We start from the raw sequence: 144,179 nt of genomic DNA on the forward strand, positions 1-144,179 counted from the left end.
TGGGGATATCGTTTCTGGGGTCCGGGCCAAGTGAGATAAGGGGTCTACGTTAGAATGTGCAAGGCCCGGGCAGTGGACTATGGTCATCTTTGGGAATGCTGCGAAGACTAGACCCCATGCCGCTAGGCGACGATTGTAGTTTTCGAAGGTCCTCACCCATTGCACTGCTGCATGGTCCGTGATCAGGAGTAGGTCCTCGCCTTCGATGAACAGCGTGAACCTGACTAACGATTCCTTAGCTGCTAAGGCTTCTCTCTCGGTTGCCGAGTATCGGGTCTCCGGACCCTTGCATGTTCGACTCCAATACGTGATAACTCTTTCCACCTGGACGGTAGATTCTTCGAAAGTGGATGCCCACTGTGCAGGTAGGGGGCGATCATTGTCGCCCGGCGTTCAACTTCTTTACCAACTCAGGGATCTGCTCCTGCCAATCATATGCGAGTTTCAACTTCTCGTAGGCGCGCATCCCTTTGAGGTCCTTAATAGTCATCAGCTGTATCTGCTGTAACGTACCCGCCAAAGCTACGTCAGACGCATCGGTATAGAGCCTATAACCCAGCCCTTTCATGGGGTGTCCCCTGACCGGAGCTGTGGCTAGGGCATATTTCAGCAATGAGAAGGCTTGTTTGCACAGCTCGTGCCAGATCCAGGGAGCCCCATCTTTCAACAAGTCAAAGAGGGGTCTGGCAATGAGTGAATACTGAGGTATGAACGAGGAGAAGTAAACCGCTATTCCAAGGAAGGTGCACAGCACCTTCCTGTTTTGGGGTTCTTCGATCTCCAGTAAGGCTTGCACCTTTTCCCTGTGAGTGGAGAGTCCCAGGCGAGATACCTTTTGACCCAGTAGCAACAAACTCTGGTATCCTAAATGGCACTTGGGCGGCGAAAGCATGAGGTTAGCCCTTTTTATAGCATCGAGAACGCGATCTATATGTGCCAAGTGTTGGGCAAAGGACGTGGAGTATACTACGATGTCGTTGATGTATACTAGGGCAAATTGCCACAGGAAAGGAGCTAGGACTTCCTGCATGACTCTTTGGAACATGGGTGGGCCGTTTCGCCACCTGAAGGGCATCCTTGTAAATTGAAACAATCCGCAATGGGTACAAAAAGCCGTCTTATCTCTTGATTCTTGATCGAACTCAAGTTGTGTAAACCCTGATAGTGCCTCGAAGGTTGACATATACTGGGAGCTGGAAAGGGTCTGTAGAATATCCGTTTGTCTTGGAATGGGGAACTCGTCTGGGATAGTGACCTCATTCAGTTTTCGCCAATCCACACAGAGCCTATTCTTCCCTCTTTGGCTGACGATTATAACCGGGGCGCCCCAGGGACTCTGGGACGGCTCGACCACTCCCATCTCCAACCAGGCGTCTAACTGTTTATCAATGATCTCTCTTTTCAGTGGGGAGGTGTGGTATGGCGGAAGCGAGATGGGCCTTGCGCCTTCTTTTAATGATATATGCACATGGGCATCATATCGTCCCAGGTTCCCAGCCATAGTGAAGGCCCTCTCGTGCTTCTGCACCAAGGCTCGGAGCTGTTCCTTTTCTTCAGGTGATAACTCTGGGTTTACGTCTACCACATCCACCAAGGTTTCAGGAAGGACTTCATCTCCAGGTATTGTCTCCACTGTCTTTGGTCCAACCAAAGCTCCGTCAATCTCTTGGACTTCCTCAGGTTGTCCCAGGACATTGGCTTCCACTGCGACAGCCTGTATTAATAGTCCTTTACTCTGGAATTCACGGATCTGAGGCTCGCTTAGTTGTTCGGCGCTATCTAGATCCTTGTTGGGATTGCACATGGATGCTATCGTTGTCCCACTCTGGACTTTGATCGGGTATGGGTTCGGATTGGTCAAGGGCAGCCTAAGGGGATGGGCAGTGTTTACGAGCATGGTTGGAGGTGGCAGGCAGTCACCCTGCTTCCATCCCATCATCCGTCCTTCGACGAGGTGTACTCCCGAGTTGTGGTCGAAGTTACCAGTGACCCCAACCAGGCGGACTGTGTACGGTTCTAAGGTCACATCCTCCATGACTTTTAGTCAACCTGTACCCAAGACGTTCATTTGTTTAGGTTCTCAAGAGTGAGAAGGGCCGGCTATAACTGGATAGACGGGTGCATGATGGATCTGGCTCTTGAGGGGAACCTGGTGGTCTGAGTCTGCTACTTGCCAGAATTCTCGTTCGGGTGGGTGCATAGTATACAGCTGGAACGCTGTCTGCACGTCTTCGGCTATCAACAGAGGGATGGTCATCCCTTTGAGTACGTATGCTTCCACACCTCGCAACAGGACATGACCTCGTTGTGAGGGCAGGTATATGTCAATTGTCGTGTAGCCTTGGCATTTAGCCTTCCCTGTTAGCTGAACCAAATTCAATTTCAATCCTTGCTTTATGCAGGTACCTTCTCCTTTAATATGGTCGTACAGGTCGGTCGATATTAGTGTGCAGGCTGCCCCAGAGTCGGCCAGCACTTCTATCTCGATCCTGTCTATTGCGTTGATGCGACAACGGACCTGACAAGCGTCAGATCCTAAGGACTGCTGACCTGGGGGTCGCTCGAATATCTTACGGGCTTCATATATCTCACCCGGGACCAGGGCGGCCCCAATGAGTCTCTCGTCAGGCAGGATCTCCTTCCACGTACAGGCCGCAATGTAAGAAAAGGAAGAAACTTCGGCGTTATCTATGTCAGGTACATATGACGATTCGGAATCGGACAGGGCACAAAACTCTGTGTAGGCCACTGCGAATTCTGCTTCCTGACCTTCCACTAAGGCAGCATAAGCCCGCCAGTAGGTACTTTCCAACTTGGACGAGTTGTCACGCTCCTTACAGTCGTTCCTGGCTCTATCAGCCTTCCTAGGGGGACAGTCACTGTCCCAATGGTTCGCACTTCCACAGTGTTGACACGGTCTGGGCGGTTTCTTCCGCGACTTAAAGTCGCTTGTAGGGTAGGTCTGGCTCCCGGACGCGATGGCGACGCTTCTGGTCTCGACACGGTCTCCTCTGCGTTTATTCCTCTCCAAATTAATGCGGGCGACTCAGTTCACTAATGCATCGATACTGAACTCATCACTAGCTACTAATTTGTCATGCTTAAGTTTAGTCAGCCATAAGAGTTCTTTGGCTGTGTTGACCTGATCGATGTTGAGGTGGGCCCACCATCCTTTTGGGATGTCTTCTAGAAGTCTTTGGGCCTCACCCCTCAAGACCTCTGGTCCGGGAACATCAGCAAGTGGATATAGGATGCGCAAGAGTCGTAGTTTGCGTGTCGCGAAGTCGTGTGGGGATTCCTTAGAGTACCTCTCACCCTTACGGTACCTGCAAGTGTGGAATCGATCTCGAATCTTGTCGAGGAAGGCGGGTGTTAAGAAGAAATGTAGCACATATCCGTGTAGATCTTCCCAATTGGTGGTAAAATACAACTTGTCGGTGACTGGTACAGTCGACCACCAGTCTGCCAGAGCACCCTTGAAACGGTCAGGAAGTCCGTGGGTCATTTGTTGGGCGAAAGCAGGCAAGTGCCTGGCCAGGTTCCGACATATGCTGCACCACGTTATATAGCTGTCGATCGAACCATCGAACTCCGGGAAGTCTGACATAGTATATTTGCGATCCACATAAGGTTGCGTACGGTCAAGAGGAGGAGGTCTGTATCCCGGATTCTGCTGAGGCACTGCCAACGCTCCAGGTCCGGGAGGCAGGGGAGGGGGAGGTGCCCCAGCGTATCTGACGGGTAGAATGTACCCCGGGTATGGAGCCCCACTGGGCGGAGGAGGTGGTCCAGGTGGAGGCGGTGGTCCTGATGGGGGTGGTGGACCCGCACCTCATGGTGGCGGCTGCCAGGGGTCGAGAGGCGGTTGTCTTGGATCATGATCTGGATCTCTGGATCCAATGGGTCCTTCATTTGCTGGATGGAGAGGAACACAAGATTGTCGGGATCGAGTCTATCCTCAACAGGTCCCAGCTCTGTCTTCCTTCCGACCTTCAAACCTCTCACAAATTCTGTGTAACCCACATTCTCCTTGGGGTTCTCGAAGGCATTGGTCTCTCGACGAATCATGATGAACGGCCTCGAGGGTTCATCTCTGGGTAGCATCCCTGCAGCGACATTAATACTTGGTCTAGGCACTGGGAAGGCCCTGGACGGTTGGGTGCGTTTACGAACGAAAGTGGTCTCTTCAGCGGGAGATATGAGATCCTCAAAAGTGGTCCATCCCGACGGGAGGGCTTCAGGTTGACGAGTGGGTCGCATTTCGGTTGACCACACCTCCTCGACTTGCCCAGGATCTGTAAACTTGGCGGGCAAGACATTTGCCAATCTGAGTCCACTCATGCGCGACTCTTCAAATTCTCTTGAAGGACGAGCAGCTTTCTTGATGGTGTCGAAATGTTTTTCGAAGGAGTTGAAACACTGGTCTAGGAAGTTCCATGCAATGCTGAACTCCTTGGGCAACAACCATCCTCTTATGGTGAATATCAGGGCGAGGTCGCCTTGGGGATCCACTACGAAATCACCTGCAGCTAAGTTGGCCTTGGTGGCTAGCTGGGTGAACTCGGTAATTTTCATGAGCAGGTCAGTTAGCTTGACCCGCCAGACAGTCCCTAGTCGATATCTCAAAGGCTCTCCTTCGAGACCGGCTCCAACAGACTCTTTCTCGAGATCAGCGGGAGCGAGACGGCACCAATTTCGTATACATTTCATGTAGTTATTCAAATCCTCAGAAATTCCACCTTCGAACTCTCCAAGAGCTTCAATGACTTGCCTGAGAGCTTGTTGTCTTAGGAATGCACCGGGCAAGGAATGCACATCTTCGCCTACTGGTGAGGTATCTCTCAAGTTGGATCTACAATCCGACTGACTGATCCTTGTGGGGTGGGAAGGAGGATACAATTCATGTGTCACTTGGACCGGGGTGACTGGTTCGTCTCCCAACAGGGACACCATCTTTGGTGGCATGGTGCGAGTTTCTCGCACTGGGGTTGGGGCACCAATGTTACGGGGATGGGGGAAAATCCCCATTCCTCGATCCGTTCTTATAGTGGGATGACGAAGGTCGTATCTGGTCTGTACCATAACGGGATATGTAATTGATGAGTGATCCCAGTCTTGCCTGGGAGTGGACGATCAAATTCCCATTGATCGTGATTGGTGATGTAGTGAGCTATTAAGGGATTGATGGTAGGTTGTCACGGCCGTGCATTCTGGCCCATTAGCCGCCCATCCCAATGCCGCCCGAGCCCGTTACCGCTACGCGAGCGTGAGCGCGAGCCCCGACCTCAGCCCTATCCTTCATGAGGACTCCCTGCTCACTCCCCTGCTTGCCCCTAGGCTCCCCTGCACCTGGCCGACTCCCCCACAGCCACACCAACCTTCCAGCCCCGAGTCCGCCTCCAGCACCATGCCCAGCACGACTCCTCTATCCCACCCACTTGGCCCCTACAGGGCCGCTATCATCCCCGCGCCCAACTCCAGCCCAACTCCGAGTCCAGCGCCGCTACGATACCATCGCTGCTATCGTGGCCCTACACTCTTTCCTTTATTTATCTGTTATTGTTTGTTTTGACCCTCGGTCATTGCCGGCCACTATGCGGCCAACCCCGCTCCTTCTTCTTGTTTGCTTCCGGACCCTTCGGCCTCCGGCCCGGGTCCGCTTCCATTCATTTCTTCCTCCTATATATATCCTGTATGATACTTTATTGTACCTTAGCTCTAATATCGATGTGACCACGACCCCTAAGTCCTGACCCCAACAAGGCAACCCCAGTGAGTCCGAAATGAGGGCCAAGAGACAGCTAGGGGGCACAGCACTCCCTTTAGAGTTGCTGAGGCCAAATGCCCTACCCCCGGGCCTTGTTCGTGGCATCACGGCCATCGCGGCCTATAGCGGCCCGCAACGGCAACCCTCGGTGCCGACCCCGGACCAGTGTCTAACATAGGTAGTCGGAGATGCCAGGACAGATGGGTCAGCCACGGGTACTTGGCGCTCCTCAATGGAGTGTACCGTGTGCGAGGTCGTGACTTGTGAGATGGGTGAGAACTTTGTATAGCTGCCATCGGGTACTTGGCGTTCACAGTGCGAACGTACCGGTAGCGGGTTGATATCATAAGCATGCAATGAGGATTGACTAACAGGGCCTTCGGTGACTTGGCGTTCCCAAAGGGAACGTACTGTTACGGATACGGAGTCTCCAACAACCATATCCGTCGCATGGTCAAAGACTTCCCCTCTCTATCGCTCCTCCCCTCTTTCTCCTTTCTGTCCTCTATCCCGCTACCCTATCCTCCTTACCCGTTCTACCCCTTTCCCCCCCCTTGTGCAAAGCTTTCCCCATTGGGGTTTTGGTGCTGGCCGAGGTTGTTTGTGTTTTGCGGGATTTCCTGCGACCTTACCATTTGTAGATAGTCACGCGTCATGTACGGAAACCACCGAAGGCGGTTCCCGCTAACTAACAACTGCTCTACAACTGTCTCGTGTACCGTCTTCTGTAACAACCCTCCCTGTGACTCAACTGAACCTGTGTGACTGTACAACTCTCAATATGTCTTATAAGTCTGGTTATATCGAGTCCTCTAACGGCCCTCGCCGTGAGAACTCGAAGTCGAGAGTCGAAGACTCTCGACGTGTGTATCGTCCTATTGAACCTGTACCCTATGGGTCTTCATCACTCCGCTCTCCCCCCAGTACTCAACATACAACGTCCCATCACGATTATGGTGATCGTGAACACTATGAGGCCCACTTACCCTCGATGCCGGCACGTTCGCTACGCGAACACCAAGTAGCCGCCCATCCACCGTCTGTTTCTTCCTTTGCCAGTCATCATATGTCCCTGCCAACGGTACGTTCCCTTTGGGAACGCCAAGTCACTGAAGGCCCTAATAATCAGCCCTCATTGCACGCCTACGATATCAACCCGCTACCGGTACGTTTGCACTGCGAATGCCAAGTACCCGATGGCAACTACGTGAAGCTCTCACCCATCTCACCAGTCGCGACCTCGCACACGGTACGCTCCATTGAGGAGCGCCAAGTATCCGTGGCTGACCCATCTGTCCTGATATCTCCGACTATCAATCATCAATCCCTTAATAGCTCACTACATCACCCATCACAATCGATGGGAATTCGATCGCCCACTCCCAGGTCAGACTGGGATCACTCATCGATTACACTTCCAGTTATGGTACAAACTAGACATGACTCTCGCCTTCCCACTATAAGAACGGATCGAGGAATGGGGAATTTCCCCCATCCCCGTAACACGTACCGTTGGCAGGGAAACATGATGACTGACGAAGGAGGGAACAGACAGTGGATGGGCAGCTACTTGGCGTTTGCATAGCGAACATGCTGGCATCACGGGAAAGTGGGCCTCAGAGTATTCACAATCTCCATGATCGTGATGTGACGTCGTATGTCGAGCACTGGGGGGAGAGCGGAGTGATGAGGTCCTGTAGGGTACAGATTCCATAGGATGATACACATGTCGAGAGTCTTCGACTCACGACCTTGAGTTCTCACAGCGAGGGCCGTTAGAGGACTCGACATAACCAGACTTATAAGACATGTTGAGAGTTGTACAGTCACACGGGTTCAGTTGAGTCACAGGGAGGGTTGTTACAGAAGACGACACACAAGACAGTTGTAGAGCAGTTGTTAGTTAGCGGGAACCACCTTCGGTGGTTTCCGTACAAGATGCGTGACTATCTACAGATGGTAAGGTCACAGGAAATCCCATGAAATACAAGTAACCTCAGCCAGCACCAAAACCCCAATGGGGAAAGCTTTGCACGAGGGGGGGGAAGGGGTAGAATGAGTAGGAGGGCAGGGTATCGGAATAGAGGACGAAAGGGAGAAAGAGGGGGAGCGATAGAGAGGAGAAGTCTTTGACTATGCGACGGATATGGTCGTTGGAGACTCCGTATCCGTAACATATGCTCCCAACTCTGGACCTCCACTCTGGAATCCTGTTCGCGTCTCTGTCTCCGGAACCTCCGGTCTTAGCTCCGACCTCAGACTTTGACCCCACCTCCGCTTATATCCATTGTATTGGTTAGCTCATTTCATTTAATTACGTTTGCCAATATTCCGGAGTTTAACTTCCGAGTTTGGACTTTCCGGACTTACCTTGGACCTTGCAACTATTGCATTGTCCTATTCAATTCTGCTATTCTCCCTCATTCCAATTTGGGCTGCTGCTTCCTTTCTATTCAGTCAGCTGGCCATTCCCCACTCCCATCCTCCTTCCTTCCTCCTTGGGCCTTGGCCCTTCACTCCTCCTTTGGGAAACACCATTGAGTCAAACCCTTGACCCTCGGTGTTGTTCCTCCTTCCAGCTCCCTTTGTCTCCTTTCAGAGTACCCTTGCTCCTTTTGATTCCAGACCCCTCCTTATATACAATGTACATAGTAACTTGTAACCTCAGTCCGAAATTGACGTGATTTCCCCCAAGAGACTTTCCTTTGCTAGATCCGAAATTAGGGACCCCCAGGACAACCAGCAATGGCACAGCGCTCCACCTGAGTTGCTGAGGCCGAGGTCCTTCCACGCTAAGTCTCCAATTCCACTCCGGAGTCATCCGTATCTGCCCATTCTAACAACAACACTGACATGTATGCATTGAAAGGTGTCAACGTGCCCCTTGGTGGTGTTCCTATGTCTGCCCACAGGTATTCCATTATTTGCCCTTGTGCATGGTAGTCGGTGAAGGCATGTGCTGGTTCCACTGTGATTGTTGCTGTACCACCTACTTTTTCGCTTTGCCTTTAAATAATTTCAGACTCCACATGACTGGATTGTGATTGTCCTGAGGTCTGCAAAGCACAAAGTGCAAGCACTCTACTGTAAATAGGTGCCTCACTGTGACACAAATTTGTGTCACAGGCTCATTGCTGTCACTGGAATTAGCTGTAGTGACTTATGTAGTTAGCACTTTAACATACATCACATATCTGAGTTCAAGGTCTGGCATACCTTTGGGAGAGTTCAGTGCCCCTACTGACAAGCTGCCCTGGAACACAGGAAACAAGATGATTCTTGAGGCACTTCCCAACGATATTCTTTGCGAAATCATGGTGCATGGGGCTCTTGAAACCCTACTCAGCCTTTCCCTTGTTTCCCATCGTCTTCATCCTCTTGCTCAGTTATGTCCGAGACCAGGTTGAGATGAAGGAGTGTCTCCATGGCGGAGGGCTTCGGCCTCAGCGACTTATGCCAGGAGCGCTGTGCCAAGTAACACATCCGTGCCCTAACTTACTAAACTGGCAACCAGAAATGAAGGGGGGTAAACTCTAGTCGATTTTATTACTGAGGTGTAACCTATGTACAAGTTGAGTATATATATAGTTACAATGAGGGCAGGCCCACAAATGGCGGAGCAGAGCTAACAGGGCTAGACATTAGCCAATTGAATATTACTGACAAGTCAGGTTACGGGTTTAACGGAATGGTAGGTGTTCACCCAGAAACGGAAAGGAGGGATAGGCCCAAAGGTGGGCTTGCAGGGCAAGCGAGTGTATTGCCCAGCGGAGGCAGGAGTGCGCTAGCAGATGTTGGAGCTGTCCGGAAGCCTTCAGGGCTCTGTACTTAGGGAGGCGTAGGTAATAAATTGAAATGAGGGGGTGGTGACCATCGAGGGGTACCGAGGTGATTGCAGAATATGGGAGCTCTTGTCAGGGCAATAGCCCCGAACCCCGAGTCACATGTAAACTAGATAGATATAGTCACGTGGACAAGCGGGAACCTCCGGGTAACCGCTTACACACCACCGTAAAATACATCATCTTGTATCACTTACGGCTTTGTGTGCTGAGCAACCCCAAAGACCTCACACTTTTTTAAGTGCATGAGGTGTGTTTACGACTCCGCGCCCATCAACCCACAAGCGCTGGTAAACCGGCCCTCACTCAGAGTTGCCGCGTCGTCCTGTCAACCATCCCTGTGCCGCTCTAGCCCGCTGAGTGTGCCCTGTGCTGACGCTGACACTCCACCACCCGGACATCATACCTGACCCCTTCTGACATTCCTGATCCCGGTGCTGTTGAGCACATCCCCAGACCCATCCGACTTCACTGTGACCCCTACTCTGTATCTGATGATACAATACCACCTCCGTCTCCGAACCCACCTGGCTGGCAATCCGAAACTCTGCTAAGGACTAAGTTGTCCTTCCCTGGCCATGCCGAGGTGATCCATCTCTGACCCCACCTGGCCAGGATTCCGCAAAATCCGTTAAGGACTAAGTTGTCCTACCCTGCCTGTGCCATGGTACCCCATCCCGAGCCTTAGGGCTCTCCCTTGATGACTCCTGGTTCCCCAACAGCTGTGGAACTCCGTCGTATGGAGCTCCTCCCCCATGCCATCGCTGAAAGGATCCAGAGTCTTTCCTTGTCCCCATTCCCTTGGTCATGCCACTGCTGCTTGCCACTCTTCCTCTGGGCAGTCACCCTGAGAGTTAGGCTTACCGAGTGCTTGTATGAGGCCTCCTACTTGCCTCCGCTCCGTACCGGCTGGCTACCATTTGGACACCCCCGAGCTGGATCTAACCTCTGTGTGCTCAAGTGCAGTAGGTCTTGTCTCACCCACCCACCTTCCGTGAAGAGTGGTACCATGTGGGCAGTGATACCGGTCTTGGTATCATTGTGCCACTGGTAACTCTTTCACATTCCGTTCCTTCGGGCACCATGAGAGCTGTTTGTTCAGTCTCCCATGTGTCACCATCCAACCCTTCTGTCCTGCAGTCTGAAATCAACTAGAGTACCCCCCTGTCTGTTCTGAGTCTCTTCTTCTGCAAAGGGGCTTCCCCCCCTCTGAGTCCGTGCTCGCGGAGTCCGCGCTCCTCCTACAGGTCCGCTCCGCCTGCAAGTCTTGTTTGAAGTCCGCTGTGAGTGTCAATCCGTAAATACGGGATCTCCCCCAAACGTCAAGCTCAGGGCACAGCGCTCCACCTGAGTCGCTGAGGCCGCGATCCCACTCTGCTAACCTTGAACAGCGCTTCCGGACGCGCCGCATATTTCCGCTCGCATATCCGCGCGTGCGCGCTCCAACAGACCTCTGCATCACCTCCGACTCCGACAATATCCCAGCCTCTGACAATAAATCCCGTCTCTGACAGTGTTTTACAACACAACCCACAACTATAAAATCTCAACATCTGATTCGGAAGCGCTTATGGCGCCTAAACACGCCCGCAAGGGCAAGGTCGCATCTGCAGCGACGTTAAAAAGAAGCGAGCGGTTTATTAAGAAACCGCAATCTCCCATCATGGGAGATTCAAACCAAAAGCCGTCGTCAGATGACGACGAGGATCAACGCGATCCGGAATCAGCAACCACTTCAGGGCTGGTCCCTGAAGACTTTAGAAACTTACGTGGAGTAAGTGCGGGGCAAAATACCCCAGAACTCCACAACAAACCAATCTAACCCAAGCTGGGGAAGATCCCTTATCTCCTCACGAGGTAATCGACTTGCGCGAAAAACGCGTAAGCGCCGAACGATCAGCCCAAAAAGCTGATCGGATAGAGTCGCAGGAAACCCCAGGGCCCCACTATCCCCTAGAGTTCCCAATCACGTCCCCAAGTCAAGCCCTAAAGGCAGACAAAGGGAAACAAAGGGAAGAAACCCCGCGTCGGCTATCCGAAAAACTACTGGACTTGTTCCAGGTTCCGTCCGAATGGAGGACGGAAAGTGAAGATCAACTTCTTCTCAGGCTGAAAGCCCGAGAAGGCGCGACAATACGCCCTGAGAGCAGGATCTCTCAGAGCGCGGAAGCTCCAAAAGAGCCTCTGCTGTTTACACCCCCACGCACCATGCCAGACAAGGCAAGGTCGCCAACTTCGGAGGAGGTCTCCGAGATAATGAGGAGGAGGCGAACTGAAATGAGGGAGTTCGCTGAGGAAGCCTTACGTAAAAATAAGGAGAAACCAGCGAACAGACCCCTCTATGAAAGGGAAGCACCCTCCGCAATGGCCTCGCCAAAACAAAGCGAGCGTGGAGTGTTCACTCCAAGAACCCATTCTGGAACTCCCAGAAGCGGAAATGTCAACTGGGGAGAGTCACTGCTCGCCCAACCAAACTTCCTCCTGGAAAACCAGGAATCGCGCATAATAAATGCGATAAACTCGATCCAGAAAAAGATCGAGGAAACGAACCATAATAGCACGGCTCGTCTAGAGATAACTCTAGAAAGAATGGCCAACGCAATCGACGCGTTGACAGAAAAAATCAGCGAACAAACAGATTTGCTGAAGGAAATAAACTCCTCACAAAAAAGTGAGGAAACAAATAAACACCCCTGGACCACGGTCCAGGACATAAATAGAACTCGTGAAAAATTCACGAAAAGAACCACCAGTGAAAGCACACTGGAATATCACCAGCGACTCGACAGAGACGCTAAGGAGATCCTTCTCCCAAGGATAGGAGAAGACATCGTTCAGAGATCAGAAGGAGAATTGGCACGTACCAAAGGTTCGGCCAAACATCCAATTATGACGGACCTCTCGAACAGAGAGGTAACGCATTCATACCCTCTCAAAACAATGAGAGAATACAAATACAACTTCAGGCGAATTCGCCTGAAACCAAAGAAATGCTGCAAGAAAGATTCCCCCCAGCAAAAACCCCCCCAAAGGAGAGATCTCCATTGGACAGCGACCCCGCGAAGGCAGGGGAGCAAGAAGAGTACCTGGAGAAATGGTACGAAAAGGCCATAAGAATGGCCGAAGTGAGAATACTCACTCCCTACCCAGAAGGAGTGAAGCCAGAAGCCCTAAAGAATGGGCCGGCATTCCCTGACAAGAAATGGTCAGGGGAGAACGACATGGAATCGTTCTGGCAGTGGTTCACAGAACTACTGGGATTCCTCGCCTCGCGAGGATGCAAAGGTCCCCAATTCGACGAAGTCCACCTGGACTGCTTGATTCGTGGATTAGGGGGACCCGCATTTGACCTCGGAATTAGACTCCGAGACGAAACTCTCCTCAGAGGAGACGAGGGCATGTTCCTCGAGGTTCTCAACATATTGATGAGAACCTTCATCAAAGCCTCCGCCGCGTTGAACGCGACAAAGAAATACCGCAACGTCAAATACGAAGCGGAAAAAGGCCTAAAACAGTTCTACTTAGAACTGTCAAAAGCAGCGTCCCAAATGGTGACGCCGCCAGACCAGGCGTCCTTTAACGCCAGGTTCTTAAACTACATTCCCCTCGAATGGAAGAGGGAAATGATTGCTCATGATAGAATCAGAGCAGACTTCTCCTCAAACGAGGAGATGTTAAAAGCAATATCTCGTGTAGACGAGATAATTGACGGGCTGAAGATGTCTTCAGCCTACAAATCAGGGTACTATACCCGAACAACCACCACGGCAACAACGAGCCGCGGCAAAGCCCTCCCGTCAGGAAAGAAAGCGGAAGAGCTGAAACCCAGATGGAAAGAGGATACATCCTCGAAAAACTCGAGGAAAACTGACCAAAAGTCAGTTCCAATTTGCGGCAAATGCGGCAAAATAGGGCAAACAAAAGATTGCCCAAGACACAATATAACGAGCGATGAAAAACCAAGGCGTATAGCTGCCATGGAAATCACGAACTCAACAGATGAAGAGTCAAAAAGCTCATCAGATGAGAAACCAGAGAACAACTCTGGTAACTCCGAAGCATCAAGCTTCGAAGTGGAGGACCCATACGAAGGACCTCAATACTCACCTGACTCAGAGGGTGAGGAAGTCAACGTTGGGACCATAAGAATGGGCCCAATGTCAGTCGTCGACCACGATGACATAAATTATAAAATCAAACTGGCTGTAGCACACCAGTTAGAAAACACGGCAGACGAAAAAGTCGCCGAAGCCTTGGTGGAAGCACCAAGAAAAGATGCCTTGGGGAAATACACCAAAGTACCCAAGGAAAACAAGGACAAAGGGAAGAAGGACCAAAAGTCCATCGAAACCCAGTCCCCTTTATTTGATGCGAAATTCCGCATCTCAAAAGACGCGGGAAAATACCCCGTAAACAGACCGCTCTCAACAAAGAGAACGCTAACGGCTCACATAAAAATAGCAGGCATAAAAGCCTATGCGCTATTCGATAGTGGAGCCGAAACGGACGCCTTATCGCCAGACTTTGTCCGCGCGGTCCACATCCCAATCCTTCAACTGGAGAACCCAGTCGTCCTCCAAATGGGGACGAAAGGAACAAGATCACAGATCCTGTTCGGAACTAACGTGGACGTTGAGATCAACGGCCACGTAGAAAAACACTACTTCGATGTAATTAACATCGACAGGTACGACGCCATCTTCGGCGCCCCCTGGTTAAACAAAAACCAGGTAAGCTTAGACTTCCGGTCCCACAAAGTGAGAACGGCGAACAAGGGCAACATAGACACCCTTGGAATAAGCGAAGACCGTGTGACGAGATCACACGGAGGGAAAACTCGAGCAAGAGCCCGAGAACAACCAAAAAAGAAGCCCCCCTGACAGGGAGGCGGGACTGAAACACACCTCAGGGTAATCACAAGAAAATACCCTGAAGGTTGGCCCAATCCTAGTCCGGAAGGACTAGAACTTCCAGACGTACCACACCTGGAAGGTCTCTCCATGAACAACCCCGAGTTCGAAATACTCAGGGAGTGGTGGAGAGAAAAATTTGAAACCGTAATGGCGCCAGCGCCATTAGAAATGCCTCCCCTGAGGGAAGTGAACCATCGAATCCCGTTGAAGGATCCGAACAAGAAATTTCGGGAAAACACCCCGAGATGTCCCGCAGCACTGCAGGAAGCACTAGCGACCAAAATAGATCGCTATGTAAAAGCAGGATGGTGGTATCCCGCGAACAGCGAGCGAGCATGCCCGCTACTGTGCATCCGCAAAGCAGATGGATCTTTGCGCACGGTAATAGACGCGAGGAACCGTAACTCAAACACGATCCTCGACGTCACACCAATGCCAGACATGCGACTGATCCAGGAATCAGTTGCCAGAGCAACATACCGATCAAAGATCGATATGTCGGACGCGTACGAACAAATACGCGTGGATCCAGATGACGTCCATAGGACGACATTCTCCACGCCCCACGGGATGTACAACTCGAACACGATGCAGCAAGGAGACTGCAACGCTCCCTGCACCTTCCAGCGCGCACTGACCTGGGAACTACGAGGAGAAGTAGGCAGACGCCTACACGTCTGGTTCGACGATATATTCACCAGCACAAGCTCGGTGGAAAACCACAATAAAGCACTATTGTGGTTATTCACTCGCCTAAAAGGGGCGAAATTCTACATAAGCCGGAAAAAATTCCAGCCATTTGCCCCAATCCTAGACGTTCTAGGAAGCCGAGTGGACGAACAGGGCATCCACGCTCAAGCGGATAAAATGGAAAAAATCCGCAACTGGCGAGAGCCAGCAGACCACACAGGAGTCCTAAGATTCCTGGGAATGGTAGAATATCTATCGATATTCATGCCAAACGTCAGCGGTTACACAGGACCACTGCAAACAATCTGCTCAAACAAGCAGACATTCAGGTGGACACCACTCCACCAGAAATGCTTTGACGAAATCAAACGTCTAGCATGTAGGGCTCCGATCCTGAAGCCCGTCCAGTGGAACCCACCGGAAAGCCTCTCAGAAGAAGAGAGGACCAAACTCCACGTCTGGGTCATAACAGACGCATGCCCAGCGGGCATGGGTGCATTAATTGGACAAGGCGAAAGGTGGCAGACTTGCTGCCCGGCTGCATTCATGTCCAAAAAGTTCACCAACACACAACGTAGGTACTTCGCCTACGAGCTCGAGGCACTGGGTGTCCTCGAAGCGCTCATGAGATGGCAAGACGACCTCATGGGAGGCCGTGAATTCACAGTAATCACGGACCACAAAGCTTTGGAATATTTCAAAGCGAAAAACCACAACTCAGGAAGACACCTGAGATGGCAAGCCTTTTTCGCAAGCTTCAATTGCGAAATAAAATACGTGGAAGGCCACAAAAACAAAGTGGCAGATGCACTCTCAAGATACTACGACTCGTCAACGGACGAGGATCTGCATTTCGACGATTATGTGTCAGCGGACATCCACCTGGACAAAAATGCAGAAGATATCATTCCCGACAGAATCGAGGAATACGAAGAACTGCTACTAAGCAGTACCCTGAGTAAAAACTCAGAGAAAAAGAGACTCGCAGCGATACGCGTGAAAAACACCCTAGAGGAAGCTCTAGGGGGGAGCGATAACCTAGAGGAAACTCTAGGGGTGAGCGCCCAAAATCTGGAAGAAATCATAACTCCAGAAAAGAACCTTCGAAAACAATTCGAAGAAAAAGACCTCATTGAGGCAATAAAATCTGGATACTTGAAAAGCCAGATCCTCCGGGAAATCCTAGAGAACCCGGGGAATTTCAAAAACTTCTCCGTAAAAGACGGACTGATAACCCGACTTGGAGAAGGAGGAACGACCCAGATAGTAGTCCCGAAAGGAAACTACGAAAGGAAGTCCATTCGGGGAATAATCCTCAAGAGCATCCACGAAACACTTGGACATCTAGGATCCAAGAAAACAGTGGAAACCCTCCGTCGACACTTCTGGTGGAAGTCGATGAGAAAAGACACCCACAAGTTCTGCAGGTCTTGCGGAACTTGCCAAACAACCAAGAAAAGCACCAGGAGAAATCCCGGAATGCTTCACCCACTCCCGACCCCCGAGGCACCATGGTCATCAATAGCCATGGACTTCACAGGTCCATTCCCAACAAGCTTGGGATATGATTACCTCTGGGTAATCATCTGTAGGTTGACGTCCAACGTCCACCTAATTCCAATAAAAACAACAACGAACGCACTAGAACTAGCATTCGTATTTCTTCGTGAAGTTGTAAGACTCCACGGTCTACCACACTCGATCATATCAGATCGAGACTCGAAATTCACGTCAAAATTTTGGCGCGAACTACACCGAATACTCGGTGTACAGTTGAAATTCACAACTGCATTCCACCCGCAAGGCGACGGCCAAGCGGAAAGAATGATACAAAAAGTAGTACAAATACTACGCGCGATGGTTAGACCAGACCAACGCGACTGGGCAGCGAAACTGTCGATGGCGGAATTCGCGATCAATGCGAGCTCGAACACATCGACAGGATTTGCCCCGTTCGAATTAATCTACGGCCATATGCCAAAAATGTGCCTAACAGCACCACTCTCGGACTACCTGGGAATAAACGACTTTGCTCAAAAAGCGAAGGAAAACCTCATGGCAGCACACGACGCGATAATACATAATCGCGCTGCTCAAACAATCCAGGCGAATAAGAAAAGACGCCCGGACCCGCCTTTGAAAAAAGGCGAGCTCGCATACTTATCCACAGATAAGCTGAACCTACCCAAAGGCAGGGCAGGAAAACTAAAGCCCCTATACATAGGGCCTTATGAAATCCTGGAAACATTTCCAGAAACGTCCAACTACGTCCTCAAGTTGCCACCACAACTTGAACAACGCGGAATCCACCCAAGATTCCATGTATCCCGGCTAGCACCTCACGAGCCGAATGACCAGGAAACCTTCCCAAATAGGGAAGTAAACATATTCTACGATTTCGGGGAAGACCCTGATCGCGAAGCAGTAGTTCGCGAAATCCTAAACCACGCGTGGGTTCACAATGAACTCTGGTTTAAGGTTAAATGGGAACTAGGGGACACCACATGGGAACCCCTAGGAAATTACGACGACCTCGTCCACCTGGACGAGTACCTCACCTTACAAAATGTAAGGGAACCAGAAAAACTCCCTATCAAAGAAGACAGGGAACTCTCGGCATTATTACGCCCCCAAAAACGGAGGCGGAAGAAGTAAAGCCGAGGGACGATGGCCCACAGCCAAGAGCGTGGGAAAGTTCTGGGCGAGTAACTCGCCCGGACAGCCACACCATGTACAAGAAATCACATGGGCTAGGCAAGCAACTCGCCTAGACCACGTGAACCACAGGCTCACGTGCAAAAGAACACACAACCGCAGCGAATCCCACGCACACAAGAACGAAGACCCCTCCCACCGCCACGAGTAACATAACGACGAGATGTCGTTCTCTGGGGGAGGCAACCCTCGGTTCGATCCAAACAAACCGCCGGATATCGAAATACGACAACCCGGGGAGCAAGGCTCCCCGGAACAACAACAACACCAGGCGCAGATAAGCGCCATGGATTACACGACGCACGCAGCACAAATGAGTGCTGCGAACCATCAACCATCCGCGTTGCCAACAGGCATCGCACACCCCCAGCCTCCCCAAAGAGGCTTCCAACCATACGCGGTGCAAACTGCACCGATGGCGCAACAAGCGCCATTCCAGGGGCAGCATTTGCTGCTGCAGCCCCAGGCATACTCCCCAGGGAACTTCCCTGGCCAGATCAACCCCTGGTTTAGCCAATTCGGCCCAGGTCCAACAACGCCCCAGCCAAATGCAGGCTGGGAATCAGCCATCGCGTCAGCGGTAGCTGCTCAGACAGGTCAACTCCGTGAGGAGCTGAAAGAAATGAAGTCCCTCGTAGGAGGGAGACGAGGGAGCGACAGCGGCTCCTCGTCCAGACCGTCCAAGCGGGCACGGTCTAATAACTCGAGGGCGTCAGAAGACGCCTGCGACCATTGCGCCCACTGGAGGCGCGAATACAATAGAGCACGAAGAGATGCTGAGGGCATCTTTGACTCTCTGAAAGACGCAGAGAGAGAAGTCGATCTCCAAAAAAGGGAGATCGAATTACTGAAACGCGAGCTCAGAGAGGCACGCGCACTGGCAGACCTCGCTGCCAAACCCATCATGACGGGGGCCTCCCAGGTCAGGGGGAGGGGATACGGTTCCGGGCCTCATGAGGCGCGACCCCAAATGGGGACTAGCGCATCAAGGGGTGGGGCACCGACTATCCCGCCACCCCATGGGCAGGCGACCCTGTCCGGGTTGCATAAAGGCCCGCCCTCAGAGGGGCAAACCCATGTCGAGGGGAAGAGGGAGAGTGGTAGGCAACCGACGGCAGACCCTAAAATGGGGACCACTGCCAGAGGCGGCGGGCCACTGAGTACCTCAGCACCCTATGGGCAAGCCACCCTGCAGGGAAGTGTCCACATGCTATACGAGACCGCCGAACTCAACGAGTTCGGCAAAGTCGAAGCTCCAGTCAACATAACAATCGACCCCAACTTCCCCATGAGGAGAATAGCAGGGTCAGAAGCGGCGCATGACGCCGCATACGCTTGGTGGACAAGCGTGAGTGGGAAAGAATTCGTACACTGGTACGAACAGGCTGAAGCCGCCTTCAAAAGCGGCAAGGTACACAGAACCCTTCGCGAAAAAGCGAAGGAAACCGAGAAATACTTCTTGGGACTCCCGAGCATCGCAAGACTCGCGGAGGAATATAATTCCCCGGAGAACAAGGGAAAAATCTCCTGGGAAAGTCTAGGCAAAGCTGCCTACTTAAAGTCCCAGTTCAAACCACTCAGGACTCCTGAGGAACGTGCTGCAAGAACGGCGGAGCGGGAAGCGAAAGCTTCCAAATACCGGGAAAGAGATGCAAGTCTCCGAGCTGGACAACCAGCCCAACGACCATCCTTCCCCACGGGAAGAACGGTAAACCTACCGTACTCTACACCTGAGCCAAGCAGCTCAGGAACACAACAACCTGCTCCCACCCAGGGAGCACCCACTTCGTCGAGCCCACAGCCCGACAATGTAGCCCAGGCTACGTCATCGCATCCGACGCAGCAATCGGATGTCCAGATGAACAACCCGGAGGAAAACCCTCCTCCGGGGCAATGAATCCACCCTTGAGAGAAGGGGGAGTGACACGGTAATACGCCATCGAGGCGCCCATGAAAACACCCCCCCCAACTCGAGGCCCCGCACACAATACTGTATGCGAGGAACCGCAAGTAACAATTGCGGAAATCTCCACTCCGCCAAAAGACCTACACCCACCACCGCTCATGTGTAAACACCACTTACACACGAACCCTCACAGAACAAGTGAGGAACACCAAAGAAATACAACCTTTGGGTCGAAATCCATTTTCGACAAACTCCACCACTTCTTTCTTCTCTCCCTGCGATACCAATGTATCGCCGTTCACTTCAAAGTAACGGCCCACACTCATTCAAACCCCTTCTCTTCCTTTCACCAACATGTACAAAATCGCCCACTTTAAAGTGGCGACAACAGAAACACTCATTGATAATTCCAAACTCAATGTAAACCAACTATTAAAATTCTGTTTTTATTCACTATCAACTTTGTATGCGTCGCATATGCAACGCAAGGGGGGAGAATGTCAGGGCAATAGCCCCGAACCCCGAGTCACATGTAAACTAGATAGATATAGTCACGTGGACAAGCGGGAACCTCCGGGTAACCGCTTACACACCACCGTAAAATACATCATCTTGTATCACTTACGGCTTTGTGTGCTGAGCAACCCCAAAGACCTCACAGCTCTGAAGTTAGTGAAGAAGGAGCGGAGGTAGACTGGAGGGATCGGAGGGAGTGGAAGTCAATGGCCAGGAATGGATATGACAAGTTATTCCTTTACAAATCTGTTTCAATCGTGGGGGAAGGAGCCCCAGTATTGGATTGCAGGCTTCATCAATTTGTTCAAACTCTCATACTTCATCCAGATCTGGGCCACATTGTTCGCTGTGCACAGATACGCTGGTACCACATCAAGCGCTCAGAACGTGAGCTTCCAGAGGAAGTGCAAAGAGATGTCCACTTGATACAACAAGCTGCCCAAGAGAAAGGCCTACACTCTCTTGCAATCCCATGGTTTCAATCTGCTTCATGCTATGCATGCTTTGCATTGCTCCTCCATTTGATTCCCAACTTGAACACACTAAGTATTCATATACCACAATCCCCCTATTCATCCCATGGCCCCCGAGATCTAACGAAATGGGTTGGCAACAGTATTCCTCCTGGCCTTCATTCTGTGTCCAAGATTAAGCTCTTCTGGGATGCATTCAGGATTGAGGATATCACCCCATTCATTTCTCTCCCCAACCTGTCTACTACATCTTTATGTGGGTTTCTTACCTCCGAGGAGTCCAGAAAGGGGGATGTGCCAGCAAAGCAGTCATTGAATCTGTGATCCCTCATGCTTGCTGTTGAAGGGGATCCATTTCTTCTTAACATCCTCCAATTACCTCAGTCACTAGAGGAGTTTGTATGGGCAGGTGAGATAGAAGATGGCGCACTATTGCACCGGAGTCTTGCATTCCAGTGCCATAGCTTGAAGACGTTATCTGTCATATCCGTGCATACCCGATCCCGACCTGACTCCCGGACCTCCTTCTTCACCACCTCCGGAGTCCTACCCTGCTGCTGTCCATTCCGACATTCACCTTCAGTCCTGGCACCACACCTCCTCCCTCCTCCCATGCTACCTCCACTCCTCTGTCCCTCTCCTCCCCTATCTCCATCCGCTCTGATACTAACCTCAGACCTAACACCACCCCTCTTGCCACCCTCCTACTACTACTCCTCCTACTCCTCCACTCCTTCCTCACAACACCTCCACCCTTCCGTCATCCTCCTACACTTCTCCCGTCCGCTCTGATACTCACCTTCAGACCTGACAACTCTCCCTTCCGCCACTCCTTCCCTCTTCCCTCTCTCCTCTCTCTTCCCTCTGGTCCTCTCCTGCCAACCCCCCACCAAGTTACGACCTTCCACCGTTGTCCCGTACTTCGTACTTGGACACTGCTTGTACCTTTGCTCCAAGCCTCCGTCATAGTCCCTACCTCGAACTTTGACTCCACCTTGGTCTTAGTCTATTGAATTGGTGACCTCATACTACGTAAACACCATTGCCAATATTCCTCAGACTTTCAACCCCGCCTCCATAACCTCCATAACCTCCGAGCTCCATGGATCACCTTCGGCACTTTCGCTGCTTGTAATGTATTTCCCCTCATCCCTATTCGGACTGCTGCTTCTTCCCATTCTAGCCAGTTAGTCATCATCCCCACTTCTCCTCATCCTCCTGCCCCTCTGGGCCTCGCCCTCCTTACCTCCTTTCGGATGTATCACAGGTTCTGCCTTATGACCTTCGGTACCACTCCGCTTCTGTCATCCCTTTGTTCCCGTTCAGACGCCTTCGTTCCGATTCGGATCTCCTTTGTTTCCTTGTGCTTTCGCCCCCTCCATTATATACATCGGCGCTTGTACATACTCGTTTTAGGCTTGGTCTAAAATCGACCTGAAATGCCCCCTAGAGACTTCCTGCTCGCCTACTGTGAAATTAAGGACCAAATGGACAAACAGCAATGGCACAGTGCTCCGCTTGAGTCGCTGAGGCCAAGGTCCCTCCTTGCTAAGTCTCCGGTTCCCCTCTGGAATCGTCCGCCCTCACCTAGTTCTAACATTATCTATCTCTATCCCAAGGAGTGCCCCACCTCAATCATCAACACCCATTGGAACGCTTTCCCATTTCCAGTCCCTGAGAAGCCCCATGACCCCTTGTTCCTTGTTCCACGATCCAAACCATGGAGAAGTAGACCTCTTCAGTCTTCTTCTAACAACTTTGGAACAACTGATGCTAGACATGGCTTGTTGGGATGGCGAGACATCCCTTCGACTTGTTGTTGGGAGGGATTTGGAAGAGTGGAAGCAGAAGCAATGTTTTCACCTTCTGGTGCTCGATGATATTGTTTGGGTGTTTAATCAGACGGTTGATGCAGGATTAGTGGAGAAGCTGGCCCAAATAGGTGTTCAAGTGCAGTTCCCCATAGTACACACAATACAATGAAAATACAGGGAAATTGGAACTTGGACATTGAGGACCAAAATGGCATCTTTCACTGCATGACACACCAAATTTCAAGCAGTGTGAAGCGCATTAAATACATAAATAATGCAAAATTGAAACTGAATTCAAGCTGCCTTCGTCATCGCTGTTTACCTTGCACTCACTGTCACCCACCTCCTTTCAACATGTATAGCACTCCTTCCTCACCCCCCCGGTTTCCACTGGAGATGCCCACATTCCCTCATCAATCTGATTTATCTTGAGTCACCATAGACCCATCATGAACGCATCCTGATCTCAATATCTCTGATCAGACAGATTTTGCAATCTGGTCCTGAGGGAAGTGTGGTCAGTACCCTTCCTCATGATCTTGATTGATTCACCAGTTTGGAATCGGTGTTCTGACTTTTAACCTCATTACACGCCCTTTCGACATGCACAAAAGTATGCATGCACCTAGAACTTCAGGCTTGCATACTTTCTGGTCTTTCTCAATGTATAACTCATGCGTTGACAGCATTCCAGACATGCACTTGCGTTGTCTAAGCCTTATCAACTACATGCAATGCAACTCAGGCAAGCATGACTCTGTTGTATTGGTCAACAGTTGAGTTCTCCCTGGGGATGATCCTCCCTCTGGTTCTTGGGGACTATTGGGACTTGCCTGAATGTGTTGGAATTGAAGAAGAGTTGTATATACATGCGATGGACGCAATCACTCACAGTCTTGACCCTGCGACTGTCGCAGATGGTGTGTATCCACATGTCCTCCTCTAACCACATGTGGCATTCTAAGCAGGCCCAAACCAACCTCAGTACATGTTAGCTACCCTAATCCCCAAGCCCTCCCTGCCAGCATGCCCATATAGCACTCCGCTTGTGGCACATCTAACACAAGTCAGTTTCTTATTTCACACAGCTAATCGTGGCAGCATCATGAGACATAAGTGGTGCCGTGTTATCGCAGCACTAATGGGATTCTGCAGGTTCACCACTGCAAATTTGGGGCTGGCCCCATGTGCAGCTCACAACTAGGTCGGATCATTCCATTCATCCCTCTGCTCCCCAGTGCTTATCGCCTTCACGTCTGTGCTGGTTTGGACTGGTAAGTCCGACATTGGCAGTGACGCTGGTGACTTATGCGTTGTAATGGGTCTATCCAACTAGACTCGCAACAGGAAGGAGGGGGGATAGAAATCTCACTGAGGTCAGGTAAGAGGTGGGGTATATTGGTCCAGTTGATGATACTCTCTAGCTACTGTACAGCAGTCACGGAAGAGTCTGATAGACAAAATAGGAAAGAATATCACATGACAATAAGAAAATGTAAACATCGGCCTCTAGACATTGGGAATGGAATCAGAAAAATTAGGAAAAATAGGAAATGTGTGTAAAGAGTGTGAGGGGATATAGGCTACATGCGATGGATGTGAGGTGCTTGCTGAGGGTGGTAGAATCATGGGATTTGGCTCGTTTAGGGTACACTGGCAAATCCCTGTTACAGCGTGCACTTCAGACTGCCTGTCTGTGTTTCAGCTATGCACTGCGCTGTGCTTTGGTTTGTGAGTTTTTCACATTCAGCATCCACTCCCTTCAGGAGTCTCACTGCATTGTTAGTACCACTTCACTCCCTTGTACAGGCTGTTTAGACTGCATGTATCCATATAACTACCCATCCTGCAAATATACGTTTATTTTGCCATTGTGATTCTAATTTTCCCAAATATGTGTGGGTTCAGATTGGGTCTCAATTTCATGCACTTCAATTTTACACATTTAATGCACTTGATTGCTATCAACCCAGTGGCTCAGATTAGTTAGTAATTTATTTTATGGGGGGCATGGTTAGTTGTGGGGTCTCTGATGTCTTCTGCCATGTCCGAAGGTTTTGCCATGGCCATGTCTTGCTGGGTAGTCGTAGGGGGCACAGCAGAGTCTGGTTTACAGTCAAGTCAATGACAGGACTCGGGTCAAGTTGGCATGGTGATTGTGGATTGGGCATACAGAGTACAGGTGGTCAATGCTTTTGTATGAGTGGCAGAAGACGTGGTTGCCACTGGCCAAGCTGTGGTTGCTTGTGGGGGTGGAGAATGAGGTTTGCCTGAACAGCCAGATCCATTGATTGTGGCTGTTGTTCATGATACCAGGGGTTAAAATCAGGCACTTCAACCAAGGCCGTTGAAGGAGCGGAGCTGGATCACCTTATGTAACCAGTTTCCTACATCCAATAACAATATCAGAGTTTGTGCTGATTTGCGTACTGACCGTGTTTTGGTTGCCAAATATATAATTGTTCACTGTCTAAACAACAATAAACACCCCACAACGATCTCACCTGACGTATAGATCGTCTATGGATAAAATTATATATTGACTTTACTACAATTTCTAGTCAATATTACACCTAGATATACCACTTTTCAGTAGGACATGATTTTCCTGATAATTTACTGAAGGAAAACTACTAATAAAATAATTCCGCAATAAATGTTACTCAATACAGGAGTGACCAAACTGCTCTTTCTATTGCTTAGAATGCGTGCTAGTTATCTAGCAGGTTCAGGATCACTCACTTTTCTCCTGTGGTGTGATAACCACCAAGTATTGCTGAGAGATTATTCAATTAAGAAGTCCCTCCACCAAATTCTCACTAATTCTCACTATGACACTTTTGTTCAGCTGTGTCTAACTGACCCTAACTCACGCTTAGAGTGACGTGTTAGTTTTATATTAGCTAACAACTGATATTTGCTTTTATCTTTTGGAGCAAACAAACCAACCACTGGTGAGGAGAATTAAACTTATATTTCTACCTGAGGTTTGAGAGGGGGCAGAAGCGGCAGCCTTTTATGGTTTTCAGAGGCCTCTCTACTCCCACGCCTCGCACTAGTTACATGTGCTACATTTGTATTATAGATAGTTCTAGAATGATATAGGGGCTTGGGCTGTGTAAGCTTAATAATGGACTTAGGACATGACTCAGCAATAAGTAATTCAGTTCTTTGTCTTTTGGGCCGATCTTAGCGGGATCTTGTAGCGCTAAATCTATGCTCTACACCGCCTTAATTACAAACGGTTATCTTTAGAAATGACTCGGCTATAAAGGAACTTTCTAGACTGTTCTCTAAAAATATACAAGATTCGGTTTTTTAGCATTTTCTCCTCTTCTGATGCGATCAAAAACTGTCCGCCCGCGCCGGGGAATACTCTGTTATATGGTATTCGGTCCGCCAGAATTACAGGCGCCAATATATTTCCCTTGAGTCACATTACTTTTTATAAGAATTAGCAAATAAATATATATGAATTATAAGGTGTTTCGCTGTTTGAGCGATATCTCCGTCAGTTTTGAAGCTTTTGGAATGAAAAAAACCGTGGATAAAGTTTAGAAACAGTCCTTTCAGATGGTAAAGGGATTACAGTCAAAGGTTTACTGGTTTCCGAGATATTCACATTTCTTTCCCAATGTTCCTTCTTATTCTGCCATTTATGTGCTATTTTCTTGTTGTAGGGATATATTCTTTGAATATTACACCTATGCCAGGTTCTAGGCATGCTTGTAGTAGATTAAATCTCATGCTACATGGGTGTGGATAATTTATAATGATCTTCTAATGTCTGTCCAGTCTCATAAAGATCATGAGATCTGTTAAACATCTGAACCTGTCACCTGGTTGTTGACTATTCTGATAGATCATTGTGTTACTCTTTGATTCCTCCTACACCATGCAGAGATACAACATAGCCGGTGGGTCAGTAGTTAGCCAAGTCAATTGTGATGAAACATACAGCTCGGCTCAGGTGGAGTCCTTTGACAAGGAAGCTCCAGGGGTTCCGAATTTGTGCAGTGGGGGGGGGGTGGACACAGGGGTGCAACCTGCTAATCAGACGGTGTAAGCGCTTTTAGTGGAAACAGCTGGAACTGAAGCGGTCCTGGCCTGTGAATTGACATGCGCAGGCATTGTGCGAGCTGTAATGTACAACAGAATACATGAAAATTCAAATACAACTTTAGTGAGATGAGGCTAGGAATATCAGATATTGGGTTGGTGAAAGGGGAGGTGGTGGGTAGATGCGACAGAAGGGAAACCAACTAAAAGAAGCTGAAAGAAGTAGCACAGGCACTACAGTGAGACCTGCATGGAGTTTGCGCAAGGTGGAGTAGACCTCTTGAAAGCACAGTGCAATGTGAACTTAAGATGGAGCTTAGATGCAGACAACTTGTCTGTGGTGCACATATAAGCTTCCAGCCCCTGTTGCAACCAACTGAGGACTTACCAGGCCCAATGGAGCAGACGTGAAGGCAGCGCTGAGGGAGCAGATGCGAAGGCAGTGCTGAGGGAGCAGATGGAAGGAAACCTTCTACCAGTGTCACATGCATGTCCAAACACGTGAGGAACGCGAAAAACCCAGGATAGTGAACACCTGAAAAATCCCATCTACGCTGCAACAACACAGGACCATGCGGCACTATTCAGTGCCAATTACCGTCGAGGATGCTGGAGCTCCTAGTTGCTTGGAGCACCCAGTCAGGATGTGATCAATTAACCCAGAATTGCGAAAGTCACGGACTTCCAGCCAAAAAGGCTCCAATTCAGCGCAAATACCTGAAAGGTAAGACCAGACAGAAGAGGGCTTGATATGGTAACACATGTACATGGTGTAAAAACTTAGAGTATCAAGGGTAGGAGTAATGGGCCATTGATGAAGATTACAAAACGCGATATAAGATGTGAGAGCTGATGTGTAGGTATGTGCGGTACTGCACTCAAGGGCAGATCCGAGAGCAATAGCACGCTCCACAAGAAACCGCTCCTTTGACCAAGGCTCTTGATGTGGTTGTCTGGCCAAGGAGCGGGACAAAAAGTTCATTTTTGAGATGCCCCCAGCTCTTTCAGTGGAGGCGTAAAGAATCGGATTACTAATTTTGGCACCAAGGACCTCGCATGGGTGAAATTTCAACGAGAGAGAGCATCAGCCACCTTGTTTCGCTTTCCTTCAATTAAGAACACTCGAAGGTCAATACCATGGTCAATGTGGATACCAACTGCCAACATGAGAATTGGGTTATAGGTAGGGCTGGCCCGAAGGGAGTTAAAAATGTCAAGTGAGTTAGAAGAATCGGTAAAAATTGCTATGCGCTTGGAGCAGGGATCCAATGTAGAGGACCATTGTAAGGCTGCAAGAATGGAGATGGCCTCATTAAAGAAAATGTTGAATGATCCATCAGCATCAAATACCGGATCACTGACGAAAGCTGCCAAGACTTTTGGTGCCCAAAAAGCCAAGCCTAGTTTACTTGCATCACCCCAGACCTGAATGTCGGCTTCTTTGGCACTCCAAGATTCAGCAGAAAGAACCTGCACTCCTTCCAGCCTCTTAACAGAATCAACAAACCATGACAGATCGTGTCGGATGGACACATTAATGTAGATCCCTTGTGCCATAATGGTATTGCCGGCTATTTTATCATAGGAGGAGGTAAGTGCTGGCTTGAGTAAGGGAAACATGTTCAGAGCCCAATTAGCATAACCAAGGATCCTCAGCCAGGTCCGAAGTGGCTATTGTCGACTCTGGCCAGGGGTATTATTGAGAAAATCGTGAATGGCATCAACTAGATTGTCTTTTGCTTCACTTGTGATAGAGATGGTGAGCTCCCACGCATCAAACATGAAGCCAACAGTAACTCATGAAAAGTGATAGATGCTCCATGGGCTCCATGGGATTTCATGGAATTTCATGGAATTTCATGAAATTTCATGAAATTTCATGGATTTTCATGGATTTTCATGGAGTTCCATGGATTTTCTGACAAATTACATGACTTTTACAGCCTCCCATGAGTGGTCATGGGCTTCTGTGGATGTTCATGGACTCCCATGGGTGTTCATGGAATCCCATGGATATTCATGGACTCCCATGGGCATTCATGGACTCTCATGGGTGCCCATGGGTGCTCATGAACTCCCAAAGGCCATTTATGTAACAGCTTCTATGTGCTGTTTTGCTCTGTTACAAGGATTTGACACTCAATGCTGCCACAGTGATGTGCAGATGGTCAGAGCAGAGGGGGGGGGTTTCTGTCAGAGACCAGATTCGAGACGAGGGAGAGTCTCCATAGCAGCGGGCTTTGGCCTCAGCGACTTCTGCCAAGAGCGCTGTGCCTAGTGACACGTCCGTGCCCTAACTTACTGACTGGCAATCAGAACCGAAGGGGGGTAACTCTAGTTGATTTTATTACTGGAGTGTAACCTATGTACAAGTTGGATATATATATGGTTACAGCGAAGACGGGTCCGCAATTGGCAGAGCCGAACGGAGTGGAGCTAACAGGGTTAATCATTAGCCGACTGAATATTACCGATGAGTCGGGTCGCAGGGTTAGCGGAAAGGCAGGCGATAACCCAGAAATGGAAAGGAGGGATAGGCCCGAAGGTGGGCTCTGCAGGGCAGGCGAGTGTATTGCCCAGCAGAGGCAGGAGTGCGCTAGCGGACATCGGAGCTGTCCGGAAGTCTTCAGGGCTCCGTACTTAGGGAGGCGTAGGTAATAAATTGAAATGAGGGGGTGGTGACCATCGAGGGGTACTGAGAGGATTGCGGAATACAGGAGCTCCAAGGTTAGTGAAGAAGGAGCGGAGTTAGACCGGAGGGATCGGAGGGACCGGAAGTTGATGGCCAGGGATGGATATGACACTGTGGAGTACAGTATCCCATGCCATGTAAATAGTTAGTATCCAACAACTATCATCACACAAAACCTGACCCAACCATGTTATTGTAAACCCAGCTCTCACAACCTCTGCTACATTATCTGTAGAATCATCCCTATGCTGACCCCCTATGCTGCACGCAAAACCTATGGAAATGGACCAATTCAGCCCCACAGTTCTAACATTTATACAGACTCCTGTTGTCAAAGACTGGATTTGAAAGGGAGGTATGACTCAGTGTTCAGAGGGCTTTGGCCTCAGCAACTCAAGCCAGGAGCGCTGTGCCCAGTAGCATGTTGGGGCCCTAATTTGCAGATACATGGGAAGTCTAGGCGGAGGGCCCATAAATGGCAGGAACCAGGTGGAGCTGACATAACAGGGTCAAGGGTTAGTCAACTGAATATTACTGGCAACTTGGGTTACAGGTTTAACAGACAACAACCCAAAAGGAGAATGGAGAGGGTGGTCCAAAGGCAGACTTGCAGGGCAGGTGACTAAATGGCCCAACAGAGTCAAGGGTGTGCTTGTGGACATTGGAGCTGTCTGGAGGCCTTTGGGGTTCTGTACTTAGGGAGGTGTAAGTAATATATGGAAATGGGGGGGTGGTGACCATTGGGGGCTCTGAGGTTGGTATGAGTGGAGCAGAGGTAATCAGGGATGGCTGGAGGTGACAGAAGGTGGTGGTGGAGGATGGATATGACACCTGTGAACACATATGTATAAAGGCTTTTGGTTGGGTCCCCATGGGTCTCTGAGTCCTGCAATTTCATTCACTTGCTATAGTATTGTCAGGGCACCTCACCTGAACATACAACCCTGAAACCCCTCCCCCCCAGTCCCCCCCATTTTTCCCTATTTTTCCAAGTGTATTTACAACCAGGAGCCCACATACAGACCCATGTGACTGTCGTATCCATACAATCCCGACCTCCGCTCTGGGCTCCTGGAACTCCGAACTCCGACTTCTGGAGCCCTACTTCCCTTCCATCACTTTCTCCTTGCCGACTCCCAAGAGGTTATCCCACCTCCGGCTCGGACACCACCTTCGGTCCGACTCTGGAACATTCCGGGTCCGACCCCAACCTCGACACCTTCCAGACGAGTACACAAAACCTATGCTCCCGACTCCGGACCTCCACTCCGGAATCCCGTTCGCATCTCCGTCTCCGGAACCTCCGGTCTTAGCTCCGACCTCGGACTTTGACCCCACCTCCGCTTATACCCATTGTATTGGTTAGCTCATTCCATTTAATTATGTTTGCCAATATTCCGGAGTTTAACTTCCGAGTTCGGACTTTCCGGACTTACGTCGGACCTTGCAACTATTGCATTGCTCCATTCAGTTCCGCTATTCTCCCTCATTCCTATTTGGGCTGCTGCTTCCTTTCTATTCAGTCAGCTAGCCATTCCCCGCTCCCAACCTCCTTCCTTCCTCCTTGGGCCATGGCCCTTCATTCCTCCTTTGAGAAACACCATTGAGGCAAACCCTTGACCCTTGGTGTTGTTCCTCTTTCCATCTCCCTTTGTCTCCTTTCGTCCTACCCTCGCTCCTTTTGATTCCGGACCCCTCCTTATATACAATGTACATAGTAACTTGTAACCTCAGTCCGAAATCGACATGAATTCCCCCAAGAGACTTTCCCTCTGCTAGATCCAAAATTAGGGACCCCTAGGACAACCAGCAATGGCACAGCGCTCTGCCTGAGTCGCTGAGGCCGAGGTCCTTCCATGCTAAGTCTCCAATTCCACTCCGGAGTCGTCCGAATCCGCACGTTCTAACAGTGACACCCTTTCCAAGCTGTGGGAATGCACCTGGCTTCTGCCTGCAGTCACACTATAAACTGGCACTGTTACAAAAATGGGGCCGGAAGCGCCCATTTTCGTCCGTTCTGGTGCAGGAATAGGGAAGGGGGTTGGACATAAGGGTTTACAGGTTGTTTCACAGATGGTTTAACATGTTGTTGAACAGGTAGTGTTACGGGGATGGGGGAAATTCCCCATTCCTCGATCCGTTCTTATAGTGGGATGACGAGGGTCATGTATAGTTTGTACCATAACTGGAAGTGTAATCGATGAGTCTTGCCCGGGAGTGGACGATCGAATTCCCATCGATCGTGATGGGTGATGTAGTGAGCTATTAAGGGGTTGATGATATGTAGTCGGAGATACCAGGACAGATGGGCCAGCCACGGGTACTTGGCGCTCCTCAATGGAGCGTACCGTGTGCGAGGTTACGACTTGCGGGATGGACGAGAACCTCGTGTAGTTGCCATCGGGTACTTGGCGTTCGCAGTGCGAACGTACCGGTGGCGGGTTGATATCATAGACATGCAATGAGGACTGACCATTAGGGCCTTCGGTGACTTGGCGTTCCCAAGGGGAACGTACCGTTGGCGGGGACACATGTTGACTGGCAAAGGAAGAAACAGACGGCGGATGGGCGGCTACTTGGCGTTCGCGTAGCGAACGTGCCGGCATCGCGGGTAAGGGGGCCTCATAGAGTTCGCGATCACTATGATCGTGATGGGATGTCGTATGTTGAGTACTGGGGGGAGAGCGTAGTGATGAAGAACCATAGGGTACAGATTCAATAGGACGATACACATGTCGAGAGTCTTCGACTCTCGACCTCGAGTTCTCGCGGCGAGGGCCGTTAGAGGACTCGATATACCCAGACTTATAAGACATATTGAGAGTTGTACAGTCACACGAGTTCAGTTGAGTCACAGGGAGGGTTGTTACAGAAGACGGTACACGAAGCAGTTGTAAAGCAGTTGTTAGTTAGCGGGAACCGCCTTTGGCGGTTTCCGTACATGACGCGTGACTATCTACAAATGGTAAGGTCGCGGGAAATCCCGCGAAACACAAATAACCTCGGCCAGCACCAAAACCCCAGTTGGGGAAAGCTTTGCACGAGGGGGGGAAAGGGGTAGAACGGGTAAGGAGGATAGAGTATCGGGATAGAGGATGAAAGGGAGAAAGAAAGGAGGAACGATAGTGAGGAGGGGTCTTTGACCATGTGACGGATATGGTCGTTGGAGACTCCGTATCCGTAACAGGTAGTGTGGCAGCGGGTTTTTGTTGATTATTGCTCAATTACTATACAAATCATGTGACACAGAACCCATAAGAGTCTAAAATGGGAAATTCCCATTTCCATAACAGGCACAGTCCACTTCCTTTTATTTATAGTAGCTTAGCAGGGATAAGGAAACTCACCCTTCTTCTCAACTCACTCCCCACTTAGCCCCTTCAGTGAGTTTGAGGAACTACAGGCAGGATCTAGTGCCCCACTGCCCAGAACACTGCACACACCCAACTCCGAGGTCAGGCTGCCCCTGAATGAGGGCTGAGTCCTGACAAGTATGTTGTTGTTCATGCACTGTCATGGACTTCTGTGGACCTCCATAAACATCCATGAACATTCATGGACCCTTCTAATAATGCTCCCATGGGTATTCATGGGTATCCATGGGCATTCATGGTACCCATGGAATTTCATGGAAATTGGAAGATAATGTTGTACATGGGCTTTCATGGGCTTTCATGGGCTTTCATGGGTGTTCATGGGTGTTCATGGGTGTTCATGGCCCCCCATGGAAATCCATGGAAGCCCATGAAAGCCCATGAAAGCCCATGAAAGCCCATGAAAGCCCATGAAAGCCCATGAAAGCCCATGAAAGCCCACAAAAACCCATGAAAGCCCATGAAAGCCCATGGAAACCCATGAAAACCCATGGATATCCATGGAGCCCATGGGAGATATTACACTTTTCAGATGTTACTCGAAGCCAATGATCTCCAACTGAGGACCATAAAGTTGTTTGTTGTCCTCATGAGGAACTCCAATTTCGTCAAGCAGGCACAAGAAAAGTGCCTGGTCAGTAGGAAGGAGATGATTGTATGGCTCGTAGAGGACAAGGTCCCCATCGAAATCAGCATTGAAAGTGTCATCAACATAATGGAGCATGTCCCAGATCCCTAGGACATGCATTGCAACCCAGCAGACCAGACCAAAGAACAAGCACCATATACGTCCTGAAGCGTGATTCCCAAAAACAGCACAATGATCAATGTGGTATTCGTTGCCAATGAGAGTAGCTTGATGAGTTTGCCAATGTGGGTGCATCGGGAGGTGTCGGTATGCCTGAGAGGCATCCGACTTCCAAACTAACTTGGGTGCCACCCCCCCATTTCCTCTCATAATGGCACGAATATTTGATGCAAGGTCAGATAAGTTGTCGAGGATTACAAATCCTCCATCTGCAGGAATCAGGGAACTTAAAGACTTCTCACCCACACTATGGTTGTTAACTGACTGCAACTTTGTACACCCTTTCTTCGGAACAGTAAAGATTGGTTGTGCAACCATTCCGGGTAAGAGAACCTTTCCAAAAGATGGGGAATAGCGATCAAGTGACATCTCAAGATCGCGCTGTCTGTTTAGAAAGAGGCTAGATTCCTCATCTAAATTGGGTGAACCATGAGGGCGCAAGACAACCCCACTGGGAACCAGAGTGGGATCGTCAACATTGGCGAAAGGCCAGAAACCATAGCATAGTCCTTTGCACATAGACTGAACCAGTGGGCAGTTCGGGTGTGAAGAAAGGAGCACCTCAAAATGGTCAGCATTGATTGGAGTAACAACCTTGAACAAGTGAGAGTGTGATTTGAGTGTTTGCGTAATGTCGTGAAAATGGAAATCACTGGCAGGAACATCTGGGAGGGGAGGCACGACTTCAGTGTATGAGGCAGAGGGTGTTCAAGTGAGTTGTTCTCCCAAACATGAATTGCATGTATCGCAGTCGCTTTCCCAGAGGTTCACTATCGCCAGGCTCCATTCTTTTCTTTCGCTTTCGAGCATTCAGTTGCCCCATGACTGCTTGAGAAACATGACTGGCATCTGTGGTAAAATTGGCAGTCGGTGCATTTACAGCCTCCATGTTTGTTGAACTCGTGACAGATTGGTAAATCATTGAAGTTGGCAGGGCACTTTTGTTTCTGACCGGTCTTTGGACGAGACTGGCCATCACCTCTTTGATTGAGTCCATTGTTCCCAGCTCCACTGGCATTGAGTCCACTCCCCTGGGTCGTTGGGTTCAGTGCGAGGTAGAGTTCAAGGAGGGTTGGGAGGATAGTGTGCAAATCGTTGAAGGCAAGCCCGGTGTTACCATGGAAGAACTTCCGTGCTGCTTGATCGTACTTGATGTTGAGAGCAGCATTGGGATGGCTATTGAATCATTCAATGATGTGGTCATGATAGACTTCGAGTTCTTGCATTCGGTGTGGGAAGGCCCAGAGAATTGCCGTACAATATTTCTTCCATGCATAGGTCCACTGCATCGAGTTAGTGAGTTTCGTTTTACTGACAGACGGACCTCCGGTTGATACGTCAATCCCTTCACCGATGACAACACTGTCGAAATATCGCATTGTTCAGGTGTGTCTTTCCTCAATGAGAGCCCCAAAGTCGAGGAGTCTGTTAGCGAGAACATCCTTCCAGAGGAAAGGGGGGAAGTCAGGCTGTCCTCCTTGTGCTTGGAGACTTCAGATGGCGCATTTGATGTTAGCGTCGTAGATGTTTCAAAGTCGATGTGTCTTTTGAGCCATGGAGAGGTAACGTTCCTCTGAGTTTGTCCAGGGTGGACCTCCTCCCGGAAAACGCCAGTTCCAAGCATACTCCCCTCGGTGGTCATCTTCCTCATCTGCGACACGTTTGAGTGGGTTTTGGTGGCTTTTTGAGAGGAGACAGTGGATTTTGGATGGTGGTTGAAAGATATTGACTCCTCCCGAATCGGGAGACCCAGGTGAATCATCAGGGCTTGATTCGTGAGCCCCATCCGCTCGAGCAGCGGTCTCGTCTCACCTACTTGGTTCCTCACTGTCAGGGTACCGAGCTGCTTGGACTCTAAGTCGAGGGATCCCGAGCCTTCGCTGGAGCTGAGGCTGAGGGGGACAGGATCAGTCTCAATGGGGGAACCCGGCAAAGTGGATTGCGATAGGGATTCCAGCTGAGCAGCAAGGGGAAGTGAGAGAAGAAAGTTATCTTCCTCACTCGCTACCCAGGGAATGATAAAGTCAGTATGCCCGGCAAAGTGGGGCTGCTCTACAGAAGGAAATATAACAAATGTCTGTGCCAGTCCGGGGATGATGATCAGGCTGTGCGGGTATGGGGCAAGTGTGTCATCAGTTGTGTGTAAGCAGTCCGGACTTAACTGGGCTGTACTCTGACACTCACCTCACGATCCTCTAACTCCAGCTTCTGTTTGGGAGCAAGCTGCGACCTCGAGTCAGTCTCCATACCTCTTCAAGGTGTCTGCATGTTGGGTGGTTGTAAGGTCTGACTCTGACTCCAACTGTGCATTGACTGCATTGTACACTTCGAATATGGACGATTTCTGGAGGTTGTAATCAGCGAGGATCTGATCGAGGTCTTGCAGGAGTGAATCGAAGACACCATCTCTTGGTTGTTCCAGCGGGACTTGTTGTCCCTTGGAGGGTCTGTCAGCAGGGACTTGTTGGCTCCTGGAGGGTCGGTTAGCAGAGTCATCTTGGCTCATCACCAATTGTAACTGTCAGAGACCAGACTTGAGACGAAAGAATGTCTCCGTAACGGAGGGCTTCGGCCCCAGCGACTTCTGCCAGGAGCGCTGTGCCTAGTGACACGTCCGTGCCCTAACTTACTGACTGGCAATTAGAACCTAGGGGGGAACTCTAGTTGATTTTTCTACTGGGGCGTAACCTATGTACAAGTGGGATATATATATGGTTACAGCGGGGACGGTTCCGCAATTGGCGGAGCCGAACGGAGTGGAGCTAACGGGGTTTAACCATTAGCCGACTGAATATTACCGACGAGTCGGTTCGCAGGGTTAGTGGAAAGGCAGGCGTTAACCCAGAAACGGAAAGGAGGGATAGGCCCGAAGGTGGGCTCTGCAGGGCAGGCGAGTGTATTGCCCAGCGGAGGCGGGAGTGCGCTAGCGGACGTCAGAGCTGTCCGGAAGTCTTCGGGGCTCCGTACTTAGGGAGGCATAGGTAATAAATTGGAATGGGGGGGTGGTGACCATCGAGGGGTACCGAGAGGATTGCGGAATAACGGGGGCTCCAAGGTTAGTGAGGGAGGAGCGGAGTTGGAACGGAGGAATCGGAGGGACCCGAAGTCGATGGCTGGGGATGGATATGACAGTAACTTAGGTGTAACTTGACTTTATGATGATCAACGATCCAACCCTGCATATTGGATGAGTTGGGGGATCTGAGGCATTTGGCCACTTCTCTGGCAGGGGTACTGCCAAAGGTTGCATGTATGGGGGAGCTGTCAACCATGGGGTCATCTTCCTCATTAAAGTTAGGAGGCAGTGGGGGAGGATTTTGGGGATTGTTGAGCTTTGGCTGTGGAGAGATGAGGAGAGATGTTTGGTACTCTTCAAGGTGGTTTTTGTGGGACAAGAGGTACTACGGTAGTTGTACTTTGTGGCACCGCCAGCCTAAATCCTTTGCGGGATTACCCTGGTGCTGAGGAACTGCATCCAGGTGCACCCAACTCCTGGTCCTGACCCGAAAGTGTTACCATGGCTGCATGCCAGCACTTCCTTCCATTTAGGAAGCAGTGGTCCCAGTGTGTTTCATCTTTCTTGTGTGTCATATTTCACATGATGTTCGACACCATGTCGAACCGATATATATGGCATTGCACTTATTCTGCAACAACCTTCTGGTGGAGCAGGATATGCAAATAATATGACAACTCAGTGGGCATAAGGGATTTCCAACAATTGATGTATTTCTTAGTTTAGTGCAACATGGCGTACTGTTGTTCACAAACAACACAACCAAAACACAATGAGGGTAGCTTAATAATAGTGCTTAGTGAACAACAAGAACATGCAGCGCATTCTGCTTTTGATTGCAAACCAAATCATAATATGTTGCACTAAGAACTCCCTTGATGTTGTGTTTGTGAGCAAGCCTGATGTGCAGCAAAATATAATATACCAAGCTACTATGTGGAGTAGTGTTCTTAAAGTAGTAATATAACCTTTATGGTTGAGTTGCAAATGGAAATTATTATTGCCTTAGTGTGCAGGCATACTAGTGCTCAAGAACAGTAATACAACCAACCAGTGGGAGACACATTGTGTGACAGAAATTTCTGTCACAGTGGATTCAATTGTGGGCACGGTATTCAATGGCACTTGCCAAAATTTTTTTCTCTATTGCACATTCACAACCCTCCATGGCATCCAGGGAAACAACACCTTCAGATCTGGGTGAAGATCTCCAACCCATCAGGTTCCCAGCATATGTCAGAAAGGCATTCAGATTGGATTCTGTCAGAACACCAGGGGGGCTGAACATCCAATTTGAGCAACTCCTTTTAGAAGGCAAGAATGATGATGGCAGATATTACAAGCTTGATACTGCAGACATGAAAACCAACCTGTTTGGTGATGATGCAGGCATCTCCCTCCACAGGGACTTTGACTCTATCATTGGGTTCTATCAGGGGTTGCCATTATTCGACAGTGTGGAGCTTTCCCTTGTCCCTTGTCCTATGGATTCTCTCTCTGGTTCCATCAATCTGCATGTGAAGCTTCCAGATCATCTATTTGAGATTGTGAGCCTTAGTGTCATTCATACTCTAACCCTTACAACCCAGAACTGTGAACCTGGGGACCATGTGACAGCACCAAATAAGATTGCCAACTATTGCCTTGGCAATTATTCAAAAAATGGCCTCATTAGAATTTTTTTCCCATACTTCACCCCTTCCACAACCCCACCTGGCCCAACCCACACAAATAACACCAACAACCCCAACAACACCGACAATGACAACAATGGTAACAACAATGGCAACAACAACAGGGTCAGCGAGACTTATATTGCAGAATTCTATGATGAAATCCTGCATCCGGCTTTGATTCATATCCTTCCACATTCCTTGCCTTCATTTCCCCCTTATCAGCTCTTGGGTGGGAAGCCTCTGGTTTCTGCTGCTCTGCTAGGTGAACTGGTGGAACATATGAGAGATTGCCTGGAGAGGAAGAAGGAAAACTTCCAATGGGCTCGCAGCTTCTTCTTTGGCCTTGAGATCAAGGGAATCAAACTCAGCACCACACATCCTGTCCCTTTTAACAATGGCACAGAGGAAGGGCAGGGTTCCAGTGAAGAGGATCAAGAGACAATCTTCAGACAACTTATCCTGGGGATGTTTCACAGTGGACTCACATCTCTAGAACAGCAAAGCACATGGGTGGATGTGGGGCTTGAAATAAGCAGGAAGGCCCATGTTCTTTACTGGGATGCATCAGAGCACCACCAAATTCTTCAGGTCCTTGCCACAGGGTATCAGGGGGATGTGGAAAGACAATGGACACAGCCTGGAAGGGAGGGGTATTTCTGCAACATTCAAGCAGGAATCCTATCTCTGGCTGGAGGACGCTGTGCATTGCCTCATCTCCCCCACTTACCCATTTATGCACAATGGTATGTGTCAGAGAAGGCCATTTGTAGGAGAGCTGACAGGTTTGACCCTATGCTGGGAATCACGAAAAAGAATGGGTTTGGAGAAAAAACCAAGGATAAACTGAGAGTGGAATTCGATAATCTGGAGGAAGTCTGGAATTCAGCTCATCATGAGAGGACGGAAGGGATGTTGTAGGTGGGCACAGCCGGTACTGCACAAACGAACCGAATATTGCGATTTCCCCATCCCTGCACATCTGCACTTCACTAAACATGTCGTACACATCCTCATATACTATTCCTACCCTTCCATGATTTCTTCCTATTTTTCCAGACACATTCCCAGTCCTCACAGACCAAATTCCCACGCCCACCCAGCAGCGTGGCCACACTCAGACTGGATTTCACTTATCTCAGCAACCACTGCACTGATTTGGACGATATTGGTACCGTTGGAAACGCGTCATTTAGGAGTATTAGGATCCGTGATTAGCGGGAGTTCATTGGCGATGGATAGAGTTGGGTATTTTTTGGCAGGAAATCATTTATCGCTTTATTGTTTTCTTGATTATTGTTTTCCCTTCTTTTTTCCGATATTGTTTGTTGCCCATATGATCCACCTAAGCACATTGGGCACATCGGATATTTTTTATCATTTTTATTTGATCATTTCTCATATATACCTGTACATGAGGATGTATCTACTTTTCCCCTTGGATTAGAAACCACCGAGTTTGCCCCTCCCAAGCTAGTAGGGAGTATTACGATGAAGAACATCAGTAAGAAGACCTCTAGATCAGTCCTCACTTTAGTGTCACCCAGAGAGGTGGGGTGAGAGATTGATTAGAGCCACCCACGCACCGCACCGGACCATTATCACCATTACCCCTTTTTTTCCTGACCTGCTGGATACCAATCCGGTCCCCGTCCTTTCCTGTTTTCCTAGTGGGTTAGACCCCGAGCCCACTTACAACGTCAAGATTGGAGATACATGTTCCTGTCACGACCCGGCAATTCCCACCATCAGGTGATCACTCCCCACACCTTCTCCCTCCCCCGCGTCGACCCCGTCAACTCCACTGCCTGCCCGACACCGCCTAGACAAGCCTGTCACCCTTCCCCATCACCGCTACCTGTTTCCACGGCCTGTCACGGGCCTACAAGTCTCTCCTTATCACGCTTGTTTTTCTTGATGGCCGTGCACAGCTGTCCTTCTCCCACACTCTTTGTTTGTTTTCGTTCCTTCTTAACCCCGCCCGCAATCTCCATGAGATCTGGCAACTTATTTCCATTCATTCTGTTATACTTAACTACCGGTTGTACACTACCTCGTACTTTAGTTCGAAAATCAACTAGGGTTACCCCCTGCACTCTCTGTCTGACTTAGTTGCACCCTCTGCCTTCTGAAATATCGGGGCCGCGTCAAGTACGAGGCGCAACGCTCATGAACGAGTCGTTGAAGCCGAAACCCTGTTTCGCCGTGATTGTGTCAGGGACGCGTCCGGGGTAGAGGAGGCCCGGGTGAGACGCCCGACACTAGGAGCCGAGCGGGGCATGGAGCGGGCGTGCGTACTGGCGGGCCCGGCTCAGGAGGCAGTCCCTGGCCACTTAGACTGAAGTGGAAAAGGGTGTTATTATTATTAGAAGGGAATACTATGTTACTTACCTGAAGTGGAAAAGGGTGAGAAGAAGGCTACTTCTTCGGTTCCCACTTCAGGTATGTTTATATACATGCGGCTTAGGTCACATGACGGGTGCCACGTCATCCTCGCATACAGCCGTAGTCACCCGGGTGTCCCCGTGGGGGATGTTACAGGAATGGGTTCCAGGGAACCCAACCTGAGCCGTTTGGCTCACTAATGGAGGTGGCTGCATAGCCATCAGAGGGAGAGCGGAATAGGATGAGTGTACGGAAGTACAACATGTGTGTCGGCCAACGGTAACTTGGCGCTCCTGGGAGCGTACCGGTAGCGAGTATGATGTGGGCTCCTTGAGGGAGCCACCTGGCTGTCTGCTAACGGGGACTTGGCGCTCCTGGGAGCGTGCCGGTAGCGGGTGTGCTGGGGGTGTTTGGCTAGCGGTGACTTGGCGCTCAATGGAGCGTACCGGTAGTGAGGGATACTGGGACTCCCAAAGGGAGTCACCCAGTTGGTGGCTATCGGTGACTTGGCGCTCATGGGAGCGTACCGGTAGCGGGAGTTGTTGGGGAAAGCGGGCTGGTGGACCAGTGCACGGTAGTGGGTGACCGTGGGAAGTGGGACCCGCGGGTGCGTGGCCGGGCATCCTGGAGCTGCCTGGACTGTATCCTTCTCCTGAGGAGGTGGGATAGGTTACAGTTCCTGATAGGGAACTTCTGGTTGGATGGGAGTAACCACTCAACCACCCGGTGGACTGGTGGGAGTGGGTAGCAGGAGGTTGGGCGTGGGAATGCCCACCTCGTTGCGGTTTTGTCATGGAGAGGAGGAATAGGGAGGTGGACATGGTTCCAGGGTTACAGGTTGAGTTTACAGTGGTGACACAATGGTGAGGATGTTACAATCGCAGTACAAGGTTTGTGGGTTATGTATTTGATAATGAACAACATCCTCGGCATTTGCCTTTACATGTCATATGACTGGTTTCTATCTAATATCAAAGTCTCAATGGTCAAGGGAAGTCCCTTGAAACTTAACAATTCCCCCAGCCAGCACCAAAACCCAGTGGGAAAGCTTGGCATGGAGTTTGACAGAGAAATATAATGGAGGGCAGAGACAACCTACCTACTTGCAGTCACGGACCATAAGAATCTAGTCCATCTCTATAACAGGGGATCCCGAGGGCGTCCGCTGTGAACGCGCAAGCTGGACATAGCGGGGGTCGCCCGAGGCGCCCGGGCTGGGTGTGTCGTGAGCGCGCTGCAGGTGGGTCAATGGTACATTGATACAAGGAAAGGTCGTCCGTGTAGAATAAAGAGAAAATAAAGAGAGGGTGAGATAAGTAAAGAGAGAGTGGAATGGAGAAAGAAAGAAAGAAGAAGGGGGGGAGGAGGTAGGGGAAGACTGGGTGGCGGGGTACTGGGTGAAGTGGGGCTGGGTGGGGCCGGGTCAGGCGGGTGTGCCCTGACAGATTGTCACCACCGCCCTTAATGGGCTGTTACGCTGGAGCAGCGGACCTTAACGGTCGCCGACGGCGAGCCATGGTAACGTTTCCCACACCCTGACAGTTCCCCTTCGAAAAGCCAAAAATTCCCTGAGAACAGTGGTGGTGAGTCTGAAATTGCTGGAATATGGAAGTGGCTTACTGTTGAAACTAGGCTATTCAAGCTTCTGATGGCTCATGCATGTTGTCAGGTCATTGAGGGTGAGCTCACATGGCAGATCAACATGCTGAACAGGAGACCAGCAGCAGGTTCATCAGAGCACCAGCTCATGTGTGCTTCCCTCCCTGTCACCAACAACTTCTCCCACCCAGATCTGTTAGATGGATGTGACAGGAATCCATGGAGGGCGCAGGCAGAAAATGAAGAATACTGCCCATTTGCCTTGGGAAATGTCATCTGGTTCAGGGACATTGATTACAACCTGAACATGACAGATGATTGGCATAGGCCAATTTCCCCTGGATTCAAAGCACGAGCCACACTTGGATTGGGACAGCATCAGCTACTGCTAGATCGGTATCTCAAACACCTCTCCAGCTTTACCATCGACGAGCTCGAAAGAATACTTTCAGCTACCCCCTATGTCACACCACCTGCTCCTTTCCATCTACCAAGACCTAACCACACACTTCCGCCAGATCTGCCAGAATCACTAGATGACCTGCTAGCAAATGCTCATATCAAATTGAAGGAGAGCGCTACCAAGCACCTGAAGGATTCCTACTCTTTCCCCAACTCAGATAACAGTGATGGGGTCCCTCAGCTTGTTCAAGGGACCACAAACCTGATATTGACCAAGAATATCCAGCAGATCCTGGACTTTACTTTTCCAACATGCTGCAGAAAGATGCAATCCCCAGAGCTGTTCTACCATACTGTCTGTAATCCAGACAGTCCAGTTGCACACCCTGGTATAGGGTACTTTAAAGAACCAGATCTTTTCCGCAGTGGATTCACTGGAGCTCACATCAGGAAGCACAACCCCCCAGAGTTCCATGTAGCATTCCAGCTCTCTTTCCCACCAGCTGACCTGAAATGGGAGGAAGCAAGGATGAAGGGGACATACAATAGGGAGAGGAGAGAAGGCCAACCCATGAGATATGGGGATGAGAGAGAGCAAGGGTGGATAAAGTACAAAAATGGTGGTAGGGGTTGGAAGCAGCATTTGTTTCATGCCACCTGGTGGGAATTCATCCGGAGATTCGACTATACTGGTGGCGATCATATTAGGGAGAAGGTCTGGAAGAATGTGTACTCCAAACTTGTTTGGGCACCCTATTCTGACCTTTCACAAATGTGGTACACAACATCCAATGCCAAAAGTGCAGAGACCTTCCCTGCAGATATGGCAGGTCAAAGGCTTCCCATAATCATTCTCAATCCTTTGATCAATGATAAGGCTATGTGGGATGGATCTTTGATTAGGAGGGGGGAATGGGTGTCACCGACCCTGTAGCATGAAGCCTTGTCTTATCATTATAATTACTTGTTATATTATTTGTTATAATTTTGCCAGTTTCAATTTCATTTTTCATGATTGGAGAGTGGGAGAGCCACTCTGGCCTTGGGGCCCAGGGAAGCAAGACAGGGGCCAGCTGGATCGTAGTGGGGTCCCAAAACTCAGCTAAATAGTCAAAAATGTTTGTGAAGAGCCCCAGGGAGATTCAGTTTGTGCATCCAACCCACCTATCAGGATTTTGTTCACAACAAGGTGCTCAGTAAACAATGAGTTTTGGTCACTTGCAAACGTGGGGAGTGGACGATTCCCATGTCCACACTCACCCCACCTTTCTGCCTGAAAATTGTGACATCCATGTGTGCGTTTCGGCAGCAAAATATAAGATCGAAAGAGGAGAATTAGGTTTATTTTTCTGCCGAGTTTCATACCAAACGGTGCAGTATCGACAGAGATATGAGGACACTCAACACCATGTCAAATGGCACATGCCTATCTCAAGATCCACCAAGCCAAATGGGATGAATGGCATATCAGCATGAAGCTAGAGTCAAGGAGAGTCCAATGGAGATGATGGGAAGGTGTTATATACATTGATTGGGAGGGACAACGTTGTGAGGACAAGTCCATGCATGGCAAAAAGTCAGATTCTGCAGATTCTACCCACCAATGCACAATACATAACTGCAGATGCTTCCATTGCTCGTTTCCTTACTATCCAACACTCCATACACTCATTCCTTACTTTTTCCTTATTTTTCCCAACATTCCCGACAGTCCCAAGTCAATTTTCCCACACCCAACCACACCGCCAATTTCACCCCCTCCCCAGACTGCCATAACCACACATTAAACCCAGCAGTTTTTCTACCCATTGGTGACGATCTACCTTCCCCCTTTGCCCACGGAGCATTTCCCAGAGTGGAAATCCCATACTTGGATGGTTCAGCATGGTGTAGAGCCTCATGTGGTCTTGACAGCACCTGTCAATGGCCATATCTCAGGAACTACTGCACCAATTGGGACAAATGAGGGTTCGTTGGAAAGCTGGAGACGAGGAGGTTGCCGGCAAGAGGATAGGCGGGCGGTGTTGCGGAGTTAACTTTTACAATTTCCGTCTGGGACCCGTTGTCACAATTTCCCCATTCATTCATATTTCTTTTATTGTTTCTCTGTTCCTAATTGGACATTCTTTATTTATGGTTGCCTATCAGCCCATTCAAATCTCCCCATCCCAATCATTTCATTTCCAGTTCATATAAAATAGAAAATACCTTGTACATGTACATAACAAGTTAGCAATGAATAGACCCATGAAGGAGTAAAAAGTAGTTACATCCAAGTGGCAAAGATGCCATCCATGACCCCATGCCCCCCCTGAGCTTGTTGCTAACATCTAACACGCCTCTACTCATAATCCTTGGCCTTGATGTCCAAGAGAGATGTACATGAGTGTTTAGTTGAGGCTCTAGTAGACATGGTAGCACCCCAAGACCAAAACCCGGACCTCCCATACACAATCACTACCACCCTCTCCCTTTGCTCTGTCTCGAGTCTAAGCGATAGACCCATTACAGTGCCAAGTCAAAATTTGCATGCCCAACATTCATATCAGGAGAAAGGTGTCACGGCCGTGCATTCCAGCCCGTTCCCCGCCCATCCCAATGCCGCCCGAGCCCATTCCTGCTACGCGAGCGTGAGTGCAAGCCCCAACCTCAGCCCTATCCTCCCTGAGGACTCCCTGCTCACTCCCCTGCTTGCCCCTAGGCTCCCCTGCACCTGGCCGACTCCCCCACAGTGTCAGGGCACACCTGCCTGACCCGGGCCCACCCGGGCCCACCCGGCCACACCACACCCGCTCCCCGCTGTCTATCCCCCTCCCCCTCCTTCCTCCCTCTCCTCCCCTTTCTTTTTCCTTTTCTTTCCCCTTTCTTTATTTCATTCTTCTCATCTTCCTCTTCCTGTTTATTTCTTTCTATCTACACGGACCACCTTCCTTTGTATCGATGTACTATTGACCCGTCCGGCCCACACACCCCGGACGGCTTCCCGCTGTGCCCAGCACGCGCGCATGTAGCGGACGCTCTCAGGATCCCCCACGGGGGCACCTGGGTGCCTGTGGCTGCCTCCAAGGATGACGTGGCACCTGTCATGTGACTCAAGCCGCATGTACATAAATGTACCTGAAGTGGGAACCGAAGAAGTAACCTTCTTCTCACATTCTCCACTTCAGGTAAGTAGTATAGTTTTCCCCTTTAATAATAATAACACATTCTCCACTTCAGTCTGAGTGGCCAGGGACCACTGTCCCAGATCGGGCCCGCCAGTACGCACGCCCGCTCCACACCCCGCGACGGCCTCAGTGCCGGATATTACCCCCGGGCCCTCTCGACCCCGGATGCGTCCCTGACACACAGCCACACCAACCTTCCCACCCTGAGTCCGCCTCTGGCACCGTGCCCAGTGCGACTCCCCTACCCCACCCACTTGGCCCCTACAGGGCCGCTATCATCCCCACGCCCGACTCCAGCCCAACTCCGAGTCCAGTGCCGCTACGATACCATCGCCGCTATCGTGGCCCTACGCTCTTTCCTTTATTTATCTGTTATTGTTTGTTTTGACCCTCGGTCATTGCTGGCTGCTATGCGGCCAACCCCACTCCTTCTTCTTGTTTGCTTCCGGACCCTTCGGCCTCCGGCCCAGGTCCGCTTCCATTCATTCCTTCTTCCTATATATATCCTGTATGATACTTTATTGTACCTTAGCTCTAATATCGATGTGACCACAACCCCTAAGTCCTGACCCCAACAAGGCAACCCCAGTGAGTCTGAAATGAGGGCCAAGAGACAGCTAGGGGGCACAGCACTCCCTTTAGAGTTGCTGAGGCCAAATGCCCTACCCTCGGGCCATGTCATGGCATCATGGCCATTGCGGCCTATAGCGGCCCGCATCAGCGACCTTCGGTGCCGACCCCGGACCAGTGTCTAACAAAAGGTCAACACATATCTTGCGCATGGACACATGATCTACATGATTGTCCGTCATTCCTTTCTTGATTACTCTTTTCCAGCTGCATCATAGAAGGCTTAAAAGCCCTAATTTTTCGCCCTTGTCTCTCCCTCAGTTCGCTTGTTCAGAACTGAGGTGAGCTTTCTTGTCTTCGCTGACTTGGTCGATGACAAAAAACCTTGTAAATATCCTAGCACTTACAACGTGCTAGGTAGATAAGCAATTCATTTTAGTTGGCTTGTTCAGAACTGAGCACTCGCAACATGCTAGATTCTCACAATTCATCGCCTCAAATACCATTGAAACCTGTTCACTCTCTAGACACTGGTGATGTCAACCCACCCTCCTAATCCAGGGAGTATCGTCCCAAATGGAACATCCTTAGGCTCTGTTCGGTAGAACGAAAGAAACTGCTTGTGTCGGGGCATCCTGTATGTACCTATACTGTTATTTTTTAAAATGCCATCATATACGATAATGGCCACATGCAAGACTAGCAATATCAAACAACATCGCATCTAGTATCAACAAAAACTTATCACTCTATTGGCACCATTCTCATTGCTCCATGGAAATCCTGACTGCTCTGAAAGTCTTTTGATGGCCCAGTATATCTGTTTTAACTATGGTGGAGATATAGGCAGTGGTCTGATTAGTCACTCATCTCATACTCACCTTGCCATACTTATTCTTACAAGCACTCGGCTTGAACACAGTCCTGCATTCTGTCAGAGACCAGATTCGAGACGAGGGAATGTCTCCGTAACGGAGGGCTTCGGCCTCAGCGACTTCTGCCAAGAGCGCTGTGCCTAGTGACACGTCCGTGCCCTAACTTACTGACTGGCAATTAGAACCTAGGGGGGGTAACTCTAGTTGATTTTTCTACTGGGGCATAACCTATGTACAAGTGGGATATATATATGGTTACAGCGGAGACGGTTCCACAATTGGCGGAGCCGAACGGAGTGGAGATAATGGGGTTTAAACATTAGCAGACTGAATATTACCGACGAGTCGGTTCACAGGGTTAGCGGAAAGGCAGGCGGTAACCCAGAAACAGGAAGGAGGGATAGGCCCGAAGGTGGGCTCTGCAGGGCAGGCGAGTGTATTGCCCAGCAGAGGCGGGGGTGCGCTAGCAGACATCGGAGCTGTCCGGAAGTCTTCGGGGCTCCGTACTTAGGGAGGCGTAGGTAATAAATTGAAATGAGGGGGTGGTGACCATCGAGGGGCGCCGAGAGGATTGCGGAATACAGGGGCTCTGAGGTTAGTGAGGGAGGAGCGGAGTTGGATCGGAGGGATCGGAGGGACCGGAAGTCAATGGCCGGGGATGGATATGACACATTCCTCAGTTAAGTGTGCAGAAACTGAGTTCCAAACCTTGTCTTTGAAACTGTTATTCGAGGTGCCACCTGCACGCTTAACTTCAAGAAGGGAGTGGACGAGCTCTGCTTCCTCATGTGATTTCCAAACAGCATGCTTGGAAGGTGGGTTTGTGGATTCCCCCTGTACGATGTCGTTTGTTATCGAGGGATGGGTGTTGCCAAGATCAGCATCCATACTTGTAACAATAATTCACGCTTAATTTACATGTGTGAGGTTTATAAGAAAAAAGCTGTAGCAAGAAATGACAATGAAACCGGCATGCCGAACACTCGTCAGTTTCTTCTCGTTTCTTGATGAAAGTGGCAGAAGAAACAAGAAAGAATCAGTCACCTTTTGAATGAAGAAACAAAAAGAAATGGGTTTCTTTCTACCGAACGGAGCCTTAGTGTATGGATGATTTGACATGGTGTTGAACCTCATGTGCTCTCAACAGCACCTGTCATGAACTGCTGGACCAAATGGGATGAATGAGGTATCATTGGAAAGCTGGAAACGAGGAGAATTATGATGGTAGGTGAGGAGAGCGCCATAGAGGAGTTACCTTGCAAGGTCACTTTCGAGTCTGGAATTCCTTAGCATTTTTCCCACCTCCAGCAATGTCACCTTGCTACTTGGTCTCTTGCACTCACCCTCTCATTTGATTGCTTTGGTCATCCCTGCAAAGCCATGCTTTTATGGAAGAATTGGTTTCTCTTTGGTGTTCTCTACATTTAGCCTGGGCATTACGAGATCTATCCAAGATAAATACACACTCTCATGATAAGAGAGGAACAACACTCTATGCAACAGTGTCTAGCTGCAAGTCTGCACCTAACAATTATTAGGGCTTATATGCAGGGACAGTCCTATACTTGCCCTCACCAACATACAGCATTCCTGTTGCTTCCCTTCTTGGTGTTCTTGGGGTGATCAAATAAGAAATTGTTGCGAGAGTGACGAACTCTGGGATCTTTGTGCCTGCCTGAGTGTTTTGGCTAATTCTCCTTGTTGTACATTAGTCTTTAAAACTCAGGATGTTAGAATTACTAGGAAACAGAACCCCTGCAGAGCTTTTCTCTTGCAGGAACTTTTCTGTGAATTTACTGTGATTCCTTTGTTGGATCAGTCACTCAGGCTTTCTGAGAAATAATTCTTTTATTTAAGGAATTTTCTTGCATTGAACTCGGTTCTCAATATTCACCAAGATAGCAAAAGTTGGGGCACTCTGTCAGTAATCATGTGGTTGACTTTAGTCGATCCCTGTAAGGCCTGAGAAGGCTGCACATGCTTTCCCATTTTATTCCATTTATATCTTGCTGAGATTGCACGCATGTCAGGGACCGACCTGGGGTCGAGAGCGCCCAGGTATATTGCCCGGGGCTGAGGGTCCGGTAGGTATGATGTGGGCACATGTAACAACGGGCCCGAAGCAGACAAGGGTCCCTGGCCACTCAGGCTAAAGTGGGAAATGTGTTATTGTTATTATCAAGGGAAGTGTAAGCTACTTGCCTAAAGTGGGAAATGTGAGAAGAAGGTTGCTTCTCAGTTCCCACTTAGGCTGTGTTTATATACATGTGGTTGAAGGCCATGTGGGAAGCACCACGTCATCTAAGCACACAGCCACCTCTGTCCAGGTACCTCTGTAAGAGGTCCTAGGAGCGTCCGGTACGGGGGGGTCATCCGGTGTGTCCGGGTCCGGGCGCGTTACACTGCAGCCAGGTCAATGGTACATTGATACAAAGGAAGTCGTCCATGTGATAAGAAAGGAATAAAGAGGAAAGAGAAGGGGAAGGAGAAAGGGAAGAGTAAAAGGGGAAGAGGGGGGAGGTCGGGAGGGGCGGGTGGTGGGGCACTGGGTTAGGTGGGGCCGGGTCAGGCAGGTGTGCCCTGACAGAATGTGAGTTATCATTAAAAGGGAAGGCTACACTACTTGCCTGAAGTGGGAATGTGAGAAGAAGGCTACTTCTTTGGTTCCCACTCCAGCTGTTATTATATACATGCAGGATCGGTCACATGGGGCGCGCCACGTCACCCTCACACACAGCCACAGCTCTCTGTGTGCCTCTGCAGGAGATCCTGAGAGGGCCTGCTGTGGGTGCGGGGCGAGTGCGGCAGTGGTGGCGGCGATATAGGGATGGTAAGATACAGGAGGGGAAATGGGCATGCGCACTGGTGATACATTGAGCAGCAGGAAAGGTGGTCCATGTGAGAGAGAGAGAAAGAAAGAAAGGAAGAAAGGAGGAAAGGAGAAAGGAAGAGGGAGAAGCGGTGCGGAGCGGGGGAGTGGAGTGGGGGTCGGGTGGGGCATGCCCTGACAGTTCTTTGTTGTCCGCCCGCCAACTGGACAGCTTGCTAGATGGCTGGATGGCCTTTTCTCTTTTGTTCACTTGCGGACTATTGTTCCTCCTTTGCCACTCATTGTTCTTGCTTGCCTTTTGTTGACCAAGTTTGCAGATATTAACTATTTGTCTCTTTCTTCATTCATTAATATTGTGCTTGATCTGCCACTCCTTCCGGGCCGGCCCATTTAGTTACTTGTGCTTATAATGGGTGTAGGTTACACCGGATGTACCTCAGTTCATATATCGACTTGGATTTCCCCCCCTAGTCTCTTCTCTACATCATAAGGCTTCGGTCTGAAATTGGGACAACAATGTAAGAACGAAGCGCAGCACTCCACCTGAGTCATTGAAGCTGAAGTCCCGCCCCTCCAACCTTACAAGCCCGGACGACTTCGCATGCCTTGCAGATCATCCAGATATGATTTGTAATGGGTCTATCAATCTAGACTCGCAACTCAGGTCTGGGGGGGGTAGGTCTCTCTCTATCTCTCAGGTAGATGTGGGTCCTGCGAGTATGGTGCTGATACTCTGTCTAACCTCTAACTAACTGTCTGTACAGTTGTCATGGAAGAGTCCGATACAAATATAAAAGGAAAGTCACATGCGTGAATGAATGAAAATAGTAAGGAAAATAAAGAACAAGTCATATCTCCTCAACCACTCCACCAAATCCGACGATCTTGGACTCGTCAGAACCATCTCCACGGTCTCTACAACTCCTACTATTACCACGACTCACCAATCCTAGTCCCTGATGCAGTAGGGGGTGAAATGTGTGATAAGGGTTGGTTTGACCTGCATGGACTTGTCCCCACAACAGCGTCCGACATGTTCCTGACACTCTGGCATACACTTGTACATATGTATATAAAGTAGCATGGAGGGTAGACTGGCTCTTTAGCCTTTACTCCCCAGTTGATAATATAGCTTCATATGTTATTTCTCCTACAACACTACTCAATATTTCCATTATTCGATTTAGTTGGATACAAAAATTCCCATCACAAGGGGGCACAGCAGCGATTCTAGTTACTTGCTAAATCCCCATTTTTGATCCACTATGATAATTTCCCCCATTCATTCATATTTACTTCTCTGTGCCTAATTGGACACTTGTTATTTGGGGCTGCCTATTGAGCCATTTGCATGCCCTGAGAGTAATTTTGTACTGAGGAGAGAGCGAAGATTTGGCAGTGCAGTGGCAGTGAGGTCAGACTTAGTGTACAGAGTAGCAACAGTGTCAGCACCTTTGCTTGTAGTGGGTGGGAGTGCAGTGGCAGTACAGCCAGAGCCAGCATCAAAGTGCCGACAGTGTCAGCACTTCTCCATGAGAGGCTGCATATTGAGTGGCAGTGCAGTGGCAGTGGAGTCAGAGCCAGCATCCAAAGTGCCGACAGTGTCAGCACTTCTGCATGAGAGGCTGCATAGTGAGTGGCAGTGCAGTGGCAGTACAGCCAGAGCCAGCATCCAAAGTGCCAACAGTGTCAGCACTTTTGCTTGAGGTCTTCATAGTAGGTGGCAGTGCAACCCTACCCAACCCTAGCAATCCTAGTGTCCAGAGTGCTAACACTGTCAGCACTTCTCATTGAGAGCCTCCATAGTAGGTGGCAGTGCAGTGGCAGTACAGCTAGAGCCAGCATCCAAAGTGCTGACAGTGTCAGCACTTCTGCATGAGAGGCTGCATAGTGAGTGGCAGTGCAGCAGCAGTGCAGCCAGAGCCAGAATCCAAAGTGCCAACAGTGTCAGCACTTCTGTCAGGGCACACCCACCTGACCTGGCTCCACCCGCCCTGACCCAGTATCCCGCTCACCTCTACCCCCCACCCTTCATCACGTTTCCTCAACTCTTGTTCTTCTTTCTATCCTTTTGTTCCTTTATTCCTTAGTTCTTTCTTCTATCTTTATCTACATGGACGACCTTTCCCCATACCTATGTATTATTGACCCGCCCGCGATGTGTGCATGACACACCCAGCCCTGGACAACCCAGACAGCCTTGCGGTGCAACCCAGCATGCATGCATGCAGCACATGCCCTCAGGATCCCCCATGGGGACACCCAGATGACTGTGGCTGTATGTGGGGTGACATGGCAAACCTCATGTGACCCAAACCGCATGTACATAAAGGTACCTGGGGTGGGAACCGAAGAAGTAACCTTCTTCTCACAGTTCCCACTTCAGGTAAGTAGCATAGCCTCCCCTTTTAATAACAACTCACAGTTCCCACTTCAGTCTGAGTGGCCAGGGACCATCGTCCCAGACTGGGCTGGCCAGTACGCATGCCCACTCCACACCCAGTGATGGCCTCAGTGCCAGGCATTACCCCTGGGCCGCCTCAACCCCAGATGCGTCCCTGACAGCAGAAGAAGGTTTTAACCTTATCTCCCCTGACTCCCCCATCTCCCCAGCCATGGTGTCAGAAGAACAGTATGATGACCTGCTGGCCTGCTTCCAGGAGCTCCAAGCCATTGTGGAGAGCCAAACCCGCAACCACCCCCCACCCACACCTGCACCCGCACCCACGCCTGCACCCACACCTGTACCCACACTCGTGCCTAGGCCCAAACCACCGAAGGTCGCTGCCCCCACTCCCTTCTCGGGAGCCAGTGAAGACCTTGACCGTTTCAAAGCCAAGTGTGGGATCTACTTCCATGTCCATGCAGCCAAGTTCCCTACCGAACTATCCCAGATCCTCTTCGTCCTCTCCTACATGATGGGAGGACCCGCAGGGGTGTGGGCAACACAATGGACGATCACCCTCCTGACAGCCAGCTCCCCCACCATAACCATGGACAAGTTCAACACAGAACTCAACGCCATGTTCCAGGACCCGAACTGGGAGGCCACAGCTCGGCAGAAGTTGGCAGTCATCCGCCAAGGGACCAACTCCATGGATAAGGTCATCCAGGAGTTCGAGATATTAGGACCTGCCTCGAGGCTAGGCGATGTCAGACTGGTCGACCGGTTCGAGCAAGCGATTAACTCCCAGCTCAGGGAGAGTATATACCACCTCTGCCCCCTGCCCACCACCTGGACTGAGTGGAAGCGTGAAGCCACGCTTCTGGACAACCAGTGGCGACATTTCCAAGCCACCCAACCACGTGCACCCCCACCCAGACCCCCATTCCTGCCAGCTCAACCTCCGCTGACTGGGACTGCACCCCAGGCATGACCCGCACAGACTCCCCCACGACCTGCTCCCACACCTCTTCCCCCCGCTCCAGCAGCCCGTCCTACGCCAGGGACAGGCCCCCAGCCGATGGATCTCGACAGGTCGAGGACTGACCAGAGGTGGTGCTACAATTGTAACACCCCGGGGCATCTCACGCGAGAATGCCCACACCCCAGGGTCAGCCAAGTGCGACATCTCCACCTGGAAGACCTGAGAACACTGATGGAAGGGCTGAAGAGACAGTTGACTGAAGGGACAGAGACAGTGGAGGGGGAATCAGAGGCAGAACCTCAGAGGGATTTTCAGGCAGGCGACCGGTAAGGGATGCGTCCCGGCCGCCTGTAGAAGATAGCTTGTGTAAATACCACAGCACGCGTAAGCCAATGCCAATGCCAAAGTTTCACCGAGTCATCGCGAAGAAAAAGAGGAGAAACGCATCCTCCCCCTGTGAGAATGAGAAGACCCCAAGGGCAGTAACGCCCGAGGTAGCGGTCTCCCCCCCAGCCATTTATGTCCTTTCCAAGCAGTCCCCCAGATCCCTTAACCTCACAGTGAAACCAACCGCCCTTGCGTCAGTATCTGTATCAGCCCTCCTGGACTCAGGAGCCACCAGGAACTTCGTAAGCCCCAAGTTCATCTGGAAGCACAACCTAGAGACAACCCCCCTCCCCCAGCCCATTCCTGTCCGTAATGTTGATGGAACCCCGAACAAAAATGGAGCTATAACGGAGGAGTTAGAAGCCCTCTTAACCTTCAGGTGACACACAGAGCGGGCACGCTTTGCAGTTGCAAATCTCGGGTGACAGTCCCTCATCATAGGACACTTGTGGTTGCTGCACCACAACCCAGAAGTGGACTGGGTACAACAAAAGGTCATCATGTCCAGCTGCCCATCCTCCTGCAGACAGCCATGAGTACGAGATGATCAGGACCCTGTACTGGAACCTGGGGATGGGATCTATGCTGCTATCATTCCCCCAAGCTGGGGCCATGACCTGAGAGCCACCATGACCCCCTCGCAGCAGATGGCCCAGGAGGCTCATGACCCAGAGGCTGAGCCCGCGTCGTTTGAGATGCTAGTACCAGAGCACTACCAGGACTTCCGGGACGTGTTCTCCAAAGAAGCCTTTGACCAATTGCCCCCCCAGAAGCCCTGGGACCATGCTATAGACCTGGTACTGGATGCCAAACTGCCCAGGGGGAAGACCTTCCCACTCTCGCACCTGGAACAGAAAGAGTTGGACGAGTTCCTATGTGAGAACCTACAGAACGGGCGCATACAGCCGTCCAAGTCCCCTATGGGAGCACCAGTCTTCTTCGTCAAGAAGAAGGATGGGTCCCTACACCTGGTCCAGGACTACAGGAAGCTGAACGAGATCACAGTGAAGAACTCGTACCCGCTCCCCCTCATCTCAGACGTTGTAGGCAGGATAATTGCCCACGCACAAACCCGGCTCGGATACCCGATTCCACCATTCAGAAAACCCCTTCCATTCATGCGACAACTCGATACGGATTTGACATATAAAAATAGTGCTAATTCGTACGATTCTGACGATACCAAGAATGTCCCAATCGGAGGAGATTTGACGGAGTTCCATGTTGGGCAAGTTAGGCATGGGCATGTGTGGGCATGGGAATCTCAAGCGCCAACCCAGAATTCCTGCCTCACTCATTCCCACGGCGTCTAATAAATTGGTAAAAATAATTATCGGCTGTGTGAGATTTATCTCCGGCTTCATTTCCAATTTCGGCCCTTAATTCCATAAATCCGCTGAGAAATCGCTTATTTCCTTATATTTTCATATTTTGCCATCATTTCAGATATTGATTGATATTCTTTTATTGTTACTGTTACCCTTTTTTTATTATTTCGCCTAATAAGGTATGCAGGTGCCATATGGTACCAATATTTCCCATCAATTATTCTAAAAATAATTGTTCCTTATATCCTGTACATACTGGATTTTGGAAAAGAAGTTCTCCCCTCCCCCAATTTTCTCTAAGGTGCTAGGACACGCTAGAGAGGGTGTGAGTGTGTGGAATTCCAACGGTAGGAATAAGGGCAGTGATCTAGCTCACAATGAGTGAGTAGTGGACACTGAGCCCGGACCTTGCGGAAATCCTGGAGAACCCACCGCGGAGTTGAGGATCGAGAGCATAGCGAGTTTAGTCAAGAAAGTAGGATTTTGGAAAGTTTGGCCCCACAAGCTTAGTCGGCATAGAGAGCCGTGAGCCCTCTTTCAACGTCCTTGCCCGCCTCCGCAATGCCAAATACTTCTCAGCCTTAGACCTTTGCTGGAGGTTTAACAACGTCTGGATCAAGGACGGAGACGAGTGGAAGGCGGCATTCGCGACAACCAGGGGCTGTTCGAGCCCATGGTGATGCTCTTCAGCCTGTGTAACTCCCTGGCAACCTTCCAGACCATGATGAACGACATCCTGAGGGATTTCATCGACCGGGAGGTTGTCATCTGTTACATGGACGACATCCTGATCTTCACGGCCACCCTGGAGGAACATCAAAGGGTCGTCTGAGAAGTCCTAGAGATGCTGAGGAGAAGGAGGCTCTTCCTTAAGCCAGAGAAGTGCAAGTTTGAGCAAACCTGGATCGAGTACCTGGGCCTCGTTATCTCAGAGGGTAACGTTGCGATGGACCCAGTGAAGATCCAGGGAGTCCTCGACTGGCCCCCCCCAACCAAGGTGAAAGAGGTACAATCCTTCCTAGGATTCGTAAACTTCTATTGCCGGTTCATCAGAGACTTCTCTGAGAAGGCGCGCCCCCTTCACAGGCTGACCCGGGAGACCCAAACCTGGAACTGGGGCCCAGATGAAGACAATGCCTTCCGCGCCCTCAAGGAAGCTGTCACCACAGCCCCTGTCCTCTCTTTCCCTACTGACCACAGCTGCTTCAGGCTCGAGTGCGATGCATCCAACTTTGCAACCGGCACGGTCCTCTCCCAACTCCAACCGGATGGAGAATTCCACCCAGTAGCATTCATGTCCAAAGGTTTCACGGACGTAGAGCGCAACTACGAAGTGTACAATAAGGAGATGCTTGCAATTGTCCGAGCCCTCGAGGAATGGCGACACTTCGTGGAAGGTGCTGAGGAGAAAGTCGAGATCTACACCGACCACCATAACCTGGGCTACTTCCAGATGGCCCAGAGGTTAAATTGATGTCAGGCCCGATGGTCCCTTTTCCTCTCCTGCTCCCACTTCACCCTCGTCCACCGCCCAGGGAAGCTCATGGGGAAACCAGACACACTCTCTCGCCACACTGACCACCTGAAGGGAAGGGACAACAACAAGGGGCTGACCCTCCTCCAACTGGCCTGGTTTGAGGCCCGTGCGACAGAAGCAGTCTCAGTGGAAGGTGAGGAGGCAGATATCCTAGGGAGGATACGAGGAGCGAAGGATCATGATGAGTGGGTGGTGAAGGCCATGAGAGAACTGGGAGAAGGGACGTTAAGGTCAGATGAGTGGGAGAGACAGGGAGAGTTGGTCCTCTACTGAGGCAGGGTGTACGTTCCAAAAGACCCACAACTCCGCCACGATCTGGTATGGCTACACCACGACATGTGGGCGATGGGACATCCAGGGTGATGGAAAACCTTGAATCGAAAGGTTATAATGCCATCCTCATGGTAGTGGACCGTCTGTCCAAACGCATCCATGCGATCCCCACCGTGACGTCCATGGACTTGGCTGGTATCGCCTGGCTTTTCCAGGAGCACGTCTGGAAGCACCATGGGCTCCCAGAAAAGATCCTCAGCGACAGAGGGAGTGCCTTCGTTTCATGCTTCTTGTTAGACACTGGTCCGGGGTCGGCACCGAGGGTTGCCGTTGCAGGCCGCTATAGGCTGCGATGGCCGTGATGCCGCAAACAAGGCCCGGGGGTAGGGCATTTGGCCTCAGCAACTCTAAAGGGAGTGCTGTGCCCCCTAGCTGTCTCTTGGCCCTCATTTCGGACTCACTGGGGTTGCCTTGTTGGGGTCAGGACTTAGGGGTCGTGGTCACATCGATATTAGAGCTAAGGTACAATAAAGTATCATACAGAGTATATATAGGAGGAAGAAATGAATGGAAGCAGACCCAGGCCAGAGGCTGAAGGGTCTGGAAGCAAACAAGAATAAGGAGCGGGGTTGGCCACATAGCGGCCGGCAATGACCGAGGGTCAAAACAAACAATAACCAATAAATAAAGGAAAGAGCGTAGGGCTGCGATAGCGGTGATGGTATTGTAGCGGCGCTGGACTCGGAGTTGGGCCGGAGTCGGGTGTGGGGATGATAGTGGCCCTGTAGGGGCTGAGTGGGTGGGATAGCGGAGTTGCGCTGGGCACGGTGCCAGAGGTGGACTCAGGTTGGTGTGGCTGTGGGGGAGTCGGCCAGGTGCAGGGGAGCCTAGGGGCAAGCGGGGGAGTGAGCAGGGAGTCCTCAGGGAGGATAGGGCTGAGGTCAGGGCTCGCGCTCACGCTTGCATAGCGGTAACAGGCTCGGTGGCATCGGGACGGGCAGGGAACGGGCCGGAATGCATGGCCGTGACACTGCTCAAAAGAACTTGCAGATCTCCTGGGGGTCAAGCTAACCCCCTCAATGCCCTACCACCCCCAGACTGATGGACAGACAGAGTGGGTCAACCAGGAAATTGAAGCCTATCTCCGGGTGTTTGTCAACCACTGCCAGGATGACTGGGCAGACTGGCTCCCACTGGCAGAATTCGCATACAACAACTGCGTCCACTCATCCACCCGTCAAACCCCCTTTGAGCTTGACACCAGGCAGCATCACAGGATGGGGACGGAGCCCACACGTACGTCCGAGGTAGAAGCTGCCGATGCCTTCTCGTCCAGGATGATGAAGATGCAGGAAGAGGTGAAGGCAGCCCTGGAGCATGCAGCAGATGAGATGGCCCACTACTATGACCGGGGTTGAGAGACAGCCCCCAAGTACCAGGAAGGCGACCGAGTCTGGCTCAGCGCCCAAAACTATACAACTGACCGCCCGACCAAGAAGCTAGACCATAAGTGGCTAGGCCCCTTCAAAGTCGTCAAAATCGTCTCCCTGGCTGCTGTCAAGCTCCAGCTCACCGCACGGCAAAAGGGAATACACCCAGTTGTATCCGTGATGAACGTAAGACCCTACCACCCAGACGAGATTGCAGAATGACCCCCCGACCCCCGCCGCACAGCGCTCCACCTGAGTCGCTGAGGCTGAGGTCCTTCCACGCTAAGTCTCCGATTCCACTCCGGAGTCGTCCGAATCCACCCCGTTCTAACATTGTCCTCTTGTCCCCTTGTCAGGTCCCCTCAGTTCCACAGTTCTCTACTTGCCCACTTATCCACTTCTTCTTCCCTCCCACCTTCTTAACTTCTCACTTTTTTTTTACTTACTTGTCTACTTGTCCCCTTGTTGCCTTGTCCACTTCTTGGGTCCCCATCCAAGTTCCACAGTTCCAAACCTTTTTTTGCTTCTTCCCCAGTCTAGTTCTTGTCTTCTTGTCTTCTTGCCTTGTTGCCTTGTTCCCCTTGTCCTCTTGTCCCATTCTTGCATTCTTGCCTTCTCAACTTCAAACTCAAGTCCCCACTTTTTTTACTTCACAGTTCCACATTTTTGCCACCAGCTTTGTCTAGTTCTTGTCTTCTTGTCTTGTCGTGTTGTTACATTGTCCTCTTGTTGCCTTGTCTAGTTGTCTAGTTGACCTTCTTAGGTTCTCAACTTCAACTTTAAACTTCAGTTCTCACTTTTTTTACTTCTCCCATTTTTTGCTTCTTGCCTTGTCATCTTGTTGTCTAGTTGTCAGGGCGTGGGAAAAACGTTACCATGACTTGCCATCGGCGACCGTTAAGGTCCGCTACTCCGGCATAACAGCCCGTTAAGGGCAGGGATGACAATTGTGGCAGAAGTGGGGTTTCGGCTTCAATGACTTGTTCGTGAGCGTTGCGCCTTGTACTTGACACAGCCCCAATATTTCAGAGAAGCAGAAGGTGAGACTGGGTCAGACAGGAAGCACAGGGGGTAACCCTAGTTGATTTTCGAACTACAGTATGAGGTAGTGTACAACCGGTATTTAAGTGTAACGGAATGAATAGAAATAAGTTGCCAGATCTCACGGAGATTGTCAGAGACCAGATTCGAGACGAGGGAGTGTCTCCGTAGCGGAGGGCTTTGGCCTCAGCAACTTCTGCCAAGAGCGCTGTGCCTAGTGACATGTCCATGCCCTAACTTACTGACTGGCAATCAGAACCAAAGGGGGGTAACTCTAGTTGATTTTATTACTGGGGTGTAACCTATGTACAAGTGGGATATATGTATGGTTACAGCAAAGACGGGTCCACAATTGGCGGAGCTGAACGGAGCAGAGCTAACGGGGTTAAACATTAGCCGACTGAATATTACCGATGAGTCAGGTCGCAGGGTTAGTGGAAAGGCAGGCGATAACCCAGAAACGGAAAGGAGGGATAGGCCCGAAGGTGGGCTCTGCAGGGCAGGTGAGTGTATTGCCCAGCGGAGGCGGGAGTGCGCTAGCGGATGTTGGAGCTGTCTGGAAGTCTTCGGGGCTCCGTACTTAGGGAGGCGTAGGTAATGAGGGGGTAGTGACCATCGAGGGGTACCGAGAGGATTGCGGAATACGGGAGCTCTGAGGTTAGTGAAGAAGGAGCGGAGTTAGACCGGAGGGAACGGAGGGACTGGAAGTCGATGGCCGGGGATGGATATGACAGAGATTGTGGGTGGGCTTAAGAAGGAACGAAAACAAACAAAGAGCATGGGAGAAGGACAGCCATGCATGGCTGTTAAGAAAACAAGCATGATAAGGAATGACTCTGGAACAGGTAGCAATAATGGGGAGGGGTGATGGGCTTGTCCAGGCAGTGTTGGGTGGGCAGCAGAGTTGACAGGGTCAAAGTGGAGAAGGGAGAAGGTGTGGGGAGTGGTCACCTGACCATGGGAATTGCCAGGTCATGACACTAGTTGTCACCTTGTCCCATTGTCATCTTGTTGCCTTGTCTAGTTGTCTAGTTGTCTAGTTGACCTTCTTAGATTCTCAACTTCAACTTCAAACTTCAGTTCTCACCTTTTTTTTTAGTTCCTTAGTTTTTCATTTTTGCTTCTTCCCTTGTCTAGTTGTCCCATTGTCGCATTCTTACCTTGTTGACTTCTCAAGTCCTTTTCTCAATTTCAGTTCTAACCTTCCTCGCTCGCTTCTCCCACTTTCTTCCTATCAAAAAATTTCTCTTGTGGCTGTGCAAAAACTGCACAGCCACTTCTCATTTTTTGCTTTTATAATTTTCACAAAAATCACTCCTTCCTGACCCTATCAACCATTCCAATTTTCGTCCATCCAGTCAAAACTTATTCCACTTTTAATTGAACTTGCACCCTCACTGCACCTGAGTGCACCCTCAAAAAATATTATTCCACTCTCTCTCCTAATTATATCACACTGAAAAACACCCCATATTTATATCTATTTTTTTCACCTAGATATTTCACTTTTTATTTCACTTGCACCCTCACTTGCACCCTCTGCAGGGTGTGGGAAAATGTTACCATGACTCGCCGTCGGCAACCATTAAGGTCCACTACTATGGCATAACAGCCCATTAAGGGCAGGGATGACAATCGCAGCAAAGCGGGGTTTTGGCTTCAATGACTTGTTCATGAGCATTGTGCCTCATACTTGATGCAGCCCCGATATTTCAGAGGGCAGAGGGTGCGACTGGGTCAGACAGGGAGTGCAGGGGGTAACCCTAGTTGATTTTCGAACTAAAGTACGAGGTAGTGTACAACTGGTATTTAAGTGTAACGGAATGAATAGGAATAAGTCACCAGATCTCATGGAGATTGTGGGTGGACTTAAGAAGGAACAAAAACAAACAAAGAGTGTGGGAGAAGGATGGCCATGCATGGCCATCAAGAAAACAAGCATAATAAGGAATGACTCATAGGCCCATGACGGGCCATGGAACAGGTAGCAGTGGCAGGAGGGATGATGGGCTTGCTCAGGTGGTGTTGGGCGGGCAGCGGAGTTGATGGGGTCGAAGCAGAGGAGGGAGAAGGTGCAGGGAGTGGTCACCTGACCGTGGGAATTGCCGGGTCATGACACTGCACCCAAGTGCACCTTCAAAAAAAAACTTCCCCAAAAAAGTCCAAATAAAATATCTCCCCATTCTATCTCCTCACCATATTCCACTCCAAAACACCCCGCATTTTTCCCTATTTTCTTCATCTACTTATCAATTTATCAATTATTTTTTTCCTCAAAATTTTATTTGTCCCATATCTCCTTACCCAGAGCAGCTATTTCTCAAAACTGACCGAGAAAACATCGAGGCTTCATGTCGAGGGTGCAGGGTGCAGAAATGTCGATGCTTATAACTTTTCAACCGCTGAACCAAATTTCAGTATTGGTACCATTAGAAAGGTGTGATTTTTCTCTTTTTTTTTCAAGCCCGGAATGTCCCGAGGGTGCAGTGGCAAATGCCTTTTGCCGGGTTCTTCTATAGATTGGCTACATACCTGTGCATTGTCATGGTTAGCTTTCGCTCCTTATGACCCCTGTCCAGGTACATATGATGGGTCTCCAGCCTCAGAGTCCCTATCCTTGAATACAACGGTGAGCACTTCATCGCTCTCCTCTTTGTAGAAGGCCCTAAGCAGATTTTTGCCCACACTTATGTTCTGACTTGGATTGAGCAATGCTAACTAACACTGATAAACATTTCACTTACTCCAGCTTTCGGAGTGAATCCAGTCACAGCTTCACTCCCTAGGGGAAGGCAAGGATGGTTGCAGACCCAAACATTTGGTGGCATCACTGTTAGGGAACATCTCATGAACCCTAGTGATATGGTCATGTCCCCATCATAAGCCAATGTCAGTTCATTGAACATCACGACCTTGATGTGGTCAAGGGGGATCAACCCTGACACTATGACTTTGTTCCATGGGGCTCCTGGCTCCTTCCCTGGTACATAAAATTAGCCTTCTGGCAGTAAAACCAATGCCAGCCCATACCTTCCCCCACAAATTTTTGAGGAAGTGCTACCAGATTTTGGGGACGTGTAAATTGGAACAGACAAAATTGCACCCCAACAATCAGTGCATGATATATAATATCCTGATCAGGGAACAAATGGAACACCACAAAGGCTTGAAGTATGACCTGGCCAAGATGACCTTCAAAGTCATCTCTCAGGGGGAGGGCAAAGTCCATAGTATTGTGGTCTGTGATCCAGCTATATGGTCTAGCTGGAGGTTCTCTCAAGGAATGCTGACTTATGACTGGCTGCCTCTTAATCACAATCAGCAGCTGGCACCTCTGTGAGTCATTCCATCCAATGGGACCTGGATAGTGTATCAGAACAGAATCTGGAGTAGCCATCAGGTACTTTGTGACATTTCCATTTGGATGGATGCTGAACACTGTTGTTGGGCTGTCCAAACGTCATTGTGGACTCAATATGATGGTGCCTCCAAAGGGTGGACTGATGTGAGTTATACACATGCTCAATATTTTCTTGTAAACAGTGTAAAATGGATACTTGAAACTTCTTGACCGCTTGCAGTCTTTGTATGCTGCAGTCAGAGCATGAAAGGATTCCATGTACCACCATTCAGGGAGAAGGTCTTCTGTGATGATGATGTTCATCTCTACAGGTCAGCAGAGAGCCAGAGAAACAGATGCTTTGCAAGCTCAGCCAATAATAAGGTGTATTCCCCAGAGGGCCACATGTGAGGAATGAACTGAATAGACGATACCTTGACAATTTAAGTATGTGCTTCATCAGCCTGTAAGTGTCTAGTCCAAAATAGTTCTCTATTCGTGCCATTGTCACTTTGCTGTTGCAGAGAAAGATGGTCCTGAGTATGCAGGTTTCAATGGAGATCCATTCTCTCCATGCCCACTTTCAATGATTTCAGGACCACAATTTCCCCAATTTGGGCAGAAAAAGTTGCATGTTTGGCATGGCATCAAGATGCATGGTGGAATCACTCCACTAAACAATCTGGAGCCATTCCATGAACTATGTACTTCAGTGGACTTTGAACAGACCAAAAGCATGCATTCAAGATGATCTCAACACATGTGTTGAACACCATGAATGGTGGGAGTGGAGAACAGCTGTTAATGCTGCTATTAGGCAAGGGAGGGACAGGGAAATCTGTCATGATCAGTACACTCACTTCATTTTTTGTGGCACAGGGACAAAAACTAATTCAATCCTGCCCTGCTAGATTCATAACAGCATCAAATGGAACACCCTCCCCAGGTACATACGATGGGTCTGCAGCCTTGGAGTCCTTGGAGTCCTCTGATACTACCATCTCATCACTAGAATCATCATAAGGGTAAAACTGGTCAAGTAAATCTTCCCCCTTCACTATGGCCTGACCTGCATTTAGTTTGATGCTACACTGATGGATGTGATGACACTTACTTCAGGTTCTGAAGTGAATGAAGTGACAGCCTCACTGCCTAGTTGAGCTGGACCATTGTTGTTGCTCCAGATGTTTATGTCTGATGGAAGACATGTCAGGATGCATTTGAGGAAGGCTGGTGATATCCTTGTGATGCTTATGAACAAGGGTGGGTTGGGAGAAGATCAGTGGTCTGATGTGGTCACAGGGGATCAATTGAGACACAGCATTATTGCTGAGACATCTAAATTTCAAAGCTCCTCACACAGAATGCCCCAATGATCAGGGTGTGATGGATTATTTCTTGTTGAGGATAGGTATGAAATGCCACAAATACTTGAATGATGATTTGGCGAAGGTGAACTGGTACCGCTGCCAAAAAATCATCCCTCATGTGTTCTTCCAGCCCTTCAGACAGCACAGTGGCTATGAACCTATCATCAAAATTTTCAAATATGTCTGGAGGGGAAAACCAACATGTTGGGTGTCTCTTAATCTCAATCAGCATTCAGCACTGTTGTGGATGAACTCCTTCGATCCAGAACAGAATAAAGTCTGGAATAGTTATTTTCTCCTTCTTGGTGCTTCTGTTGATAGCCATGTTGCTGGTCTCTTGGGGGTCCAATGGTCATTGTGGATACAATCCAAAGGAGCCCTGAGAGGGGAAGATGTAGTATAGGGCCAGCTCCATCACCTTGTTGTAGAGGCCATATAGAGGATGCTCAGCATGGATTAGCTTCTCAGCGTCTTGGTAAAGAGCTGTTAGGTCTCTGGAGCTGTTCCATTTAGGATCTAGGGTATGGTGTGGTGGTAGGGTACAAGTCAACTGCAAGGAACTAAAAAATATCAGTGTATCAAATGGGGTCAGGCTACAAACTAGATAACCAATAGCAAATGGGATAGAACCAAAATAATATGTTTTCTCCATCCTAGTAGCCCTACTAAGTTTCTATAAAAGGAAATTTCCCTTTATTGAATTTCCCTATATGGAAATAAGAGTTTGTAGTTGTTTGGGATTGTAGTGTGAAGTCTCTGGGGTAATGTGTCACTACCTCCAAAACCTTGCCTTTCACTCAACTGGCCAAGTTTTATCCACAAACAAAACATCTTGATCCACTCAATACATCTCCATAGCCACTTGGAGTTCTTCCATGGTCTCAGGATTGAATTTGCACTCATAGACAAAGCTTTGAAAGATGTGGTAGAACTCAAGGGGGCATTCCTTAACATGGAATGGTTAGATACTTGGGGGATAGTTGTTGTTAGAATGTGCAGATTCGGACGACTCCGGAATGGAATTGGAGACTTAGCATGGAAGGACCTCGGCCTCAGCGACTCAGGCGGAGCACTGTGCCATTGCTGGTTGTCCTAGGGGTCCCTAATTTCGGATCTAGCAGAGGGAAAGTCTCTTGGGGGGGAATTCCAGTCGATTTCGGACTGAGGTTACAAGTTACTAGGTACATTGTATATAAGGAGGGGTCCGGAATCAAAAGGAACAAGGGTAGGACAAAAGGAGACAAAGGGAGATGGAAAGAGGAACAACACCGAGGGTCAAGTGTTTGACTCAATGGTGTTTCCCAAAAGAGGAATGAAGGGCCAAGGCCCAAGGAGGAAGGAAGGAGGATGGGAGTCGGGAATGGCTAGCTGACTGAATAGAAGGAAGCAGCAGCCCAAATAGGAATGAGGGAGAATAGCGGAATTGAAATGGACAATGCAATAGTTGCAAGGTCCGGAGTAAGTCTGGAAAGTCCGAACTCGGAGGTTAAACTCCGGAATATTGGCAAACATAATTAAATGGAATGAGCTAACCAATACAATGGGTATAAGCGGAGGTGGGGTCAAAGTCCGAGGTCGGAGCTAAGACCGGAGGTTCCAGAGACGGAGACGCGAACGGGATTCTGGAGCAGAGGTCCGGAGTCGGGAGCATAGGTTTTGCATACTCGTCTGGATGGTGTCGAGGTTGAGGTCGGACCCGGAATGTTCCGGAGTTGGACCAAAGGTGGTGTCCAAGCCGGAGGTGGGATAACCTCTTGGGAGTCGGCAAGGAGAAGGTGACGGAAGGGAAGTAGGGCTCCGGAAGTCGGAGTTCGGAGTTCCGGGAGCCCGGAGCAGAGGTTGGGATTGTATGGATATGACAGTTGTAGGAGTTGGGTAGTTGACCCCAAACATGATGGAGATCATTGTTGATGTGGTCCACTGTACCATAGTGTCAGGGCACCACACCTGACCATATAGCCCTGGAACCCCCTTCCCTGGCCTCCTCCTATTTTCCTCATCTTCCCACATGCCACCTGTATTTTTATATATTTTTCTATGTGTACACACAGCTACAAGCCCACATGCAAACCTGTGGGAAAACTCACATGACAGATGCTGAAAGGCACTAGTGTGCAACCTCTTCCAGACAGACATTGCTGGGCTGACCAAGTTTACTTGGTTACACCATGTGACTTGTTCCCACAAGTTACACTTTCTTCTTATTTTGGTCATTTCAGACTTATCTGCAAAGATGACACATTCTTTTGAATTGGTTTCTTTTCCCTCAGTTCTCATGCATATAGCTTGAGACTGAGGTAAGTTACAACCTGTCATATCCATCCCCGGCCATCGACTTCCACTCCCTCCGATCCCTCCGGTCTACCTCTGCTCCTTCTTCACTAACCTCGGAGCTCCCATATTCCGCAATCTCCTTGGTACCCCTCGATGGTCACCACCCCCTCCTTTCAAGTTATTACCTATGCCTCCCTAAGTACGGAGCCCTGAAGGCTTCTGGACAGCTCCGATGTCTGCTAGCGCACTCCCACCTCTGCTGGGCAATACACTCGCTTGCCCTGCAAGCCCACCTTCAGGCCTATCCCTCCTTTCTGTTTCTGGGTTATTGCCTACCATTCCATTAACCCTGTAACCCGACTTGTCGGTAATATTCAATCGGCTAATGTCTAACCCCATTAGCTCCGCTCCGCCATTTGCAGGCCCGCCCTCGTTGTAACTATATATACTCAACTTGTACATAGGTTACACCTCAGTAATAAAATCGACTAGAGTTTACCCCCTTTCAGTTCTGGTTGCCAGTTAGTAAGTTAGGGCACGGACGTGTTACTTGGCACATCGCTCCTGGCATAAGTCGCTGAGGCTGAAGCCCTCCACCAAGGAGACATTCCTTCATCTCAACCTGGTCTCTGACAGACATGTAACTAGGCACAGCACTCCTGGTCTAAGTCGCTGAGGCCAAAGCCCTCCACCATGGGGATGTCTCCTTCATCCCACACCCAGTCTCTGACAGAGGGTCTCCCTCTGTGGTTGCTCCTCTCAGCAATGCTGTGCTGGACCCTTCCTGTCTCCTCTCCCTGAAGAGCAAGACAGGTGAGGTCAAATCTTTCAGTAAGTTAGCTAGCCTTGGAATATGCTATCAAGCTCATGCTCTCTAGATTCTGATGGCTCTAGGCCAGGAGAAGACAATTAACAGACATGGGAGCCACTGGGCCAAGTCATTCATGAACTCTCTGATTGGCAGACTTCACAGCCATTGGTTGTGCACCACCTCAAGGGGGTTGTCCATCTTCCTCTGGAAAAGCAACATGCACATTCTACCATCTCTGTTCATGATAAATGATCCCTTTATAGTCTCCTCAATGATCATGGAGTTGATCTTCCAGCTGATTACAACTCTTGGAGGACACCCATGCTGGCTGTAACAGGGTTGTTTACAGCTCTGCACCTCTGAAGATGGGGTTGGCACCATCCTGCATTGCATTGCAACAGTTGTGTTCAGCCACTTGTCATTGTTGTCAGTGACTCCCCTCCTTGCATCACTGTTGTTTATGTCAAAGGAGTTTGTTGTTGTGAAGTTGTTGAATGCTGTTACCAGGATAAACCTGTGCACCACAAAAACATGGTTTCTACATATTTCAACATATAAAACACACACCATACACCCCAGGCTCTTCCCCAAGTCTTCTACCCACATATCCTGTATTTCCTTTTCATTTTCATTGCCAGCATCCCCCCAGTTTTGCAACTTCCCATGCAGACTACACTTCTGCATCCAATGGATTATCTGGAGGTCATCATCCCCTCCCCTGCTCATTGAGCATCACACTGACAAGTGTGGGTTACCCAACACAGCAAATTCATTGCATGAAACAAATCTGGCCTGTCATATCTTTTTGTTTACTGTGATGGTTCTCATTCTGTTTGAAATGGGGTAATCAGGACAGGCTACAGCATCATGATGGCTATGAAATTGTTGCGATGGGTGGTTCAATGGATGGGCCACTGGGATCAAGCAATGCTGAGATGAGGGCACTTTGTGCTGCAGCAAGGGAGATGAGGTATTTGTGCAAGGACAGGATGTTGACACAAGGCCTCCAACACATCTATATCTTCTCTGATTGTGTTAGGTCTATCAAGACTGTTGTGGGTCAGGTTGGGCAGTGTTAGAGACTGGATGTGAGACAAAGGAGATGTCTCCATGGTGGAGGGCTTCGGCCTCAGTGACTCAGACCAGGAGTGCTGTGCCTAGTTACACGTCCATGCCCTAATTTACTTACTGGCAGTGAGAATTAAAGGGGGATTAACTCTAGTCGATTTTATCACTAGGGTGTAACCTATCTACAAGTTAAGTATATATAGTTACAGCAAGGGTGGGCCCATGAATGGTGGGACTGAGCAGAGTGGAGCTAACAGAGTTAAACATTAGCCAACTGAATATTACTGATGAGTCGGGTTACAGGGTTAGTGGAATGGCAGGCTATAACCCAGAAACGGAAAGGAGGGATAGGCCCAAAGGTAGACTTGCAGGGCAAGCAAGTGAATTGCCCAGTGGGGGCGGGAGTGTGCTAGTGGATGTCGGAGCTGTCCAAAGGCCTTTGGGGTTCCATACTTAGGGAGGCTTAGGTAATATATTGAATTGAGGGGGTGGTGACCATTGAGGGAGTTGGAGGTGATTGTGGAATATGGGGCTCTGAGGTTAGTGATGAAGGAGCGGAGGTAGTCCGGAAGGATCAGAGGTAGTGGAGGATGATGGCCATAGATGGATATGACAGGCAGGCTGTCAGGGCACACACCCTGACTAGCCCAGACCTAGACCCAGATCCAGACCTGCATCTGCCCACTGTGCTTCCCACATGAGCACCCCACCCCTCATGTGACTTCTGGATATCTCTGGAAGTTTTCATGGTCCTGTGGGAAAGTGAGAAGCTTACCTTCTTCTCACTTTCTTACCCACAGTAGTACTGTGCCCTGAGATGGGGCTGTGGGCCATAGAGAGGGGTCATGGGGGCCTGGGGGTTGTCCCCTGACACAGGCCCAATGTTTGCAGGAGTTGGATACATGTAGGGCAATTGTTGTACAACAGGATTGGTATTGTTGTCATCATCAAATGGTTCCCTGCTCATTCTGGTGTGGTTGGTCCTGAGTGAGCAGATGAAATCATGAAGATATTGGCTTTGTAAATAATGCCCTTCATCAGCAAACTTGGTAGGGAGCTCTGAGAGCTCTGTGAGTAAATTGAGTCTTTTTGCTGTGCACCCTCTACACATTGGGTGCATCAGCAAACCTGAATGCAGAGGTCTGAGAGCTTCAGTCCTTTGAAATTGCAGGTCCCATTCTCTGAGAGCTCTGAAAAGTAGTCAAAGCTCTGAGAGCTCATAGAGCTATATTTGCACACAGGGGACTATTATCTATATGAGCTCCCTGAGTGTTTAATTTACCTGATATCAAAATTAAAATTTAAGAGCATTGACCTTGATTGGGTGACCACGAGGGTCCTTTTTGCTTAATCCTTACATAAATAGTCCACCCAGGGCTGAGTTATGTCCCCTTGTGCTAGACTCGTCTCTAGGCTGGGCAACCCTTCCACTTCAGGGCTGAATGCCTTGGGCATCCAGGACAGTCCTGACAGTGGATCCACGTTAGAATGCGCCAAACCCAGGCAGTGTACTATAATCATGTTCAGGAATGCTGCAAAAACTAATCCCCAAGCTGCTAGATGGCAGTTGTAATTCTTGAAGGTCCTGGCTGTTATAGGAATGGACCTAGAATCTTATGGTCCGTGACTATGAACAATCAAACCCTTGGTCCCTGCACCTTTATTTCGCTGTCAAACCCCATGCCAAGCTTTCCCACTGGGTTTTGGTGCTGGCTGGGGAATTTGTTGAGTTTCAAGGGACTTCCCTTGACCATTGTGACTTTTATATTAGATAGTTAGAAGTCATATGATGTGTAAGGCAGATGCCGAAAAATGCTTTCTCATTATCGAATACATAACCCAAAAACCTTGTACCGCAATTGTAACATCCTCACCATTGTGCCACCACTGTAAACTCAACCTGTAACCTTGGAACCATGTCCACCTCCCTATTCATCCTCTCCATGACAAAACCGCAACGAGGAGGGCATTCCCACGCCCAACCTCCTGCTACCCGCTCCCACCAGTCCACCGGGTGGTTGAGCAATCACTCCCATCCAACCAGAAGTTCCCTATCAGGAACTGTAGCCTATCCCACCTCCTTAGGAGAGGGATATGGTCCAGGCAGCTCCAGGATGCCTGGCCACACACCCGCGGGTCCCACTTCCCACGGTCACCCACTACCGTGCACTGGTCCACCAACCCGCTTTCCCCAACAACTCCTGCTACCGGTACGCTCCCATGAGCGCCAAGTCACCGATAGCCACCATCTGGGTGACTCCCTTTGGGAGTCCCAGTATCCCTCACTACCGGCATGCTCCATTGAGCGCCAAGTCACCGTTAGCCAAACACTCCCAGCACACCCGCTACCGGCACGCTCCCAGGAGCGCCAAGTCCCCATTAGCAGACAGCCAGGTGGCTCCCTCAAGGAGCCCTCATCATACTCGCTACCGGTACGCTCCCAGGAGCGCCAAGTTACCGTTGGCCGACCCACAGGTTGTACTTCCGTACACTCTTCCTATTCCGCTCTCCCTCCGATGGCTACGCAGCCACCTCCATCAGTGAGTCGAACGGCTCAGGTTGGGTTCCCCGGAACCCATTCCCGTAACAGTGATGAACTCTGGGATCATTGTTCATTTGGGGATGTGCACTTGAGATCTTTGTGCCTGCCTGAGTGTTTTGGCTAATTCTCCTTGTTGTACATTAGTCTTTGAAACTCAGGATGTTAGAATTGAAATGATTAATAGAGCTGTACGCACGGACTCAGTCTCTAACTTGAGAACTAATAACATTGTAACTCTTTACCTGTATGCACGGACTATAACACGGAGAGTACAGTCAGTTATACGAAAGTTAAAAACAACAAAAGGGATATCACCTCAGTCTCTAACTTGAGAACTGAGGGAAAGGGAAAAAACCTAGCGCCCCGCGCCATTTATACAACGAGTACTAATATCGCTTGCAATCGCGACACATGGTCGTCGGCAAGGGTTAATGCATAGAACAGAAAGAGTAGGCGGAAAAGGGTATCAGCAGTGATCCCATCAACACCGTGTCAGACAAACTAATAAGGTAAATAGATCGTCGTTAACCACAATGATTTCCAACAAGAATTACTAGGAAACAGAACCCCTGCAGAGCTTTTCTCTTGCTGGAACTTTTCTGTGAATTTACTGTGATTCCTTTGTTGGATCTGTCACTCAGGCTTTCTGAGAAATAATTCTTTTATTTAAGTTGACTTTAGTCGATCCCTGTAAGGCCTGAGAAGGCTGCACATGCTTTCCCATTTTATTCCATTTATATCTTGCTGAGATCGCACGCAAAAGCATGCTTGTTTACTATTTACCAAGCTGCATGCATTTGCCGACTCCATGTCATGACCCAACACATCCATCACATCCATCAACACGCCCTAGTGCCACTTGGCCCGTCCTGCCCGCTAACATCATCATCCGTCCATCTGTCCATCCGTCCACCTGTCACCATCATCCACACTTCCTCCCCTGTGTGCATACCTCCCAACCAAGGTTGCCTGCTCGAGTGGTTCTTTGTTGTCCGCCCACCAACCGGACAGCTTGCTAGACGGCTGGATGGCCTTTTCTCTTTTGTTCGCTTGCAGACTATTGTTCCTCCTTTGCCACTCGTTGTTCTTGCTTGCCTTTTGTTGACCAAGTTTGCGGATATTAACTATTTGTCTCTTTCTTCATTCATTAATATTGCGCTTGATCCGCCACTCCTTCCAGGCCAGCCCATTTAGTTACTTGTGCATATAACCTGTGTAGGTTACACCAGATGTACCTCAGTTCGTATATTGACTTGGATTTCCCCCCCTAGTCTCTTCTCTACATCGTAAGGCTTCTGTCTGAAATTGGGACAACAACGTAAGAACGAAGTGCAGCGCACTCCACCTGAGTCACTGAAGCTGAAGTCCTGCCCCTCCAACCTTACGAGCCTGGACAACTTTGCATGCTTTGCAGATCATCCGGATACGCGTCCGACATGTTCCTGACACTCCGGCATACACTTGTACATATGTATATAAAGTAGCATGGAGGGTAGACTGGCTCTTTAGCCTTTATTACTCCCCAGTTGATAATATAGCTTCATATGTTATTTCTCCTACAACGCTACTCAATATTTCCATTATTTGATTTAGTTGGATACAAAAATTCCCATCACAAGGGGGCACAGCAGCGATTCTAGTTACGTGCTAAATTTTTGATCCACTATGATAATTTCCCCCATTCATTTATATTTACCTCTCTGTGCCTAATTGGACACTTGTTATTTGGGGCTGCCTATTGAGCCATTTGCATGCCCTGAGAGTAATTTTGTACTGAGGAGAGAGCGAAGATTTGGCAGTGCAGTGGCAGTGAGGTCAGACTTAGTGTACAGAGTAGCAACAGTGTCAGCACCTTTGCTTGTAGTGAGTGGGAGTGCAGTGGTAGTACAGCCAGAGCCAGCATCAAAGTGCCGACAGTGTCAGCACTTCTGCATGAGAGGGTGCATATTGAGTGGCAGTGCAGTGGCAGTGGAGTCAGAGCCAGCATCCAAAGTGCCAACAGTGTCAGCACTTTTGCTTGAGATCTTCATAGTAGGTGGCAGTGCAACCCTACCCAACCCTAGCAATCCTAGTGTCCAGGTGCCAACAGTGTCGGCACTTCTGCTTGAGAGGCTGCATATTGAGTGGCAGTGCAGTGGCAGTGAGGTCAGACCTAGCATCCAGAGTGCCGACAGTGTCAGCACTTCTCCATGAGAGGCTGCATAGTAAGTGGCAGTGCAGTGGCAGTACAGCTAGAGCCAGCATCCAGAGTGCCGACAGTGTCAGCACTTCTGCATGAAGTTCTTCATAGTAGGTGGCAGTGCAACCCTACCCAACCCCAGCAGTCCTAGTGTTCAGAGTGCTGACACTATCAGCACTTCTGCTTGAGAGGCTACATAGTGAGTGGCAGTGCAGTGGCAGTACAGCCAGAGCCAGCATCCAAAGTGCCAACAGTGTTGGCACTTCTCCATGAGAGGCTGCATAGTAAGTGGCAGTGCAGTGGCAGTACAGTCAGAGCCAGCATCCAGAGTGCTGACAGTGTCAGCACTTCTCCATGAGAGGCTGCATAGTAAGTGGCAGTGCAGTGGCAGTACAGCTAGAGCCAGCATCCAAAGTGCCGACAGTGTCAGCACTTCTCCATGAGAGCCTCTATAGTAGGTGGCAGTGCAGTGGCAGTACAGCTAGAGCCAGCATCCAAAGTGCTGACAGTGTCAGCACTTCTGCATGGGAGGCTGCATAGTGAGTGGCAGTGCAGCAGCAGTGCAGCCAGAGCCAGCATCCAAAGTGCTGACAGTGTCAGCACTTCTCCTTGAGAGCCTCCATAGTAGGTGGCAGTCAGACCCAGCATCCATCCAGCCTCCAGCCTCCCAGCATCCCAGCATCCCAGCACGCCAGCCTCCAGAGTCCAGCATCCAGTCCCCACTCCAACTCCCAACATCCCAAAGGTCAAGCACCCAAAAAATGGAATCGAGCACCCAAGTCCAAAAAATCACCCTATAACCCAACGTCCCAGTGCACCTGCCTTCACCAGCTGGTCTGCTCAATCATTCCCCTGGATACCACAGTGAGCTGGAGACCAGCACACTACCACGTCAAGACCTTGGTTATCCTGCAGTACCGCTTTTATGTTGTCCTGGAACTCTTCAACGTAATCTCAGCCCAGGCGCGGATTCGGCTGCATCATGCGTTCGATGGAACCTACATCATCTGCGAAGAAGATGACGTGGGCTGGTAGCTGGGTCGCTTTGGGATCCTCGAAGACACATTGCATCTCCTCCAAGGCCACCTGTAGCCCCATCATTTCCCCCTCAAAACACTCAACGCCCACTCCCATCGCCCCTTTCTGCTGAAATACCACCGCGCGGTTGGAATAGCCAACCACGCCATACCCTGTCTTCCTGACCCCATTGTCCCAAAGTTGCGAGCCATCGCTGTACACGAACAGGTATGAAGGGTTGCGCTCATGTTGAGCGATGTACTCACCTACATCTCTCTTGGACATGAAGGCTGAGAGTTATGAGTGGAAGGGTCTTAGACGTTAGCAACAAGCTCAGGGAGGACACTAGGGTCATGGATGGTGTCTTTGCCACTTGGATGTAACTTCTTCTTACTCCTTCATGGGTCTATTCAGTACTAACTTGTTATGTACAAGCTATTTTCTATTTTATATGGATTGGAAATGAAATGAATGGAATGGGGAATGTAAACGGGCTGTTAGACAACTGTGAATAAGGAATGCCCAATTGGGAACAAAGAAACAATAAAAGAAATATGAATGAATGGAGAAAATATGACAACGAGCCATCATGAGATGCGATTGATGATTAATGACAACTTTGCCATACTCACCACAAGCTCAACATTCCATGCACAAGTAAGGGAACTGTGGTGAAAGGAGTTGAAAAGAACATATGAATGGTTGGAGGGATCTTCTTTTGGCCAGTCCATGAGGTAGATGGACATGGGATCTAGCCATGCATGAATCTGTTGATAATGATGATTAGATCACAGTGTTGGGTGTTGAGGGTTGTACAAGCATTTGAAAACACTACTACAACCTGGGTGGAGTGATAGGTATAGTGATGATTTAGATCATAGTAGTGCTCGTGAACATGAGTACAACCTCAGATGATCAATGTTAATTATGACCATATGGGTGAGGGAAAGATTGTACAAGTGTTCACAAACACTACTATTGATAGGTAGGGTGATTTAGATCGTACTAGTGCTCATGAACATGAGTATGACCTCAGATGATCAATGTTATTATGACCATGGGTGAGGGCAAGATCATACTAGTGTTCATGAACATAATTATGACCACGGTTGACAAAGGCAGGAGAAATATTGGGTATGAATATGGGGGTCAGATCATACTAGGGTTCACAAACAAAAGTATGACCATGGTCTAATATGGCAGGAGTTCACATACCTCTTGGAAACACATCTCATACTTTGCAGTCAAATCTTCAAATTTTGCGATGAGCCCAGTGGTCATCAGCACCATGGGAATGTTGTAGATATGTCTGGAGAACAGGACATTGAAGTGGTTGAGTACAGCCGAAGCAACATGGGGGCTCAACCTGGTACCAGTGTGTTGAATAATCTCCTCAACTGCCTTTCGGACTTCTGCAATGTAAATGTCATACCGCTGACATTGCTTTGGCATTGATACTTGAAAAATGTCATCTGGATAAACACAAAGACCAATTTTGTTTTTTCCACCAGGAAGTGTGGCAAGACCAGATTTGAGCTCTGCCTCCTGGACAGCATTCCAGAATTGGATGGTATAAAATGAATCCAAATCTGGCAAGCTCTGCTCTTGGTTTGTGATGTAGTCAATGGTCATCTCGTCAATAGAGTTCTTTGATGACTCCCAAGCTGCAGCTGACTTTGCCTTCTGATACTTGGTAGTGTTGATAATCCAATATGTTTTCTTCCATCCTAGTAGCCCTACTAGGTTTCTATAAAAGGAAATTTCCCTTTATGGGATTTCCCTATATGGAAATAAGGGTTTGTAGTTGTTTGGGATTGTAGTGTGAAGTCTCTGGGATAATGTGTACCTCCAAAATCTTGCCTTGCACTCAAATTTTATCCACAAACAAAATGTCTTGATCCACTCAATACATCTCCCCAGCCACTTGGAGTTCTTCCATGGTCTCAACATCAGCAAACTTGGTAGGAAGCTTTGGAAATGCATGTTAAATGGCCAGCATCATTACTTGAAAAGCTCTATCTGCTTAGTTATTTTGGCACCAGTAGTGCAAAGATAATATGGATATATTGTGTGTGTAAAATGGCCATTGTCATTGCTCTGAAAGCTCTATGAGCTCTATGAGCTCAGTGGGCTCATAGAGCTCATATACCTTTTGTGTTTACTAAAATCAGCATCTTATTTGTTTTTGCTATTTACAAAATTTGAGGAAAACTCTGAAATTCAAAAATTTGCACTTTATCTTTCATCTCATTTCTTGCTCAAAACTCAACCAATTTTGATGATTCTATGTGAATTGGAAAGCACACAATGTAACCATGCATGTTATGTAGGGTATAAATCAGTTTTAAAAAAGTGTTCCAAATGAAGTAAATTAAAAATACCACCCAATAAAGCAAACAAAAAGCTGATGTATTCTTCAGATATCATCCAAGCCTTTGACACCAAATTTCCCATGGTCAAAAAGCCATGGTTATTTGGCTCACCAAAACATGGTGGGAGACTTTTCTAACACTGAAACATACAATGCTACATTGCCCCACTTTGGCACTATCCAATGCACATTGAATTATCAAAAAAGTGTTTAATTTTTTTCCAATTATTCCTAATTTCCTGAAATATCTCTCCCTAACTTATCCCAAAATTTCTGATTTTCCCCCTAATTTCCCCTGATTTTTTGGACATTCTCCATTTTTAGAAAGTCCCCCATTTTCTGAAATTTCCTTAATTTTCCCTGACTTTTTTCAAGTTTTTAGAAACCCCCCAGTTCCCCCTCATTTTCCTCCCATTTTCCCCTTCATCCCCCCCCCTCAATTTCCCCCCCATCCCCCCCTTCAATTTTCCCTCCATTCCCCCCTCCAAATTTCCCCTCATTCCCCCCCCATTCCCTCCTCAATTTTTTCCCTCATTCCCCCCCCCAATTCCCTCCTCAATTTCCCCCCATTCCCCCCCTCATTCAGATTAACTGGATGTATATCCCTTAATTTGGCTATATACCCTTGGTGTGTAGTGCTGCATTGGGGGCTGAAAGTTAAGCTCAGTTTGTTCAGTTTCCTGTAAGGTAGGGACTTGGCTGTGTGTCATATCCATACATACTTGATCCCAATCCTGGAGTCCCATCTTCACCACCTCCGGAGTCCTACCCTATCTCCATCCACTCCGATACTCACCTCGGACCAAACATCACTCCTCTCGCCACCCTCCTCCTCTTACTCCTCACAACACCTCCATCCTTCCGTCACTCTCCTACCCTACTTCCATCCGCTCCGATACTCACCTTCGGACCTGACACCTTTCCTCTCCCCCGCTCCTCTCTTCTCTCTCCTCCCTCTGACCCTCTTCTGCCAAACCTCCAGCAAGTTACGACCTTCCACCATTGTCTTGTACCCTGTACTCAGACACCACTTGTACCTTCGCTCCAAGATTCTGTCATAGTTCCAACCTCGGACTTTGACTCCACCTCGGCTTAAGTCCATTGCATTGGTGACCTCATACTACATAAACACCATTGCCAACATTCCTCAGACTTTCAACCCTGCCTCCGTAACCTCCATAAGCTCTGCGACCTCCAAGCTCCATGGATCATACCTGGCACTTTTGCCACTTGTAATGTATCTTTCATGCTTTCCCCTCATCCTTATTTGGACTGCTGCTTCTTCCCATTCTAGCCAGTTAGTCATCATCCCCATTTCACCTCCTCTTCCTGCCCCTCTGGGCTTTTCCCTCCCTATCTCCTTTCGGATGTACCACAGGTTCTAAACCTATGACCTTCAGTGCTGCTCCGCTTTCGTCTTCCCTTTGTCCTGTTCGGACACCTTTGTTCCGATTCGAACCCTCTTTGTTTCCTTGTGCTTTCGCCCTCTCCATTATATACTGGCACGTGTACATACTTGTTTTAGGCCCTTAGTCTAAAATCGACCTGAAATGCCCCCTAGAGACTTCCTGCTCACCACCTCTGAAATTAAGGATCAAATGGACAAACAGCAATGGCACAGCGCTCTGCATGAGTCGCTGAGGCCAAGGTCCCTCCTTGCTAAGTCTCCGGTTCCCCTCCAGAATCGTCCACCCTCGCCCAGTTCTAACACTGTGACTCATCACTTGATGCCAGAGTCAATGCTCTTAAATTTTAATTTTGATATTGGGTAAATTAAACACTCAGGGAGCTCATATAGATAATAGTCCCCTGTGTGCAAATATAGCTCTATGAGCTCTCAGAGCTGTCGGAAAAGTTGCAGATTCGCTGCATCACATGACATGCATTGCAACACATTGCAATGCATCTCAATAAATTACAATGCTTTGGCTCACTGTTACAACAAGTGTACCAAATGTCATTGCACATTATATGACATCGCAAATGACCTCCATATTTGTGTAGCAACAAACAAAATACTCTATTCAAGTTTGAATGGATATTGTACACTGTTACCAAGCATAAAATTGTGTGTGGAAGGAAAATAGCCCAAAACAATTACCTACAATGTAGTCACAGTATCAATACAACAGAAACAAAAAGTAAGATCATGTGAGTTTGGTTAGTGAGTCACATGTCGTTGTAACTCCAACATCATTTTGGGAAATGCTGAACACAGGGTGTTACAGGAATGGGTTCCAGGGAACCCAACCTGAACCATTCGGCTCACTAATGGAGGTGGCTGCATAGCCATTGGAGGGAGAGCAGAATGGGATGAGTGTCTGGAAGTACAACCTGTGGGTTGGCCAACAGTAACTTGGCACTCCTGGGAGCATACCGGTAGCGAGTATGATGTGGGCTCCTTGAGGGAGCCACCTGGCTGTCTGCTAACAGGGACTTGGCACTCCTGGGAGCATGCCGGTAGCGGGTGTGCTGGGAGTGGTCAGCTAGTGGTGACTTGGTGCTCAATGGAGCGTACCGGTAGTGCAGGATACTGGGACTCCCAAAGGGAGTCACCCAGTTGGTGGCTATTGGTGACTTGGCGCTCACAGGAGCGTACTGGTAGCGGGAGTTGTTGGGGAAAGCGGTGTAGGAATATAAAAGTTGCAACACTAAAACAACCAGAAACCATCACAGAAAATTGGATAAAAATCATACAACCTCCGCGGACCAGAAATAAAAATAGTAATAAAATCATAACTCAACAAAAATGAATTGAAATAAAATATCGGAAAAATACTGAAGAACAGAGTCGATGGATTGAGTATCTACGCGAACTTTCAAGTCTAGGGATTAAAAGATGGTTCAGAAAATGAAGAAAAACAGCAAATAAACTCACATGAAAACAAAAACAAGGTTTCCTGTATCAAATAAAATATTAGAAATTCGTGGTAACGTGGGAAAATAGTTTTACGAACGTACGAAACGAATGACAAAGAGAAATCGGAAGAAAATCAAGGAATTCACATAATGAAAAATGGTCGGGTACGAGGAAAAGATGAAAGAATTGGAAATATCTATACGAGGAAAATAGGAGAAAATATGAATCTTTGTCGGTCTTAAAGAGTTGAAGTATAGGTCTGTGTACAAAAAGATTTCATGTTAAAATCTGAAGAATTGAGGGAGAAATGGATTTAACAAGATTAAAAAACACTTGCAGAGAAGACTGGCTCAAACATCCTGAGTTTGTGGTAAAAACGGATGAGCTAGAAATGCGAAACTAAAGAGTTTGAGTCCAGGAACAAGGCATAATTTATCCAGAATTAATCGTAGGAAAATGGATGAGCTAATGCCAAAGCAATCTGGAGAACCTCAAAATTAAATCTTGAAAAATTCATATCTTCATAAATAATCCTCGTAGTTTACTGTTGTTTATACCGACAGAAAGCTACACTCTTAAGCTAACAAATAACCCCATGACATGTGACTTAGAATAAAGTGAGTAAACAAGGGTAAACAAGGTCATGATGGGTGTTAGGCAATGCAATTGGCTAATTCCCACACCAAAACTTCCAGAAAGTTCTAGAAGCAGAATGGGATGCTGATCGCTTACATAAGAGGATTGCTAAGCTCAATATAAGATTACTCAGCAATGTAAATAGTAAAGTGACATGTGAAAACAGAGCCCTTAGGAAAGGTATAAAAGACCGCATTTTCTGGTCTGACCCCTCTTCCTTCTTTACTCCTCTCCCCTACGTGCTCTGGCTCATAGGTCATAAGGCGTCCTAATAAAAATTAAGTTTTATTAGTATAAGTGTGCAGTTCAGATCACATCTGAGTAAAAGTGATCAACCCTCAGTAAAAAGTTAAGAAGAAGTTAAGAAATAGTGACGTTGAGTCAAGTCGGTTGGAGTCGCTCCGAGTTAAAAGTGACAAGACAGAGGTGAAACGACTGAAAATAGTAGGTCTATAGCGCGATTTTCGTGTGGAACAATCAGGTAGACAAGTGAATTGAACCCTGAGAATTTCATACACACACAAATAATCAGTAACACATACAAATATCAATACACAAAGCAACCAAAACGCTACAGTGGTTGAGTTAAAGTACCAATACTAACATATAAGTATCAGAAGAAAGAACAGCCTTTTATAGGATTTCTGTTCTCCTCCTTCAGCGGGCTGGTGGACCAGTGCATGGTAGTGGGTGACTGTGGGAAGCAGGACCCACGGGTGTGTGGCCAGGCATCCTGGAGCTGCCTGGACCATATCCCTCTCCTAAGGAGTTGGGATAGGTTACAGTTCCTGATAGGGAACTTCTGGTTGGATGGGAGTGACTGCTCAACCACCCAGTGGACTGGTGGGAGTGGGCAGCAGGAGGTTGGGTGTGGGAATGCCCTCCTCATTGTGGTTTTGTCATGGAGAGGATGAATAGGGAGGTGGACATGGTTCCAGGGTTACAGGTCGAGTTTACAGTGGTGGCACAATGGTGAGGATGTTACAATCACAGTACAAGGTTTGCGGGTTATGTATTCGATAATGAGAAAACATCTCGGCAATTACCATACATGTCATATGACTTGTATCTATCTAATACAAATGTTATAACGGCCAAAGGAAGTCCCTTGGAAATCAACAAATCCCCCAGTGTCAGGGGACCCAGGGTCCCCATGACCCCTCTCTCTATAGCCCACAGCCCAATCTGTAACAGCCTAGTCTCAAGGCACAACTACTGTGGGTAAGAAAGTGAGAAGAAGGTTAACTTCTCACTTTCCCACAGTGGCCCCAATATGGTGAAAACTTCCGGGGATACCCAGAAGTCACATGAGGTGGGATCCGGGGTCGGATCATGCGGCGCACGGAGTGTGCGGTGCAGGAAGTGCGTGGGAAGTGGAGTGGGTCTGGATGCGGGTCCGGGTCCGGGCTAGGTCAGGGTATGTGCCCTGACACCCAGCCAGCACCAAAACCCAGTGGGAAAGCTTGGCATGGGGTTTGGCAAAGAATGAAGTGAGAAGAGGTAAGAAATATCTTACCTGTGTGCCTGGTCTATAGGAGTCTAGGCCCATTTCCATAGCAAGGGGCCTCAAGGTCTGGTTGCCTGTCATGGACCATAAGATTCTCCATTCCCATAACAGAGGGTACAGGGGGGGTTCATGAGAGAGGGCAAAACCTATTTTCAGATGACCTTTTAGATTAAGTTATGTACAGTGAGAAATCAGTGAAGAGTGTATGTTATGAGAAGGAATGTTGGAATACAAGTCACATGATTAGACTGAACTGGGAATATTCTACAGGTTACTAGGTGCCTGTGTAAGCCCTGGGCATAGAAGAGCCTGGAATGTATAGATATGGGCACTGGAGTGCCATGTGTATTTAGTTATATTTCTTTCTATATTACAGTTCTCCAATAAACTGTTGCAATGTTTTTCACTTTTCAACTCATCACCTTATAGCAAAATGAAAATGTACTTGAAATTTTCAAAAAAAAGTTCAAAACATGGGAAAGTATCTCATCTCAAGATCTGCCAATTATGTAAGCAATATTCACATTTTTGGTAATGTTATGTAATTTACAAACTACCCAGGTCATTGCAACAGTTTATTGGAGTACCCCCAGGCTGAACAGAAAATAGGAATATCATGTGACATGTCATGTGATATTGTTTACTGTACACACTAGTAAACAAAATGACATTAATAAAGCATAAATACTGAAGGACTTCACATGATAAGGCCCCAAATCCAAAATGCATCCTTTAGCCACTTCAAAAGTTGAACAAATCCTTTCCCTCATTGATTCTGGCCATAGTGCTCACTGGCCACCATTACTCCACTGTCACTCACCTATGGTCTAAACACCGTTCTGATGTTCCCAAGCCCAGTGGTGGTCGTCCATCCAAGCTTTCTGACACTGATATTCGCCATGCTTGTCGTCTCATCAACTCTGGGAAGGCTGACAACTCATCCCAAGTCACCCAAATACTCTGAAACATCAATGACACATCCCTCTCCATTGAGACTGTATGTAAAGGGCTCAAAAAAGCTGGTTGGAAAGCAGTGGTGAAGAAAAAAGGCCTATGCTCACCAGGTGTCACAAGAGGGACAGGATGGATTTTTCCCTCAGCCACAAGGAGTGGACTCTAGAGGACTGGAAGAGAGTTGTATGGTCTGATGAGACTAAGGTAAATCATCTGGGCTCAGATGGGAGGAAATGGGTGTGGAAGCGGGTGGGGGAGCCTCTCACTGACAGGTTGGTGCAAGGCACAAAAAAGTTTGGTGGAGGTTCCATCATGGTATGGGGTTGTATGACCTGGGATGGGGTTGGAATGGCATGCAATATTGATGGGAAGATGGATGGGGACCTGTATTGCCAAATTTTGGATGAGGAACTACAGGAAACCATATCATATTATCACAAAAACCCAGCCCATGTCCGCTTCCAACAGGACAATGACCCCAAACACACCAGTAAAAAGGCCCAAAACTGGTTCAATCATGTGAAGAGGAAGCTTGGGGAATATGAAGAACCTCCAAGTAGTGTTCAGGAGGAGTGGGATGGGATAGATCCAAGTATTTGCCAGAATCTGATTGAGAGTATGCCTAGGAGGATTGAGGCAGTGGTTAGAGCAAAAGGTGGCTATACAAAGTATTAATTAATGCCATTTTCCCTTCCCAAAAATGTACTCCAATAAACCGTTGCAATGACCTGGGTGGTTTGTAAATAACATAACATTACCAAAAATGGACATATTGCTTACATAATTGGTACATATTTAAATGGGATACTATTACATGTTTCAAATATTTTTTTGAAATTCTAGAATACATTATCATCATGCTATAAGGTCATGAAGTCAAAAGTGCAAAACATTGCAACAGTTTATTGGAGAACTGTACATCTGGACTGCAAGTGAACCACTGAAGTGGGTTGCCATATTTGTGTTAGTGTCAGGGCACACACCCTGACTAGCTCGGACCCGGACCTGCATCCAGACCCGCATGTGTGCTCCACCCTGCATGCTCCAGGCCCTGGTTCCCATCTCTCATGTGACTTCCAGATATCTCCAGAAGTTTTTGCCATATTGTGGCCACTGTGGGAAAGTGAGAAGTTAACCTTCTTCTGTCAAAACCGCAACGATCTGGATGCAGATGGGGCTCAACTAGAGGGGTTCCAAGAGCTCTGGTAGTGAACCAGAGCTTCTCCAGGAAGCCTGGGTCTGCTGGGTGTTACAAGCGGCTCTAAGAAGGATGTGGCCTCAGCAACTTGGAGGGAGCGCTGTGCCTCCGTTACATCTCAGTTAGTCCTTCATTTCAGATGTCTGGGGTATCTTGTAAGAGGGGAACACAAATCACTCATAGGGGAACTTTGGGGTAAGTTTTAGTCGAGATTAGAACTGAGGTACAAGGAGTTCTAATCTACAGGTATATATAGAGGGAGGAGGAGAAGGACTTTAGCCAAAGTCTGAGTGATACTGAAAGGTACCAAAAGGTTCTGAACAATATTTTTAATGGGGAACCGAGGTGTCGGGTTGAGGAGGGCGGAGTAGAAGGCTGGAGGATAAATGGGAACGAGAAATGGGTAAGGGGAAGTTAGCTGACTGAATTGAAAGGAGACATCAGTTGTACTATAAGTGGAAGATGACTAATTAAGATGATGAGAGCAGGGTCACCGGAGGATATGGGTAGCTCCAATGCCGGAGTTACATATCTGAGAAATGTTGGGTGACTCCACTAAATGAAATGGAAAGAGGAAGGGTTTAAAAGTATATAACAAGATGTTGGGGGTCGGTCAGTCAGTCAGTCAGAGTGATCTGGAGGTTCCAAATGTTCTGACTCAGGACTGAGCTTCTGGGATGGAGGTGGCAGAGGAACGAATGTGCCGAAGTCCAGGCCAGAGCTGATACAGTTGGGATGGAGGGTGACGTTGGGAAGTAGGGAGGTATGGTGTAGGGGATGATGAGGTTGTTAGGAAGGTGTAGTGGGGTGGGAGAGTGTGGTGTTGGGATTCCAGGATATGACATCTTCTCACTTTCTTACCCACAGTAGTTCTGTGCCCTGGGATTGGGCTGTTACGGGTTAGACTGTGGACTGCAGAGAGGGGTCATGGGGACCCAGGGTTCATCCCCTGACAGTTAGATACGGGTCCAGGGTTGGCACTGAGGGTCATGTGGGTTTGCTGTTGCAGGCCACTATTGGCTGCATGTCAGGGACTGCATGTCAATGACTGCATGTCAGTTCACAACAATAGAGGTGTTCCTGAGAAACCTAGTTGTTGTTAATGCTGGAGTGCCACCTTCAGTGGAGATAGGGGTTATATACATGGATACTGCTATCCACTAGAGTGCAGCTACAAATGAGATAAGAAACTGCTGATAGAATGATGACATGAAAAGATAGCTAATACATTCGGGTAATCATCAGCAAGGTGTGGGAAAGGGGTGACATGTGGATGGAAGATAGGAAGCAGGAGCTAAGTGAGATTACCTGCATTCTTCAGATCTCTCTGGATTGTCTTATGGCAACTCCCTTCTGGCATAGGGGGTCAGGGTAGCTGGTTAGGCCATGCCCTGACACTGCGATGCTGTGAGCAAGCTCAAGGGTAGGGCCTTTGGCCTCAGCAACTCTAAAGGAGCACTGTGCCCCCTAGTTGTCTCTTGGCCCTCATTTCAGATGACTTGAGTTGCTTGCTGGGGGGTCAGAGCTGAGGTACAATAATGTATCATACAGGATATATATAGGAAGACGAAATGAATAGAAGCAGACCCAGGCTGAAGGCCAAAGGGTCTGGAATCAAAAGGGAACAAAGAGCAGGGTTGGCTGCACAGTGGCCAGCAATGACCAAGGTGTCAGGGACTGACCTGGGGTCGAGAGCGCCCAGGTATATCGCCCAGGGCTGAGGGTCCGGTAGGTATGATGCAGGTGTGTGTAACAACAGGCCCAAAGCAGACAAGGGTCCCTGGCCACTCAGGCTAAAGTGGGAAATGTGTTATTGTTATTAACAAGGGAAATGTGAGAAGAAGGTTGCTTCTCAGTTCCCACTTAGGCTGTGTTTATATACATGTGGTTGAAGGCCACGTGGGAAGCACCATGTCATCTATGCACACAGCCACATCTGTCCGGGTACCTCCGTAAGAGGTCTTAGGAGTGTCCAGTATGTGGGAGGTCATCCGGTGTGTCTGGGTCCGGGCACGTTACACTGCAGTCGGGTCAATGGTACATTGATACAAAGGAAGTCGTCCATGTGATAAGAAAAGAATAAAGAGGAAAGAGAAGAGAAAAGAGAGGGGAGAAGAAAGACAAGAGTAAAAGGGGAAGAGGGGGAGGTCAGGAGGAGCGGATGGTGGGGCACCGGGTCAGGTGGGGCCGGGTCAGGCAGGTGTGCCCTGACACAAGGGTCAAAACAGATAAATATGTGAAGGAATGTAGGGCCGCAATAGCAGCGATGGTATCATAGCAGCACCAGACTCGGAGTTGGGCATGGGAACAATAGTGGCCTGATGAGGCCAAGCAGGCAGAGTAGGAGGAGTCATGCTGGGCATGGTGCTGGAGGTGGACTTGGGGTGGGGAGGCTGGTGTGGCTGGGGGGGAGTTGGCCGGGTGCAGGGGAGCCTAGGGGCAAGCAGGGGGGGTGAGCAGGGGGTCCTCAAGGAGAATAGGGATGAGGGTTGGGGCTTGCACTCATGCTTGCACAGTGGGATGGGCTCAGGCAGCATTGGGACAGGCAGCTAACAGGCCGGAATGCACGGCCATGACAGGACAGCAGAAAAGGGTTGGCTGGTGGTGAATGTCTGATTGGTTAGGTAATTATCAATTACATTGTAGTTACATTGTAGTTCATGTACTTTAAACTGAGTGCTTGTATGCAGCTAGTTCATCATTTCAATACACTTCATTGGGACATTTGAGATGAAGTGCTTGAAGAAGTTTTGGAGTAATTTGGATGAATTGGGATTTCAATTCTTGCTCCATACCAAATTCCTAAATTTGGGAACTGGCATCTCCCAAAATGATGGATACTGCTGATTGAATTGAAAGGGGGGGGTCTCACACATTGCCCTAATCCTAAAAAGGGACATGATGTTTAGGATTTCCATAACTGACCCCCCTTGTAGGAGGATTGGAGTGAGCCATTGTTGGAAATGCAAGTTACCAGAGATATCCAGGGGGCATGTGGAGGATAATGTGGAGGAGTTTACTAAGCACACAGCCTGCACAGGAGTTGCCTTATGTAGATTATTCATTATATGCATGGACATTATCCCCAAATCACTAGTTATATTCCTGCTTCTATCTTACATCTGTGCTATGAGTGAACTGCTGGGAACTGGGTTGCCTTATCTGGAATGCCATTTACAACAGCCATACCCATGCCAGATTAATTCTACAGTGTCAGCTACAGTGTGTTAAATGCCTCATTCGAATAAATATGTCACCATCAACAAGGTCATTGACAAAAAATGTGTCTGCTCCATTGCTGGACTCCAAGAATGTGGGGACCAACACTCCACAAATGACAGATTCCAATGAGATGATAGTGGATGAACTTTCTTCACTAAGTTTGAATCGTCTGAAGCTAACAGGTTTGTCTGAAAGTGGGCAGGAACTGGGGTGGATAGGAGTGTAGCAGCGGATGAGGGCAAGTTGTACTGTACCAATGATACTTGAAGGTGTGATACCAAACATCAGGACCAGCTGGGCAAAAGCTGGGCCATTGACTGTGTCTACCATTACAGAATCATAGTGGGCTTGCCCATAGAAATTTGGATTGGTGCAGAGTAAATCATGATTGGTGTACCAGTGAACTTGTGACTCATATGCAACCTCAAGCAAGTGGTACTCAGTGATCTATGTGAGTGGATCAGTATGAGGCCATTGAAAAGGTTGGATCCTACATTCTCAGTTTTAGGAAGTAAGGTTGCCAGCCCATAAACTGTTTTGAGGAAATTGAGTGTTTTATGCTGGAAATCCTTGAAAATGGAATGTTGGGCCATGGTTTGTTCATGCTCAACCATGCTGAGAGTGAGGCCATATGGATGCCTGTGTGGGCTGCGTAATTTGATGTGAATTACTTCATCATCCTGGTGTGTTGGAATGTGTGAGTCATCACTGGGCTCCCTGGGCATTATCTGCTGAGCATTATATTCTTCTGCATGCTCAATATTCCGCTTTATTAACTTCAAAACTGCTTTGTGTTGGTCCTTAAGCACAATCTGGATTTAAAATAGCATGAGTAGCCTGAGATACTGCTGAAGAGTTTTCATACCTGCTTGTCAACATTTTTTTTGTTACTTGACAAATACATCTGCCAGTATTCCCAATGATGCCTTTCACCTGGCTTGGTACTGGCATGAATAAGGGCCCCTTTCTTGCACACATCATCAAAGGTGTGAGATGTTGCATGTGCTTTGGGGAACAGCCAAGATTTCTGCCCATTGGGTGCTAATGATTTAGTGTGTGCCTTTTTCATATTCCCAACTAGCTATTCAGGGATAATAAAAGGCTGAAAAGATTGTGAGACATGATGACTATGTTTGAGCTGAGTTTATATGTACCTGTTTCATTGCATCTGAAAGTCGCTGCACAACTTTATGACCCCATTCAAGAGTTTCATCAGTATGGACTTCCAGAGAAATAAGGACTGAGAACTCTGCAAGAGCACAAATGAGTGTTGAGATAGGGTAAAATGCCTCATTTAAATCATGGAGTCCATGAAGAACAACCTTGTTACAGGAATGGGTTCTGGGGAACCCAACCTGAGCCGTTCAGCTCATTAATGGAGGTGGCTGCATAGCCATCGGAGGGAGAGCGGAATAGGGTGAGTGTATGGAAGTACAACCTGTGTGTCGGCCAACGGTAACTTGGCGCTCCTGGGAGCATACCAGTAGCGAGTATGATGTGGGCTCCTTGAGGGAGCTACCTGACTGTCTGCTAATGGGGACTTGGCACTCCTGGGAGCATGCCGGTAGCGGGTGTGCTGGGAGTGTTTGGCTAGCGGTGACTTGGCACTCAATGGAGCGTACCGGTAGTGAGGGATACTGGGACTCCCAAAGGGAGTCACCCAGTTGGTGGCTATCGGTGACTTGGCGCTCATGGGAGCGTTGTAGGCAGGATAATCGCCCACGCGCAGAGCCGGCTTGGATACCCAATTTCACGACTATAAAACCACTTCCATTCACGCAACAACCCGATACAAATTCGATATCTAAAAATAGTGCTAAATCCTACGATTCCGATGATATCAAGAACGTCCCAATCGGTGGAGATTTGATGGAGTTCCGTGTTGGGCAAGTTAGGCATGGCAGGTCATGAGCATGTGCGGGCATGGGAATCTCAAGTGGTGAAGGAGCGGAGCTGGATCACCTTATGTAACCAGTTTCCTACGTCCAATAACGATATTAGAGTTTGTGCTGATTTGCGTACTGACCGTGTTTTGGTTGCCAAATATATGATTGTTCACTGTCTAAACAACAATAAACACCCCCCAACGATCTCACCTGATGTATAGATCGTCTATGGATAAAATTCTATATTGACTTTACTATGATTTCTAGTCAATATTACACCTATATTTCCCACTTTTCAGTAGGACGTGATTTTCCTGATAATTTACTGAAGGAAAACTGCTAATAAAATAATTCCGCAATAAATGTTACTCAATACAGGAGTGACAAAACTGCTCTTTCTATCGCTTAGAGTGCGTGCTAGTTATCTAGCAGGTTCAGGATCGCTCACTTTTCTCCTGTGGTGTGGTAACCAGAAATTGCTGAGGGATTATTCAATTAAGAAGTCCCTCCACCAAATTCTCACTAATTCTCACTATGACACTTTTGTTCAGCTGTGTCTAACTGACCCTAACTCACGCTTAGAGTGACGTGTTAGTTTTATATTAGCTAACAACTAATATTTGCTTTTATCTTTTGGAGCAAACGAACCAACCACTGGTGAGGAGAATTAAACTTTTATTTCTACCTGAGGTTTGAGAGGGGGCAGAAGCGGCGGCCTTTTATGCTTTTCAGAGGCCTCTCTACTCCCACGCCTCGCACTAGTTACATGTGCTACATTTGTATTATAGATAGTTCTAGAATGATATAGGGGCTTGGGCTGTGTAAGCTTAATAATGGACTTAGGACATGACTCAGCAATAAGTAATTCATTTCTTTGTCTTTTGGGCCGATCTCGGCGGGATCTTGTAGCGCTGAAGCTATGCTCTACACCGCCTTAATTACGAACGGTTATCTTTAGAAATGACTCGGCTATAAAGGAACTTTCTAGACTGTTCTCTAATTGACCCCTTTTGGTGAAGCTGCATCATTACTAATGTTCTAGAGCCTTCCCAATTAATTAACTGATCCGCGGACTTCTGAATCACTTCATGCTTATAATCCGAGATCCAGATCATCAATCATTCCTTTGTTCCGATTTATCTGAGCTTAAAATCAAAAAGTTTTGATGAATCATGGGAAAATATACAAGATCCGGTTTTTTAGCATTTTCTCCTCTTCTGATGCGATCAAAAACTGTCCGCCCGCGCCGGGGAATACTCTATCATATGGTATTCGGTCCGCCAGACTTCCGGGCGCCAATATATTTTCCTTGAGTCACATTACTTTTTGTAAGAATTAGCAAATAAATATATATGAATTATAAGGTGTTTCGCCGTTTGAGCGATATCTCCGTCAGTTTTGAAGCTTTTAGAATAAAACAAAATTGTGGATAAAGTTAAGAAACAGTCCTTTTAGATGGTAAAAAGATTACAGTCAAAAGTTTACTGGTTCCCGAGATATTCACATTTCTTTCCCAATGTTCCTTCTTATTCTGCCGTCTATGTGCTATTTTCTTGTTGTAGGGTTATATTCTTTGAATATTACACCTATGCCAAGTCCTAGGCATGATTGTAGTAGATTAAATCTCATACTACATGGGTGTAGATAATTTATAATGATCTAATGTCTGTCCAGTCTCATAAAGATCATGAGATCTGTTAAACGTCTGAACTTGTCACCTGTTCGTTGACTATTCTGATAGATCATTGTTTTATTCTTTGAATATTATTTCTCCTACAGCGGCAACCCAGAATTTCAGTCTCACTCGTTCCCACGGCGTCTAATAAATTGGTAAAAATGCCCATTGGCTGCGTAATAGTTCCATTCAGCCACATTTCTAATTTCAGCTCTTAATTCCGTAAATCCATTGAGATATCGCTTATTTTCTTATATTTTCATATTTTGCCATCATTTCAGATATTGATTGATATTCTTTTATTGTTACTGTTACTCTTTTTATTGTTCCTTATATCCTGTACATACCGGATTCTGGAAAAGAAGTTCTCCCCTCCCCCAGATTCTCTAAGGTGCTAGGACGCGCTAGAGAGGGTGTGAGTGTGTGGAATTCCAACAGTAGGAATAAGGGCAGTGATCTAGCTCACAACAAGTGAGTAGTGGACACTGAGCCCGGACCTTGCGGAAATCCTGGAGAACCCACCGTGGAGTTAAGGATCGAGAGATAAGCAGAGTATAGTCAAGAAAGTAGGAGTTTAGGGAGTTTGGCCCCCACGAGCTTAGTCGGCATAGAGAGCTGCGAGCCCTCTTTCAGCGTACCGGTAGTGGGAGTTGTTGGGGAAAGCGGGCTGGTGGACCAGTGCACGGTAGTGGGTGACCGTGGGAAGTGGGACCCGTGGGTGTGTGGCCAGGCATCCTGGAGCTGCCTGGACCATATCCTTCTCCTGAGGAGGTGGGATAGGTTACAGTTCCTGATAGGGAACTTCTGGTTGGATGGGAGTAACCACTCAACCACCCGGTGGACTGGTGGGAGTGGGCAGTAGGAGGTTGGGCATGGGAATGCCCTCCTCGCTGCAGTTTTGTCATGGAGAGGAGGAATAGGGAGGTGGACATGGTTCCAGGGTTACAGGTTGAGTTTACAGTGGTGACACAATGGTGAGGATGTTACAATTGCGGTACAAGGTTTGTGGGTTATGTATTTGATAATGAGAAAAACATCTCGGCATTTGCCATACATGTCATATGACTTGTATCTATCTAATACAAAGGTTGTAATGGCCAAGGGAAGTCCCTTGGAAATCAACAAATCCCCCAGCCAGCACCAAAACCCAGTGGGAAAGCTTGGCATGGGGTTTGGCAAAGAACAAAGTGAAGGGAAGGAATTGTCTTACCTGTGTGCATGGTCCATAGGAATCTCCATTTCCATAACAAACCTAGCATGAATTAGCAAGGCATAGTGTCAGAATAACATGCCCTCACCTTGAGAAGGTGACTATATTTTGTGCCATCTGAGAATGACATTGAAAGGCAATTTTAAAGTGGGTCAACTCTGGCCACCGTGGAATCCCTGAGATACTAAAATCCTTATTTTAGTGTTCTACAACTCTCCATCCATTTGACAAGCTTACTGCTGCTCAAATTTTGCCCAAATAAACTTGGGATATCCTTCAATAATCCCCTTGCATAATGGCCCCCCCAGAGTCCCAAATCATTGAAGTGAAGTTTGTCATAGGATACCATTGCATGTGGATCACTCCCAAGAGCCCAGAAGGCATTCTAAACTTTGATTATTAGAATAAAAAAATCCAAGGGAATTTTGAGTCATACCCAAACCCCAGCCAAGCCAGCACTGGAGAGGATTTCAGCTGCCTGCTTCTTTGTGTTGGCAGATTGTGCAGATTCAATTATTGAATGACTGTCTTCTGATGTCCGAACAGGCCATTTGACTGTCAAGGAGGATAGTTGGCTGGTGTGAACCTTGCATCGGGGGCAAGGATAATTTGCATTTGGTCCCAATGTGCCTGTCAACATGGTCCTAGACAAGTGGAACATCCTCAATGTATTAGCTTCAATTGTCATTGTGGAGCATCACTCACTGCTCTTCTCCATCAGCAACAGCATCCTTGATATAGAAATAAATATGATGTTCCTTCCCATCACCACACTGGAGCCGAGTTACAACCTTACTAGGTGTTCTAAGAGACTCAAACACCTCAGCAAAGCTGCTGTGGATCAAGTTCCTGCGATATGATGCCAGGTCAAATTTATCTTCTGCTCTTTCTTCAACCTGGAAGGATATAATTAGAGCCCAAAAAAAAACATATGCCATACATGAGGAAGGAGTCCAATTAGGTGGCCACCTCCAAATCCAGTTGTGTTCCTGATGTTGTTGTGGATGTTGAGGACATGCAGGATGACTGGATACACCTTCACTGTTCCAAAGCTGGACAGCTGAGACTTGTCAGAGTACACTGAGAGTGCCAGTAGCATGGAAGGTGTCCCATCATCCTGTTCTGGGAGATCATTCTACCAAAGTATTGTTATTGAGAGGCATAACTGTTAAAAATAAAATGCATACCATGATGTCCCAGAATTCATCTGCAGTCCAGGGCTGACTTATAAAGTGAGGAAATTTGTATCCGGTGCGACTACTGGACTTATCCGGAGCTCCAAATTCTTATGACGTAAACCAGCGTGACTGGACAAATGACATAAAATGGACAAGCCTGGTATCGAACCCAGGACTTCTAGCGTGCATCCATACACTACTCGCCCGTTATGCCAGGGGGGGGTACCCCTTCCCTGATGGTTTGGGAGATCACTTGATCCCTTCCTCCAACATAAAGCACATCCAGCCTCCACTTGTTGACTTGTATGTCTTTTGGGGAACCCATTCAACTTCATGGATGTATAGTGGATCACAGAGGAGGTCAGTCAGATACTGATGCACATTTTTGCAAAAGAGGATATGAGAACACCTTTCAGAGGTCTTATCTGATGGAACAACTGGGACCACCACAGTATGCTCCTCAAACTAGTGCCACATGAGCTGCTAGCAATATAAAATTGGAAATGGGCCCACATTTGTAAGAAGCTCTGCAGCTTTGTTGAGTGTTTTTTCAAATCCTTTATAAGTGGTAAAGGTAATGGCTGGTTGGGGAGATTGCTGATGGATTTTAATATGTGTCCCTATTGAGTGAATTGAGCAGTTATCTTCAGTGACCAGTTCCGCAAACTCAAAGTCTGCCTTGGTTGCAAAGGGTGCCCAAGGACTTTCAAATAGGTTGATATTTGAAATAGTCTTGGCATCAGAGTTTGATGTTCCCATAGTAAATGAAAGTATCTTTGTTGCAATGCCAGACTTAGGGTGAAATTCAATCTTGAGTAATTCTGAAGTAGCCTCTGCTTGTGTTTGGACCTCTGCTCATGAACTCTGGTGAGGGTACAGTGGTGGAAATGACAAGGCACTGCATACCTGGCACTACATCTGGTGGGTCCAAGGGTTCCAAAGATGACATGTCTTCAGCAATGTTTGACCCTCCTGCTTTTGGTGGTTCTGTGAAATTCATAGGGGAGCAAAACATGAAAACATTAGCAATCTCACTGAGCTGACACACCTGGGATACCAGCCAGACTTGTTTCAGATGTCCTGGCTTGTCCTTGAAATAATTGATTTCATGCATTTGCCATCTTCTTCTCCAAGTGTTGTTTTACCATTTTTCCTCACAATGCATCACATGACGCTTCCACCCTCGAGCTTCAAAGGTTCTGTTGGTCACTGAACAGTAGAAGTTGGTGTGGTCATGGATGGATGATGACATGTTGACAGATGAGGTGCTAGGGGATGTATGTTCTTTGTACTGTTGTTATCCCAGTGTCCAAGTTGATTCTGAGGGTAAGGAGCTGAACCTCTTGTTACATGCCCTTTTATACGCATGATAGTCTATTTGATTTGAACCCTACCTGGCATCAAATCAGATCCCCTCCCAACATCAATCAAATTCCTTCCTGGGCATCAGATCAGATTCCTGGCATCAGACCAGATTCCCTCCCAACATCAGATCAAATTCCTTCCCTGTGTCAGAACCATGCAAAGTCTCACCCATGATAGTCGTTGGCAACCGAACATTGGCCGCTGAGGATATAGGTGTCCTACTCACGACTGAGCTTGAGCAAGGTTAACCTCACCAATCTTGAGGCTGAGGGTGCTTAGGCAAGTGGGCTGGGATTTTGGCTTCAACAACTCAGGGAGGAGCATTGTGCCTCGTTCTCGATGCAGTCCTGATACTTCAGAAGGCAGAGGTCTTACGGGGAACAGAGGTAAGCTAAGGAGGGGAATTCTAGTTGATTTCGAACTACTGTACAAGCAATAGTTACAAGCTGTATATAAGCACTAGAGAACTGAATAGAAAGTAAGTTGCCAGATCTCATGGAGATTGCAGGCAGAAGAAGGAAAACAAACAAAGAAGCATGTGGTTAAGACAGCAAAAGTCAACATGACCTTCACCACGAGATAATGAGGTGCAGCAAAACATGGAACAAGAGGTTGCAGCGCTCTGTGCCGCTGAGTCATTCAACAACAATTAGAGGAGGGGACATTGAGACATAGTGGGAAGTGGTTAGACAGCGATGGGCAGTGAGCGGAGTGTGCAGGGAGTGTTCAGGTGTGGGAAAAGGTCGGGGAGGAGATCGTCTGACTCCAGGGAACGCCAGGTTGTGACACCCTGGCATCAGATCAGATTCCTTTCTTAGGCCTGAACCCATGAAGGCCCAGAATTAGTGAGATAGGAGATCTGTGAATTAAAGAAAAGAGGAAGGCAAGAAGCATGCAAAGTGTCAAAACCGTGATGATCCTACTAGTGCAGACAGGGCTTAACTAGAGGGATTCCAAGAGCTCCGGTAGTGAACCGGAGCTTCTCCAGGAAGCCTGAGTCTGCTGGGTGTTACAAGAGGCTCTAAGAAGGTGTCAGAGACCAGATTCGAGACGAAGGAGTGTCTCCGTAACGGAGGGCTTCGGCCTCAGCGACTTCTGCCAAGAGCGCTGTGCCTAGTGACACGTCCATGCCCTAACTTACTGACTGGCAATTAGAACCTAGGGGGGTAACTCTAGTTGATTTTTCTACTGGGGCGTAACCTATGTACAAGTGGGATATATATATGGTTACAGCGGGGACGGGTCCGCAATTGGTGGAGCCGAACGGAGCAGAGCTAATGGGGTTTAACCATTAGCCGACTGAATATTACTGACGAGTCGGTTCGCAGGGTTAGCGGAAAGGCAGGCGTTAACCCAGAAACGGAAAGGAGGGATAGGCCCGAAGGTGGGCTCTGCAGGGCAGGCGAGTGTATTGCCCAGCGGAGGGGGGGTGCGCTAGCGGACGTCGGAGCTGTCCGGAAGTCTTCGGGGCTCCGTACTTGGGGAGGCGTAGGTAATAAATTGAAATGAGGGGGTGGTGACCATTGAGGGGTACCGAGAGGATTGTGGAATACAGGGGCTCCGAGGTTGGTGAGGGAGGAGCGGAGTTGGATCGGAGGGATCGGAGGGACCGGAAGTCGATGGCCGGGAATGGATATGACAGAAGGATGCAGTCTCAGTGACTCGGAGAGGAGCGCTGTGCCTCCATTATGTCTTAGTTAGTCCTTAATTTCAGATGTCTGAGGTATCTTGTAAGAGGGGGACACGAATCACTCATAGGGGAACTTGGGGGTAAGTTTTAGTCGAGATTAGAACTGGGGTACAATGAGTCCTAATCTACAGGTATATATACAAGGCAGAGGAGAAGGACTTTAGTCAAGGTCCGAGTGATACTGAAAAGTACTGAAAGGTTCCAAATGATATCTTTAATGGGGAACTGAGGTGTCAGGTCAAGGAGGGTGGAGTAGAAGGCCAGTGTCATATCCATAACAACTCCACCTCACCTCCACTCCACTCTGCCACCACTCCGGTCCTCCTCTGGTCCATCCTCCCCCCACACCTCTGCTATACCCTCCAGTTCACCTCTGCCTCCAATCTCCAGTACCTTCTCCAGTACCTCTTATCCTCATCCTACACGATTATTAATATTCTTATCTACCCAATATTACTACAGACCTCCTAGGACCTCCACCCACTCTGCAAAGGTTTTCCCACTTCTAGTAGCTGTCACTAATTCCACCCTTCACCTACCCACTCCACAATGCCTAATAAGGCGATTCTCTCACGAGCTCACTGACCTGGCAAGTGGGTAAGTCCCCCTTGGGTTTTCCCCTTTGTTCCCATTTGTCTTCTATTATGTATATAAGGCCTGTACTGTAGTTGATGGCACCTCAGTGCAAAATCAATGACTAGACTACCCCCCAGAGTTTGTACCCTCTTATTCTGAAGTTAAGGACCAGACTCCTAAGCATTACTGAACGTAGGCACAGTGCTCCTCTCTGAGTCGCTGAGGCTGTGGTCCCTCTGCTTGTTCTCTACCTCCGGCCTCCTTCCAAGGAAAGGTCCAGGGACACTGCCCTCCTTGTGTGTTCTTCACAGCCAGAGGATAAATGGGAATGAGAAATGGGTAAGGGGAAGTTAGCTGACTGAATGGAAAGAAGACATCAGTTGTACTATAAGTGGAGGATGACTAATTAAGATGATGAGAGCAGGGTCACCAGAGGATACAGGTAGCTCCAAAGCTGGAGTTACATATCCAAGGAGTGTTGGGTGACTCCACTAAATGAAATGGGGAAAGGAAGTATATAACAAGATGTTGGGGGTCTGTTGGGAGGTCAGAGCAATCTGGGGATTCTGAAGGTTCCAGCTTGGGACTGAGCTTCTGGGATGGAGGTGGCTAAGGGCGAATTTGCCAAAGTCCAGGCCGGAGCTGGGGCAGTTGGGATGGAAGGTGACATTGGGAAGTTGGGAGGAATGGTGTAGGGGATGATGAGGTTGTTAGGAAGGTGCAGTGGGGTGGGAGAGTGTGGGGTTGGGATTCCGGGATATGACACAAAGGTCAAGGAAGACAGTGTCAATAATGACTAGGATTCTCAGGAATGTCCTTATCGCTGCGAACTGACACACAGTCTCCAACAAGCCTCAAGCATATGACCTTGGAAGTGATCATGAATGCTGGGATGAATAAATGGTGTCCAGATGATCCATGGGAGGCTGGGAAATGTGCCTTGAGGAGTCATAACAGGAAGAGTGGAATCATGGGAAATTCAGAGGTGTCAAGTCAGGTGGTGGACAACCAGTGGTTCCAGAAATTCCGGAGTGGTGACACTAGGAGAGGTCCAGAGACTGATCTGTAGCATCCAAAGGAACAAGATGTGAAGATTTGCAGTGAATCACACACACATCTTACATTGACACCCCAAGCCCTGAGGCCTCTGGCACGTATTAACAGGCAGACACAGTTGTTACATTTGGACATAGATGTTACACATGGACACTTCCATTACATGCAGACAAGAGATTTGAGTTGTGCATTGACAGTACCTACTCATCACCAGGTGCAGCACTGTTGCCTCCACATCTTCCACAACCTCTGTGATTGCTGTTGCCCTTGGCTCCACCTCTCTGGCCTCTCCTTCCACGACTAACTTCATGAGAACTGTCACTGCTGGGACCATCATCTCTGTGGGCCTGGCCCCTGCACTCATGCCTTGTCCTCCCTCCCTCATCCAAGCTGACTAGGGTGGTTGCCACTTCAGTCTCTACATCTGGTTCTGGTCCTTGTGCGAAATTGTCAGTACAAAAATATTAGTAAAAGCACTTCAGAGGAAACATTTGGATCTGCTTCCTATAGCAAATTTTTAGTGTGAAATTCCACCTGTATAAATTCTTGCAAAGGAATCTGATGGAAAACTCACATTAAGATCCATTTCTTCAAGAAGAGCACTCAGGCCCAAAGGAAGATGTCCAACTTGTCCTGATGTGTGTTCACCCCCTGCCCCTGCAGGAGCACCAAACAACAAATGCTGGTACCAATTCATGGTCTCATGCATTGGTTGGACATTGGCAGTTTTCTCTTGTTGAAGCACCGTAAAGATAAAACCATATAGGTTAAGGAGGATATTGACATAGTTAGTGGCACTGGGCTTGCCAGAACCAGAGGTCATCTCAGTGTCCCCAGATAAAATGAAATAGACCTATTTGATATAATTGGTCAGCATGAGATCATCAAGTGGAATTTCAACTATGGCATACCAGCATTGAAACAATAGCCAAAGTACCAGGCTGTTAGAGACCAGATTGAGATGAAGGATTGTCTCCATGGCGGAGGGCTTCAGCCTCAGCAACTCAAGCCAGGAGCGTTGTGCCAAGTTACACATCCGTGCCCTAATTTACTTACTGTCAGGGACGCGTCCGGGGTCGAGAGGGCCCGGGGGTAATGCCCGGCACTGAGGCCGTCGCGGGGTGTGGAGCGGGCGTGCGTACTGGCAGGCCCGATCCGGGACAGTGGTCCCTGGCCACTCAGACTGAAGTGGAGAATGTGTTATTATTATTAAAGAGGAAAACTATACTACTTACCTGAAGTGGAGAATGTGAGAAGAAGGTTACTTCTTCGGTTCCCACTTCAGGTACATTTATGTACATGCGGCTTGAGTCACATGACAGGTGCCACGTCATCCTCGGAGGCAGCCGCAGGCATCCGGGTGTCCCCGTGGGGGATCCCGAGAGTGTCCGCTACATGCGCGCGTGCTGGGCACAGCGGGAGGCCGTCCGGGGTGTGTGGGCCGGACGGGTCAATAGTACATCGATACAAGGGAAGGTGGTCCGTGTAGATAGAAAGAAATAAACAGGAAGAGGAACATGAGAAGAATGAAATAAAGAAAGGGGAAAGAAAAGGGAAAAGAGGGGGGAGGAGAGGGAGGAAGGAGGGGGAGGGGGATAGACAGCGGGGAGCGGGTGTGGTGTGGCCGGGTGGGCCCGGGTGGGCCCGGGTCAGGCAGGTGTGCCCTGACACTTACTGGCAACAAGAACTAAAGGGGGATCAACTCTAGTCGATTTTATCACTGAGGTGTAACCTATGTACAAGTTAAGTATCTATATAGTTACAGCGAGAGCAGGCCCATGAATGGCAGGGCCAAGCAGAGTGGAGCTAACGGAGTTAAACGTTAGCCAACTGAATATTACCGACAAGTCAGGTTATGGGGTTAGCGGAATGGCAGGCGATAACCCAGGAATGGACAGGAGGGATAGACCTGAAGGTGGGCTTGCAGGGCAAGCAAGTGAATTGCCCAGCAGAGGTGGGAGTGTGCTAGTGGACGTCAGAGCTGTCTGGAAGCCTTCGGGGCTCCATACTTAGGGAGGCGTAGGTAATATATTGAAAAGAGGGGGTGGTGACCATCAAGGGAGGTGGAGGTGATTACGGAATACAGGAGCTCTGAGGTTAGTGACGAAGGAGCAGAGGTGGTCCGGAAGGATTGGAGGCAGTGGAGGTCGATGGCCATGGATGGATATGACACAGGCGTGATTTCAGTTACCTCATATGTGATGCCTAGTGCCTTTTGTGATGCACATCCTTTGGCAGGCTCCCAATCCTCTAGCTCAGGAGATCCTGGAAGGGGGATGGAAGAAACAGGGACAATGAGTGCAGAAGGACCAAACACAAGGACAATTATTGCCTTGTTGTAGCACTGTGAGTGGAATATTACGTACCTGCAAGTGAAATACTCACAGCTGCAACACTTTGTGAGCGAAACACATGCTGACAATGGGATCGGTCATTGTCTGGGAATAAGAACAAGGGCAAGTGGTCGATTGGGTTGGCAGAATCAGGGTTTACTCCTAGATATTCATGAAGTTGTTCTGGAGTTGGGCCATGGCCTGACTTTAGCACTCATATGCTAAGGTCCATGCCAAAGAGTTGGAGACTTGATTGATGCAACCAATTCATCATTTGTCACCTTCATGCTCCAACAGTTGAAACAAACTAGTTATGCCTAATTAGTGAAAGCTGCAAGGATAATTTCTGAGCCATGAGTGCATTCCTTTGCAGACCAAGGCATAGCCCCAGATTGGTCACTGAGCTCCTTAGTTAATATAGGATATTTCATTTCAAAGACTTTGTGAACACAGAATTGATTGAAATTTCCAACAGATGAAAACACTGTTGCTGGTGCCCATGAATGGAAATCACTGTCTAGTTCCACCATAAGGGAACCCTTCATCAAAAAGGGAGAATACAAAATAGCATAGAGAGCTGCATATTTTGTGATTGTTGCCTCGATACTTTTGATGGTGGATGCATCACCAGGAGTAGGATCTTCACTATCACTGCCATTATTGGCATCTCCAACAAGTTGATTATCATCCACTTCATCAGTATTGATGGGCAGATCAGTAGGTGATGGTTGCACAGGTGTAGAGCTAGATGGCACCTGGAAGCCATGGGATCGGAAGGTAGTAGAACTAGGTGAGGCAGACATAACAGTTGTGCGCAGTGGGAGTATCAGACAGATTGTACACACATCTCATGAATTGTGGCGTTGTTTTATGGATAGACAAATAGCTGAAATTGAATTTACATTACTATTGTAGGCTTAAATGGCTCACAGTGTAGGAGGGCACAGCAAGTACCACTCAAATGTGTTGTAGTTTCTCATTTCTTTCTCTTTTTCTTTTCAATCTGCGCTCTATAAGCGTCACATGACACCAGAGTTGTCCTTTACTGTTTCTACTATCTGTATAAACATTAAAGTCCAACTCAGGGTGTGCCACCAGCTGAGATACAATAAAATGAGGCCAGAATCGCGTTTTTCGAGGCTCCAACGAGCACCCTTAAGCCTCCAACACATTCCTAGTGCCCACGGCACATTTCCACATTTTTTCCAAATTTTTTTCATGCTTTTTTTCTCAAGACTCATATTGCCACTTCCCCAAATATCATGGTTATCCACCATTTCCCCCATATCTCCACCAATTTTCCACCAATCCACACGATTTTGAGCTCTAAAGACAGCGACGGATGAGGAGAAGAGGATGAAATGACGGGACGGGAGTTAGGATGATGGATACGCGGTGGAGAAGTGAGATTAATGGTTGATATTGACCTTATGGGCCTCAATTATTGATTTTATTGTTACCTTGTGGACATTTTTTGTTCTGATTTCTCTTTTTTTCTATATATACACCAAGTTTGCATTGTACTTACAGTTGTTGGACCCCTCTTCTGTGCTACAAAGACTGTGGTGTTGAGCGACCCTTCCATACGTTTAAAAAGCTTAGTTTGACTCCCTGACAACTGTCCAAGAAGGACCAGGGGTGAGTGCTAAGTTTAAAAGAATTTATTAGTATCATGCACTTGCACCGGGACCGTGTGCAGCCTTACTGTCATATCCATACATACCCAATCCCAATCTGACTCCCGGACCTCCTTCTTCACCACCTCCGGAGTCCTACCCTACCACCATCCATTCCGATATTCACCTTCGGACCTGACACCACTCCTCCTCTCACAACACCTCCACCCTTCCATCACTCTCCTACCCTTCCCCTGTCTGCTCCGATACTCACCTTTGGACCTGACTCCTCTCCTCTCCTCCACTCCTCACCCCGCTCCTCTCTTCTCCCTCTTCCCTCTTCCCCTCTCCTGCCATACCTTTGCTCCAAGATCCTGTCATAGTTCCGACCTCGGACTTTGACTCCACCTTGGCTTAAGTCCATTGCATTGGTGACCTCATACTATGTAAACACCATTGCCAATATTCCTTGGACTTTCAACCCCGCCTCCATAAGCTCTGTAAGCTCCATGGATCATATTCAGCACTTTTGCCGCTTGTAATGTATCTTTCACATTTCCCCCTCATCCTTATTTGGACTGCTGCTTCTTCCCATTCTAGCCAGTTAGTCATCATCCCCACTTCCCCTCACCCTCCTGCCCCTCTGGGCCTCGCCCTCCCTATCTCCTTTTGGACATACCACAGGTGCTGCCTAGGTGGTGGTGGAGTAACGGGAATGTATGGTGAGTGGCCCTCACTCAGGCTCGCATCCCTGTCTGGCTTCTTAGGCTGAAGCAGTAATGGTTGTTATTAGAATGAAAGGCCAAACTGAACTAAGCTAGACTAAGGTACTTGCCTGAAGCAGTAATGAGAAGAAGGCTACTTCAGTTCTGCTTTGGCTCAGTTTATATACAGGCAGGAACGGGTCATGTGGGGGTGCCATGTCAGCCTGGGCAGAGCCAGGTGATTGCAGGTGGCTCCATGGGTAATCCTGAGTGTTAGAGGAGAGAGGTACAAGTGAGGGTGCACAGCGTATCCAGTGGCACGGTACCCACATGGAGTACTCAGCATCAGATGCATCCGTGCTACACAGGTAAGAGGAGAGGTCATCCATATACAGAAAGAAAGAAAGAAAGAAAGAAAGAGAGAAGAAAGGGAAAGGAAAGAGGAGGAGCAGGAGGGTGCAGCGTGGAGCGGAGTGGCGTGCCCTGACAACACTCAGGGAGTCAAGCTTAGGGTTTCTTTTCTACTTGGATCTCTCAGCACTACAGTCTCTTTTGTAGTCAAAAGGGAGGTCCTCTTTCCATTCCTAGGTGTACAGGGCTTTTAAACACATGGAATGGCAATAATGTGGAAAAACAAATGAAAAGAAAATATAAAACAAAAGATTGTTGTTATGAGCACCATGTAGACAGTTATGTATGGCTGATAAGTCCAACAGTTGATGTGGAAGTTCAATAAAAGAAAACAGGAGTGATAAGTGGGCCATATCTGCTAAGAATTGCCATCCTCCACCAATTTCCATCATCACACCACACTCATCCATCTCCTCCTACCTGTAGCATCTCTTCCCGACCTCTCCATTTGATTCCCAGGGTTTGTAGCTTTCTCCCAATACCAAATTTGTCCCAAATGGTTGAGATTTGACTGAGTGGTGGGCATGAGAATCATGAAATTGGCCCATGCACAGGGTTAGTGTTACAAAAATGGGGCCGGAGGCGCCCATTTTCGTCCGTTCTTGGCACAGGAAAGTGGAAAAGGGTAGAAGTTGAGCTCATATGATTTTACAATAGATATGGCAGGTGTTGTTATAGATGTTTTCACAGAGACATTACTCTCAGGTTTTTGGTTGATTATTGATTGGTTAAACTTAATTACTATACAAATCATGTGATACAGAACCCATAAGAGTCTAAAATGGGAAATTCCCATTTCCATAACATCGCCCCCCAGACTCTTATGGGATTCTGTGCAACAGTCCCCAAATTGAAAGAAATAAAATAAAGGAAAGGTTGTGAGAAGTCTCACAATAAAGAAAAAGTCCCTCAGCCAGCACCAAAACCCAGTGGGAAAGCTTGGCATGAGGTTTCAATTATGAAATAAAACATAAAAGTATGATAAATTATAAGAAAATAAAATAAAAGGCCCCTTGGCCCCCCAGACTCTCATGATCCCACAAGGCGGTGGCTCACCAGGAGGTCTCAGAGGCCGCAGACAATTTGGGGGAGGCCATATGGGTGCCCCAGAATGGACTTGGGGCTGAGTTGGGTCCGCACTGCAAATAGCAGAGTAGAGCAGACCCAAAGAGGTTGGAGTGCGGTGGAGAAGTGGCCGCACTGAAGGAGATGGGAGAGAATGATGGGGGTGAGGGATTATGGGAGTTGGTAGAGGAGGTGTTGGAGTGGGGAGAGTCAGAGTGGAAGTGGAAGGTGAAATGGAAATGGGATGCGGCGCTTCTGGGGGCGGCACAGCGATTGGGGGAACTGGAGAGGGCGAAGGGCACATGGAAATGGGCTGGGAATGCCAGGGAATCGGTGGTGGAGCAGCTGGGTGCGAAAGGAGGGGAAGCGGGGGCGTTGGACCCGGCGTTCGCGTCGAATTTGACGCGTCTGCCGCTTTTGACATGTGCTGGGGGACTGGAGGGGGCACTGGGGCGTCCAAATGCAAAGAAATCGCGTGTTTGCACGTCGATTTTGACCCAAATTCGGTTGGTTCATGAACCAGATGCGTCTGCACAAGCGGGCATGCGATTGCATGAGCCTGACGCAAAATTGGGGTGTTGGATGGTGTTGGAATGGGGGTTTGGAGGAGGGAAGTGGCTGGGAGTGGCTGGGAGCGCATCGGAATAGCGCTGGATGGCTGCATTTCCAGCGAATATGAGGCAATGGCCTCTTTGACGCGTTTGAAATGTAAATAAAAATCAGCCAGTCGCCTAACCAGAAAATTCCAGGCTATACGCGAGCTACTCAGCTGAGATCCACCCAGTATTAAGCTACAATCGCCCCAGGGGCCCACCTCAAAATTGCACGGCATGAATCCCAGTGCTGCTGCTACCTGAGTGAAATTCCGCGCTTCTTGGACAATGAAGCGCATTTGGTGGCGGCGCAGGCGTACGAGGCGATATAGGAGTGTTCCAGTGGCCTGGTGATACTTGCATTCCATCCCAATCGTCTCCAGGGTTAACTGTCTCCATTCCAACAGCAAATCCAGCGGTGCGCGCATGTCTGGAAGTGTTCCACTAGAGAACTCCTCCAGAACTTGCTGCAGAAGAGAAATCACCTTCTGGCAATTGTCTGGGGGCCTCAGCGCGAGGGTCCAGGGTGTCTGGTCCTGCGTAGAGTGTCGCATATCCGGATTCCTGGATGCAACCAGGGTTGGGGCACCAATGTTACAAAAATGGGGCTGGAGGCGCCCATTTTCGTCCATCCTTAGCGCAGGAAGAGGGAAAGGTTGGGAAATGGGGTTCATATGGTTATACAGATGTTATCACAGGCAGTTTAACATTAGTTGTAACAGATGTTAGCACAGCGGGTTTTTGGTTGTTTATTGATTGGTTAAACTTAATTACTATACAAATCATGTGATACAGAACCCATAAGAGTCTAAAATGGGAAATTCCCATTTCCATAACAGTTAGGCATCCTGGAAAGTGTCCATGAGAGTCCCCATGTCAATTGAATCTTCATACACATCCTTTGTGATTTTTCTGAGCACTCCAGAATGCATTTTGGTTGTTTGTTTACTTCTGTACAGCTTGCGATTTCCATTTTGGGCCAAAAACCAGTTTTGTGGTCTCCTGAAGTATGGATCTCGGCTCCACCACATGGGACTTTCAACACTGCCACCCTCATGTGCCTTTTGACATTGTGTGGAACCTTAGAGTAAGATGAGAAATTGTCACCACCATTGCTCCACAACAGCTGGGTCAATCTGGATGAAATTTGGGGAATCCATGTTTATCATTTTTCTCTATTTTTTGAGCCCTTGATTGTCTCTCAGTGGTCAGCAGTGCCAAGCATAGTTTTTGGGCTGAACCAATTCAGTACCAGCATGTTATGCATAACTGTACTCTGTTATAAAATGGAATAAATTGTTTTTATGCTCCATGGGCATTGGGAGGTGATCTTTACATGCAAGGAACCCATAAGGAATGTAAACTGCAAAAATACCAGCAGTGTAGAGTATAGTAGGTTATCCTGCCTACAGTGCATGTATGTAGCACAGCCACAATATCACTCTTATGTTGATAAGGTTAAAAGGCTACATAGAGCCTAAGTTTCCCTCAAAGTTAATAAATATATAGTTTAAATGATTATTATTTATTAACATACAACACTGCAAGTGTTGCCGCAATATTTTGTGGCACACACATTGCATGGATGAGATATACATCTGGATCTGATGTTGCATGGATCCCACAGGGTGGCCATTTCTCACAGGGTGGCCATGGGGGGTGGGATTGCACTTTCACATGGTATATTCCCACAAAAAAAAAACTGACCCCTCTGTAAACAATGCCTCACAAGCTTGGCCAATCCGTCAACACATCAATTGCATTGGCCATTCTTTCTAGAGTTATCTCTAGATGAGCCATGCTATTATGGCTTGTTTCCTCGATCTTTTTTTGGATTGAGTTTATCGTGTTTATTATGCATGATTCCTGGTTTTCCAGGAGGAAGTTTGGCTGGGTGAGTAGTGACTCTCCCCAGTTAACATTGCCGCTTCTGGGGGTTCCAGAAGGGGTTCTTGGCATAAAGACTCTATGCTTGCTTTGTTTAGGCAAGGCTGTCACAGAGGGTGCTTCCTTTTCATGGAGGGGTCTGTTTGCTGGTTTTTCCTTACTTTTCAGTAAGGCTTCCTCAGCGAACTCCCTCATTTTGGTTCACCTTCTCTCCATGATCTCGGGGACCTCCTCCGAGGTTGGTGACCTTGCCTTGTCTGGCATGGCATGGGGTAGTGTAAACAGCAGAAGTTCTCTCTGAGCTGCTGTGCTCAGAGAGATCCTGCTCTCAGGGTGTTTCTTTGTGCCTTCTCAGGCCTTTAGCCTGAGAAGAAGTTGTTCTTTGTTTCCCATCCTCCATTCAGATGGGACCTGGAACAAGTCCAGTAGTTTTTCAGATAGTCAATGTGGAGGTTCTTCCCTCTGTTTCCCTTTGTCTGCCTTTGGGGCTTGACTTGCGGAAATGGGGGAAGACTCCAGGGGATAGTGGGGCCCTGGAGTTTCCTGTGACTGTATCCAATCAGCTTTTCGGGCTGATTGTTTGGCACTATGCATTTATTGTGCAAGTCGATCACCTCCTCTGGAGGTGAGAGATCTTCCCCAACTTGGGTGAGATCAATGTGGCATGGGGTTCTAGGGGTATTGGGCCCCACACTTACTCCACATAAGTTTTTAAAACCTTCAGGGACCAGCCCTGAGGTGGTTGCTCTTTCTGGATCATGTTGATCCTCATCGTCATCTGATGATGGTGTCAGGGCACACCCACCTGACCTGGTTCCACCTGACCCGCTCCCTGCTACCCATCCTTCCTCCTTCCTCCTTCCTCCCTCTTCCCCTTCCTCCCTTTCCTCCCTTTTCCCTCTTTTCTCTTTCTCCTTTATTTCATTCTCCCTTTCTGTTTATTCTTTCTATTTACACGGACCACCTTCCCTTGTATCATTGTACTGTTGACCCATCTGGCTTGGACACCCGGATGACTTCCCACTACGCCTAGCACGCACACCTGCAGCGGATGCCCTCGGGATCCCCTGCAGGGATACCCAGATGGCTGTGGCTCTCTCCGTAGATGACATGGCACCCATCATGTGACCCAAGCCGCATGTACATAAATGTACCTGAAGTGGGAACTGAAGAAGTAACCTTTTCTCACGTTTTCCACTTCAGTCTAAGTGGCCAGGGACTACAGTCCCAGATCGGGCCTGTCAGTATGCACGCCTGCTTCGTTCCCCGAGAGGGTCCCTCTGCCGGGCGCTACATCCGGGCCCCCTCCACCCTGGACATGTCCCTGACAGATGGCTGTTGCTTTGAATCTCCCATAATGGGAGATTGTGGTTTCTTTATAAACTGCTTGTTTTTCTTTATCATCGCTGCAGATGCAACCTTGCCCTTGCAGGCATGTTTTGGCACCATTGGCACTAACAAGTCAGGTTGTTAATGTGTCATATCCATTCCCGGCCATCGACTTCCGGTCCCTCCGATCCCTCCGTTCCAACTCTGCTCCTCCCTCACCAACCTCAGAGCCCCCATATTCCGCAATCCTCTCGGTACCCCTCGATGGTCACCACCCCCTCATTTCAATTTATTACCTACGCCTCCCTAAGTATGGAGCCCCGAAGACTTCCGGACAGCTCTGACGTCCGCTAGCACACCCCTGCCTCCGCTGGGCAATACACTCGCCTGCCCTGCAGAGCCCACCTTTGGGCCTATCCCTCCTTTCCGTTTCTGGGTTATCGCCTGCCTTTCCGCTAACCCCGCAAACCGACTCGTCGGTAATATTCAGTCAGCTAATGGTTAAACCCCGTTAGCTCCGCTCCGTTCGGTTCCGCCAATTGCGGACCCGTCCCCACTGTAACCATATATATATCCCACTTGTACATAGGTTACGCCCCAGTAGAAAAATCAACTAGAGTTACCCCCCTAGGTTCTAATTGCCAGTCAGTAAGTTAGGGCACGGACGTGTCACTAGGCACAGCGCTCTTGGCAGAAGTCGCTGAGGCCGAAGCCCTCCGTTATAGACACTCCTTCGTCTCGAATCTGGTCTCTGACATAATGCAATGTGATAGTTTTTGTGGGTTGTGTTGTAAAACACACCTCATACACTTAAAAAAGTGTGAGGTCTCAGTGGGGGATTCCCAGCACATGAGGCTGTAAGTGATACGATGGTGTGTATATTACAGTGTGTGTAAGCGGTTCACCAGAAGTTTCCACTTACCCATGTGACTATATGTACATCGTAATTACATATGGCTCAGGGTTTGGGGCTATTGCCCTGACAATAATGCTCTGTCTTCAGAGGACTTCCAATCCTTGGTGAACGGGACTGGTTCTGGTTGTGGGCCCTCCACATTGCAACCCTCTGGATGATCACTGTCTTTGCTCCCTGTTGAGCAAGACTGGCCAAGTCCAGTGCCTTGGTGAGTCAGATTTGCTTTTTTTTTCACATATGCTGGGCTCATATGGAAATCATTCTCCAGATTCTGAAATGTCTGGATCTGGTGATGACAACCAGCTGACCTGAGAACCCTTGGATTGAGTTCTCAGTGGAATCTCTGATTGGCAGACTTCAAAACCATTGGTGCTGCACCATCTCAAGGGAAGTGTTCATGTTCCACATTAGCTCTTTTCACACTTTCCACATTGTACCTCAATTTTTTTTGTTTCATTTTCAGTCTCCTTGACACTCCAGACAGTGTCATGTTCCAATACTTGGAAGGTTGCAGTGTCCCTGAAGATTATGCTGCTTGGAGGTCTCCTATGCTTGCTGCCACAGGATCCTTCACAGCTATACATCAAGATCCCCACAGTGTAGGCACTGTTCTACATTGCAAGGTGGGACACAAACTACTATTCTTCCTGATCAACATGTCCCAACCCTTGATTGTGAGGTTCAATGACATCAGATCTGACAGTGCAATCAGGTTTGAGTACCTCTTCCACCCCCCTCACAAGTATAGCCACTTTATCCTCTCCCCAGGGCAAACTCTGTAGGTTGTTCCTCTGATGATCTTCCAACAGTATTGATGGTATGTTCTAGCATCATGGCTCCTGGCCAAATCCACTTTTACACTGTCAAAACGAGAGGAAGGTTGGGACCCATGCATAGGGGGCTTATGGACACTTCATTCTTTCTCTCCCCCACTGCATGACCTGATCTCTTCATTCCAGCTGGGTGGATTGCCATCAGCAATTGCAGCAGGATGGTGAGATGTATAGTTGTGAAATGAGCACAGCAATGCTCTTGGCATTTGTGATGGACTCTTGTCAACATCTTTCCTCTGGCTATTCATTGGTGGGTAACCCACCAACTGAGGAAGTCTTCTCTGCCATGTTTATGGCGATTATGTATGCCAGTGGAGAAGGCATTGCTGAGACAGCACATCATTTGCCAATACAGCAGGCTCTATCCCAAGGACTACTGTTATGGAAATGAAGAATCTTATGGTCCATGACAGGCAACCAGGCACACAGGTAAGATGTTTCTTACTTCTTCTCACTTCATTCTCTGCCAAACCCCATGCCAAGCTTTCCCACTGGGTTTTGGTGCTGGCTGGGGGATTTGTTGATTTCCAAGGGACTTCCTTTGGCCATTATAACATTTATATTAGATAGATACAAGTCATATGACATGTATGGTAATTGCTGAGATGTTTTCTCATTATCGAATACATAACCCACAAACCTTGTACCATGATTGTAACATCCTCACCATTGTGCCACCACTGTAAACTCAACCTGTAACCCTGGAACCATGTCCACCTTCTTATTCATCCTCTCCATGACAAAACCACAACAAGGAGGGCATTCCCACGCCCAACCTCCTGCTGCCCACTCCCACCAGTCCACCAGGTGGTTGTCAGGGACGGCTCGAGGAAGGCAGAGGTAGCAGCGTAACGCTCGGCGCTAGCGGCCCGGACGGCAGTGGGGCAGTGAGACCGTATAGTGGATAGCCCTTACTCAGGCTTACATCCCTGTGTGGCTTCTTAGGCTGAAGTGGGAAATGTATTGTTATTAGGGTGGGAAGCTAGACTAAACTAGGGTACTTGCCTGAAGCGGGAAATGAGAAGAAGGTTACTTCTTCGGTCCTGCTTCGGCTTAGTTTATATACATGTGTGAACGGGTCACGTGGGAGTGCCATGTCACCTTCGGACGAAGCTGGGTTACCACGGGTGGCTCCGCGGTCGATCCCGAGTGTTGGAGGGGAAGTACAAGTAGGAGTGCGTGGCACGTCCAGCATGGTGGTGCCCCTACGGGGTGCTCAGCGTCAGGCGCGTCCGTGCTACAAGTGTAGGAAAGAAGAGAGAGATCGTCTGTATAAAGATAGAAAAAGAGAAGAGGGAAAGAAGAGAGAAAGAGAGGGTGAGACGAAAGGAAAGGAGGTGGCAGCGGCGGCAACGGCGGCATGCCCTGACAGTGGTTGAGTGGTCACTCCTATCCAACCAGAAGTTCCCTATCAGGAACTGTAACCTATCCCACCTCCTTAGGAGAGGGATATGGTCCAGGCAGCTCCAGGATGCCTGGCCACACACCCATGGGTCCCACTTCCCACGGTCACCCACTACTGTGCACTGGTCCACCAGCCTGCTTTCCCAAACAACTTCCGCTACCGGTACACTCCCATGAGCGCCAAGTCCCCATTAGCAGACAGCCAAGTGGCTCCCTCAAGGAGCCCACATCATACTCGCTACCGGTACGCTCCCAGGAGCACCAAGTTACCATTGGCCAACCGACAGGTTGTACTTCCCATTCTGCTCTCCCTCTGATGGCTATGCAGCCACCTCCATTAGTGAGCCAAATGGTTCAGGTTGGGTTCCCCAGAACCCATTCCTGTAACAACTACACTGTCTTTGCATGCAAATTCCAGAGTGTGTGGCCAACCTCTCTGACCCTGTGGCTACTCAGGAAGAGGTGGATAATTTGCATCAGCCAATGAGAGTAGCTGTCTGGAGATGTGCCTCCAAGACTCCCATCTTCCTCATCAGCCACTGATTTCAACCCCATTTTTGGGAACACTGATGCCATGATGTCAACATCTGTGACTGGTTTATCTCTGATTTCATCTGCCCCTAGCTCCCCTGGACTCTTTGCTTCAACCCTGCCTTCCTCAGGGTCCTCAAGCAACCAAGCAGAGGGTTCAAGACCTTCAAGTAATCCATATCATTGATGGAAACTTAAGACAGTGTGTTACAAAAATGGGGCCAGAGGCGCCCATTTTCGTCCGTTCGAGGCACAGGAAAGGGGAAAGGTTGGGGAAGAGGGTTCATAAGAAGTTACAGATGTTGTTATAGATGTTGTAACATGGAGTTTAACAGATAGTTTAACAAATGGGTTTTCAATGGTAATAGTTGGATAACCTCTATTTATTTACATATCATGTGATTTGGGTGTGTGCAGGGCCCATAAGAGTCTAAATTGGGAAATTTCCCATTTCCATAACATCGCCCCCCAGACTCTTATGGGTCTCTGCACAGAACACCAATAGCCCACCCAAAAACTAAAAACAAAAACAAAAAGAAGAGAAGAGAAAGGTTGTGAGAAGTCTCACAATATAGAAAAATTCCCTCAGCCAGCACCAAAACCCAGTGGGAAAGCTTGGCATGAGGTTTAAATTATGAAATAAAACATAAAAGTATAAGAAATTATAAGAAAATAAAATAAAAGTGGCCTCAGCCCCCCAACTCCTATGATCCCACAGGGAGGTGGTTCACCAGGTGGTCGCACAGGCCCCAAAAGCTTTAGGGGAGGCAGCAAAGGTGCCCCAGAATGGACTCGGAGCTGGGTCGAGTCCGCACTACAAATAGCAGAGCAGAGCCAACCCAAAGGTGTTGGAGTGCGGTGGAGAGGAGGCCGCACTGAAGGAAGTGGGGAGGAATAGTGGGGGAGTGGTTGTTGGAGTGGAATTGTCGGAGGCGGTAGAGAAAGAGAAAGTGTCGGAGTGGGAAGAGCAGGAGAAGCGGTGGAAGTGACACAGCAGGGACCTGGTGCTTCCAGGGACGACACAGTGAGTGGGGGGACTGGAGAGGGTGAGGATCGCGTGGAAATGGGCCGGGTATGCCAAGGAATTGGTGGTGGAATGTCCGGGCAAGGAGGGGGAAGCGGTAAGCGCGTCGAAATCGGCGTTTCCGTCGAATCTGGCACATGCGATGGCGTTGAAGGGCGCTGAGGGGCTGGGAGGGGAGTTGGAACGACCAAACGCGACGAAATCGCCGGTTTGAGTGTCGATTTTGACCCAAAATCGACCAGTTCATGAGCCAGACACGTCTGCGCAAGCGGACGCGTGATTGCATGAAGCTGACGCGAAATCGGGGGTTTGGATGGTGTTGGAGTGGGCGATTTGGGAGGGAAACTGGCTGGAGTGGGCTGGGAGCGCGTCAGAACCGCGCTAGGAGGCCCCATTTCGAGCAAATACGAGGCAACGGCCTCTTTGACCCGTTTGAAATGTAAATAGAAATCAGCTAGATTCCTAGCCAAAAGAATCCAAGAAAAATAGAAAATACGCAGCTCAGAACCGTCTGCCAGAGCTGCCCATATGTCTCCAAGCGGGTCCACCTCGAATTTGGCTGGCACAGCTCCAAACTCCCTTGCTATCCAGATAAAATCGCGAATCGCTTGAAGAATCGCGGCTAATTGACTGCGGCGCTTATTAGCGATGCGGCAGGCGATGGGGCATCCTGACAGGTCGTGGAGGAGGTCGAGCTCCACGGTATTTGTGGTCAACTCCCTCCAATCCATCAGGAGGGTGAGAGGGGCGTGCGGGAACGAGTATGACGGACTCGAAAACCGTTCCAAAGCGTCCCTCAAATAGACCAAATAACGGTCCATTGAGAGCCCACTAGTTGGGTTAGTCTGACTGATTCCCTGCACAGAAGGTCGCATTTCCGGATTCCTGGATGCGACTGGGGTTGGGGCACCAATGTTACAAAAATGGGGCCGGAGGCGCCCATTTTCGTCCGTTCGAGGCACAGGAAAGGGGAAAGGTTGGGGAAGAGGGTTCATAGGAGGTTACAGATGTTGTTATAGATGTTGTAACATGGAGTTTAACAGATAGTTTAACAAATGGGTTTTCAATGGTAATAGTTGGATAACTTCTATTTATTTACATATCATGTGATTTGGGTGCCCATAAGAGTCTAAATTGGGAAATTTCCCATTTCCATAACACAGTGCCTCTGACAGTGATGAAGATGGAGCAGAGTTGAACCCCAAACCCTACATCTCACTGACACAGCCAAATAGACCTTGACAATATTGAAACTGGGCTAAACATGGGTGGCCAGTTGGAGGGAATGGATGGTGGAGCAGTGGTGACTTCTTTATTCATTTGGATTGCAATATGTAGGCTTTGGGGCAGCAGATGCTGGGAAATCATCTTGCACATCTTGCACCCCTCTCAGAGTTGTTACTTGATCAAAGCCCATGATTACAGCTATGAAGCTTATGAAGGGGATCCCTTGGTTCAATGAGTATGCCCCCACAAGCTTCCTCAGGAGTTGGGCCTCAAGAATGCAGAATAGTGAGAATTCTTTCATTTTTCATCTACCTTGCTGATCATAACAGCTTTCTTGGCCCCTGATCAACATGATAGCATGGAGTTTCCAGACTTCAGGCAGACACTGGAGAATCCACAAAGGAATCACAAAAGTTCACTGAGAAGATTGCCCAAGTCTTCTCTGCCTCAACTATCTCTGTTCAACATCACCTTGAGAATATAACATACATCAGGCTCTGCATCCACTCACCAAGGTCCCAAATATTACATGGCCATTGAGGGCAGGTTGGGAAAAAATGAGAAGTTGGACGCAGTCACAGGGGAGGAGCTAGGATACAGGAATGCTATCCATCTCTTGGGGGGGGGGGGTTGTCATAGATTCTTTGGCAGTGTAAACCAGAACAGAGAAAAGTGTGCCCCAACAAATAGGGTATGATACATTACTTGCTAGCATGGAATGCCATGAAAGCCTGGCAGATGACCTGAGGAAGATGAGACTCATGATGTCTGGGACCTCAAAAGCAATAGGCAGGGTGAGCTAAACATAGGGAGTAAAATCTGTGAACCCATCATCAAATTTACACACAAATGTCTGAAGGGGGAAAACAAACTATCAATATGGTTTTTCTTAATCTCAATCACCATTTGTTGGTATGCCAATGTGGTAACAATACCAAAGTACAATCTAAAATCAGGTGTTTGTGATCAGTTTCAACCATTGTTGTGGATGGATGAAGGAGCCTTGGGGTGAATGGATGTGCTGTGATGATCCCCAGTATCTGCTGATAAAAGCCATAAAGCAGGTACTCAGTACCACTTAGCTTCTCACTTTCTCCATAGGCAGCTGTCAGATCTTGAAGGGACCCAAGGTACCACAATTCAGGGGATTCCAGGGCTATATGGTCAGGTGTGGTGCCCTGACACCATGGTACAGTGGACCACATCATGTTTGGGGTCAACTACCCAACTCCTACAACTATCCCTCAAGTATCTAACCATTCCATGCCCCCTTGGGTTCTACCACATCTTTCAAACCTTTGTCTATGAGAAACTTGGCAAATGTAATCTTGAGACCATGGAAGAACTCCAAGTGGCTATGGAGATGTATTGAGTGGATCAAGACATTTTGTTTGTGGATAAAACTTGAGTGCAAGGCAAGGTTTTGGAGATACACATTATCCCAGAGACTTCACACTACAATCCCATAAAGGGAAATTTCCTTTTATAGAAACCTAGTAGGGCTACTAGGATGGAAGAAAACATATTGAGGTCAGACCTAGCATCCAAAGTGCCGACAGTGTCAGCACTTCTCCTTAGGTGGCAGTCAGACCCAGCATCCATCCAGCTTCCAGCCTCCAGAGTCCAGCATCCAGTCCCCACTCCAACTCCCAACATCCCAAAGGTCAAGCATCCAAAAAACAGAATTGAGCATCCAAGTCCAAAAAATCACCCTATAACCCAACTCCACATCATGGCAAGAATCTGTGGATTTGGTGTTCTGTCACAAATTTCATAGGATTCAAACATGTGTACATGTAAGAAAAAAATGAAAGAAGAAACAGCTGTAAAAAGAATGTAGTGGGGGAGGGGAAGTCGGAAGGGAAAGAAAGCTTTACTCATCCCCAGGCTCAGGAACAATGTGTTTGATCGCTTCCAACATGTTCTTGCGAAAGGAGATACTCTTTGTACAGCATTCCTCATGCTCTTGTGCATCCATCTCTTCAGGATTCCATGCACAATTCGCGATCTTGAGGTCAGAAAACTCCTCCAGGAGAACGTCAAAGGTGTTTGGTTCCTGCTCTTTGCAATGACAACATAAAGCTTGAGCCATTTGGAGGGTGTTGTGTTCATGAGCCCCAATGAACATCATCATCATCAAGGCCAACATGCAGTGAGGATGTCTGGGGAGTGAAGGACCTGTTTCAGTGGAGTAGAGGTCAAGGCATGTACAGCCTGCCAAACCAGCTTGAGAACCATGAGCACTTCATGCATCCAGCAGCCAGACAGAACAAGCCATTCAGAATGGCTCCCGGGCTGACTGTATCACCTTCCAGAGAAACTGTTGTGTATGCATAAACCTGCCCTGGTGGAAAGATCCTAAGGAATGGTGTTCAAAGTTGACACTGACAAGAGATGGTGGCAATGTTACTTACATGGTTTGACAAGGCAAGAGAACAATGGATGTGAAGGTGTGGGGTGGGTGGTAAAGGTACTCGAACCCCAGAGATGTAGATGTCTCCATGTCATTGAAAGCCATGATCAAGTGCTGACTGGCTTGTAGGATGGGAAGGAAAAATACGACATGCCCCATGACACAGTGCAAGCTAATCCCAACACTGTTGGGATTCTGCAAAGGTGGTTGTATCAACCCCATGGCAGAGATCAAAGGACCTTGCCAGGCATGAACATCACCAGTGAAGTGATGGTCAGGGAAGTTGGCCAGCACAACTTTTTGTGCATTAAGGAGCCTGGAGTCATGTCAGGGTCAGAAAGGCGCTGAGATATGTATCAAAGCAAAGTCACATACTTCTCTACCTCTTGGTATGCATGGGTGTACCGTGAGGCAGTGGTCACAATCAGAGGCTGGGATGTTCCAACAACACATCTCTTTGGCAGCTTCTTTTGCTGTCATTGTCAGAGTCTTTTCATCTTCTCCCAATACAAGCATATCTGAGTCTAGGGCCACTTGGTGAGTACAGCAAAATGAGGCCAAATGGAACTTACCAATGCACTCCACATCAGATGAAAACACCACAAGGCGATAGAGCGTAGGGATATTAAATGTGGTAGACCCTGGTGGACCTACAAGGACCACCAGACCCTCATTGACCTGACTCTGGAAGTCCCTTGGCATCATTGCCAAGGTGGTCTCCACCTCCATCACACAGGGCATCTCATAGCAATCGAACTGCAGTGACTGGAGGTACTTGTTCAGAGCATCCAATGAGGCCTGCGCTCCGATAATCAGTGGTGAATATAAGAAGGAAATTGAGGCAATTACTGAGTTGTCTGTATGAGGAAAGCAGAAAGTCATTTCTTGAAAGGAGCCCTTGCCATCAACAATGGTGATGACATGCAGCCCCATGAAAGAGAGGGTCCACAGAAATGTCAGCAATGTGTTTGATGGATGTTGAAAAACAACTTACCTTGGATATTGGTGGAGGGGCATCAGTGTCCATGTTGGGGTTGGCTGCAGTGTTGGAGCCTGTGTATAGTGACGTGATGGCAGAAAGGGCTGGGAAGGATTCACTATCATCATCAGACAAGGAGAAGTTGATTGTTTCCTCCTTTGTCATGGGGATTTCCTGAATGGGTGCTTTCTGAGGCACAAGGTTCATTGCTGTTTTGAAGCAGATGATGGTGAGGGATAAGCAAGGGAATCCTTAGGGCAACGTTTCTTCCCTGGAGTCTTCTGGGGAGTCTTCGTGGGAGTGGGAGTGGCAGAAGTGCTGCCAGTAGTGGGAGGGCCATGAGAGGGAGAACCAGTGGGAGCAGCAGGAGTGTTGGAGGCAGGTTCAGTGGACCCTTGGGTCCCACTTGTCTCTGTCCTGTCAACTTCCATCGCTTCCTCACTGGGATCGTTGGGGGGGGGGGGGGAAATGGGATATATGGCAATGCTACACTCCATGCACTGTGGAAGGCATCGAGGTCTTCTTGTGAGATTAATCCCATTTGTGAAACTGAGAATATGACATTGAGAAGGGCATTCTCTATCACCTTCTTGGGGCCATTGGACTCCTTGATCCCCCCCCACAAAGCAGCATGTGACAACATGTTGCTGATGGCCAGAGTGGTTGTCAGGTTGGTGAGTGTGGTGTCAAATTGAATGATCCTTGTCACACCATTTTTTTTTTGGCACCTAAGTGGCTGTGTGAAATCGAATTAAATTCAATGAAAACAAAAGCCATCTGCAAGGAAGTAGTTTTTTTGGTGTAAAATGTACCAACACAAAAATTTGCCAGTTGGACATTTCCAGCACCACTGTGGCTGGTGTCACACCAACCTTGCCACCTCTTCCGGTTGCTTGTCACACATCACAAGGAGAAGCCGGTTGACTATTTTGTGTCACACTTGGAACCTCAGCAGGTAATTGGTCATGCAGGTACAGTATTGTGCTAATTGAGCTACTTGGTAGCACAGCCATGGTGTTGGAAACAGTTAGTTACAAATGAATCTTGGACTGATACGCTGCTTTTGACCTGGGAGTTAGACTTTGGCCCACAAGGCTGGGTAGATCAGTTAGAAGTCAGATTCAACCATGAGTTTGGGTGGAGAGGAGAATGGAGAGGAGGTTGCACATCCATAAGTTAGCTTGTGAGACAAGTCATTCAGATACAAATCTTGTAATGTGACAGTCAAGCTACTTGGTACCACAGTGAGTTCATGGGAAGGAATTCATACTCCCTCACAAATATTGTTGGGCACTAAGGAGCTTGGGAGGCAAGGTGGATTGTTTTCCCAACCTACTGACCCAGCCATCATCATCGAAGTCACTGTATCGATTGCAATCCTCAATCTCAATGTCATGGCATCCTGGTAAGATGGCAGTCACAATGCATCAAATATCTTTTGTACAGAGTAGTCCACTATATACTCCATCACATGCAGACCAGCAATCGAAAATGGCTTTCGTATTTGGATGTACAAGTGAGAAAAAAAAGGAGGAAGAGGAGCAGATGGGAAGGGGGAGGTCAGAAAATGAAGCAAGAGACAAGATCAAGTCACTCATACTGGGAAACAATATGTTGGATAGCTTCCACTGTATCTTGATGTAGCCGATACTCAGGGGCAGGGGATTGTTGGGTAAGAAACAAGGAGCAAAGTCCTAGCCATTGTGACCAGAGTGGTGTTGCACAAAGGGCTATGCAGATTTTTTGAGTCGCCATCCAAGGTCGAGCTAATCTGAGTTCGTTAGAGTCTGATCAATCGATGGAAGGTCAGAAGTGAATGACATCATGTGTTTGGGACCACAGGAACGATGCACTGTTCATTTTGTGGTTTACTATGTTCTGTAGGGTCCGAACAAGTGACAGAGAAGGTTGGAAATGAGCAATATTCTGTGTATGTGTCAGGGCACACACCCTGACTAGCCCGGACCCGGACCCGCATCCGGACCCGCATCCACCCGCTGTGCTTCCCACATGCACGCACGCTCCGCGCGCCGCATGCTCCGGACCCGGTTCCTACCCCTTCATGTGACTTCCAGGTATCCCCGGAAGTTTTGCTGATATTGTGGCCACTGTGGGAAGATGAGAAGTTAGCTTCCTTCTCATCTCCTTACCCACAGTAGGATTGTGCCCTGGATAGGGCTGGCCTGACCAGAGGCTGTGGACCATAGGGGAGGGTCATGGGGACCCGGGAGTCATCCCCTGACAGTATGGAAGTGCAGGAATGGAGCAGTGTCAGGTGGACGGAGGTATGGATCGACAGCAAGTTGTTGGTGTTGGTGTTGGAAGATGTTATACAAATGGGGCCTAATTGGCCCATTTCTATAGCATCCGGGTGCAGGAGGGGGCCGTGACATTGAGAAGATGTTACAATTAATGTAACAGATGTTGTAACAGTGGGGTTTACAATAACATGGACATCGGGTGTTTTGGGTGATAATTGTTGGTTAGGTTGTTATTATTTACATGTCACGTGATATTGTACTGCATAGAGCCCATAAGAGGCTAAAAATGGGAAAATCCCATTTCCATAACAGAAGAGCACGAAGAATCGAGGTGATTAAAGCCAAACCTGAGTGAGTGTGAAGTTCAAATGTGGGAAGAGATGTGTACGAATGGGGGGCAGGCTTGGATTGAAACTGCAGATGGAAAAATATGGGATGCAACTGATCAATGATTCATTGCAAGTGTGAAGTGAGAGGGCATCAAAAACACATGAGATCAAGGAATGTTTTGCCTGTAAAATGCACCATGAAAGAAAACTGCCATTCCATCATCTAACACTTCACCCATCCAGGGATAGCCAATGATGAGAACTTGTACACCGTTTCCAGGGGGGAGTGATGCTTTTGGGTTTGTAGGCAATGGTGCCAGCTCTGAGTATTGTTGGCCAGATGTGTAAGCATGCCTCTTGATGCGTTGGAGTGCCTCTTGATTTTTTGGAATGTTGCACCACATATGTAGAATGAAGAGAGCTAAAACTGTTAGGCATGCGGTGGGAACCACATGTTTTAGAGACCCCCCAACGTTATTGCTTATGGTGGAGAGGGCAGCTAAAAGAGGGCTGCTGGTACAAAACACAGTGGGCAAGGAAGTTGGAAAGTGGAAGGTGGTTGAAAAGGTGGTACTTACACATAACCAGCTAACCACATTGGGTGCTGGGGGAGCCTCTAGAGGACGGCAAGGTGGGTTCTCGTTCCTAGAGGTGCAGCTTTGGAGTTGAGCAAGCGGAAGCACCTAGCACCGGCTCTTGCCAGACAATATAAATATGGGTGCATCCAATGCAAGTTTTTATAGCAGCTCAGCTTATAGGCACTCCTGAGTCGAACTGTAGTGTTAATACACAAGTAGTAACAGTTAAATACAAGTGAGACTTGCCTGAGTCAAACTGTAGTGTTAATACACAAGTAGTAACAGTTAAAGTTCAACTCTGCAGTCATGTGACTATATAGAGAGAAGAATAAAAGAGAAACAAGGGAAATAAGGGGTAGATAGACTACAACAGTTTTTTGTTTCCTCATGGCAGAGATGGGTGTGGGAGGTCACAGGCAGGTGAGGGACTAGCTAACCCACGCCCCCTTTCCAATCCTCCCTTTACCTAAACTTCCTCATGGGGCGGTCCATTCCTCTGTGTACAGGTTTAGGTGCCCATCTCAGCTGCAAAGGTTTCATTGACTGACGAAGTGAGCCCCACTTGAGCACCCACTCACCTCATGCCCACTACCTCCCCCACAGATGACTGTTGAGTTTAATTTGTTAGCAGGAGTTTGCTACTGGTTGCTGGCTGGGAGGTTGAATTGGAGTATTTTTCTGACACATGAACCAGGGTGAGTAGGTCACTATGTCTTGGTGATTGGATGTGAAAATATTGTTGGTGGTAGCACCCATGGATGATGACATCACCCACAAACCCACAACCACATGACACACCTTTGTTTTTCTTTCACTTTGTCCCTCTCCCACTTCCAGAAGCACCCACCCCATCTTCTTTGCTGTTTTCTTCCATTTTTCTTTTCCCTTTTTCACCTGTTCAGGAAGCCCTGAAGACTACTGGTAAAGTATAGGGTGTGTTACAAATATCAGGGTGTCATTAATTATTTTACTCCAGTCAAATTAGATTTCAATTACCGCTCTGTGGCCCTCAACAATGATAAGGCCACAAACCTCAATGGAACCCAGGAGAACATGTTGCCCCTAAAGCTTCCCCACATCCCACCAGAACAGAAGATCAACCCAAGGGGAGCAGCCATAGAAGACATTAGATTACCTAATGTGTTCAAGGGATACAAGTGGGCTGGCATCCTTTCCCTTTTGTCACTCCAAATCTCATCAGGGTTCAGGACCATATGATTACAGCTGGTCAAGAATTCAGTAGGGAGTACAAGTTTGGGAAAGTATTGGCATCCCATAGGGTACAAAGTGAGTCCATCAGTCATGTAATTATTATCCATAAATCACTGATGATTCATTTTAGCATCAGCATCCTGTCATAAGCAAGGAAGCAAGGGAATGCCTGCCAGCCAACAAAAAATTCCAAAAACATTGTGAGGCATTTTATCACATCCTTAACATCTACACAGAGCGGCTTGCTCCCAAACTTGCAAAAAGAAGCCAAGAGGTCTGGCAGCAGATCAGGTCTAAACGCGACCCTGAAGGGTATCTATTGGAGATCAAATCCCATTTCTTTGCTCAAACCATCAGGTTCAATGGACACCCATTTGCACTGGGACAGTGCTTCCTGTTGGTGTGGGTTCGATGCTGTTGCAGGATTTGGCAAGTACAAGGGGTGTCTTTTGGAGTTTCCTGGATTGGGGTATGCCCTCCCTTGCAATCTGGGTGATTTGTTTTTTTTTTTCTGAGGGGCTGGGATCATGCACGATGCCACTTCGTGGGAAGGAGAAGGAAGGATGATCATTGCCCTCTACTGTTATGGATATGGAGTCACCAACGACCATATCCGTCGCATGGTCAAAGACTTCTCCTCTCTATCGTTCCTCCCCTCTTTCTCCCTTCCATCCTCTATCCCGATACCCTATCCTCCTTACCTGTTCTACCCCCTTCCCCCCTCATGCAAAGCTTTCCCCATTGGGGTTTTGGTGCTGGCCGAGGTTACTTGTGTTTCGCAGGATTTCCCGCAACCTTACCATTTGTAGATAGTCACGTGTCTTGTATGGAAACCGCCGAAGGCGGTTCCCGCTAACTAACAACTGCTCTACAACTGTCTCGTGTACCGTCTTCTGTAACAACCCTCCCTGTGACTCAACTGAACCATGTGATTGTACAACTCTCAATATGTCTTATAAGTCTGGTTATATCAAGTCCTCTAACGGCCCTCGCCGTGAGAACTCGAGGTCGCGAGTTGAAGACTCTCGACATGTGTATCGTCCTATGGAACCTGTACCCTATGGGTCCTCGTCACTCCGCTCTCCCCCCAGTACTCGACATACGACGTCACATCACGATCATGGAGATCGTGAATACTCTGAGGCCCACTTTCCCGTGATGCCGGCATGTTCGCAATGCGAACGCCAAGTTGCCACCCATCCACTGTCTGTTCCCTCCTTCGTCAGTCATCATGTTTCCCTGCCAACGGTACGTTCCCTTTGGGAACGCCAAGTCACCGAAGGCCCTATTAGTCAGTCCTCATTGCACGCTTATGATATCAACCCGCTACCGGTACGTTCGCACTGCAAACGCCAAGTACCCAATGGCAACTATACGAAGTTCTCACCCATCTCACAAGTCACATCCTCACACGCAGTACGCTCCATTGAGGAGCGCCAAGTACCCGTGGCTGACCTGTCCATCCTGGCATCTCCGACTACGTACCATCAATCCCTTAATAGCTCACTACATCACCCATCGCGATCGATGGGAATTTGATCGTCCGCTCCCAGGCAAGACTGGGATCACTCATCGATTACATATCCCATTATGGTACAGACTAGACATGACCCTCGTCATCCCACTATAAGAACGGATCAAGGAATGGGGAATTTTCCCCATCCCCGTAACATCTACTCTGACAGGTGTGTTTTCACCAGTGAAAGTGTTCCCTGACCCAAGGATCTAGGGAAGACATATGGGAAGGATGACTACAAGAAATTCCGGCAGTTGTTCCCATGCTGTTAGAACTCGGCAAGGGCAGACGATTCCGGAGGGGAACTGGAGACTTAGCAAGGAGGGACCTTGGCCTCAGCGACTCAAGTGGAGTGCTGTGCCATTGCTGTTTGTCCATTTGGTCCTTAATTTCATAGGAGGCGAGCAGGAAGTCTCTAGGGGACATTTCAGGTCAATTTTAGACTAAGGACTAAAACGAGTATGTACAAGTGCTGATATATAGAATGGAGAGGGTGAAAGCACAAGGAAACAAAGGGGATCCGAATTGGAACAAAGGCATCCGAATGGGAACAAAGGGAAGACAGAAGCGGAGCGGTACTGAAGGTCATAAGGCAGAACCTGTGGTATGTCCGAAAGGAGGTAAAGAGGGCGAGGCCCAGAGGGGCAGGAGGATGAGGGGAAGTGGGGAAGTGGGGATGATGACTAACTGGCTAGAATGGGAAGAAGCAGCAGTCCAAATAGGGATGAGGGGAAAATGTGAGAGATACATTACAAGCAGTGAAAGAGCCGAAGATGATCCGTGGAGCTCGGAGCTTATGGAGCTTATGGAGGTTACGGAGGTGGGGTGTTACAGGAATGGGTTCCGGGGAACCCAACCTGAGCCGTTCGGCTCACTAATGGAGGTGGCTGCGTAGCCATCGGAGGGAGAACAGAATGGGATGAGTGTCTGGCAGTGTAACCTGTGTGTCGGCCAACGGTAACTTGGCGCTCCTGGGAGCGTACCGGTAGCGAGTATGATGTGGGCTCCTTGAGGGAGCCACCTGGCTGTCTGCTAATGGGGACTTGGCGCTCCTGGGAGCGTGCCGGTAGCAGGTGTGCTGGGAGTGTGTGGCTAGCGGTGACTTGGCGCTCAATGGAGCGTACCGGTAGTGAGGGATACTGGGACTCCCAAAGGGAGTCACCCAGTTGGTGGCTATCGGTGACTTGGCGCTCATGGGAGTGTACCGGTAGCGGGAGTTGTTGGGGAAAGCGGGCTGGTGGACCAGTGTGTCAGGGATCGACCCCTGACCCCGCTGTCAGGGCACCCAACCACACCCCAGAACCACCTTCCCAGACTTCCCCCACTTCCCAGACCTCCCCATCCCTACATACCTCTCACAACTTCAGCCCGCATGTGAGCCCGCGGGAAAAATCACGTGGGTTAAGGCGAGCAACTCGCCTTAACCCATGTGACACCTTTTCCGAGTCGCGGGAACATGCTCGGCTTCTACCCGGAGTCACGTTATGAACTGTACAGTACACTTCCTTTTTATAGTAGCCAAGCGGGGAATAGGGAAACTTACCCTTCTTCTCAACTCAATCCCCGCTTAGGCAAGTTGTAGTTACCCTCTGTAATACATGACAACTCAATCCCCGCTTAGTCCCTTCAGTGAGTTTGAGGAGCTGAGGACAGGGTCTAGCGCCCAACCACCCGGGACACCGCGCACACCTAGGACTGAGGTCAGGCTGTCCCCAATCGAGGACCGAGCCCTGACACAGTGCACGGTAGTGGGTGACCGTGGGAAGTGGGACCCGCGGGTGCGTGGCCAGGCATCCTGGAGCTGCCTGGACCGTATCCTTCTCCTGAGGAGGTGGGATAGGTTACAGTTCCTGATAGGGAACTTCTGGTTGGATGGGAGTAACCACTCGACCACCCGGTGGACTGGTGGGAGTGGGCAGCAGGAGGTTGGGCGTGGGAATGCCCACCTCGTTGCAGTTTTGTCATGGAGAGGAGGAATAGGGAGGTGGACATGGTTCCAGGGTTACAGGTTGAGTTTACAGTGGTGGCACAATGGTGAGGATGTTACAATTGCGGTACAAGGTTTTAGGGTTATGTATTCGATAATGAGAAAACAATTCCGGCAACTGCCTTACATGTCATATGACTCATAACTATCTAATATAAATATTACAATGGTCAAGGGAAATCCCTTGAAACTCAACAAATCCCCCAGCCAGCACCAAAACCCAGTGGGAAAGCTTGGCATGGGGTTTGACAGCGAAATAAGGTGATGGAATCCCAAAGTCTGCTTGCCTATAGTCACGGACCATAAGATTCTAGATCCGTTTCTATAACATGGGGTTGAAAGTCCGAGGAATATTGGCAATGGTGTTTACATAGTATGAGGTCACCAATGCAATGGACTAAGGCCGAGGTGGAGTCAAAGTCCGAGGTAGGAGCTATGATGGAGGCTCGGAGCAAAGGTACGAGCAGTGTCCAAGTACGAAGTACGGGACAGCAGTGGAAGGTTGTAACTTGGCGGGGGATTGATGGAAGAGGGCCAGAGGGAAGAGAGAGGAAGGTGGAAGGAGGAAAGGTGTGGAGGAGAGGAAAGGTATCAGGTCTGAAGGTGAGTATTGGAGCAGACAGGAGAAGAGTAGGAGGGTGATGGAAGGGTGGAGGTGTTGTGGGGAGGAAGCGGAGGAGTGGGAGGAGGAGTAGTAGGAGGGTGGTGAGAGGGGTGGTGTTCAGTCCGAGGTGGGTATCGGAGCGGACGGAGATAGGACAGGAGAGGGATGGAGGAGTGGAGGTGGCATGGGAGGTGAGAGGAGGTGTGGTGCCAGGACCGAGGGTGAATATCGGAACGGACAGCGGTAGGGTAGGACTCCGGAGGTGGTGAAGGAGGAGGTCCGGGAGTCGGGTCAGGGTCTGATATGCATGGATATGACACATGCCATCAACCCTCACAGCCAGAACCAGTGCAATCCTCAAAACGAAAGCTGCATGACACAGCACACAAACCTGAGAAAAAAAGAAGGTTGGGACCAGGATTGAGTGGTGTTGAATGATAAATAGTCCTAGCTTCCATAATTGAACACTCATATTTGACAGTGTCATTGTAGGATGGATAGTGGGCAATGTTATCTCAATGCTCAGGGAATGGCCATTGCGATAGTACAGGGATGGTGTCACATGAGGTATCAAAAGATTTCACTCATCAGGTGATGAGCTGCTGGTTTGCCATGCTTGGGAACAACATTTGTGGAAGCAAATCAAATGTTGCCATCCACCAGTTGAGATACTGAGTATCTCACCTGAGCTTGTGGGAACAGAATTTGCAGAAGCAAATGTTGCCATGCATCAGTTGAGATACTGAGTATCTCACCTGAGCTCATGGGAACAGATTTTGTGGAAGCAAATGTTGCCATGCAAGTTGAGATACTGAGTATCTCACCTTGGCTCATGGGAACAAAATTTGCAGAAGCAAATGTTGCCATGCAAGTTGAGATACTGAGTATCTCACCTTGGCTTGTGGGAACAAAATTTGTGGAAACAAATGTTGCTGTTCTGCCAGTTGAGATACTGAGGATTTCAATTGATAAATATGCCACATTGTGCTAGTTGAGATGCTCAATATATCACCTGGGATGGCAGATACAATATAACAATAAATTTGGACAACTCCACTACAATACAGCTAAGGTCATAACTGAAAGCTAGACTGATCACATCTCTGAACATGAACATGACCCCATAAACAACCAGCTAACCAAGACAGCTGTCAAAAACCCAAGATGGAAAGGGGGTAAATGCGTGAGTCCGAATGCAGGCAGGGCTCAACTAGAGGGGGGTCCGAGGGCTCCAGTAGTGAACCGAAGCTTCTCAGGGCGCCCGGTTCTGCTGGATGGTACAAGAGGCTCTAAGAAGGATGCGGCCTCAGCGACTCGGAGGGAGCGCTGTGCCTCCGTTACGTCTCAGTTAGTCCTTGTATTTCTTATGTCTGAGGTGTCTTGTAGAACAGGAACGGGATTCACTCAGAGGGACTTTGGGTGGCATTTTAGTCGAGATTAGAACTGAGGAACTACAGGTTCTAATCTATGGGTATTTATAAAGGGGAATGGGAAGGACTTAGTTAAAGTCCAAATGACAATGGGGCAACACCGAAAGGTGCTGAATGATACTGAGAGGTACCGAAAGGTCCCGAACGATATCTTAAATGGGGAACCGAGGTGTCAGGCCAAGGAGGGCGGAGTTGGAGGCCGGAAAATGAATGGGGAAGACAAATGGATAAAGGGGGTTAGCCGACTGAATGAAAGGAAGAAGGTAGTCATGCTAAGAATGGAAGGTAACTAATAAGTGATAATGTGAGGGAGATCACCAAAGGATGTGGGTAGCTCCGAAAGCAGAGTTGCATATCCGAAGGATGTTAGGTGACTCAAATAAATGAAATGGGTGGAGGAAAGGTTTAAGGGCATGTCACGGGATGTCGGAGGTCCGTCGGGATATCGGAGCAAATCCAGGGTCTCCGAATGTTCTGACTTGGGACCGAGCTTCCGGGATGGGAGTGGCCAAGGTTCAGTGTGCCGCAACCAGACCGGAGCTGAGACAGTCAGGAGGGAAGGTGACTTGGGGAGTGGGGAGGCATGGTGTAGGGAATGGTGAAGTTGTTAGGAAGGTGTGGTGTGGTGGGAGTGCACGGGGTCGGGATTCCGGGATATGACAACAGCAAGAAAGCACTCGAAGATCAATCTCGCTGATGAACACCACCAGCTGACTGTCAGGGTTTCAGCACCCTGCCCTAGGGTACCCCAGACTCCCCAACCACTCCCTTCCTCCCATTCCCCCACTGTTGCCATGTTGTTGCTTCTATGTGTTGTGTATCCATGCACACAGGATAGGAACTTTCTGAGCAAGCACCTCACCCATAAACCTGCACAGCCACACCTGTGGGAACATTCTGGGTGAGCAACTTGCCCAGAATTGTTACAGATACAGAGTCTCCAACAACCCTATCTGTCGCATAGTCAAAGACTTCCCCTCTCCATCGCTCCCCCTCTCTCTCTCTTTCACCATCTATCCCGATACCTTACCATCCTTACTTGTTCTACTCCATTCCCTCCCTCGTGCAAAGCTTTCCCCATTGGGGTTTTGGTGCTGGCCAAGGTTGTTTGTGTTTCATGGGATTTCCCATGACCTTTCCATTTGTAGATAGTCATGTGTCTTGTACAGAAACCGCCAAAGGCGGTTCCCACTAACTACAACTACTCTCTACAACTGTCTTGTGCACCATCCCTTGTAACAACCCCCACTTGTGACTCAACTGAACCTGTGTGACTGTACAACTCTCAACATGTCCATAAGTCTGGTTATATCGAGTCCTCTAGCAGTTCTCACTGTGAGAACTCGAAGTCATGAGTCGAAGACTCTCGACTTGTATATCATCCTATGGAACCTGTATCCTATGGGACTTCATCACTCAGCTCTCCCCCCAGTGCCCGATGGACGACATCATACCACGATCTTAGAGATCATGAATACTCTGAGGCCCACATTCCCATGATGCCGGTACGCTTGCTACATGAGCGCCAAGTAGCTGCCCATCTGTTATAGGAATGGACCTAGAATCTTATGGTCCGTGACTATGAACAATCAAGCCTTTGGTCCCTTCACCTTTATTTCACTGTCAAACCCCATGCCAAGCTTTTCCACTGGGTTTTGGTGCTGGCTGGGGAATTTGTTGAGTTTCAAGGGACTTCCCTTGACCATTGTGACTTTTATATTAGATAGTTAGAAGTCATATGATGTGTAAGGCAGATGCCAAAAAATGTCTTTCTTCATCTAATACATAACCCACAAAACCTTGTACCACGATTGTAACTGCCACACCATTGTGCCACCACTGTAAGCCTTCTCTGTAATATCTGACTTGGTCCATATCGATGTTTACATCGATATTCTTACAATCTGTGAGAAAACCTCAACGGCCCAGTGAGTGCTCAGACACCGGACCTCACCCTTCCTGCTCCTACCCCCCACTGGGTGGTTGAGCTCCCATTCCTACCCTTCCTGTAGTACCCTACTGGGTCCTACAACCCTTCCTCCCTTCTTGGGAGGGAGAAGTGACTCAGGCAGCCCCAGGATGCCTGGCCACGTACCCGTGGGCCCAAATTCCCACGGTCACTCACTACCGTGCACTGGTCGACCAACCTACCTGTCCCAACAAGTCCCACTACCGGTACACTCCCCTGAGCGCCAAGTAACCAATAGTCGACCACTGGGCTACTCCCTCAAGGAGTGCCAACTACCCATGCTACCGGTATGCTCACATGAGCGCCAAGTCACTGCTAGCCGACTGTTAGGTGGCTCCCTCAAGGAGCCCCCATTATACCCACTGCTGGTACGCTCCTTGGAGCACCAAGTCACCGTTAGCAGACCACCACACCCACTGCCGGTACGCTCCTCAGAGTGCCAAGTTACTGTTAGCCCACCTGGCCTCGGATCTCCTGCTCTCCCCTCAATGGCTATGCAGCCACCTCCATCTGTGAGCAGAACGGCTCAGGTTGGGTTCCCTGGAACCCATACCTGTAACATTGGTGCCCCAACCCCAGTCACACCACCATCAACTGCAATTGTGCGACCTCAAGCTCACGCACAGGAGGAATGCCCATCTAAATCGGGTGCCATCAACTCAGACTATCAGCATTCCACCATCCAACTAAAGCATGCACTGGACGAGTTTTCATCACCACGGAGATTCTATTATGAGTGCATGCCTATGGACATGTTACAAGAATGGCAACGGCTGGGCCCAGACAACATAGGGGTTCAGTCATTCCGCAAACTGGCTATGGGCTCCTCCACCTCTTACCGTATCATTGACGAGTGTGGTCAACAACTGATACTGATCCTTCAAGCGATGGACCGGTTCACCCGAACCATCTCCAATTCCAATCTCATCCCTGCCACATTCAAGGCAGACCCAGGACAGATCATCCTTTCGACGTTGGTCACATTGGGTTGGACCGAGTTAAGCACTTTACATCGAACTTGGAACTATTTACAGCGAAAACTAGCTGATTTTGTTCTACATTTCGAATGTGTTAAGGAGGTCCTTGTCCTCATGCAGTCCCGAGCAGCGAGCTCCCGCATCATCACGACCAACCCCTCATTGGTACCAGTACAACCTTGTACACCTGAGGTCATTGCAATGTCGCCTGCTGCAGTGAAATCGGAGTTGCCCTCACTGTGTCCATCCTCAGCGCCAGATGGCGCAGTTGCAGCCTGTGCATCAAGCACGACTCGCTACAACAGCTTGATGCTCCAGTCTCGTCAAATGACTGCTCCTGCGCAACACTCACTCAAGCCGGCACACCTAATGGTGCAACCTGGTCCAATTGTGGTAGGTTCGTTATGCGCAGGGCGCCTCACCAGCCCAACCTGTCGCAAGACCGAATCAATGTCACTGGCTACTCAGTTGGTTCAACCAGCCACGGACCATTCGATAAGCACAACGGGCTCCATTAACCCAGCATGTCGCGAGGTCGAACTGTCATCCTTACCAACTCAGTTGAATCTCTTGACTGATCACTCACAATGTCTGCATGAGCTGTCATGCTCACCTGAGTTGTTCCATACAGACACATCCCATCCATCGATTGTCACACACCCTGACAATTCGACACAGCACATAGTGGAATCAACGCTCCCAACTATACAGATGAACCAACCAACTGCTCTTTTGCAGCGCCCATTCAAAGTGTATAGCTCAGTCCAGGCTGGTTCAGCAAGTGCAACTCACTCCACTAGCCCAACACGCTGTTCAACTGAGTCACCATCTTTGCCTGCCCAAACAGAACAACCAGCAGGCTTGCCAAATGTGGCACACCCTTCCTGTTCAACACCTCGGACAGTCGAAACAATGTACCCAGCTGTCCAGCTGGAGCATCTGGTTGCCCCTTCGTGATGTTCATCAGAGCTGGTACACCCAACTGATTTGGCACCTGCCACAGCCGAGCTATATCGCTGTCTGGCCAGCAGGGCTCCATCTCTGATCCTTCACAATACTTGCCCAAGCCATTATGCTTACATGAACTGCTTCATTCAGATGCATTCTGTCTGTCAAGCACAACACACTTTAACAGTTTGACACAGCATGCAGCGGAATCGGCACTCCCGACTATCCGGATGGACCGACCATCTGTCCTTTCACAGCACCTGCCAGAACCAGGATGCCTATGCGAACTGACACCTAAGCGCCTGACTGTCCAGTTGGGTCGACCAGACACTCCCTCGCAGCATTCACTCGAGATGGCATGTCTGTCAGGTCAGTTTCACACAGTTGTGGCTCATTTGTCAAGCATGATGCGCCTCCTGGGACAACCAGTTGGATCATTGGACATGATGCACCTTTCCAATTCAACGCATCAGATAGCGGACACAACATACCTGACTGTTCTACTGGAGCATCTGGCTGCTCCCTCACAGTGTCCCTCAGGGCTGGCATACACGACTGAGTCAAACCGCTTGGATGCCATCTGCTCATTGATTGAGCCGGGTTCCGCTGTTGGCTCTTCGCAGTGTCTGTCCAAATCAATACATTCAGATGAGCTACATCGCTTGGTCATGGCTCAGTCATCGAGCATAGTGCACACCTCCCGTTCAACACACCACACACTCGAATCGACGTTTAAGTGCCTAACTACCCAGTTGAGTCGCCCAGCTACATCCATGTGGCTCCCATACAAGGTGGCATGCTTGGATGAGCCATCCAGCTCAGTTTCTACCTCAACTGTAATGCATGCTATCAGGTCGAGGTATCATACAGACGAGTCGCTTCGCTCAGCCACAGCCTGTTGGGCAGACCAACTGGCTGTTTCTTTGCAGCACTCAGTTGTGGATCATTCGTCAAACACAACACACTCCTTCGGCTCGACACTTCACAAGTCTGAATCGTCACCATTGCTGGCTCAGTGGGATCGACCGGCTGCTTCCTCACATTCGTTTGGGCCAGCATCCTCATTTGGACAGCATCGCCCAGCTGCAAGGCGTTCAGCAAGCACAACAGATGTGTCCCGCCCATCAAGTGCGACTCACTCCACTAGCTCGATGCACTACATGACTGAATTGTCATCTTCACCTGTTCAGTCGGGTCAACTAGCTGGTTCATTAAAGCTGGAGCGCCCAGCTGCCCCAATGCAGTGCTCTTCAGAGCTGGCATGCCTGAATGAGTCAAATCGCTCAGAGGCCATCCAATCATTGACTGAGATACACTCAGCCAGTTCGGTGTCTTCCTTGGCCGGGCTAAAATCACTGTCTGACCAGCAGGGTTACATTATTGGTTCTTCGCGGAGCCTGTCCGATCTGACACATTCAGACCACCCACTCGATCTGGCGGTTTTGAACAAGCTAGGCAGCCCAGTCTCCACCGGCTTATCAGCTGCGACACACGCCATCAAGTTGAGGCACTGCCCCGCCAACCAGGCATTGCTACCTGTCCTGCCTGAACCTCTGGTTGTGCCTCCATATCACCCTCGCGATTCAGAATGTGCCATGACATGTCTTGTTGTCAAATTGACACTGCCGACTGCCCAGTCAGATCCACCAGCCATGTCCTCGCATTTCCTCCTCGAACCATCATGCTCGCATGTGTTGGTTTGCCCAGTGGCAATCTGTCAAGTGGCCATCCCTATGCGGTACACACTTGAGCTCGCATGACTGATCGAGCAGTTTTGTCCAGTCATGGTCCATTCATCAAGGGTGATGCACACCTCTAATTCGTCATGTTGCTTAGTCGAACCCAGGTTAACTGGATGACCGGATCGCCTGGTCACATCTTTGTGGAACCCACATGAGTTGCATCGCTCAGATGTGACATCTCCATCGAGTAGGATGCGCTACACCAGTCCAGCATGCCATGCCGTCAATTCGATGTTATCACTAGCTCTGTGCTATGCAATCGAGCTGGCGCCCTCACAGGCCCAGCCGTTCCCCTTGAATGTTGTTCCACACCGTACTCCCGAGTCGTCAATGTCCTTAGCTGATGACCCACCGAGTGTGAGGCTCCTTATTAGCCTGTCACTCTTGCTTGTTCTGCTGAGCCTTCCGGCAGCTTATTTACGTTGTCCTCACAAGCTGGGACACTGGTGTGATCCGCACCATCCAGCCAGTGCTGGATCGTCAATTGTGACAAATTACATCGGTTCGACGGGCCAAGCAATCGCATATTCAGCCTGCATTGATGTTCAGGCTCTCAACAAAGTTCTCAGCTGCGAAGTCAATGTGCATAACCGCCAGCAGGATGGAACTTGGATTATGACACTAAAGTGGTCAGACTATGTTGCTGACGCCAAGGACAACCATTCCCTAATTACCTCGGTCGGATCCTCTGGCGAACCCTCCACATCATCCATTGATTGAACCGATGTTGTCATCAGGTCAGCCGGTCATCCTTTCACGCTCCACACATGAGCCTGCATGCCTGCATGTGTTGTGTCGCCTTCCAGCAGCATATACACCGACCACGACATGCTCTATCGACTCGGCACACTTTACAACTAAATTGATATCATTGCAGGACCAGTTGGATCTCCCAGCCTTTCCTGCATGTCGACCTCTCAAGTTGGCTTGCCTGAATGGACCACAAGGTGATCCGACTCTCAACAAAGATCCCGGCCACGAGATCGGCATGTCTAACCTCTGGCTGGGTGGAATTCAGATTGGGCATAGGAATGGGATTCTTCATTGGTGTTAGACACTGGTCCGGGGTCGGCACCAAAGGTCGCCGGTGTGGGCCGCTATTGGCCGTGATGGCCGCAATGCCTCAGACAAGGCCCGAGGGTATGGCATTTGGCCTCAGCGACTCTAAAGGAGTGCTGTGCCCCCTAGCTGTCTCTTGGCCCTCATTTCAGACTCACTGGGGTTGCCTTGTTGGGGTCAGGACTTAGGGGTCGTGGTCACATCGATATTAGAGCTAAGGTACAATAAAGTATCATACAGGATATATATAGGAGGAAGAAATGAATGGAAGCGGACCCGGGCCGGAGGCCGAAGGGTCCGGAAGCAAACAAGAATAAGGAGTGGGGTTGGCTGCATAGTGGCCGGCAATGACCGAGGGTCAAAACAAACAATAACAGATAAATAAAGGAAAGAGCGTAGGGCCGCGAGAGCGGCGATGGTATCGTAGCGGTGCCGGACTCGGAGTTGGACTGGAGTTGGGCACGGGGATGATAGTGGCCCTGTAGGGGCCAAGTGGGCAGGGTAGAGCAGTCGCACTGGGCCATTTTGGGGTCTGCTGTTGGTTGCCCACCACTATCCTTCTTCCCCTCGACATGGGTTTGCCATTCTGAGGGCGGGCCCTTATGCAACCTGGACAGGGTCGCCTGCCCACAGGGTGGTGGGATAGTCAATGCCCTGGCACCGTATTCCCTCCCCCTGACCTGGGAGGCCCCCATCATGATGGCTTTGGCAGCAAGGTCTGCCAGTGTGCATGCCTCTTTGAGCTCACGTTTTAGTAATTTGATCTCCCTCTTTTGGAGATTGACTTCTCTCTCTGTGTCTTTCAGAGAGGAGCCACTGTCGCTCCCTCGTCTCCCTCCTATGAGGGACTTCATCTCTTTCAGCTCCTCACGGAGCTGACCTGTCTGAGCAGCTACCGCTGATGCGTTGGCTGATTCCCAGCCTGTGTTTGGCTGAGGTGTTGTTGGACCTGGGCCGAATTAGCCAATCCAGGGGGTGATCTGGCCAGGGAAGTTCCCTAGGGAGTATGCCTGGGGCTGCAGCAGCAAATGCTGCCCCTGGAATGGTGCTTGTTGCGCCATCAGTGCAGTTTGCACTGCATATGGTTGGAAGCCCCTTTGAGGAGGCTGGGGGTATGCGGGGCCTGTTGGCATCGCAGATGGTTGTTGGTTTGCAGCACTCATTTGTGCCACGTGCATCGTATAGTCCATGGCGCTTATCTGCACCTGGTGTTGTTGTTGTTCTGGGGAGCCTTACTTCCCGGGTTGTTGTATCTTGATGTCTGGTGGTTTGTTCGGATCAAATTGAGGGTTGCCTCCCCCAGAGAACAACATTTTCATTGTTTTGTTTCTCATGGTGGTGGGAGGGGTTTAGGTTCTTGCATGCATGGGATTCACTGCAAGTGTGTGTGGTTTTACACATGAGCCTGTGGTTCACATGATCTAGGTAGGTTACTCCTAGCCCATGTAATGTCTAGCACATGGTGTGGCTGTCCAGGCAAGTTGCTCACCCAGAATCTTCCCACACTCTTGGCTGTGGGCAATTGCCCTTCAGCTTCACTTCTTCTGCCTACATTTTTGGGGGTGTAGTGATGCCGAAAGTTCCCTATCTTCTTTGATAGGGAGATTTTCCGGTTCCCTTACATTTTGTAGTGTGAGGTACTCGTCCAAGTGGACGAGGTCATTGCAATTTCCTAGGGGTGCCCATGTGGTGTCCCCTAGCTCCCATTTGACCTTAAACCAGAGTTCATCATGAACCCATGTGTGGTTTAAGATTTTGCAAACTACTGCTTCGTGATTGGGGTCTTCCCCAAAATCGTCAAATATGTTTACTTCCCTATTTGGGAAGATTTCTTGGTTGTTCGGCTCATGAGGCACAAGCTGGGATGTGGAATCTTGGGTGGACTCGATGTTGTTCAAGTTGTGGTTGCAACTTGAGGACATAGTTTGACGTCTCTGGAAATGTTTCCAGAATTTCATAAGGCCCTATGTACAGGGGCTTTAGTTTGCCTGCCCTCCCTTTGGGTAGGCTCAATTTATCCATGGATAAGTATGCAAGCTCGCCTTTTCTCAAAGGTGGGTCCAGGTGTCTTTTCTTATTCGCCTGGATTGTTTGAGCAGCGCAATTGTGTATTATCACATCCTGTGCTGCCATGAGGTTTTCCTTCGCCTTTTGGGCAAAGTCATTCACTCCTGGGTAGTCCGAGGGTGGTGCTGTTAGGCACATATTTGGCATGTGGCCATAGATTAATTTGAATGGGGCAAATCCTGTCAATGTGTTCGAGCTTGCATTGATTGTGAATTCTGCCATTGACAGCTTTGCTGCCCAGTCATGTTGATCTGGTCTGACCATCGTGCATAGTATCTGTACTAAGGTAGGGAGCATACATAAGTAACGACTCTCCGGATGCAAATATTTCAAAACTTGCATCACTTCTTATTCTCGGCGCAATGCTCTGCTGCTCAAATGAGCACCAAAAACCTGTAGGATAGACCTTCCTTAACAAGTCTTTGGATTCGCTTCTTCAATAAATATCATATTGATCAAGTAACGAGTGAATTACATTCTGGTGTCAGGAGACTACTTCTATGAGCATTATTAATCCAAGGGCGCAATAATAAAAATTGAAGTTCCGTCAAGTTTGCCACTAAACACCATCGAAATGAATGGCGGTAACTGCCGAGAACGAAAAAGGAAATTCTCCCTGTACCCTTTTCCCTCCAAAACTCGGCAGAACGGAGTTCTAAGCATGCCTCTGGGGAAAAAACGCAAGCGCGCAAATAATTTGGGACTGTATGCACAGAAGGTCCTTTTTTCACATTTTTTATTCAACCCGAAACTCACATACTCATGCAGAAATCATGCACACATAAACAGACTAAACCATCATCACCAACTATGGACATGACTACCAGTGATGCCGATGTTCCCTCTGATACAGAGAACTTTGATTTGGCACTGGAGAGCGAGTCTGATTCCGATTTCAGTGAAATTGATGAGCATGAACCAGACACATACCCCAATATTCCGCCAATCCCTCCCCTTTGGGAGCGGCTGTCTGAATCGCAGAAAGCCCTCTCAGCACTGATCAACCAGTGGGGCGCAATCCCCGGAAACAAAGTTCACTACCCTGGAAACACAATTAATGGGATTCAGGCAGAGCGTACACAGCGGCATCATGCAGCCAAGTGGAGAGCTACCAGGGGAAAATTGCAGGAGATGAGCAACAAGACAGCAGTTGACCAAAAGAAGCGGACAATTACTGACTTTTTCCAGAGTCGCCAATCCCACATTCCTGCTGACAACCAATCCCGCTTCCCTGTTGACATTGACAACAACAACGACAACCTATCCCCTTCCAATTCCCTTAACTATCCTGGCTCCCAACCTGGATCACCCAGTTGCTCTAGTAGTGGGAGAGCGGCCACTACTGCTGGAGCCTCGGACACTGAGAGTCAGACAACACCGCAAATTTCAACAACGCGAACACGCACGCTTGCACCCACACCCCTATCCACACCTGAACCTGGGCCTGTGTCCCCATCCACTTATAATCCACCACCCACACTTCCCTCAGCTGGCATATCAAACCCGGTAACTCCTCCAACCAGTGGCCAATGCACAAGTGGGGAGGAACTATTCGCGCGGGTCCAGTTCCATTCGCATCCCCATGTTGCAGCACCAACCAAAGCTCAAGTGATCGAGGCGGCAGAGAAACTTGATGCACTCATAAGGCCACCTCGAGCAACAGGTGCTGGCCATAAGCATTCGAAATTCGACGATTTTACGCAGATGCGACTGGAGCAGATGCTCCAAGTATACCGGACATTCAGCTCAGCGTGCTTGGATCCGAGTGGGGAAATGGGATGGATCACAGCATCATTGTGGGTTGCAAGATCATGGGATCGTGGTTCATCATATGCTTCACGGCTGCGAAGGTGGTGTCGAGTATTTATGTGGGATTACGAAACGATTCCAGTCAATCCATATGGACGGTGGAAGGAGTCAGTTCTGACAACCGATGAGGACCTTAGGAGTGAAATCGAGGCTCACCTGCGCAGTATTGGCCCATACATCTCAGCTATGGACATAGTCCATTTCTTGAGCACTCCAGAAATGCGTGTCCGGCTCAATCGCGATAAGCCAATTTCGGTTCACACGGCACGGCGTTGGCTTCAAACAATGGGTTACCGGTGGCAACAGGAGAAGAAGGGTCAATATTCAGATGGGCATGAGCGGGAAGATGTTGTCCAGTACCGCCAGAGAGTCTTCCTCCCTGCCATGGCAGAGTATGACAATTCTATGAGGAAGTGGAATAGTCAAGGTGAACAAGAAATATCTGACAACTCACCGGAACGCCACACTGTTGTCTGGTACCACGACGAGTCAATATTCTATGCTCATGATCGCCGGAAACTGCGCTGGGTTCACAGTTCTGAGTCAGCAAAGCCGCATCCAAAGGGTGAAGGTGTTTCACTTATGGTTGCTGACTTCATCTCTGCCGATTATGGTTGGCTGAGAGGTGATGGGTGTGATGCGTGTGTTACTCTGAAGCCGGGAAAGAACAAAGATGGATATTTCACTAATGATGATGTGATTCAGCAAGCATCACAGGCCATGGAGATATTACAGGCACGCTACCCGAACGACAAACATGTTTTTGTCTTTGACAATGCTCGGACTCATTCTAAGCATGCTGACGATGCATTATCAGCTGTCAAAATCCCAAGAAATCCCAAGCCATGGGGAGTTCCTGTTGCCTTGCGCGACGATAGTGGCTCAATCATTTATGGTCCAGATGGAAAGCCCCGCATGACTACCAAGCACATGGCTGATACGATGTTCAATGGGCAATCACAGCAACTTTATTACCCTGATGACCACCCACAGTATCCTGGGTATTTCAAAGGCATGGCCCAGATTCTTACTGAGCGGGGCTATGACACAACTCACTTGCGTGCCCAATGCGAGAAATTCAAGTGCCGAGCCAGTGCAAGCCAATGCTGCTGCCGCAATATTCTTTTTCACTCCGATGATTTCATCAACATCAAAACCCTTCTTGAAACCCATTGCGAAGCAGCTGGTTTTGATGTGCTTTTTCTCCCTAAGTTCCACTGTGAACTGAATTTTATTGAACAAGTCTGGGGATATGCAAAGCAGGTTTATCGTGAATCTTCCCCATCATCAAAGATCGGAGATGTGGAGATTAATGCCAAAAATGCGTTGGACTCGGTGTCTTTACTCTCAATCCGGAGGTATGTACTCAGTGGAATTTCAGGATTAAAATTGCTGATTATTCTCAGGTTTGCAAACCGCTCACTCCGCTATATGGACACATATCGAAAGGGTCTTGATGGGCGAGAAGCAGCATGGGCAGTGAAAAAATATCGGGGACATCGCCAAATCCCAGCCGAGGCAATGCAGGAAATGATACAGGAACTCATGATAGTAAGAAAGCAGGTTGTATATACTTCACATTAATCAGTCGAGCCACAAATGTTTGCCGCGTACAGCCACACCGGACCTTGCCGGGATAGTGATCACTTATGTATGCTCCCTACCTTACTTGTTGTATCATTCTTTCCGCTTGGCCATCGCCTCGCAGGTGGAATGCAGTTGTGAATTTCAACTGCACACCGAGTATTCAGTGTAGTTTGCACCAAAATTTTGACGTGAATTTCAAGTCTCGATCTGATATGATCGAGTGTCTTCACAAAGGAATACAAATGCTAGTTCTAATGCGTTCATTGTTGTTTTTATTGGAATCAGGTGGACATTGGACATCAACCTGCAGATGATTACCCAGAGGTAATCATATCCCAAGCTTGTTGGGAATAGACCTGTGAAGTCCATGGCTATTGATGACCACAGTGTTTCCAGGGTTGGGAGTGGGTGAAGCAATCTGGGATTTCTCCTGGTGCTTTTCTTTGTTGTCTGACAAGTTCCACAAGACCTGCAGAACTTGTGGGTGTCCTTCCTCATCGACTTCCACCAGAAGTATTGACAGAGGGTTTCCACTGTTTTCTTGGATCCTAAGTGTCCAAGTGTTTTGTGGATGTTTTTGAGGATTATTCCTCGAATGGACTTCCTTTTGTTGTTTCCTTTCAGGACTACCATTTGGGTTGTCCCTCTTCTCCAAGTTGGGTTATCAGCCCATCTTTTATGGAGAAGTTTTTGAAATTCCCCAGGTTCTCTAGGATTTCCCAGTGGATCTGGCTTTGCATGTATCCAGATTTTATTGCCTCAATGAGGTCTTTTCCTTCGAATTGTTTTTGGAATTATGATTTCTTCCAGGTTATGGGCACTCCCCCTAGAGCTTCCTCTAGGGTATTTCTTGCACATATTGCTGCGAGTCTCTTTTTCTCTGAGTTTTTACTCAGGGTACTGCTTAGCAGCAGTTCTTCATATTCCTTGACTCTGTTGAGGATAATGTCTTCTGCATTTTTATCCAGATGGATATCTGCCGACACATAGTCGTCAAAATGCAGATCCTCATCAGTTGACGAGTCATAGTACCATGAAAGTGCATCTGCCACTTTGTTCTTGTGGCCTTCCACATATTTTATTTTGCAGTTAAAGCTTGTGAAGAAGGCTTGCCATCTCAGGTGTCTACCTGAGTTGTGGTTTTTTGCTTTGAAATATTCCAAAGCTTTGTGATCCATGATTACTGTGAATTCATGGCCTCCCATGAGATCATCTTGCCATCTCATGAGTGCCTTGAGGACGCCCAGTGCCTCAAGTTCATAGGCAAAGTACCTACATTGTGTGTTGGTGAACTTCTTGGACATGAATGCGGCAGGGCAGCAGGTCTGCCACTTTTTGCCTTGTCCAATTAGTGCACCCATGCCTGCTGGGCATGCATCTGTTATGACCCAGACGTGGAGTTTACTCCTCTCTTCTTCTGAGAGGTTTTCCAGTGGATTCCACTGGACAGGCTTCAGAATCGGAGCCCTGCATGTGAGATGTTTAATCTCATCAAAGCATTTCTGGTGGAGTGGTGTCCACCTGAATGTCTGCTGGTTTGAGCAGATTGTTTGCAGTGGCCCTGTGTAGCCACTGACGTTTGGCATGAATACTGATAGATATTCTACCATTCCCAGGAATCTTAGGACTCCTGTGTGATCTACTGGCTCTCGCCAGTTGCAGATTTTTTCCATTTTATCCGCTTGAGTATGGATGCCTTGTTTGTCCATGTGGCTTCCTAGAACGTCTAGGATTGGAGTGAATGGCTGGAATTTTTTCTGGCTTATATAAAACTTTGCCCCCTTGAGGTGAGTAAACAACCACAATAATGCTTTATTGTGGTTCTCCACCAAGCTTGTGCTGGTGAATATTGTCGAACCAGATGTGTAGGCATCTGCCTACTTCTCCTCGTAGTTCCCAGGTCAACGCATGCTGGAAAGTGCAGGGAGCGTTGCAGTCTCTTTGCTGCATTGTGTTTGAGTTGTAGGTCCTGTGGGGCATAGAGAATGTTGACTTATGGATGTCATCTGGATCCATGCGTATTTGTTCATATGCATCCAACATATCGATCTTGGATCAGTTGCATGTCTGGCATTGGTGTGATGTCAAGAATTGTGTTTGAATTACAATTTCTCACATCGATTACTGTGTGCAAAGATCCATCGGCTTTGCAGATGCATAGTAGCAGGCATGCTCACGGGATACCACCATCCTGCTTTTACATAGCAATCTATTTTGGTTGCTAGTGCTTCCTGCAGTGCTGCAGGACATCTTGGGGTGTTTTCCTGAAATTTCTTGTTTGGATCCTTTAACAGGATTCAATGGTTCACCTCCCTCAAGGGAGGCATTTCTAATGGCACTGGCACCATTATGGTTTCTAATTTCTCTCTCCACCACTCCCTGAGTATTTCGAACTCAGGGCTGTTCATGGAGAGTCCTTCCAGATGTGGTATGTCTGGAAGTTCTAGTCCTTCTGGACTAGGATTGGGCCAACCTTCAGGGTACTTTCTTTCGATTACCCTGAGGTGTGTTTTAGTCTCACCTCCCTGTCAGGGGGGCTTCTTTTTTGGCTGTTCTCAAGCCCTTGCTTGAGTTTTCCACCCATGTGATCTCGTCACATGGTCTTCACTGACTCCAAGGGTGTCTCTGTTACCCTTGTTTACTGTTCTCACTTTGTGGGACTGGAAGTCTAAACTTACCTGGTTTTTGTTTAACCAGGGGGCACTGAATATGGCACCATATCTATTGATGTTAATTGCATCGAAGTAGTGTTTTTCTACGTGGCCGTTGATCTCAACATCCACATTTGTTCCAAACAGGATCTGTGATCTTGTTCCTTTCATCCCCATTTGAAGGACAACTGGGTTCTCCAATTGGAGAATTGGCATATGGACCATGCAGACAAAGTCCGGCAATATAGCATCCATTTCAGCTCCACTGTCAAATAGCGCATAGGCTTTTACACCTGCTATTTTTATGTGAGCCATCAGTGTTCTCTTTGTTGAGAGCAGTCTGTTTGTGGGGTATTTTCCTGCATCTTTTGAGATGCAGAATTTTGCATCAAACAAGGGGGTCTGGGTTTTGATGGACTTTTGGTTCTTCTTCCCTTTCTCCTTGTTTTCCTTGGGTACTTTGGTGTATTTCCCCAAGGCATCTTTTCTTGGTGCTTCCACCAAGGCTTTGGCAACTTTCTTGTCTGCCGTGTTTTCTAACTGGTGCACTATGCCTAGTTTGATTTTATACTTTATGCCATTGTAGTCCACGACTGACATTGTTATAGGAATGGACCTAGAATCTTATGGTCCATGACTGAACATTCAAACATTTGGTCCCTCCACCTTTATTTCATTGTCAAACCCCATGCCAAGCTTTCCCACTGGGTTTTGGTGCTGGCTGGGGGATTTGTTGATTTCCAAGGGACTTCCCTTGGCCATTACAACCTTTGTATTAGATAGATACAAGTCATATGACATGTATGGCAATTGCTGAGATGTTTTCTCATTATCGAATACATAACCCACAACCCTTGTACCGCAATTGTAACATCCTCACCATTGTGCCACCACTGTAAACTCAACCTGTAACCTCAGAACCATGTCCACCCTATTCATCCTCTCCATGACAAAACCACAATGAGGAGGGCATTCCCACACCCAACCCCCTGCTGCCCACTCCCACCAGTCCACCAGGTGGTTGAGTGTCAGGGACACATCCGGGGTAGAGAGGGCCCGGGGGTAATGCCCAGCACTGAGGCCGTCGTGGGGTGTGGAGCAGGCGTGTGTACTGGCGGGCCTGATCCGGGACAATGGTCCCTGGCCACTCAGACTGAAGTGGAGAATGTGAGAAGAAGGTTACTTCTTCGGTTCCCACTTCAGGTACATTTATGTACATGCGGCTTGAGTCACATGATGAGTGCCACGTCATCCTCAGAGACAGCCGCAGGCATCCAGGTGTCCCTGTGGGGGATCCCGAGAGCGTCTGCTGCATGTGCGTGTGCTGGGCACAGCGGGAAGCCATCTGGGGTGTGTGGGCTGGACGGGTCAATAGTACATCGACACAAAGGAAGGTGGTCCGTGTAGATAGAAGGAAATAAACAGGAAGAGGAAGATGAGAAGAATGAAATAAGGAAAGGGGAAGGAAGAGGGAAAAGAAAGGGGAAGAGAGGGAGGAAGGAGGAGGGAGAGGGAGGAAGGAGGAGGGAGAGGGAGGAAGGAGGAGGGAGAGGGAGGAAGGAGGAGGGAGAGGGAGGAAGGAGGAGGGAGAGGGATGGACAGCGGGGAGCAGGTGTGGTGTGGCCGGGTGGGTCCGGGTGGACCCGGGTCAGGCGGGTGTGCCCTGACATTGAGCGGTCACTCCCATCCAACCAGAAGTTCCCTATCAGGAACTGTAGCCTATCCCACCTCCTTAGGAGAGGGATATGGTCCAGGCAGCTCCAGGATGCCTGGCCACACACCTGCAGGTCCCACTTCCCATGGTCACCCACTACCGTTGTCACCGGGATTTGCCGGTGTACCATAAACGAGCCAAATCCCACGATTCCACCATGCTCAACAAACTCCTCACATCCTAGACACATAGCATGCACTCTCACACGCTTCTCATACACACTCCTTATTTTTCCTTATTTTTCTGATTCCATTTCCGGTGTCTAGAGCCCGATGTTTCCATTTCCTTATTGTCATGTGGTGATCTTTCCTTATTTGTTTATCGGACTCTTCCGTGACCCGCTGTATAGTTGGGTAGAGAGTATCAGCACCAGACTTGACTGGACCAATATACCCCACCTCTTACCTGACCTCAGTGAGATCCTTATCCCCCCTCTTTCCTGTCACGAGTCTAGTTGAATAGACCTGTTACACTGTGCACTGGTCCACCAGCCCGCTTTCCCCAACAACTCCCACTACTGGTACGCTCCCGTGAGCGCCAAGTCACCGATAGCCACCAACTGGGTGACTCCCTTTGGGAGTCCCAGTATCCCACGCTACCAGTATGCTCCATTGAGCACCAAGTCACCGCTAGCCAACCACTCCCAGCACACCCGCTACTGGCACACTCCCAGGAGTGCCAAGTCCCCATTAGCAGACAGCCAGGTGGCTCCCTCAAGGAGCCCACATCATACTCACTACCAGTATGCTCCCAGGAGCGCCAAGTTACCGATGGCCAACCCACAGGTTGTACTTCCAGACACTCATCCCATTCCACTCTCCCTCCAATGGATACACAGCCACCTCCATTAGTGAGCCAAACGGTTCAGGTTGGGTTCCCCGGAACCCATTCCTGTAACAGACATTGGGCCCATCCTTAGGGTCCCAACATTAACTTCCTCACCCTCTGAATCAGGTGAGTATTGAGCTCCCTCATATGGGTCCTCTACTTCAAAGCTTGATGCTCCGGAGTCACCAGAGTTGTTCTCTGGTTTTTCATC

The 144,179-nt window shown here is 48.7% G+C and overlaps 10 protein-coding genes across 10 annotated transcripts; 2 read left to right on the top strand and 8 right to left on the bottom strand.

Annotated features, from left to right (window-relative positions):
• Positions 1 to 37,751: 37,751 nt before the first annotated feature.
• On the top strand, positions 37,752 to 38,788 carry EI90DRAFT_3019941 (uncharacterized protein; the record flags this gene model as incomplete). Its single annotated transcript, XM_039057427.1, has 4 exons — positions 37,752 to 38,132; positions 38,175 to 38,384; positions 38,484 to 38,728; positions 38,755 to 38,788. 4 exons carry the CDS (start codon positions 37,752 to 37,754, stop codon positions 38,786 to 38,788), a joined length of 870 nt encoding a protein of 289 aa, XP_038911083.1.
• Positions 38,789 to 42,345: 3,557 nt separating this feature from the next.
• EI90DRAFT_3019942 (uncharacterized protein) lies at positions 42,346 to 43,578 on the top strand (the record flags this gene model as incomplete). Its single annotated transcript, XM_039057428.1, has 1 exon — positions 42,346 to 43,578. One exon carries the CDS (start codon positions 42,346 to 42,348, stop codon positions 43,576 to 43,578), a length of 1,233 nt encoding a protein of 410 aa, XP_038911084.1.
• Positions 43,579 to 62,012: 18,434 nt separating this feature from the next.
• Positions 62,013 to 62,679, bottom strand: EI90DRAFT_3019943 (uncharacterized protein; the record flags this gene model as incomplete). The annotated part of the gene is made up of 3 exons (XM_039057429.1): positions 62,013 to 62,144; positions 62,195 to 62,430; positions 62,481 to 62,679. 3 exons carry the CDS (start codon positions 62,677 to 62,679, stop codon positions 62,013 to 62,015), a joined length of 567 nt encoding a protein of 188 aa, XP_038911085.1.
• Positions 62,680 to 63,683: 1,004 nt separating this feature from the next.
• On the bottom strand, positions 63,684 to 64,485 carry EI90DRAFT_3019944 (uncharacterized protein; the record flags this gene model as incomplete). The annotated part of the gene is made up of 4 exons (XM_039057430.1): positions 63,684 to 63,881; positions 63,905 to 63,984; positions 64,152 to 64,318; positions 64,400 to 64,485. 4 exons carry the CDS (start codon positions 64,483 to 64,485, stop codon positions 63,684 to 63,686), a joined length of 531 nt encoding a protein of 176 aa, XP_038911086.1.
• Positions 64,486 to 75,046: 10,561 nt separating this feature from the next.
• Positions 75,047 to 75,683, bottom strand: EI90DRAFT_3130599 (uncharacterized protein; the record flags this gene model as incomplete). Its single annotated transcript, XM_039064319.1, has 3 exons — positions 75,047 to 75,056; positions 75,131 to 75,210; positions 75,267 to 75,683. The coding sequence occupies 3 exons, from the start codon at positions 75,681 to 75,683 to the stop codon at positions 75,047 to 75,049; spliced, it is 507 nt and encodes a 168-aa protein (XP_038911087.1).
• Positions 75,684 to 86,790: 11,107 nt separating this feature from the next.
• On the bottom strand, positions 86,791 to 88,492 carry EI90DRAFT_3130601 (uncharacterized protein; the record flags this gene model as incomplete). Its single annotated transcript, XM_039064320.1, has 5 exons — positions 86,791 to 87,246; positions 87,294 to 87,611; positions 87,665 to 87,880; positions 87,954 to 88,121; positions 88,319 to 88,492. The coding sequence occupies 5 exons, from the start codon at positions 88,490 to 88,492 to the stop codon at positions 86,791 to 86,793; spliced, it is 1,332 nt and encodes a 443-aa protein (XP_038911088.1).
• Positions 88,493 to 92,000: 3,508 nt separating this feature from the next.
• Positions 92,001 to 92,787, bottom strand: EI90DRAFT_2936239 (uncharacterized protein; the record flags this gene model as incomplete). Its single annotated transcript, XM_039055157.1, has 4 exons — positions 92,001 to 92,214; positions 92,276 to 92,466; positions 92,511 to 92,705; positions 92,758 to 92,787. Coding segments are annotated over 4 exons (630 nt in total), but the record flags the coding sequence as incomplete, so codon positions are not given.
• A 5,098-nt stretch (positions 92,788 to 97,885) lies between these two features.
• EI90DRAFT_3130603 (uncharacterized protein) lies at positions 97,886 to 98,736 on the bottom strand (the record flags this gene model as incomplete). Its single annotated transcript, XM_039064321.1, has 5 exons — positions 97,886 to 97,939; positions 98,010 to 98,288; positions 98,347 to 98,376; positions 98,492 to 98,605; positions 98,671 to 98,736. 5 exons carry the CDS (start codon positions 98,734 to 98,736, stop codon positions 97,886 to 97,888), a joined length of 543 nt encoding a protein of 180 aa, XP_038911090.1.
• A 1,349-nt stretch (positions 98,737 to 100,085) lies between these two features.
• Positions 100,086 to 100,571, bottom strand: EI90DRAFT_3130604 (uncharacterized protein; the record flags this gene model as incomplete). Its single annotated transcript, XM_039064322.1, has 1 exon — positions 100,086 to 100,571. One exon carries the CDS (start codon positions 100,569 to 100,571, stop codon positions 100,086 to 100,088), a length of 486 nt encoding a protein of 161 aa, XP_038911091.1.
• A 14,584-nt stretch (positions 100,572 to 115,155) lies between these two features.
• Positions 115,156 to 117,604, bottom strand: EI90DRAFT_3246409 (uncharacterized protein; the record flags this gene model as incomplete). Its single annotated transcript, XM_039066563.1, has 10 exons — positions 115,156 to 115,369; positions 115,617 to 115,666; positions 115,723 to 116,037; positions 116,097 to 116,194; positions 116,232 to 116,245; positions 116,294 to 116,519; positions 116,716 to 116,909; positions 116,963 to 117,200; positions 117,287 to 117,428; positions 117,573 to 117,604. The coding sequence occupies 10 exons, from the start codon at positions 117,602 to 117,604 to the stop codon at positions 115,182 to 115,184; spliced, it is 1,497 nt and encodes a 498-aa protein (XP_038911092.1). The 3' UTR covers positions 115,156 to 115,181.
• Between the last annotated feature and the right edge of the window lie 26,575 nt (positions 117,605 to 144,179).

The sequence above is a fragment of the Cantharellus anzutake genome, assembly GCF_015039405.1.
Source record: "Cantharellus anzutake strain C23 chromosome Unknown EI90scaffold_67, whole genome shotgun sequence".
In the NCBI taxonomy this organism is placed as follows: domain Eukaryota; kingdom Fungi; phylum Basidiomycota; class Agaricomycetes; order Cantharellales; family Hydnaceae; genus Cantharellus; species Cantharellus anzutake.